At 35.1% G+C, this 121,896-nt stretch overlaps 6 protein-coding genes across 6 annotated transcripts; 1 reads left to right on the top strand and 5 right to left on the bottom strand.

Annotated features, from left to right (window-relative positions):
- Nucleotides 1-16,474: 16,474 nt before the first annotated feature.
- Nucleotides 16,475-23,693, bottom strand: LOC137397562 (carbohydrate sulfotransferase 12-like). The gene is made up of 4 exons (XM_068083854.1): nucleotides 23,653-23,693; nucleotides 20,178-20,355; nucleotides 18,594-18,756; nucleotides 16,475-16,692 (listed from the first exon to the last, which is right to left on the bottom strand). The coding sequence occupies exons 1-4, from the start codon at nucleotides 23,691-23,693 to the stop codon at nucleotides 16,475-16,477; spliced, it is 600 nt and encodes a 199-aa protein (XP_067939955.1).
- A 13,052-nt stretch (nucleotides 23,694-36,745) lies between these two features.
- Nucleotides 36,746-40,620, bottom strand: LOC137396959 (carbohydrate sulfotransferase 14-like). Its single transcript, XM_068083245.1, has 3 exons — nucleotides 40,471-40,620; nucleotides 38,915-39,077; nucleotides 36,746-37,030 (listed from the first exon to the last, which is right to left on the bottom strand). Exons 1-3 carry the CDS (start codon nucleotides 40,585-40,587, stop codon nucleotides 36,813-36,815), a joined length of 498 nt encoding a protein of 165 aa, XP_067939346.1. The 5' UTR covers nucleotides 40,588-40,620; the 3' UTR covers nucleotides 36,746-36,812.
- A 5,926-nt stretch (nucleotides 40,621-46,546) lies between these two features.
- LOC137397561 (carbohydrate sulfotransferase 10-like) lies at nucleotides 46,547-49,761 on the top strand. Its single transcript, XM_068083853.1, has 3 exons — nucleotides 46,547-46,591; nucleotides 47,280-47,442; nucleotides 49,547-49,761. Exons 1-3 carry the CDS (start codon nucleotides 46,547-46,549, stop codon nucleotides 49,759-49,761), a joined length of 423 nt encoding a protein of 140 aa, XP_067939954.1.
- A 2,876-nt stretch (nucleotides 49,762-52,637) lies between these two features.
- LOC137396463 (carbohydrate sulfotransferase 11-like) lies at nucleotides 52,638-59,121 on the bottom strand. The gene is made up of 4 exons (XM_068082752.1): nucleotides 58,688-59,121; nucleotides 55,537-55,714; nucleotides 54,919-55,081; nucleotides 52,638-52,986 (listed from the first exon to the last, which is right to left on the bottom strand). Exons 1-4 carry the CDS (start codon nucleotides 59,119-59,121, stop codon nucleotides 52,769-52,771), a joined length of 993 nt encoding a protein of 330 aa, XP_067938853.1. The 3' UTR covers nucleotides 52,638-52,768.
- A 14,915-nt stretch (nucleotides 59,122-74,036) lies between these two features.
- LOC137396554 (carbohydrate sulfotransferase 14-like) lies at nucleotides 74,037-83,891 on the bottom strand. The gene is made up of 4 exons (XM_068082866.1): nucleotides 83,465-83,891; nucleotides 79,727-79,904; nucleotides 78,185-78,347; nucleotides 74,037-76,346 (listed from the first exon to the last, which is right to left on the bottom strand). The coding sequence occupies exons 1-4, from the start codon at nucleotides 83,806-83,808 to the stop codon at nucleotides 76,129-76,131; spliced, it is 903 nt and encodes a 300-aa protein (XP_067938967.1). The 5' UTR covers nucleotides 83,809-83,891; the 3' UTR covers nucleotides 74,037-76,128.
- A 30,080-nt stretch (nucleotides 83,892-113,971) lies between these two features.
- On the bottom strand, nucleotides 113,972-115,431 carry LOC137397560 (uncharacterized). Its single transcript, XM_068083852.1, has 2 exons — nucleotides 115,383-115,431; nucleotides 113,972-115,140 (listed from the first exon to the last, which is right to left on the bottom strand). The coding sequence occupies exons 1-2, from the start codon at nucleotides 115,429-115,431 to the stop codon at nucleotides 113,972-113,974; spliced, it is 1,218 nt and encodes a 405-aa protein (XP_067939953.1).
- Between the last annotated feature and the right edge of the window lie 6,465 nt (nucleotides 115,432-121,896).

The raw sequence follows: 121,896 nt of genomic DNA, 5'->3' as shown, positions 1-121,896 counted from the left end.
TGTTTGCCCGTAATTATTATAATTATAAATAATAATTTATAATATTGAACACTTTTTTCATAATTGCTCTTAATTATTAATCATTGTGAAATACAATTTTTTATTTAGATTTAATAATATAGATTTTGTGTCAGATGTTTTCTTTCATTTTAGTTTATTTCTGCAGAAATTAAGCGTTTTGAATATCTTTTCATAGTAATAAACTTGAGCTATGAAAAGATTTATATTCCCAAGTCATAATTTCAAATGTTTTCAAGCTACAAGCTAGAAATGATGATAGAGACAAACATTGTATTTGTTTGTAACTACTAGTTGACGAGTCATGGTTGCAAATAGTGTCAAAATAAAAACGGGTAAAAGTTTAAATACTCATATAAGGTAATTGTTTGTAGATTAATAACTGAAATATCACTAAAAATACTATAGTGTGGTGATAATTTCTAGAAGCTTTTGCTTGCAGGAAGAGCTGTCTTTGAAACCAGGTACTCATTCTCTACTTGCTAATGGTTCAACCGTACCAGCTGATCTAGAGGAGTGTTTAGATCACATGACTAAAGAATCCTGGCAGACAGATCACAAGTATGTGGACATAGCCAGCCCCTTTCTCTACCCACTCAACATTGAGTTCTACCTCGCATCATCTGTCCTCATTGTTAATATATTGGCACGCTCAGGTGAGGTTAAGGATAACAATAAACATTAGTGTTATCCGTCTTGACAAAACATATTATGAGTAAAATCAGGCGTAGTCATTGCTTATATGATTATGTTATTAGTCACATCAGCTAAATATGTAAGTTGTGCCACATGTTTTGAAATCGTTATAGGTATTAAATTCTGGCTGCCATGGCTAACAAAGTTCACTTTGCAACGTTCTGAAAATGCGCTTAGTAAATGATTTAATGGATTCCACTTAATTAACGAGAGCAACAAATATCAGAAGGAACTACCACAATACCTTTATTTCACCGGCAAAATAGTTTTTATAGCATTTTTTGAATACTAGTGCTATGTTAAGGCGGAACTTATCTACTGTAAATGGAAAATGGTTTTCTAAAAAGACATTTTTACCCATTTACAATAGCTTTAGCCATTTTTTCATATTGCTAACAATAAACTGATTTGATAATTACATACACATAACATACATGTATGTAGCTAACTGCAAGTTGTAAGTTTCTGCCAAACTACTTTTTCTCAAAAACCTTTTCGTAAAGGATTTGTTGTAATTTGAAGTCAATCAAAAGTTCCTACCTCTGCCATGCTTCAGCATTGTTTACCATGTCAAATAGCTGTTTACATAGAGCTGGTCAGCAGTTTAGCAGGCCAGAGAGCCAGCAGGTCAACAGGTCAACAGGTCAGCAGGTCAACAGTTCAGCAGCATATGAACAAACAGTGGAACAACTGTAACCGATTCAAGTCTCTGAAACCTTGGGTCACACTTTCTTTAAATTTTTATTTGTGGTGAACGGCAGAAAGAGCTTACTGCTATAATAAAAAGTAAATCTAGCATATTCAGCATCAATCTCTCAAGTTTTCTATTTGAAAAAAATGGACTTGGACCGTTTATGGCCATTACTACTGTTTGTTTACATGTATATAAGACTAGTAACAATAAGAGGGGGAACAATTTCCACAAAAGTGCCAATGAGGCGATGAAACCATTCGTACAGAAAATTTAAAAATTGTAGGAAATTTAGGTATCATACAAGTTATACAGGAAATATAGAGACATATAAGCTATATTCCCAAAACTCTCCAACTCTTGCTATGATTGGTTTCTTATGGCAGCATTTTTTGTTTTAGGTGCTGACGATGACAGTTCAGAAACTGGTGGCCAATTTTCAATATCTACAGGAAACGTCAGCCGCATTATCCTACTGTTTTTTTTTCAAGGAGGTCATCATGGTAATAGAAGCAGCTGTGAAAATAGTTCCATACATAGGGAAACAATTTATAACTCAGGATTGTAGACTAAGATCTCCGATGCTCATAGTTAGGCGTGTCACCGTATTGCTTATGTCAATACTGGCAACTGTACTACCCATTTTACAAATGGTTGTTGTTGTACGCTTGGAAGGCGGCATTGACATTTCCTACAGTACTATTTTGGCCTCTTATATTCTACAGCTAATCAGCTCGTTTGCTACACTCGTTGCGGCAGCCATGGTTGCCCTCAAGATTGGAAAAATGGTAAGTGAATCTCGAAAACCATTTCTCTCATTTATGCTACCCTTTTTTTATAAGTTCCGGTAACTCTGACAAGTTGCTGTTTAGTGTGAATTTGCTATTTGAACTTGAATACTGAAAGTGGCTAAGTTGCTTTAAGTAATATTATAAATTTATATAATATTACTCATATAATATATATCCAATTTGTTCCTTTAAAGATTATTTAGATAAAAATTGGATTGTCATACATTATAAAGATATTGGATAAGATCATTTTTAACTTGTGGGTGTTGGTAATATCTGCCCCTATGCTTTCATTCACAGCTATGGCCACTCCATACTTCTCACTATTCTCTTTACTGTTGAAGTATGACCTCTAGACTGATCTATTTCAATACATTTCAACCATTTTTCACCTTGTCTCATTTCATCACAATATGTCAATATACCTACACTTTGTTTTGAATTTGTACTATTCTTTCATATTATAATTGGTAAATTAGCATAATTGAAGCTCTAGTCTATTTTAAATCAATTTATTTTGAACATTCTATTTTATTTGCACTGTTTGGTAAAGCCCAACAATTTGTTTATGATTTTATTGTCAGTCAAAAGGTGATGTGACTCGACACAATGACACTCCACAGAAGGAGAATCAGCCGAGCACAACTGAAGCTGGTGAAGAAAAACAAGAAAATGTAACAATTTTTCTTTTCGACTTTGTCTATATCTTTTGGCAACACAATTTTACCTTTTTGCGTATTAATATAAAAAACAAAACTGTGTTACAAAATTAATAGATCATCATAAAATTTATGAGTCTTATAAATGTTGTATGTAAATTTATAACTCTGTGATTATAACGGAAAATGATTGTACAAAAGTAAACTCACAGACGACGAATTTCTATTTTAGCCTATAAAACAATATTTACAGAAGTTGTAAAGTCTGTGCTCAGGATTAATAAATTCTGTACCACAGCTGCTCATCAAATAAACTTTGTCTAGAAAAAACATTTTACATAAAACCATATGCAAAAGCATACAGCCACCTACTGTAATTTGTTTTCGTACTTTTTCACTTTCAGGTTCAGTCATATTTTTTAATCATCTCAACCGTAAGAGCTTTTTATATCAATCCAATTTTCAGAGTGTGTTCTTCCTTTGATGTTTTTGTCTTTGCTATAAAAACATTTCAAATTTACTAATGACTTAATAAGACAGCCACTAATAAGACTTCAGAAGTTATAGTTTTACCAGTTAACTTTAAAAGAGGACCCCACCCGAAATACTCTATATTTTAGCTCATTAACAGTAATAACAGATTAAGGACACTTTAAGAATTAAAATGATGTAGATTTTGTTGCTTTTCTAAAGAGATTTAAAGCAACTTAAAGTTTAAAATTAGTAGTTTGCTGTAGGCAACTCTATACTTTTGCACAATATGTAGTTAGAGATACATGTAGATTATAAACAATTTTCTCGGTTTCGTCGCATCCATACAAATTTGATAGACATCTTTTCAGCATTGTGTATTTGAAAAATTAAATAAAATGACAATGCAGCTATGACTACATATATCAGTAATGTGAGCGTTTTAGACAAATATTGTTTATCATAAACAATACTTTTGGCAAAAGAACTAAACAGGAAGGTTTGTTGTTGAGAGAATTAGATTTATTAAATAGTTGATTAGATTGCCAGCAATATGTTTGTCACTGAACTGAATCACTGTTCAAGTCCAACTAAAACTTTTTTTTTTAAAACAAAGTCCTCTTTTTAAGGTAATTTTTTGGTCCAAAAGCTTTTTTGCAAAAAAAACAAAACTTTGATGCTGTCACACCTCTTTTCAAAATTTTACAGAAAGTTCTAGTGAGAACTTATGGGAAGTTGCTGGGGCCCATGACAACTGGCTAAAATAGTTACTGATTTTGCTAAGTTTAAAAATTCTGTCAAACGCTGTGATTCCATGCTTCAAATGGGTTTGGAGTTGCTTCCATTTTGAATCATAGAAATTGTGAAATTCGAAAGCATTTGACGCTATTTAACTTTGGTAAATTTGTGTAAAGGCATTTGCTGTGAGAGTAAAGTTCAAAAAAATCATAGAAACACTCAATGCTGATGGATTTTAAGCAATATTATTTGGCTAAGTTCTCTCTTGTAGAGGTAAAAAGGATTCAGTACACTTGCGTACACAGCCACACGAGTTTCTGCTACAAAAAAATTCCACCGATACTCACAGCTGCTTCTGCTTGACTTTTTAAGACTTGTGAAATCAGATTTTCTACTAAGCAATAAATTCTGTTGGTATTTAAAATATGGAGCATAGAAATATGGAACACAAAATACAATTGCGATCGGGCGTCCTGACTCAGTTAGTGCTACTAGTTAATTACTAGTGTTACACATAAACTGAACAGTGAATATGAGTCATTAGCGAGTTTACTTTGATAGGTTTTGTTTAAAGAGTACACTATAATCTAGATTCCAATCTAGATTGTTGCAAGTCAACCTTTAAGGGGTTCACTGTAAATCTTGAAAAAATCTATACAGTGCAATCCTGAAAGTTTGAAATGGTAGAGGTGCGAATTCGTTGGCAGTATGCTACTCGAAACTCATTCAAACAATGGAAACACAGTGATAGAATACACTCATTATTGGAATATTTCAGGTATCTCTTACTTTTGGAGATCTAATGATGTTGGCTGCTACTGTCGCTCTGATCATTTACCATCTCTTTCCTGTCTGCGCCATCTTGTCAATCTTTGATCCAGAAAAAAGGGTCAAAGCTCTTTACCTTCAGGCTCATAACGACACAACCATCTTCAACGACAAGTCAGTGCTTGAGCTTGGAACTTTAGGCGTATTTAATGATACAATTCTTGGAATTGAGATCCTTTTACAGACATTCATAATACTTCGGGGATACAAAATGAATTCAGCCCTCAGTCAATGTTCTCCTGATATGCTGCAGCTATGTAAATATCTGGCATACAGCAACCTGCAGATATGGCTACACAGCAGTCTCATTCAGCCAACCATGAATGAAACGAACCCCATGTCAGAGGTTGTGTTTTCAAGAGCTACCTGGGTGGTGATTTCTCGATGCATAATACCCTTAATGCTTTTTTATCGAATGCATTCCGTGCACCTTCTTAATGAGACAGGGTGCCACTTGTTTACTAAGGACTTCACCCATGCAACCATTACAACCAATGACAATAACAATTATACCAATAAAAGTGATGATAATAGCGCGATGTTAATATAAAACCTTATTACAAATAGGTTTTATCGCATAAACATCTTAGACACATGATTTAAATATTAGAAAACTACCATTTCAACCTTGGAGGCTGTAAAAATAATCAAAGTTTATTAAAATGAGTGAAAAAAAATCACACACCTCCCAAATACAGAATGTACCTTAAAAGGTTTCTACACGTCAATTGCTCTTATGAAAATATGAAGTGTATATACCCAACCTTCTTTTTAATGAAATAATTGTAAGATCAGGCATACAACAGTTTATAGATTCACCTGCCCATAAGGCACTTTCACTTACGTACATCTCATAGCTGATTCCAAAGCTTTTGATTACAGGAATGATAACTCTTTGTAGTTTTATCTAGTATTTCTAGGGTGGAAAGTTTCTCACAGCTGTTACCCACTTGAATTTAACTTTTCATTAACTGTAAAGTCTTGTTTTAGTATATTCCTATATGATTCTTATTATATATTAATAATATAGGAACAAAAAAGTGCATGTTAGCCACTGTTGATCCAAAGTGTAATAGTTGTATGACCTGCTCGTGTTTGTGCATTTTTTGTCTAGGTGTAATCAATTGGGAGTGCTTGAAAAATGTACCCACTAGAGGGGTGTATACCCACTATACGAGTGTGTTGACTCAACTGGGCCACTCGACTGGGATAAACTGGGTGTGCCTCATGAGTGAGGTCACTTGACTGGGATAAACTGGGTGTGTTTATGAGCTAGTATTTTTCTACAGGGTATGTTGACAAGATGAGTTTGTATGTATGTGCTTACATTTGAGTGCGCTGGAAAGCTATGTGGATGTGGTTGTTATATTCTGGTTGAACGTTCTTGTGTATTTACATGTTGACAAGAGGGCTGCGTATGTTTTGTAAAATTTGCTATCCGAAAGGGATGCTGTTCAAATGACGTGTAAAACAGAGTTTACGGTTGACAGCCATGTTGACACAACTCCTGTTCATTATTTTCACAGAGTTCAGTACATATCGGTTGCTGGCTACATCATTTGTTACTATATCCGCAACAAGTTGTACTTCTAGTTTATTGAGTAAACATGACTCCATCACTTTGATTAGCTTGTGGTCACGCTACGTTTTTAGCACCAGCATGAATTTTTTCATGAACAAGAGATCTACATAAGTGGAAGTTTTTGTTAAATCTTGGTAATGCTAGCTAAGGCTTTAACACTCTCAATAACCACTAAATATGTGTTCTGTAGTCTTCTCAAAAAGCTAATATAACCATTTAGTACATATTCTTTCAGGTTAGGTCTGAGAAAGACAGCCTTGAGTAAATAGTTTCTTGATTTGATTGGTGGAAAAAACTCTTCCTTGCAAACTGTTAGCTTTTGCGTCTCCTTATTTTTGTAATTACTTTAAGCAGTTTCAGAATAAGACGCTTCTTGATTATCCTACACTCAGTTGGGATTTTATTGTAAAACATTCAGAAAGCCAAGCAAAACAAAGTTTTTTTAATACACATGAACCCAATAATGTTCACTAAAAGCATTGGCTGCTGTCAGTGTTTGTTAGATCACTCAGAATTTCTCAAGTTTGCTTCAGCCTGTACTCATTCCAGCTAATAGTGTGATTAGTTTTTAACTTGACATTCTCCAGATCTATTCATCTTCTATATATAGTATTACTGAGAGATTATCCAATTATTATGAGTCATAAAGTGTGCCTATAAAGCGCAACCAGTAAAAATGCGCTCAATTTTCTGATATGCTGAAAGTTTGGTGATTAGCCCAAATGTAAGGGTGTCTCATTTGCAAATATGAATGTCACAAGTTCAAATCCCTTATGATGCAAACATTTTCCTAGCCTCCAATCCTGGCTTTTGACAGATAGAAGAGTATGGCTATTATTAGAGGAAACATTATAGCAAAAAGTATTTTTTATTTTGTATCGAATAACATACTGTTTAAAATCTGTTAGTTAATTTTTAGGTTTTTAACAGTGATATTTGATAAGACCGCTAAATGGAGCTTAAGTTTGGTTTCCGTTATGACCACAGAACAACGACAGCAATCTTCACAGCAAATTGGTGACGCATAAGGTTCAGCGAATTGTGTTCAAATAGTTTGACATAACCAGTAATCGCATAGCTTAGGTGCAGTAGAAAGTTGATAAGCATGACTGTCATATCTGACAGGATTCGCTGGAGACAATATTATGACGCCCTTTGCCAGTTCGTTGCATTTTGTGACGTTTTGCCATTTGCTTGTAGAAGTAGAACAGCGTTCAACTGTTGCGATCACAACTGTTAACTAAAGGTAGGTTTCCATTGCAATGGTTTAGGAAGCCTGTCACTGGTACCTGCGGCCTGCATGGGAACCAGACTTCAGAAACGACGAAGCAGCTATTGGTTACTCTTCCAAACAAAGCCACAAATGTTATCATGTTGAATATATAATATATTTCGCTTTCACAGGCGTAGACAATTCCGGTAGTTGAAAATTGTGCCCTTGTCCCTAATTATTAAATAAAACTTTTTTTGTAAATTTTCAACACAACAAATTTATGTTTTTATTGAGATGTAGCTATCAGTGCCACTTGCTGACTATTCGCTGCCAAAGCTATCAAAGTTGTTGGATCAAACTTTTAGTCTCAAGTGAGTGTCACCAAAACTGTATATTTGGATTTTAATAGGCTCATAAATAAACGTATTTAAAAAGTTTTTTAATTTTGTACATAGTTACATTATTTAATTTTTAGCAATTTCCATAATTAATAAAAAGGTATTGTTATTAATAAAGTACTGTTATAAATAGGATATTGTTGTCAATGCGATTTGGGGAACAAAAAATAACAAAATGAAGAAAACTTACTACTTTTTACTGCTTTATATAACTAAATAAGAAATAATATATAATCCAGAGATTCCAAATGCCTATATGCAAAGCATTGTTGCGGAAGTAGAGGAAGTAATAACTCATGCATTTTTATATACTGCATAACATCTTCAAAAGCATTTAATACTTTTGATAAAACTATATTTGAGTACTCATGAATGATTTATTATATATTACTTACAATAGAGCATTCAATTTCACCACCAATAACTACCAATCACAATATAGCAACGTATAACAGCGTTTGCCATTCTAACTTTCAAATTAAATATCATGAGGAAAGTGTTTTGTGTAATTGAAATAAATTGCCAGAGTAAACAAAAACAATTTAAAGGTTTTCAAACTTTGTCAAACAACCTTTAAACTTTATATCATAAGGGAAATGTTTTGTGCAGGTCAAATTAATTAAAACAATATAATGACTATAAATGAGTTTAGATGTAAATGTGAAATAATTAGCAAAAAATATCTAAATTAAGTCTGTTTTGCTACGATTACAATAAGAGATGATTTGGTAATGATGCAGTTGATACGAAATGAGAAAACAAAAAAAAAATTACTGTATATATATAGTAAATTTGTTTCTTGTTTTCTCAGTTCGTGTCAACTGTATCATTACTGAATCATCTCTTATCTCACATATATATATATATATTTATATATATCCATATATATCTATATATATGTATATATACATACAAATATAATTATATATATTTAACTAGCTAGAGTGTTGGAATAGGTTAATGTTACTTATCTTTCTTCCATATTGATGTTTTTCTCTGGGGTCATGACAGGTCTGTTTTGTGCTGGTGCACTCACACCAGCACGAAACAGACCTGGAAGAGCACATGAGTCACTATATGACCAGTGCTCAGAAAGGAATTGGGCGCAACACCCGAGGAGCTAAACATCAGTTACTGGTGGATCGGACGGTCTGTCAAGACAGCAGGAGAAGGCATACCAATCTTGCCATGGCTTGGATGGACTACAAAAAGGCCTATGACTCAATTCCCCATAGTTGGATACTTGAGTGCCTCAGTATGTACAATGTTCACCCTGCTCTTGTAGCATTCATCCAAATGTCAATGACCAAATGGAAGACGGAACTGGAGACTAATGGCAAAAAGCTAGCAAGTGTAAAAATTAAGCGAGGCATCTATCAAGGTGACTCCTTATCACCGCTGCTCTTCTGCATATGCCTAAACCCTCTAAGCAATATGCTGGAGAAGACTCACTATGGGTACCAGTTTAAGAGTGACACCAAGATAAACCACCTCTTCTACATGGATGACATCAAGCTGTACGCTAACAAAGAAAGGGACATTGATTCGCTAATACACCTCACTCAGGTATACAGCAAGGACATCGGAATGACCTTCGGTACTGAGAAATGTGGAAGGCTAATTCTTAAGAAAAACCATTCTATGCTCACAGATGGCCTAAGAATGTCACATGGTATCATCAAAGATATAGAAGAAGGGTACAAGTACTTGGGGATTATGCAAAGCAACATCAACCATGAAGCCGAGGTACGTCACAAAGCCATTACTGAATACAAGAAACACCTTCAGCAGGTCCTACGGAGCCAGCTCAATGCCAAAAACCAAGTCATGGCAATAAATACCTACGCACTGCCAGTAATAAGATATCCAGCAGGCATAATAAAGTGGACTGAGGAAGCCATCAAGGAAACAGATATAGCAACTCGTAAACTGCTGACCATGCATGGAGCACTCCACCCAAAATCTGATACTACTAGATTGTATCTCGATAGGAAAGATGACGGTAGGGGACTCAAAAGTGTACAGCAGACAGTGAAGGAGGAAGAGCAAAGCATCAAAGCCTATGCAGCCTCCATGGCCACTTCAGATAAGTTGCTAGCTGAATTTCAATCGGCTGCTCTTACAAAGGACCTTCGCCCTGATGATGAGGAAATTGACTGGCACACAAAACCTCTTCATGGTGCTTACCACCGACAAATATCTAAGGTTGGCGATCTTCACCAGACATATATGTGGCTGAACAAAGGAAACCTAACGGCCAATACAGAGTCGCTAATCATGGCAGCCCAGAAGCAAGTGCTCCCAACAAGGCAACTCCAAACAAAAATCTATCACACTAGAGACGATCCTAGATGCAGACTGTGCAAAGATGCACCTGAGACCATCCAACACATCATCAGTGGATGCAAGCAGCTAGCGGGAAATGCATACACTGAGCGGCATAACCATGTCGCAGGTGTTGTGTATAGAAGTCTATGTGACAAGTATGGCCTTAATAAACCACAACACTGGTGGGAAACTCATGGTAAGGTCAATGAAAATGACCGCGCTAAGATCCTCTGGGCCTTCTACATCCGGACTGACAAGCATGTCCTGGCAAACCAACCAGATGTAGTGGTGGTGGACAAGGAGAACAAAAGAGCTACTATAATAGATATAGCAGTACCCAATGACTACAATATAGACAGCAAAGGAAAAGAAAAGGTAGAGAAATATTTCCCTCTTGGAGAAGAGATTGAAAAATGCTGGAATGTAAGAACAACTGTAATCCCAGTAGTCATTGGGGCACTGGGCGCAATAACACTGGCGCATAAAATGTGGCTTGCCCAAATACCAACAGCAATCAACTCAGGAGGTGAGTTGCAGAAAAGTGCGCTACTGGGAACAGCTAAGATCTTGAGGCGAGTGCTCAAATTCCCAGTTCTTTGGTAGGAGACCTGAGTTAGAGCAGAAACTACTACCACCCATACGGGTTAACCGGGGTGAGGAAACAATTTTTTATATATATATAATATATAAATATGTATATTTAAATATGTATATATTTATACATTTATATATAATAGATAAGTGGTCAGGCCTACTGCTAACAACACACTACGCTCTAGGTAAATTGTATATATGTCAAGGTATATGTATATACCTTGAAAACTTTCTATGGTATATGTATATACCTTGTGCCTACTTTATAAAATAAATGATATCTTTCAACACTCATAAAAAGTAAACAGCAGGAGACAACTCTGCTGACAATTTGTAGCAGATGCATCTAGTAATTTATACTGCATAATTTATTCATATTTTACTACTCCGTTGTTTCAGACATTTTACTGTTTCTTGCAGCATCTTTGTGTGGCAGCTAGGCACCACCTTTGTTGGGCAAATGTAACATTTGATATTTCGTCGACTGCATCGCCAAAAGCATCTGGCAGCAGATGTGGAACTCACACATTCACCCCTATACTTCACTCTGTGCAATCTGTCACATGAATTGCAGTATTATTGGTGAGTCCATCAATATTCGTTAGCAATAAAAAACTTTTTAACATTGTTAGATGTGCTTTGATATGGTTACTACTTTAGCAAGATTTGACTGATTCATATCACAAGCAAGGTCTTGGTATGGTGGCTAGTAAAAGTTTAATTATCTACCATTGCAAGAAATCTTTTGATATTTTGAACATGCATGGTTTAGATTTTTGTCATTTTTAGTATGACTTTCATTGGTCAGTGATGCAAGCAGGGTTTTTATGTTGTTTTATAGATGTAACCTCGAATAGAGTTTGTCCTTGATCCGTAACACTTTGTTATTTACTATGCCCATATTTCAGGCTGTTGTCTCACTATTATAAATGGAGAGACAACTCTCAAGTAACAAATGCCTTTGTTTGTGACTTCAACTTCTTTTATATTTTGTGACATAAACAGAAAGCCAGATTTGTTAGTACAGGTCTTTATAAAAAGGAATACACTCTAAAAATTGTCAGATATCTTATATTTCGTCAGTTCTTGAAACAAAATTCAAAAAATAAGTTGTTACTACGTCAGTCTCAAGTTTTTTACATCCCGTTTCCTGTTCATGTTGTTACCCTCTTACACTTTAAGCATGTCATATAGACTAGCAAGCAGTTTAGTTATGCAGTGGAATTGTCTCTCTTACAAATACATATGCATTTACAAAATGGCGAATACAAAAGACTGGAATGTCATGAATGTTTTTAACAAAATTCTAAGCGACAACTTCAATACTTCACAAATTTTTTAACAAGTAAAGTTCGTCTGCAATTTTGGCATTTTAAGAATTAACTAACACTTAATTACTGACAATTAGCCCAAAATTTTGTTTGCTCTTAATTTTATACACTGCTGAATAATGAACAACTGAAATAAAACCGCTAGTCACCAGTACATGAGTGACCGCTAGTACATGAGTCACCAACAGTACATGAGTGACCAACAGTACATGAGTGACCAACAGTACATGAGTCACCAACAGTACATGAGTGACCGCTAGTACATGAGTCACCAACAGTACATGAGTGACCGCTAGTACATGAGTCACCAACAGTACATGATTCACCAACAGCTAGTCAGTACATGAGTGACCGCTAGTACATGAGTCACCAACAGTACATGAGTCACCAACAGCTAGTCAGTACATGAGTGACCGCTAGTACATGAGTCACCAACAGTACATGAGTCACCAACAGTACATGAGTCACCAACAGTACATGAGTCACCAACAGTACATGAGTCACCAACAGTAGATCAGTTTTTTCTGCTTGTTTTGTGACCTTTTCGAAGACAACTTTTGTTGCTGCATCAAAAAATTTTTCCTTTAGTTTTTAATTTCTTACATTGTAAATAGCAAAAGAGGAAAAATAAAAAAGATAAAATTTTATGTTTTTCTTATTTTCGGAGTTACTCTTTCATTCAAAAGAGAGCCTAATTCCTAGTGTTTCAAAACATTTTCTGTGCATTGTAATACTTGCTTATAAGGTAAAAGTAGTCAAATTTGTCAAGTTAGTCACATTTTTCTGCTAAATGACAGCCAGAGAGAAGTGATTAAATACATGCAATAGACCAGAGGAATGTATTACAAAAAAATATTTCTAATGGCTCCATTGCGTTCTTTAAAAAATTAAAGTTTGCTTGTTGGCCTGTTTTATATTAAGCTTTCTCATTTATTTTGAAGTTATATGTAGCAAGCTACAAAAAACCAACATTGTTTAGAAGACCGTCTTCACCTTTCTTCGCTCTACGCTGACTTTGAGAATATTTACTGCTTCCATGTAGCCTGAGAGTGTAAACATCGCCTCAAGTTTGTCTATTTGTTATTGAGTTTTAGCAAAAATGGAGGATCTGAAGCAACAGATTCATTCATTATCATCAAATTAAATTTTACCAGAAATGTTAAGTATATTCTGCCTGCTAAGGGCAAGTACACCAACACATACTCAAAGTATTATGACAATGTCACACAATTACAAATAAAACGATTGAAAGAGTTTAATTATTTTATAGAACTGATATAGAATTATTTGAATACCCTGATAGTCCTTATACTTAATATACACTGTATTGTTGTAATGTCAGCCAGATGGTTGCTGTGGGACACACATGAGCTATGAAGAGTGTCAGTGGCAACAATTTTGCTAAACGGTTCATGTTTTTAAAAAACTCTGGTATGTTTAAAATCGATGACCAAGCCAACAATCCAACAAAGCAACTTGTTTTTAAAGTTTTTTCAATGTTGCATGATTAGCATTACGTGAAATAAATAAAACAAACAGTCAATAATATACAGGACTAAGTTTTTTCTTTCTCATTTAATAGTTCTGGATCTGAGGTCACACACTCAATTTCAAGTCTGCTGTTAGACAGCTGAGCGCTGGCTCTGTAGAACATGTCACTGATAATCATGCTGATTCTATGATTACAATGCATTATTCTATTGGTCAAAAGTATTGGTTTAGCTGTCAAAAATTGTTTACCTCATGAAACATAAAATACTATAAAAAATATATGTGTCTTGTAGCAGAAAGTATCATTTGTAGCTTCTACTTGAGGACCTGTACACTAGGTAGAGTTGTGGTGTCTTCAATAAACCCAGAATTATTTAAGGTGATAAAAGATTTAGTTTCACAGGTTTAGATCTTACCAACTGGTAGACAAGTCTGAACAAATGTAAATTCAACAAAGGTTAACAAACAGATTACAGAAAATTTCATTATGGCTTTTGACCGCAAAACCAGGATCCTTACATTTTCAAATGTAAATTAAGCTAAAGAAAAAGAAGATAATTCTTTATAAAAAAAGTAGTCATTAGTTTAAAGGAGCTTTATTTATTAAATAAAAAATTACATGTATCGATTATGAAAATTGCGATACAGTTCTTAATTAAATTTCATTATAAAATGATGTCTGAAAAATGTTTTACGTAGCATAATTTTAGGAATTTCAAAGGAACAAAAGTAGCAACTTTTGAAGATTCATGTAACTCAAGATTTACAATCTTGCTGTAGACAGTAAGTGCTAGTGAAAGTAATAATAATAACAATAGTAATGAAAATAGTAGTACTCATAATAGTAGTAATAGTAACAGCGGAAGTAGTGGTAGTAGTTGAGGTAGTAGTAATATTAGTCATAATACTAGTAGTATTAGTAGTATTAGTAATAATAGTAGTTATACGAGTAGTAATAGTAGTAGTAATAGTAGTGGTAACAGTAGTAGTAGTAGTAGTAGTAGTAGTAATAGCAGTGCTAGAAGTGACACTAGTAGTATCGGTTGTGGTAGGAGTACCTGTCATAGGAAGAATAGTAGTAGTAATCACAGTAACAGTAGCAGTAGTTATAGTAGTAGTAAAAGAAGTAGTAATAGTGAAGGATATCTCTAGTAGAAAAATAATTCATCTAGTTATTCATTGTCTCAAGCCTGACTAAGTATTTCAATGCCAAGATAGATTTTTCGATTTGAAACATTGATATCTCGCATATTTATTAGTCCTATTTGTTTAGAATTAAGTTTCATGGAAGTTGCAGATTTATTTGTCAATTTCACTTAGAATTGCTACTGCAGGGCTGGTGTACAATTTCTTGCAGCGTAAAAATATTGTCTGCGCTTTTAATTAAAACTTAGGCTATCTACGCTGTAATAGCTGTGCAGAAGCCGATGGTTAGATATGCTAAATAATAATTCAGTGACCAATCTAACCAGGTGAACCAAGATTGAGCTGATAAATACATATGTGGGGCAGTCAAACTAACCAGTAGCTAAAACAATTTGTTAGCAAATGCAAGACCAGATAAACAAATGGCAAACTGGCCGAAAGATGAACAACCAGGAAACCGAAAAAGTGGGAGGATAAAAAATAAACGCATGGATAAGCAGGCAGGTAATCAAGCAAATAAGTTGGCAAGCAGGAGAAAAAAGCAAATTAATAGACAAGTCAAAATGCTGGCAAATGGTTGGAAGGCTGTTATGAGCATCACATAGTAGATGTCTAGAGATAATGCAGCCGGTGACAATAGTGCATACTTGATTGTTAGCAATAATTGACATAAACAAATTAACAAACTTCCTCTAGGCTTCCAAATTAAACCAATAAATTAGTCTTGGTAACAGACCTGCCTACTCTGTAGTTTTAGTAACAGACCTGCCTACTCTGTTACTAACAGTATTATTAAAGATAGACTTACACAAAATTCTACTATTTCTACCCGAAAGTATCAGTATTTTTCTATCCTTTGTGATTGTTTTTGATGTTTAAGGTAATCTGACTGCCAGGATGTTTTACAATTTAAAATTAAACAAATATGATTTTGATTAAAATGCTCAGAAGAAAAATATGCGCGAGAAAGTCATTAACTTCTATTATTGCTGTAGTTGATATCGGTTATTGCGGTTAAAGTGCACCATTGCACGTTTCTAATCAGTCGGTCTCTTTGCAACTAAAGGTTTCATAGTAGCACTTTCATTTGATCTGAGCTATTTCACTGTGTACAAGTTTTATTGATTTTAATCCTGAAACATCCTGACAGTCAGATTACTTCTTCATAAAAGTTTGTGCAAGTTAATCTTAAGACACACCTGATCATGACTCCTTGCTGTGGAGTCTAATCAAACACAGCAGAGTTTACCAATGGTTGTGAATGCTAGCAGATCTGGAGGGAAGTTGACCTTAAAAGTGCACCAGTTTATTAAAAGACAGTAAGATATCGGAGGACAGTAAGATATCGAGAAAAAGATATTTTGAATAAATCCTACCGACTATTTCATTTGTTCTGTTGTTTCTTGCTAAAATGCTAGTAAGCCATATTGCTGGTATAAATGCAAATGCTCAGATACTAATACAAACATCCGTATCATTGCTTCCTGTTTCTATGCGTGTTACCATTCAAATGGAGTTTCTGGATAACCAAACAAATTGATGTCATCCTTATAAATATCAGTGAGAAGAGAAATAGTCTCCTCTGGGATATTCGAATAGAACTCGGAGTAAGTATTGCTAAACATGCCTTTGGCTGGAGGCTGGTATTTGGGGTGAAGTTTAAATTTTAGCTGGTCTAAAATGAATGGTTCAGCTACTTCCATGTCCTCTAGTCTCACTGAAAAAGAATAAAAACATAATTTAGTCTCAAACTGTAACAGATCATGTATTCCGTGGGCAGTTCAAGCACTGAAATTCTAGATAAATTATGTGGACTTCACTTCGCGGAGGGTTTGATCTCGGAGTTTCTGAAACTGGTGATACAGAAACTAATCACTATGCTATATCAACCTTTACTGCTACATATTATTCTGGCTTATTTTATCAAAACTCGCTTCTTTTCTTTATTTATGTTTTCCAATTTATTCTTCTATTAATTTCAATTGAAACTAACTTTTTTATAACCAACTATCTTTATTAAATGTCATTTCAAACATTGTCAAACTCAACAGACGAGCGTCGAGTTCATTACCCGAGTTCATCACAAAACCTCATTAGATTATTTGCTTGGGTATTATCGTGACCTACAAAATCAATTCCGCATAATTCATGAATTGCGTTCTCCCTCCACTTAGCCAAACAAAGAAGTTTGGCTAAGTGGCAGGCTTTAAGGATGTATTTAATTCCGATACCTCATTGTTATGTTTGTACCAGCATCACGTCATTCAAAATTTTGATGAGTAGCTTCTACAGCAACAGTAATCTTTTTATACACACACTTCTATGTACTCATTGTTATTCTTAATTTAACATATTCATGATTCTTATTTTGTTTTTTCAATTTGTATTAATTGTATCAGTATCAAATATTTTTATTGAACTCTTTGTAGTAGAACAGACTATATCTAGCCATTACTTGTTAATTACTTCATGTTTAAACGCTTTTAGTTTCTTCTTATTTTTGTATAAATTTTTTTGAAAATCCAAAAACACATTTCTTTTGATATGATGTTTTAGACAATATTTATTTTTATAAACCTTGATATTTTGTGCAAAAAGCTTTTTTATTATCTGTGCAATGCCAAGTATTTAGCAGTATCTATTATATAAAACTAAACGTCTGTCACCTGTCAGGTTATGTCATCTGTCACCTGTCAGGTTATGTCATTTGTCACCTGTCAGGTTATGTCATCTGTCACCTGTCAGGTTATGTCATCTGTCACTTGTCAGGTTATGTCATCTGTCACCTGTCGGGTTATGTCATCTGTCACCTGTCAGGTTATGCAATAAACTTTAAGGAATGAAAATGCACTTCTTATTGGATTTAGACTCTAAAAGAGTTTGCTCTTCTTGAGCTCTTCACTCAGTTTGCATTTATGACTAATAATAACAATTCGTGCATAAAAGTGTGTGTGTATAAAAACGTTACTGTTCTAGCAGATGCTATCAGCCAAAACTTTGAATACGATGATACTGGTACCTCTCGATACTGGTACAGATGTAAAAATGAGATATCGGACTGTCTTTGTCTGGTACTCTGTCTGACCGAACGGAAAGAGAATGTAGAGGCTAATCCCTTTTTGAAATAATAAAATTCTCCGCGTAAAGATATTTCCCTTTACCGATTTATAAATCGAACCTTAAGAAAAACTGGATATAGAAATGTAACCCACACTTGAAATAGAAATGGCACATTTAAAAACTAGAAGTAAAAAAATAAGTGATGGTAGCAAAATATTAGTTTTTACACTATTTCAAAAAATAAAAAGTGCAAAAGGTAATATTACTTATAATTCAAAAAGTATACATTTGGAGTGAATCTTGCACTGTATGTGTACAGTATGCACTATGGGATAAGTGCAACATATTTATAGGATTTGTATAGCTCAGTGGTTGAGCACGAGGATTGGAAGACTGAGGGTGTAATCACTGTGAGTTCAGATACAGCAAGTGGTGAGCATTTAATCCAAGACTTTAATAGCTATAGTTGGACAAAACAATTTATTTTACTAAATTTTCAAGTTCTATTTATATTTTACACATGCAGGTACCCTAGATAGCAGGCACCCTAGAACATACCTATAATATTGTAGTCCATGTGACAAATCGCACACAAAGATGTGAATGGGTGTATGTGAGAGTTCCACATAACTTTTCTGTCACTTGTTGCTAGGCACTCGGCAAACATGGCAAAAGTAGCTGATTTTGGTTCTGAAAATTTTTCTCCTTCAACACATAGTTGCTGAAAGATAAGTTGGTATCGATCAACAAGTGCATTTTGGCCATGGAACAGATATTTAAAGCACATAAATTATATAATTTTTTTATTATATAGTTCAATACATCAAAGTCTATATTTAATACACAAAGAATAATAAAGCTATGGAAAACAGGGTGTCAAAAGTATGTCCTGCAATAAAAAAACACTTGGTTGCGGTTCCCACAATGTGATGTCATAATTATTATTTAGCCTTAGGTAGTCGATCCCTTTCGCTGCCATTGAGGCTGCGCTTTTTTGTGACAATCGGTGCTGTTAAACCCAGAGAGCGCTAATAATAAACTAGGATTCTAAATAATCAACAAGGCTCGGGGGGGGGGGGGGGGGGGGGGGGGGGGGGGGGTCATGCTAACGCCCGACCAATACAAACACATGTTCTGGGTTAATTAATTATGCTTCAATAAATAGACTGTCGTTGATAAAGGTAAAGAAATCACATCAATTAAATTGTGACCTGCAGTCGCATGGCCCTAGGACTATATATCAATCGCACTTTCGCGAGATCACTCAATGCTTGAAATTAATTAGTCTCAGTCGTGCCCCTCAACATCAGAATAAAAAGAGAGGACATGTGCATAATATCATCGGGAAAACATAGTATGGTGTTTGGAATCAAAGTTATTTATTTTAGAAATAGTCTGTACATGGAGAGCTAATGACACTGATTCCTTTGTCATCTTCATTAGTTCTCTGGAGTTGTCCTACCTTCGCCTGCCACTAGAGTCTTTATCGCACTTGATAAATATAAGCGATAAGCAATAAAATAAGTGGTAAGAGCACACAACACAGAATATGAAAATTGTGACGTCAAAATTTTCGAGCTCATACCATAAAAACATTTCTGCGGTAGAACTCTGGGGAAATCCTACAAACACCAACCAATGTCTCACCATGTCAGACAATGGCTCATTCGAAAGCCAAGACTCTGATGTATTGAAATATATGATAAAAAATAATGTAATTTATATGCTTTAAACGTGGTATGACAGTGGCAAGGCCTGCACAAGGGCAGACAACTTTATTTTGAAAGATAGTATTTTCTCGATGAAACAATCAGCAATCATTCAGCAGGATCAGTACCACAGGTTAATCACAAACAAGTTGTACTGGTGTGTTTATGAAGCTGACTCTCACTTTAAATATGAACTAGCACAATATTTTAGCAAATTTTATCAGAAAATATATTTTTCTAATGTACACAATAACTTTTTAATGTTTGAGATTATTTGACTGCCAGGATGTTACATTCTTCCCAAACACCTCTTATGTCTAGCTTAATTTTGATTGGGTTGTCACTTCTATGATCACTAGTATGCATATCACATAAGTTATAACACACAACTACCCATATGGTTACACAACATGATGATCACTGATATAATCACCTTGAGAGACCAGTTTTCTTTAACAATTTTATCTTGATATGCTGAAACAAGCCTAGCCCAAGGGTTTCTAACAATGATGAGTCGGTTGGTGGGGCGGTACACATCCAAGAAGCTCATATAGTCACGCTCTACCTTCGTTTCTTTCGCCAACTTGCTGAGGCCAATTTCAGTTGCAGCTCTAACAAAAAGATGCAACTGGTTGAGACGCCACTCCGCAGTAATAAAAAATATATTATAATGGCATGAATATATGTATTTATATGTATATTTAAAATCAGTAAAACATACTATAACTTTAGATAAAACTCTGCTTGGATTTTACGCTTTCACTCATGTATACATATTTATAAATATAAAATGTATCAATAACTGTAAACTTTAAAAACTATTTACTACTTGAAGTTTCATGGTTGCTACCATTTGTTAGGTAAAACTAAAATGACCTGGAGCACATGAGACTGTAAGCACCAACACATCAAGTAGCCTAAAGATTAAGGCCAACAGTATAATATTTTAATTTGTTTATGTAACAGCATTGAAAATCTAATTGCACCAGCTTTATATGAATAATGCTAAACAGAAGAAATGGAGTTAGATATTTGTGGTATGCCAATTCGGATGGATGCCTATTCTTTTGGCAGATGTTTGAGGCCACCTCTACGTTACCATCAGAAAAACAAGTCATTAATAAAAGGTTTTCTGGCAGGGCTGTAGCTCAGCTGACAGTAAAAACTAGACTAAGTAATTTGACATAAATGCCAGATATTATTGGAATCAGTCAACACTGTTGCCTGAGAGTGGATCGAATGTAATTTCGCTGCTTTCAAAAGACCATTCCTACTTAAATCTGTGTAAAACTGTCGTAGGGTGAAAACTAATACTACAAAAGCTAAGAACTAAAGCTATTTGCTTTCTGATTCTGCAGCTTGAACAAATTTTTTACCTAAATCAATAGATCATTGAGCATAATTTATGTTAATAAAATAGTTTTCGCCTTTTGGACTTTTACTCGCAACCATTAAAAGTTGCCTAGTGGTAGCATAAATGCTTTTTTAGAAACTAATGTGGTATAGCTAGACTTTTTATCTGAAATACTAGTGAAAGCAGTAGTAGTAGTAAAACACTATTGGTAGTAACAGTAGTGGTTGTAGTATTAGTAGTAGTAATAATAGTAGTAGTTGCAGTAGTAGTAATTGTAGTACTAGTAATAGTAGTATTAGTAGTATCAGCGATAGTAGTAGTAACAGTAGTAATAGTAGTGAGTAGTAGTAATAGTAGTATATATCAGTTGTAGTAGCAGTAGTAGGAGTAACCATAATAGTAGCAATTGTAGTAGGCGTAGTAATAGTAGTAGCAGTAGTAGTAATAGTAACAGTAGCAGTAAATAGTAGTATTAGTAGTAGTAGTAGTAGTAATAATAGTAGTAGTGGTAGTAGTAGTAACAGTAGTACATAGCAGTAGTAGTAGCAGGAGTAGTATATAGTAGTATACAGTAGTAATAGTAGTGTAGTAGCAGCAGTAGTAGTAACAGTAATAGCAGCAGTAGTAGTAATAGTAGTAGTTGTAGTAGTAGTAGCAATAGTAGTAGCAGTTGTAGTATTATAGAGTAGGAGTAGTATATAGTAGTAGTAGTAGTGATAGTAGCAGTAGTACCAGTAGTGCTATATCATTACTTTTTGCATCATTTTATATTAATAAACAAAGATGGGCATTCCAAGCATTTTCAATACCAATGTAGTTGTCATGTCATGCTGGCCTTATGGTTTATTCTTTTACTAACAGAGTAAAACAAAATAAAAAAATCTTCTTTCATCAAAGAAGCTCAAGCAGTAGGGAAAAACTCTTAACAAACACATACAAGCTGGTCTCTATATCGATGTCATAAGAAACATGCTCTGGACACACCATTAGTGGTATTAGTAGAACGTGAAGTACCTGACAGCACTTTGGATAAATATAATAGATAAAATAGTTATTCGTACTTATAACTACTTATAAATACTGATGATACAAATAATACCCATTCAAACCATTGTAGTATAAATGATGTGCTGCATCCTATAAATTATGTGCTGCATTATAAATAAAGTGCTGCATCCTCCCATGATCGCACAGTTCAATGCTTTTGTAGAGTGGGAGCAAGATTTAGTCACGTATCTTCAGATTTCATAGCTAGTTGGTTCACACCAGTCACATGCCTGCATGAGCTTGCATAGCATGGAGTAACACTCCCCACGCCAAAAAAATGACGTTGGTCCGAACTAAGCATAACAAATAAAAATGCTCATTATAACGCGTAAATAAAATACAATGTAGATATGCTAAGATAATACACAATGTTGATTCATAATAATACTGTGACATCAGCAAGCAGTAGCTCACAGAATGGCAGCAGCAATCTTACTAATAATAAGAGCCATATTTACTTGACTGTTTGAAATCATGCTAAAAGCGTTAGAAAAGAGATTGCCATGCGCAGGAATTGACACAACATTTTACTGTTTCAAATCCAAGCATGTTACTACTGCACCACTTTATCATCTTCCCACACCTAAGAATGATTGTGTGTATAGTTATTATACACGATGATCTCTCACAGTGCATGGGACTGCCTGTGTATTAGTTCTTAATAATAAAAAAATAGTCTTGTATTTGTTATTTCTATATTTTTTTAACTCTATTTAAGTTTGTGGCCTCCAATGAAATTAAAAAGAAAAACTTTAGTCTAAACTCTCACTATCTTTATAGCTTCAAAAAAGGCATTGAAAAATAAAACTTCGTACCATTTAATATAGTATAATTTTTTTAGGTCAGAGTGAACCAATTGAAAACTTAGCATGTCAGCCTTACGTGTATTTCACAAAGCTGAATGTATTGAAAGTTTTAAAAGAAGGAGTAGGTGTAGAACATCTACTCTAACAATAGTGGTCATTATGCTACTCAAAAAGCTACAATATCAGTCGTAGTTGTTTGTTTTATACGTTACTTTTAAGGTTGATGAATGTGCTTAGAATCTTAAGCTCTTGACTCCATATTTTAAACTCTTGACCACACATCTTAAAATATCGACCACGTACCTTAAACTATTGACCCCAGATCTTAAAACATTGACCATATAACTTAAACTGTTGACCACAAATATTAAATTACTGTCCACAGACCGTAAAATTTTGACCCATACCATTAAATCTTAACCTCAGTATAAAATATTGACCCCATACCTTAAACTATTGACCGCATTTCTAAAATATTGACTTCAACTGAAAAAATACTGAGCCCATACATTCAACATTCGATTCTTTGCCTTGAACTCTTGACCCCATATCTTAAAATCTTGTACCCACACCATAAATTATTGACCAAAGTACAGTTCAAAAGTCGTGGACTATTAACAATTATAAAGAGGTCTATATTATTTGGAGACATATCACCTTAGATGATCATCTTCCATTGTTTCTGAACATGGTGTACTTACTCATGAACATTTCCTTTCCATGTGCGGCCTTCATCCTCCATGATATACGTCTTCCAAGTGCTGCTTGAGCACTTCGGTGCCGCACAATAAAACAGATGATGAGGCGGAGATATCATCCAAACCCACCCAGGTAATCCGAAAGATATTATCTCTTCGTTTGAGAAATTCGTTTGTTGAAGTCCATGGGATGAACATGACTGCTTGACTTTTTTAGCCCAATAGTTGCTTGCGTTATAGTACGATTCACGTTGGCTCGTTATTTCTAGCGCTTGTCTCGGAGTTTTCACCACAATCAGTTCAATCGTCTTTGGTTTTTCGTGTAAACCTTTTGGTTGCCATTTTATATCCAGTAGCTTAAAAAGCAAGAACTGTAATCCTAGTATAACGAAAAAAACTTTGATTGCTGTTTTATTGATTCCAGCCTTATGCCCTGCCATCGTACTAGCAGTGAGTAACAGTTCTATGTGACATGAATTTCTAGGTAGGTTATATTTTGTTGATAACAAGCAATGTCAATGCTACTTCTTTCACGGTGCACCCGCATCAGTTACTCTTGAGCCCTTTGAATAACCGCTAAGTATCAATAAAACAATAATACTTGAAAGATTTGATTGGTGAACATAGTAAACTGAGTCAGCGCAGTAAAGAAATATTTAGTAAGTTTATTATAGCTTCCTTGGCTGAAAGGATTAGTCGATGGGTTATAAACTTCGCTTCGCTTTAGCTTTTAATTGGCTTTTTAATCCGTAGAGCAAAACTAACAGGAGATGAAAGAACACTTAAATAGAGCTCTATAAATAGAGCAAGAACTATAAATACACATAAATATTGTCAAAGAGAAGAAATCAATTATAACAGGAGATGGAGCATTACGAGACTAGAGCTTCTAATATGGCTAACATTGTCAATGGCTACTGGGAAGTAGTCACTTAAAGTCGGCCATCAGTTTCTGAGCTGTCATCGATAGCGTGTAAAACAAAGAACGCAGCAATAAACCAGCCATAGCAAGAGATAGAACATTTTGAGACTAGATATTATGAGTAAATTTACTTCTGTATGTCTCTTATAATGCCTAAATTTTTACAACTTGTAAAATCTCTGTTCAAATTTGTTTATAGCATGATTGGCACTTTTGTTGAAATTTCGTTTTTTTATTGCTACTAATGCTGTATACATAAACAGTAGCAAGAACAATAAACAGTCACAAATCCACTTTTTAGATACAAAACTAGAGAGGACTATGTGTCTTTTACTTAACACTTTATCACTGTGGGTGTGGTAGTTGAGTGCTAGAACTCAATTATCAGGAGCAGTTAACTGAAGCTAGTGAGACTGCTGCAGTTCTTAGCGCAGCTGTGCCAACAAACAGGAAAAACTCTAGTTAATGATGCAGTTAAGGCTGATAGGGAAACTGTAGAGAGTGAAATGACTAAGCCAGTAGGCTAGGCTAAAGGGTGTACTACACAAATTTGCGACAATGAGCTTATCAGCAAGCATGATCGAATTAGTGTGACAGCAGACTTGGACTGTATCATGGATGACTGCACACTCGTGACGGGCGCATTGAATAACTGTTGACTGAAAATAATTATAGCTGACTAACAAGAAAATTCAATGTTACTATTTGGCATGTTTTTGCTGAAATTTTTTTTTCTGCACTGCAGCTAGAGCACAAGCACCAATGATTTGTAAAACAGTTCATGCTATGGCACAATTTAGAATCCTAGACTCGCCACTTTGCATGTTACCTGACACTGAGAATGAACTAGTTCCTTGAATGTTGACAATTTTTAAGTCCAACATTATTCAAAATGGCAGCACTGCATACCATTGCAAGGTAGTGAAAACACTGACTACTACACAAGCTGGCGAGAACACGAAATACACAGACGACTACATTGACCAGACGGTGACTAAAGGCTCATGCTATAGTATGGTGACATGAAACACAAGTTCTCATGGTGATCTAGTGAGGGCTGGGACTATCTATCAGACTGACAGTTTAGTTGAACCGACTCACCTTACTGGGTTCAAGTGCTGCACTGACTATCAATTTGAAAAGACTAGCACACTTTTCTGCAACTCACCTGAGTTGATTGCTGTTGGTATCTGGGCAAGCCACATTTTATGTGCTGGTGTTATTGCGCCCAGTGCCCCAATGGCTACTGGAATTACAGTTGTTCTTACATCCCAGCATTTTTCAATCTCTTCTCCAAGAAGGAGATATTTCTCTACCTTTTCTTTTTCTTTGCTGGCTATATTGTAGTCATTGGGTACTGCTATATCTATTATAGTAGCCCTCTTGTTCTCCTTGTCCACCACCACTATATCTGGTTGGTTTGCTAGGACATGCTTGTCAGTCCTGATGTAGAAGTCCCAGAGGATCTTAGCGCGGTCATTTTCATTGACTTTACTAAAAGCTTCCCACCAGTATTGTAGTTTATTAAGGCCATACTCATCACATAGACTTCTATACACAACACCTGCAACATGATTATGCAGCTCAGTGTATGCGTTTTCTGCTAGCTGCTTGCATCCACTGATGATGTGTTGGATGGTCTCAGGTGCATATTTGCACAGTTTGCATCTAGGATTCTCTCTAGATATAGATATATATATATATAGATATATAGATATATATATATATATATATATATACATATACATATATATATATATATATATATATATATATATATATATAGTAACTAAAAGCAGGTGCAAAAGCATATAAAAAGAGAACTCTACACAAAAAACCTAGGCTTACCTAAAAAACTAATATGCAACATATTTAAAGTGAAAGTAAATACATAATTTTAACATTGTTTTATATGATTGGTAATGCATAATACTATTTTAATTGAACGCGAAAACAAATTTTAGCAGATATTTCTACTAGTTTAGCAAGTTCAAAGTTAAAAATATATCTTGGTGCACTTACGTCAGACCACCACTGAATCCTAACAAAGCCGTTACCGGTAACGAGTTCTTTACTTATTCGTTAGTAATTCAACGCATCTTACATGTGTTTTATTTTAACCATAGTCAGTTAATTACGATGGGTAGATGTCTCTTTGCTAGTTGAGAATCTGACACTAGAAGTCGTAGCATAACCTTTTCTAGAGTTCCTGTCTTTCAGTCGCCAAATTTAGCAAAACTATGGCTGTCTAAGGCAAAGCGTGCCGACTCAACTTTTCGCAGACTACCTGCTAGTGCGGTCGTGTGCATTAGGCACTTCCATAAGAGCCAGCTTTATTTGGAGCAATTTGGGACAACTACAAGATTAAGAGTGAAAAAGGGAGAGGTTCCATTCCCTAATGGTGTTGTACCATACAGCAAGAAAGCATCGTCAAACAGAAAAACCTCAACCGTAAGTAATTTATGAAGAATTTTAAATAAATACTAATAACAAATATAGTTATTTTATAATATAAATTAATAAATATAATAAGTCAAAATATGTAGTACTGTACATTAGTACAAAGAAATGATTTGATATGACTGGGTGACAATGAGACTCAGGCTGAGTTGCATAGACTACGTTGGATGTTAACCTGATTCAATTGAGTTAACTTGGTTTACTGAGTAAAAGTTAGTAAGGGAATGTAAATTTTCTGTTCGGTCTGAATTGTCAGAAATGCTCTAATTGTTCATAAAATATATGACTAATATTATCATAAAATTTGGATTTCATTATTATTGTTATATTCATGCTACCATTACTGATATAGGCTTTACAGATCACTTGAAGCGATTAGTCCGCATGATTATATTTTTAGTATTTGCCTTGTTTTGTAACGTTGTTTCATCAAAAGAAAACCTAATTTTTACAATCTAATAATAAATTTCAGATTTAAATTAGGCCTCAGTTTGCTATTGTTTGTGTCGGCATGTATTTTTTCCTCTATAATTTTAGCAATCATCCCATGCAAGTATACAAACCATGTTGCTAATATTCACAGGAGCTTTCTAGGACACAACAAGTTCATCCAGTGCTCTCATGAACCAATTGATCCGTGAGTGATGAAAAAATATATTATTTATACCCAATGTTGGCATGAAAGCTGTATGTTGAATCTAATAATATATTCAGAAATATCAAAGCACAGGGAGATGTGTAATATAATATTTTATATATCACTTAGAATGCCTTTGGTTTGTGATATAAGAATATGTAGTCATTTGTTGCATAATAGTAAACAGAAATTGTACAAAGGATTAAATATTCTGCAGCTGGTTGACATTTGAATAAACAAAAACTTTGCAGATTTATAATATCTTGAAAAATAACAACGAATAATTTGATGTTTACAGGGAAATGGAAAGAAAGGTGAAATGGTTAATTCCAGGAAGTGCAGGGCACAAAGTCCTTTGTGATACGTTAGGGCAAGCGAGACTGCTAAACACATCGCGTCTGTTGAACCATGGTCAACACACGGGTGCTTTAGAAAACCTCCACAGCCTCATATTAAGTTATGCACCAAAGCGAATAGACTTTGATCACCCAGGATATTTTACAAGAATTAAACTAGCAGTGATAGATAAGCTGTTACATGTTTTTATGTCATGGCGCAAGTCAAATGATTAAGATATAATTATTTCTCAAACCATACATTAATCCCTTATTCACTGTACAAGTCATGAAGATCAGCTAAGTAACGTTGCTGTCAGATTCAGTTGAAAGATTTATAAAAACCATATTTTGCTCAACTCACAACTGAACTTACATTAATTTCCTTCATCCATAATAAAAAACTCCACTTCATTTGCATCATTCTGATCGTCATCTTCCGATTCCACATTTTTGGAGCCTACATAACCCCCATTTGGATCAGGCCACATCGTGCGTATGTAGGCAACAACGCATGAAGGAATAACTTTCCGGTTTCTTCTTCCAAGGTACTTGTAGACGAAATCTATATAGTTTCTATAAGCATGGTATCTGTAGTTTAAGTTAGTCATGTTAGTAAACAGAAGAGCATCCTCTCTGAAGCCAAGATAACTTTGGTGCTTAAACCATTAGAGTTGTATGGCAACTTTCCCCAATATCTGATGAATTAGTAAATTAGACTGCAGGATGCAGCTATTTATACCGGGAATATACTGATCATCCTGAAAGTTTGTATTGCCAAATTTACAGTGTAGCAACATACTTTTGCAGTAGCTGTCGGCAAGTCAGAACAATTGCCACACTTGCAAAATTTTTCTGGAGTTGATAAGACGTCAGTGGAGGCAGTTGTAGGGGAAGAAATTGTAGTTGAAGCAGTGGTAGTAATAGCAGTGGTCGTTGCTATACTAATTGTTGTTGAACATGATGATGATGAATCTGACTGTCTGTTCCGCTTGCGCTCATTGAATAGTTCACCACTGATATATTTATATCTTTGCCCATCTTCAACTTTGTCATCAATTGGGTAGCTTCTGTAAGTGGTTGTTTTAGCTGTGAGTATTTTAGCCATTGTACTGTGAATGTAATAGAACGACAGAAATAAATTTAAGTTGAAACATTTTAGCGATACGTGTATTAGCAAAGACGATCAAAGACGTGTTCTAAATGTGCACTTGTTTCCGGATTGTCACAATTGCGGGAGACGTGCGATGTCCCTCACATTAGATCATGATTCAAGTCAAACGCTACGTGTCTCGTGATTAAATGATTAATTAGGATTCAGTGTTCCCAGTGGCGAGTCAGTTTCACACTCATTTTCGCAATGGCGTTATCTATCCGATTTTTGCAAAATATGCAATTGAAAAAAGATTCTGTAGTTATATGTGAATGTACGGGCACTTTTTGTTTTTAAAATATTATTCTGAGTATTTGTATGTTGCAAGAAAGAATTTATATTTTGCTAAACGCAATAAATTACACAAAACAAATAAGGTGAAAGTTGGCCTTCATCAGTAAATTGTGTTTACTTTCCCTTTAATAAGAACAACTTGAAAATTACTATTGAGGCAAACAAACGATCAGTTAACTTTCTTGACGTAACTTTAAATCTACAAGATGACAGCTTCAAGCCTTTCCAAAAACCAGGTAACACAATACTATGTGTGCGCAAACAAAGCAACCATCCACCTTCCATATTGAAAAACTTACCAGACAACATAAACAAACGATTAAAGGCACTTTCATCAAATGAACAACAATTTAACAGCACAGTGCAACCATACCAAGAAGCACTCCATAAGAGTGGATACAACAGCAAACTACAATATGACACTAACATGAAAAAATCTAAAAAACGTAACAGACAAAGAAAAATCACATGGTACAACCTCCCATTCAGCGCCAATGTTGCAACCAATATCGGACAAAAGTTCTTCAGCATAGTTACGACATGCTTCTCAAAGAAACACTCACTCCAAGCAATATTTAATAGACAAACCTTAAAACTGAGCAACTCAGTAATGCCAAACATGAAAACCATCATTGATGCGAGCAACAAAACCCTTACTAAAACCATTACACCACAAAGAGATGACAACGAAAAAAGTTGCAACTGCAGACAAAAGAACAACTGCCCTTTGGAAGGAAAATGCAGAGCCAAAAATGTGATATATCAAGCAACAGTGAACAACCATACAAACAACCACATAGAGACCAACATAGGACTTTGCTCAACCGAATTTACAACTAGATACAGCAACCATAAAGCCTCGTTTAACCACAAAAACAAACAACACCACACAGAATTGAGCAAGCACTTTGGAAGTTGAAAGACAACACCTCAACATACAACATAATATGGAGAATATTAGCTCAAGCACAACCATATACCAACAAAACAAAACGATGCAAACTATGTTTACTAGAAAAATACTTCATAATATGCAAACCACACTTAGGCACATTGAATAAAAGAAATGAATTGACTTCTAATTGCAGACACGCTAGAGTTATCTTATCGGTTACACTTAGCACTAAATTACATGATTAACACAGCGAGCCCATTTCTGACATTTCGGCACATTCGGTAAAGCTTTTCATTTTAGTACAACTGCGTCTGATGAGTGCATCGCCCGAAAAAACTTTGTAGCGCAATTACTAAAAGTTAAATTTCTTAGCAATATTTTTTCATATATATATACATATATAATACTTATACATATATATATTTTAACATCATATATATATGATATATATATATATATTTACATCATATATATATGATATATATATATATTTACATCATATATATATGATATATATATATATATATATCTGCATAATTTGTTTGTACTTTATTACTCCATTGTTTATGGTTAAGGATTCCACAGACTATAAGCTCCTTTATTACAGTATTGATAAAGTATTGATTAATATGTCAGTGTGCAGGTTAATAGTCCCTGACATTTCTGTTCATCAATTGATCAATTCTAATGACTTAATTCATTAACTATAAGAAAGACAACTTTATCACTGTTCTATACAAGTCACTGACAAGCGTATTTGCTCATATATAGTGACATATATTGTTTAATGAATACATCAAGCTCTGTGGCTGAATTGATAAGGTGTCAAACTAAACAGGAGGGTCCGAGATCTTTTCGGCGATATGGATTCTTTATTCCAACATATTAGTAGCTACTGCTAGAACTGCACACATACCCAAACGCAAACTTTGAGAAATACATATATATATAAATATATACGTATACCTTGTGCTTACCTTATAAGATAAATTCTATCTTTTAATACCAATAAAAAGTAAACAGCAGAAGACAACTCTGATGACAATTTGTAGCAGATGCATCTAGTAATTTATACTGCATAATTTATTCATATTTTACTACTCCGTTGTTTCAAGCTGTGACATTTTACTGTTTCTTGCAGCATCTTTGTGTGGCAGCTAATCACCACCTTTGTAGGGCATAGGTAATATTTGATATTTTTTCGACTGCATTGCCAAAAGCATCTGGCAGCAGATGTGGAACTCACGCATTCACCCCTATACTTCACTCTGTGCAATGTCACATGAATTGCAGTATTATTGGTGAGTTCAACACTATTCATTAGCTATAAAAAACTTTTTAACATTGTTAGATGTGCTTTGATATGGTTACTACTTCAGCAAGATTTGACTGATTCATTCGTATGCTGGCTAGTAAAAGTTTAATTATCTACCATTGCCAGAAATCTTTTGATATTTTGAACAAGCACAGTTTAGATTTGTTGTCATTTTCAGTATGTCTTTTATTGGTTAGTGATACAAGCCGGGTTTTGAATGTAATTTCATAGGTGCAACTTTTAATTGACTTTGTCCTCGATCCGTAACACTTTGTTATCTACTATGTCCATACTTCTTGCTATTGTCTCACCATTATCAATGGTTAGACAACTCTCAAATAGCAAATGCTTTTGTCCGTGACTTCAACTTGTTCCATATTTTGAGACAAAAACATAAAGCCAGATTTACTCGTGCAGGTGCAATCTTGTAAAAATAAATCCGATCTAAAAATAGTTAAATAGTTTGTATTCATCAATTGTTGCAGCTAAATTAAAAAAGAACTCGCTACTACTTTAGCCTAAGTTTTTTACATCCCATTTCCTGTTCATGTTGTTACACTATCACACTTTAAGTATGTCATATAAACTAGCAAGTTATTTAGGTATGCAGTAGAATTTTTTGTTTTACAAAAACACACATGTATACAAAATGGCAAATACAAAAGTCTGCTATGTCAAAAGTGTTTTCACAGAATTTTAAGCGGCAAATGCAATACTTCACAAAATGTTTTTAAAAAGTAGAGTTACCTTTGCAATTTTAGCGTTTTAAAAATTTAACTAACACTTTATTACTGAAAATTAGCTAAAATTGTTTTTGCTCAGAGTTTTTATGTACATGTACTGCTGAATAATGAACAACTAAAGTCAAACCGCTAGTCACTAACTGTACATGAGTTTTTTCTGCTTTTTGTGACTTTTCTGCGACAACTTCTGTTGCTGCATCAACAACATTTTCCTTTAATTTTTATTTTTTGCATAATAAATAACAAGTGAGGAAAAAATACTAAAGAGCAAATTTTGGCAGTCATTTTTCATTTTTGGAGTTACTCCGTCGTTGAGAAGGGAAGATAATTCTTAGTGTTTTTGACACATCATTCGTTCGTTGCATTATTTGTCTAACAGGAAAAAGTGGTCAGATTCGTCAAGTTATTCCCATTTTTGTACTGAATGACAGCCAGACAGAAGTTATTGAATTCATACAATAGACCAGAAGAATTTATTACAACAAAATATTTCTAATGGCTCCATGGAATTATTCAAAAATTTAAAGTTTGTTTGCCTGTTGTGTATAAAGCCTTCTAATTCATTTTGTTGTTATATGTATCAAGTTACAAAACCGGTTTGAAAACTGGCTTTACCTTTTTTCTTTCTGTGAGGGTGTGCTGACCTCACACTTATGGGTTCGGCGTAGTCTAATGCAAATAGGACTTTCACTTTAAACTTCAAGCAAGATAATATATTTGAGTAATGTACACTGCGCATATAGCATTCCGCGTAAAAGACTGATTCCCTATAGATACGAGTGCTTCTTTTATATAAAAACTTTGATGGCATGACTGATGTCAAAACATAGCCACTGTCAAACACAACTTGGTATATGTGACACACAATATTAGCCAAAAATATACATGTTATCTTTTAGACACAAAGGACACGACTGCAGTTCACAGACAGATGTATCACGACACTGCTTTTTGAGAAGAAACCTTGAAGGCAGACGTAGGACGAGAAATTTCATTTTAAACAGAGTTCATGTTCATAGTAATGCATGCCAGCAATGAGTGTCAATATAGATACATCCGTAAACATTACATACTGTAGCTTGTGTAAATGAGTGGCTTGCTTGGAATGTTGCAGCATGCAATTAAAAGGAGATAACGGTTCTCAAATAGATGCCTAGCTGCTGCAATTGCTAGGGCTGACATAATCAGGTCAGCACCGATGAATCAATGAGAACAAATGCATGGTTCTTCTTTGAGATATCTTCATATCTTACACTTCGAATTTGAGAATATATACTGCTTCATATAGCCTGAAAGGGTAAACATTGCCATAAGCTTGTCTAATTGTTATTATGTTTTAGCAAAAATGGAGGAGCTAGAGCAAGCAGATTCCTTCATTATCAGCAGATTAAATTTTACCAAAAATATTAAATATATTCCACTTGCTAAGGGCAAGTACACCAACACATACTCCGGCTATTATGAGAATATCACACAATTACAGATAGAACGGTTGAAAGAGATCTATAGAACTGATATAGAAGTATTTGAATACCCTGATAGTCCTTATACTTAGTATACACTGTTTTTTGTAATGTCAGAAAAATGTTTGCTGTGGCACACAGATGAGCTGTGAATTCTGGCTCAAGTGACAAAACTTTGCTAAATGGTTCATAACGTTAAAAAAAAGCTCTGGTATGTTTAAAATTGATGACCAAGCCAACAATCCAACAAAGCTATGTATTTCAAAAAATTTATCATTGTTGCATGATTAGCATAACTTGAAATAAATAAAACAAACATATTTTTTCTTTTTTGTTCAATAGTTCTAGATCTGAGGTCACCCTCACAATTTTAAGTCTGGCTTTAGACAGCTGAGGGTTGGCTCTGTAGGACGTCACTGATAACCATGCTGACTCTACGATTACAATGCATTGTTCTATTGATCAAAATAATTGGTTTAGCTGTCAAAAATTATTTGCTTTACAAAACATAAAATACCATAAAAAAGAAAAATAATATATATGGCTTTTTGCAGAATGTATTATTTGTAGCTTCTAATTGAGCACCTGTACAGTAGGTAGAGTTGTGATGTCTTCAATAAATCCTGAATTATTTAGAGTGGTGAAAAGGAAGTTTCACAGGTTTAGATCTTACCAACTAATGCTAGACAAGTTTTAACAAATTAACGATAAACAAAGGTTAACAAATAAATTACAGAAAATTTCATTGTGGTTTTATGACCGCAAAACCAGTATCCTTAAACCTTGTAATGTTGATGAGCATATAAAAAGAAGACAACTCTTTATAAAAAAGCACTCATCAGTTTAAAGGAGCTTCATTTATTAAATAAAAATTTACCTGTATTGACACTAAAAAATGCTATACAGATAATAATGATAATAATTAAACTTCATCATGCTAAAAATGTCTTACGTCTTAAGTCTTTGTCTTAATTTCTTTTAGAAGTTTTCGAGGAACGAAAGTTACAATGTTTGAAGATTCATGTAACTCAATACTTACAATTTTGCTGCAGTAAATGTAATAGTGAAAGCAATAATAGTAATGGAAATAGTAGTACTCACATTAGTAGTAGTAGTAACAGCAGTAGTAGTGGTAGTAGCTCTAGTAGTAATATAATAGTCATAGTAATAGCACTCATAGTAGCAGTGATAGCAGCAGTGATAGTAGTAGTAGTAGTAATAGTAGTAGTACGAATAGTAGTAGCAGTAGTAGTAATAGTAGTAGAACGAATAGTAGTAGTAGTAGCAGTAGTAGTAGTAGTAGCAGTAATAGTGGTAGTAGTGACAGTAATAGTGGTAGTAGTAGCAGTAGTAGTAGAAGTAACACTGGTAGTAGTGGTTGTAGTAGGATTACCTGTCGTAGGACGAATAGCAGTTGTAATCGCAGTAATAGTAGCAGTAGTAGAAGTAGTAGTAGTGAAGCATATCTCTAGTAGAAAAAGGGTTCATCTAGTTATTCGTTCTCTCAGGCCTGACTAAGTACTTCAATGTCAAGATAGATTTTAAGATTGGTATTATTTATAGCTCAATATTTTATTAATCCTATTTGTCTAGAATTAATTTTCAAGGAAGCTAAAGTTTTATTCTTCAATATTCACTTAGTAATGTACTGTAGGTCTGGTGTACAATTTTTTACAGCCTAAACATATTTTCTGGGCTATTAATTATTAATAACTTAAGCTATCTACACAGTAATAGCTGTACAGAAGCCAATAGTTAGATATGCTAAACAATAATTCGGTGAGCAACCTAACTAGGTGAATCAAGACTGAGCTGATAAGTATGTGGGGCAGTCAAACCACCCAGTAGCTAAAACAACTTGTTAGCAAATGCATGACCAGATAAACAAATGGTAAACTAGCCGAACGATGAACAATCAGAAAACTGAAAAAGTAGATGGATAAAAATTAAACACATGGATAAGCAGGCAGGTAATCAAGCCAATAAGTTGGCAAGCAGGATAAACAAGCGAATTGATAGGCAAGTGGAAAGGTTGATAAATGGTTGGAAAGCTGTACATGTAGATGTCTAGAGTCTAGAAAGAATGTAGCTGGTGACAATAGTGCATACTTGCATGATTGGCATAAACAAATTAACAAACTTCCGCTAGACCTCCAAATTAAACCAATAAACTAGTCTTGGTAACAGACCTGCCTACTGTGTAGTCTTAGTAACAGACTTGCCTACTCTGTTACTAACAGTATTATTAAAGATAGATTTACACAAATTCTACTATTTCTACCCGAAAGTATCAGTATTTTTCTATCTGTGGTGATTGTTTTTGATGTTTAAGGTAATCTGACTGCCAGGATGTTTTACAATTTAAAATTAAACAAATATGATTTTGATTAAAATGCTCAAAAGAAAAATACACATAAAAAGTCATTAACTTTTATCATTGCTATAGTTGATATCGGTTATTGTAGTCGAACCGCTGCGCCGTTTCTAATCAGTTGGCCTATTTGCAACTAAAAATTTCATAGTGACATTTTCGTTTGATCTGAGCAATTTCACCGTGAACTAGTTTTATTGATTTTCATCCTGAAACATCCTGACAGTCAGATTACTTCTACATAAAAGTTTGTGCAAGTTAATCTTAAGACACACCTGATCATGACTCCTGGCTATGGAGTCTAATCAAACACAGCAGAGTTTACCAATGGTTGTGAATGCTAGCAGATCTGGAGGGAAGTTGACCTTGAAAGTGCACCAGTTTATTAAAAGACAGTAAGATATCGGAGGACAGTAAGATATCGGGAGAAAGATATTTTGAATAAATCCTACCGACTATTTCATTTGTTCTGTTGTTTCTTACTAAAATGCTAGTAAGCCATATTGCTGGTATAAAGGCAAATGCTCAGATACCAATACAAACATCTGTATCAGTGCTTCCTGTTTCTATGCGTGTTACCATTCAAATGGAGTTAGTGGATATCCAAACAAATTGATGTCATCCTTATAAATCTCAGCGAGAAGAGAAATTGTCTCATCTGGGAGATTCGAATAGAACTCGGAGTAAGTATTGCTAAACATGCCTTTGGCTGGAGGCTGGTATTCGGGATGAAATTTAAACTTTAGCCGGTCTAAAATGAATGGTTCAGCTACTTCCATATCCTCTAATCTCACTGAAAAAGAATAAACACAATTAAGTCTCAAACTCTGACAAATCATGTATTCCTGTGAGCAGTTCAAGCACTGAAATTCTAGATAAATTATGTGGACTCCACTTTGCGGAGGGTTTGATCTCGGAGTTTCTGAAACTGCTGATACAGAAACTAATCACTATGCTATATCAACCTTTACTGCTACATATTATTTTTGCTTATCTTATACTAATCAAAACTTGCTTCTTTTCTTTATTTATGTTTTCCAATTTATTCTTCTATTAATTTTAATTGAAACTAACTTTTTTTATAACCAACTATCTTTATTAAATGTCACTTCAAACATTGTCAAACTCAACAGACGAGTGTCGAGTTCATCACCCGAGTTCATCACAAAAAACCCATTAGATTATTTGCTTGGGTATTACCGTGACCTACAAAATCAATTTCACATAATTTATGATTTGCGTTCTCCCTCCACTTAGCCAAACAAAGAACATTGTTTACCCTGGCAGGCTTCAAGGATGTATTTAATTCCGATACCTCATTGTTATGTTTGTACCTGTATCGCTGTATTTAAAATTTTGATGAGTAGCATCTACAGCAACAGTAATCTTTTTATACACACACTTCTATGCACTCATTGTTATTATTAATTTAACATATTCATGATTCTTCTTTTGTTTTCTCAATTTGTATTAATTGTATCAGTATCAAATATTTTTATTGAATTCATTGTAGTATAACAGACTTTATCTAGCCATTACTTGCTAATTACTTCATGTTTAAACACTTTTAGATTCTTCTTAATTTTGTATAAATTTTTTTGAACTGCCAAAAACACATTTCCTTTGATATGATGTTTTAGACAATATGTATTTTTATAAACCTTGATTTTTTGTGCAAAAAAGCTTTTTTATTATCTGTGCAATGTCAAATATTCAGCAGTAGCTATTATAGAAAACTAAACGTCTGTCACCTGTCAGGTTATTTCATCTGTCACCTGTCAGGTTATTTCATCTGTCACCTGTCAGGTTATGTCATCTGTCACCTGTCAGGTTATGTCATCTGTCACCTGTCGGGTTATGTCATCTGTCACCTGTCAGGTTATGCAATAAACTTTAAGGAATGAAAATGCACTTCTTACTGGATTTAGACTCGAAAAGAGTTTGCTATTCTTGAGCTCTTCACTCAGTTTGCATTTATGATTAATAATAACAATTCGTGCATAAAAGTGTGTGTGTATAAAAAGGTTACTGTTCTAGCAGATGCTATCCATCAAAACTTTGAATGCGATGATACTGGTACCTCTTAACACTGGTACAAAGGTAAAATTGAGATATCGGACTGTCTTTGTCTGGTACTTTGTCTGACCGAACGGAGAGAGAATGTAGAGGCTAGTCCTTTTTTGAAATAATACAATTCTCCGCGTAAAGATATTTCCCTTTACCGATTTAGAAATTGAACCTTAAGAAAAACTGGATATAGAAGTGTAACCCACACTTGAAATAGAAATGGCTCATTTAAAAGTTACAAGTAACAAAATAAGTGATGGTAGCAATATTAGTTTTTATACTATTTCAAAAAATAAAAAGTGTAAAAGGTAATATTACTTACTATTCAAAAAGTATACATTTGGAGTGAATCTTGCACCGTATGTGTACAGTATGCACTATAGGATAAGCGCAACATACTTATAGGATTTGTATAGCTCAGTAGTTCAGCACCCGGGTTGGAAGACTGAGGGTGTAATCACTGTGAGTTCAGATACAGCAAGCAGCAAGCATTAAATCCAAGATTTTAATAGCTATAGCTGGACAAAAGCATTTATTTTACTAAATTTTCAAGTTCTATTTATGTTTTACACATGTAGGTACCCTAGATAACAGGTGCCCTACAACGTACCTATAATATTGTAGTCCATGTGACAAATCGCACACAGAGATGTGAATGGGTGTATGTGAGAGTTCCACATAACTTTTCTGTCACTTGTTGCTACGCACTCGGCAAACATGGCAAAAGTAGCTGACTTTGGTTCTGAAAATTTTTCTCCTTCAACACATAGTTGCTGAAAAATAAGTTGGTATCGATCAACAAGTGCATTTTGGCCATGGAACAGATATTTAAAGCACATAAATTATATAATTTTTTTATTATATAGTTCAATTTGTCAGAGTCTATATTTAATACACAAAGAATAATAAAGCTATGGAAAACAGGGTGTCAAGAGTATGTCCTGCAATAAAAAACACTTGGTTGCGGTTCTCACAATATGATGTCATAATTATTATTTAGCATTAAGTAGTCGATCCCTTTCGCTGCCATTGAGGCTGCGCTTTGCTGTGACAAGTCGTGCTGTTAAACCCAGAGAGCGCTAATAATAAACTAGAATTCTAGATAATCAACAATGCCGGGGATCGTGCTAACGCCCGACCAATATAGACACATGTTCTGGGTTAATTAATTATGCTTCAATAAATGACTGTCGTTGATAAAGGTAATGAAATCACATCAATTAAATTGTGATCTGCAGTTGCATGGCCCTAGGACTAAATGTCAATCGCACTGTCGCGAGATCACTCAATGCTTGAAATTAATTAGTCTCAGTTGTGCCCCTCAACATCACAATAAAAAGAGAGGGCTAGTGCATAATATCATCGGAAAAACATAGTATGGCTTTTGGAATCGGAATTATTTATCTTAGAAATAATCTGTACATGGAGAGCTAATGACACTGATTCCTTTGTCATCTTCATTGGTTCTCTGGAGTTGTCCTAGCTTTGCCTGCCACTAGCGCCATTATTGTACTTGATAAATATAAGCGATAAGCAATAAAATAAGTGGTACGAGCACACAACACAGAAGATGAAAATTGTGACTTCAAAATTTTCGAGCTTATGCCATAGAACATTTCTGCGGTAGAGCTCTGGGGAAATCCTACAAACACCAACCAATGTCTGTCTTACCATGTCAAACAATGGCTCATTCGAAAGCCAAGACTCTGATGTATTGAAATATATGATAAAAAAATTAAGTAATTTATGTGCTTTAAACATGGTATGACAGTGGCAAGGCCTGCACAAGGGCAGACAACTTTATTTTGACAGAGAGTATTTTCTCGATGAAACAATCAGCAATCACTCGGCAGGATCAGTACCACAGGTTAATCACAAACAAGTTGTACTGTTGTGTTTATAAAGCTGAATCTCACCTTAAATATGAACTAGCCCAATATTTTAGCAAATTTTGTCAGAAAATATATTTTTCTAATATACACAGTAATTTTTAATGTTTAATATGATTTGAATGCCAGGATGTTTCAATCTTCACAAACACCTCTTATGACTAGCCTAATTTTAGTTGTGTTGTCACTTCTATGATCACTAGTATGCATATCACATAAGTTATAACACACAACTACCCATATGGTTACACAGCATAATGATCACTGATATAATCACCTTGAGAGACCACTTTCGTTTAACAATTTTATCTTGATATGCTGAAACAAGCCTAGCCCAAGGGTTTCTAACAATGATGAGTCGGTTGGTGGGGCGGTACACATCTAAGAAGCTCATATAGTCACGCTCTACCTTCGTTTCTTTCGCCAACTTGCTGAGGCCAATTTCAGTTGCAGCTCTAACAAAGAGATGCAACTGGTTGGGACGCCACTCCGCAGTAATAAAAAATATATTATAATGGCATGAATATACATGTATGTATTTAAAAGTATATTTAAAATCAGTAAAAAATACTATAACTTTAGACAAAACTCTGTTTGGATTTTACGCTTTCACTCATATATATATATTTATGTATATAAAATGTATCAATAACTGTAAACTTTAAAAACTATTTACTACTTGAAGTTTCACGGTTGCTACCATTCGTCAGGTCAAACTGAAATGACCTGAAACTCATGTGACTGTAAGCAACAACACATCAAGTAGCCTAAAGATTAAGGCCAACAATATAATATTTTACTTGGTTTATGTAACAGCATTGAAAATCTTGTTGTAACAGCTTTATGTGAATAATGCTAAACAGAAGAACTGAAGTTGAATATTTGTGGTATGCAAATTTTGATGGATGCCTATTCTTTTGGTAGATTTTTGAGGCCACCTCTACATTACCAACAGAAAAACAAGTCATTAAAACAAAATTTTCTGGCAGGGCTGTAGCTCAGCTGTCAGTAAAAACTAGACTAAATAATTTGACATAAATACCAGATATTATTGGAATCAGTCAACCCTGTTGCCTGAGAGTGGAGATAATGTAATTTTGCTGTTTTCAAAAGACCATTTCTACTTAAAACTGTGTAAAACTGTTGTAGGGTGAATACTAATACTACAAAAAGCTAAGAACTAAAGTTATTTGCTCTCTGATTCTGCTGCATGAACAAAGATTTTACCTAAATCATTAGATCATTGAGCATATGTTAATAAAAAGCTTGGACCGTTTGGACTTTATTGCAACCATAAAAAGTTGCTTAGTTGTAGCCTAAATGCTTCTTTGGAAACTAAAGTGGTATAGCTAGACTTATTATCTGAAATACCAATGAAAGCAGTATTAGTAGTAAAATACTATTAGTAATAACAGTAGTGGTTGTAGTATTAGTAGTAGTAGTAATAATAGTAGTAGTTGCAGTAGTAGTAATAATAGTAGTAGTAATAGTAGTATTAGTAGCAGTGATAGTAGTAGTAACAGTAGTAATAGTAGTGAGTAGTAGTAAAAGTAGTATATATCAGTTGTAGTAGCAGTAGCAGGAGTAACAATAATAGTAGCAAATGTAGTAGGAGTAGTAATAGTAGTAGCAGTAGTAGTAGTAATAGTAACAGTGCTAGTAAATTGCAGTAGTAGTAATAGTATTAGTAATAGCAGTAGTAGTTGTAGTAGTTGTAGTAGTAGTAGTAGTAGTAATAGTACTAGTAGTAGTAGTAGTAGTAGTAACAGCAGTCTAAAGCAGTAGTAGTAACAGCAGTGGTACTAGTAGTAGTAGTAGTAGTGGTAGTAGCAGTAGTAGTAAGAGTAGTAACAGTAGTAGTAGCAGTAGTAGTAGTAGTAGTAGTAGTAGTAGTAGTAGTAGTAGTAGTAGCAGTAGCATATAGCATATAGCAGTAGTAGTAGCAGTAGTACTAGTAGTAGTAGCGGTGGTAGCAGTAATAGTAGTAACAGTAGCAGTAGTAATAGTAGCAATAGTAGTAGCAGTAGTAGTATTATGGAGTAGTAAGAGTAGTATATAGTAGTAGTAGTGATAGTAGCAGTAATACCAGTAGTGCTATATCACTACTTTTTGCATCATTTTATATTAATAAACAAAGATGGGCATTCAAAGCATTTTCAATACCAATCTAGTGGTCATTTTATGCTGACCTTATGGTTTATACTCTTACTAATAGAGTAAAACAAAATAAAAAATATCTTTTTAGACGAAGAAGCTCAAGCAATAACAAAAAACTCTTAACAAACACATACAAGCTGGTCTCCATATCAATCTCATAAGAAACAGGCTCTGGACACACCAGTAGTGGTTGTAGTAGAACGTGAAGTATCTGACAGCACTTTGGATAAAGATAATAGATGAAATAATTATAAGTACCTAAATAACTACTTATAAATACTGATGGTACAATTAGTACCCGTTTAGACCACTGTAGTATAAACGATGTGCAAAGTGCTTTAAGTGCAAAGTGCTCAATGATTTTGTGGAGTGCGAGCAGGATTTAGTCACGTAACCTCAGATTTCATAGCTATTCAGTTTACACTAGCCACACGCCTGCATGAGCTTGCATAGCATGGAGTAACACTTCACACGCCACACAAATGACGTTGGTCCGAACTAAGCATAACAAATACAAATGCTCACTACAGCGCGTAAATAAAATACAATGTAGATATGCTAAGATAATACACAATGTTGATTCATAATAATACTGTGACGTCAGCATTTTTCTGCGAACGGTGGCTCACAGAATGGCAGCAGCAATTTTTACTATAATAAGAGCCATATTTACTTGTCTGTTTGAAGTCATGCTCAAAAAATTAGAAAAAAGATTGCCATGCGCAGGAACCAACATTTTGCTATTTCACATCCAAGCACGCTGCTACTGCACCAATTTATCATCTTTCCACACCTAAGAATAATTTTGTGTATAGTTATTACACACGATGACCTCTCACAGCACGTGGGACTGCCTATGTGTTATTTTTTGACAATAGAAAAATTAGTCTTGTATTTGTTGCTATTTCTCTATTTTTTAACTCTACTCAAGTTTGTGGCCTTCAATGAAATTAAAAAGAAAACTGTAGTCTAAACTCTCACTATCTTTATAGCTTCAAAAAGGCATTTAAAAAAATAAAACTCTGTACCATTTGATAAAGTATAATTTTTTTAGGTCAGAGTAAATCAATTGAAAACTTAGCATTTTATCCTTACTTGTAATTCACAAAGCCGAATGTATTGGAAGTTTTATAAAAAGGAGTAGTGGTAGGACATCTACTCTAACAATAGTGGTCATTATGCTAATCAAAAAGCTACAATATCAGTGGTAGTTGTTTGTTTTATGCTATTTTTAGGCTCGATGAATGTGCTCAGAATCTTAAGCTCTTGATTCCATATTTTAACTTCTTGACCACACATTTTGAAATACTGACCACGTACCTTAAACTATTGACCACACATTTTAAAACATTGACCATATGCCTTAAACTGTTGACCACACATCTTAAAACATTGACCATATGCCTTAAACTGTTGACCACACATCTTAAAACATTGACCATATACCTTAAACTATTGACTTCATATCTCAAATATTGACCTCATATTGAAAAAATACTGAGCCCATACATTCAACATTTGATCTTTTGCCTTAAGCTCTTGACCCCATATCTTAAAATCTTGAACCTATACCTTAAATTATTGACCAAAGTACAGTTTAAAAGTCGTGGCCTATTAACAATTATAAACAAATCCAAATTATTTGAAGACATATCACCTTAGATGATCATCTTCCATTGTTTCTGAACACAACGCACTTACTCATGAACATTTTCTTTCCATGTGCGACCTTCATCTTCCATGATATACGTTTTCCAAGTGCTGCTTGAGCACTTCGGTGCCGCACAATAAAAAAGATGATGAGGCGGAGATATCATCCAGACCCACCCAGGTAATCCAAAAGATATTATTTCTTCGTTTGAGAAATTCGTTTGTTGAAGTCCATGGGATGAACATGACTGCTTGACTTTTTCAGCCCAATAGTTGCTTGTATTATAGTACGAGTCATGTTGGTGCGTTATTTCTAGCGCTTGTCTCGGAGTTTTTACCACAATCAGTTCAATCATGTTTGGTTTTTCGTGTAAACGTTTTGGCTGCCGTTTTATAGCCAGTACCTTGAAAAGCAAGAACTGTGATCCTAGTATAACGAAAAAAACTTTGATTGCTGTTTTGAGTCCAGCCTTATGCTTTGCCATCGCACTAGCAGTGAGTAACGGTTCTATGTGAAATATAATTCTAGATAGGTCACGGAACAGTGACTCTAAAAATGTTCTCTCAAGTATAAACTTTCTAATAAACATAAATTAAATATCAGTTTACTATTTAGTTAACCTTGCAGACTAATTTGTTTACATTTTGTTGATAACAAGCAGTGTCAATACTACTTCTTTCACGGTGCATCCACATCAGTTACTCTTGAGCCCTTTGATTTGTGATAACATTTTTATCAGCTGTATAAATCTGCTTTTGAATAACGGCTAAGTATTAATGAAACAGTGGTACTTGAAAGATTTGATTGGTGAACATAGTAAACTGAGTCAGCGCATTGAAGAAATGTTTGGTAAGCTTAACAAAGCTTCGTCGGCTGAAAGGATTAGTCGACGGATTATAAACTTTGCTTCGCTTTAACTTTTAATTTGCTTTTGTTAATCCGTAGAGCAAAAGTAACAGGAGATGAAAGTATACTGAATTAGAGCACTATAAATAGAGCAAGAACTATAAATACACATAAATATTGTCAACAAAAAGAAATCAATTATAGCAGGAGATGAAGTGTTACGAAACTAGAGCTTATAATGTGGCTAAGATTGTCAATGGCTAGTGGGAAGTAGTCACTTGAGGTCGGCCATCAGTTTCTGAGCTGTCATCGATAGCATGTAAAACAAAGAATGCAGCTATAAGAAACCAGTCATAGCAAAAGATAGAACGTTTTGAGACTAGATATTATGTGTAAATTTACTTTTTGTATGTCTCTTATAATGCTTAAATTGTCTACAACTTGTAAATTCTCTGTTCAAATTTGTTTATCGCATGCTTGGCACTTTTGTTGAAATTTCCCTTTTTTATTGCTACTAGCGCTGTATACATAAACAGTAGCAAGAACAATAAACAGTCACAAATCCCATTTTTAGATATAAAACTAGAGAAGACTGTGTGTCTCTACTTAGCGCTTTATCACTGTGGATGTAGTAGTTAAAGTGCTAGAGTTGATTTATCAGGAGCAGTTAACTGAAGCTAGTGAGACTGCTGCAGTTCTTAGCGCAGCTGTGCCAACCAAACAGGAAAAAATCTAGTTAATAATGCAGTTAAAGCTGATAGGGAGCCTGTAGAGAGGGAAATGGCTAAGCCAGTAGGCTAGGCTAAAGGGTGTACTACACAAATTTGTGACAATGATCTTATCAGCAAGCATGATTGAATTAGTATGAAAGCAGACTTGGACTGTATGGATAACTGCACACTGGTGACGTGCCATGAATTACTGTTGACTGAAAATAATTATAGCTGACTAACAAAAAAATTCAACGCTACCATTTGGCCTGCTTTTGCTGAAATTTTTTTGCTCTGCACTGCAGCTAGAGCGCAAGCACCAATAATTTGTAAAACAGTTCATGCTATGGCACAATTTAGAATCCTAGACTTGGCACTTTGCATTTTACCTGACACTGAGACTGAGCATGAACCAGTTCCTTGAATATTGACAAGCCCAACTTTATTCAAAATGGCAGCACTGCATACCATTGCAAGATAGTGAGAACACTGACTACTACACAAGCTGACGAAAACACGAAATACACAGACGACTACATTGACCAGACGGTGACTACAGGCTCATGCTATAGTATGGTGACATGAAACACAAGTCCTCATGGTGATCTGGTGAGGGTTGGGACTATCTATCAGACTGACAGTTTAGTTGAGCCGACTCACCCTACTAGGTTCAAGTGCTGCACTGACTATCAATTTGAAAAGACTAGCACACTTTTCTGCAACTCACTTGAGTTGATTGCTGTTGGTATCTGGGCAAGCCACCTTTTATGCACTGGTGTTATTGCGCCCAGTGCCCCAATGGCTACTGGAATTACAGTTGTTCTTACATCCCAGCATTTTTCAATCTTTTCTCCAAGAGGGAGATATTTATCTACCTTTTCTTTTTCTTTGCTGGCTATATTGTAGTCATTGGGTACTGCTATATCTATTATAGTAGCCCTCTTGTTCTCCTTGCCCAACACCACTATATCTGGTTGGTTTGCTAGGACATGCTTGTCAGTCCTGATGTAGAAGTACCTGAGGATCTTAGCGCGGTAATTTTCATTGACCTTACTAAAAGCTTCCCACCAGTATTGTAGTTTATTAAGGCCATACTCATCACATAGACTTCTATACACAACACCTGCAACATGATTATGCAGCTTAGTGTATGCGTTTCCTGCTAGCTGCTTGCATCCACTGATGATGTGTCTCCGATGCATATTTGCACAGTTTGCATCTAGGATCGTCTCTAGATATATATATATATATATATATATATCTATATAAATTAGAAAACTAAATAGTTCACTTATCTTTTTTTCAGCTACTGACAGCTTCGGCTGGGTAGTTTTGACAGGGCCGAGACTTGTGAACTCGTGGAAACTTACATCTTATCTCTACTACCAGACAAACTAAAAAGTAATACTGGACTCTACCATGATGATGGACTGGCAATATGCAACGACAAACCTAAATATGTAAGATATTAGTAGCTACTGCCAGAACTGCACACATACCCAAACACAAACTTTGAGAAATATATATATATAAATATATATGTATACCTTGTGCTTACCTTATAAGAAAAGTGCTATCTTTCAATACCAATGATAAGTAAACAGTTGAAGACAACTCTGCTGACAATTTGTAGCAGATGCATCTAGTAATTTATACTGCATAATTTATTCATATTTTACTACTCCGTTGTTTCAAGCTATGACATTTTACTGTTTCTTGCAGCATCTTTGTGTGGCAGCTAATCACCACTTTTGTAGGGCAAATGTAACATTTGATATTTTTGTCAACTGCATCGCCAAAAGCAACCGTCAGCAGATGTGGAACTCACACATTCACCCCTATACCTCACTCTGTGCAATCTGTCACATGGATTATAATATCATTGGTGAGTTCAACATTATTCTCTAGCTATAAACAGCTTCTAACATTGTTGGCTGTACTTTGATATGGTTACTACTTCAGCAAGATTTGACTGATTCATATCACAAGCAAGGTCTTGTCATGGTGGCTAATAAAAGTTTAATTACCTACCATTGCCAGAAAGTTTTTCGATATTTTGAACATGCACGGTTTAGATTTGTTGTCATTTTTAGTATGTCTTTCATTGGTTAGTGATACAAGCTGGGTTTTGAATGTAATTTCATAGGTGTAACTATGAATTGACTTTGTCCTCGATCCGTAACACTTTGTTATCTACTATGTCCATATTTCTTGCTATTGTCTCACCATTGTCAATGGTTAGACAACTCTCAAATAGCAAATGCTTTTGTCCGTGACTTCAACTTGTTCCATATTTTGAGACAAAAACATAAAGCCAGATTTACTCGTGCAGGTGCAATCTTTTAAAAATAAATCTGGTCTAAAAATGGTTAAATAGTTTGTATTCATCAATTGTTGCAGCTGAATTATAAAAGAACTCGCTACTACTTTAGCCTATGTTCTTTACATCTCATTTCCTGTTCATGTTGTTTTGCTCTCACGCTTCGAGTATGTCATGTAAATTAGCAAGTTATTTAAGAATGCAGTAGAATTGCTTTTCTTACAAAAAGACACATGTATACAAAATGGCAAATACAAAAGTCTGCTATGTCAAAAGTGTTTTCACAGAATTTTAAGCGGCAACTGCAATACTTCACAAAATGTTTTTAAAAAGTAGAGTTACTTTTGCAATTTTAGCGTTTTAAAAATTTAACTAACACTTTATTACTGAAAAATAGCTAAAATTGTTTTTGCTCAGAGTTTTTATGTACATGTACTGCTGAATAATGAACAACTAAAGTCAAACCGCTAGTCACTAACCGTACATGAGTTTTTTCTGCTTTTCGTGACTTTTTCTGCGACAACTTCAATTGCTGCATCAACAACATTTTCCTTTAATTTTTATTTTTTGCATAATAAATAACAAGTGAGGGAAAAATACTAAAGAGCAAATTTTGGCAGTTATTTTTCATGTTTGAAGTTACTCCGTCATTGAGAAGGGAAGATAATTCTTAGTGTTTTTGACACATCATTCGTTCGTTGCATTATTTGTCTAACAGGAAAAAGTGGTCAGATTCGTCAAGTTATTCCCATTTTTGTACTGAATGACAGCCAGACAGAAGTTATTGAATTCATACAATAGACCAGAAGAATGTATTACAACAAAATATTTCTAATGGCTCCATGGAATTATTCAAAAATTTAAAGTTTTTTTGTCTGTTTTGTATAAAGCCTTCTAATTCATTTTGTTGTTATATGTATCAAGTTACAAAACCGGTTTAAAACTGGCTTTACTTTTTTTCCTTCTGTGAGGGTGTGCTGACCTCACACTTATGGGTTCGGCGTAGTCTCGTGCAAATAAGACTTTCACTTTAAACTTCAAGCAAGTATATATATTTGAGTAATGTACACTGCGCATATAGCATTCCGCGTAAAAGACTGATTCCCTATAGATACGAGTGCTTCTTTTATATAAAAACTTTGATGGCATGACTGATGTCAAAACATAACCATTGTCAAACACAACTTGGTATATGTGACACACAATATTAGCCAAAAATATACATTTTATCTTTTAGACACAAAGGACACGACTGCAGTTCACAGGCAGATGTACCATGACACTGCTTTTTGAGAAGAAACCTTGAAGGCAGATGTAGGATGAGAAATTTCATTTTAATCAGAGTTCATGTTCATAGTAATGTATGCCAGCAATGACTGTCAATATAGATAAATCCGTAAACATTACATAACTTGTGTAAATGAATGGCTTGCTTGGAATGTTGCAGCATGCAATTATAAGGAGATAACGGTTCTCAAATAAATGCCAAGCTGTTGCAATTGCTAGGGCTGACATAATCAGGTCAGCACCGATGAATCAACGAGAACAAATGGTTCTTCTTTGAGATATCTTCATATCTGACACTTCGAATTTGAGAATATATACTGCTTCATATAGCCTGAAAGGGCAAACATTGCCATATGTTTGTCTATTTGTGATTATGTTTTAGCAAAAATAGAGGAGCTAGAGCAAGCAGATTCCTTCATTATCAGCAGATTAAATTTTACCAGAAACATTAAGTATATTCCACCCGCTAAGGGCAAGTACACCAACACATACTCCGGCTATTATGAGAATATCACACAATTACAGATAGAACGGTTGAAAGAGATCTATAGAACTGATATAGAAGTATTTGAATACCCTGATAGTCCTTATACTTAGTATACACTGTTTTTTGTAATGTCAGAAAAATGTTTGCTGTGGAACACAGATGAGCTGTGAATTCTGGCTCAAGTGACAAAACTTTGCTAAATGGTTCATAACATTAAAAAAAAACTCTGGTATGTTTAAGATTGATGACCAAGCCAACAATCCAACAAAGCTACGTATTTCAAAAAATTTATCATTGTTGCATGATTAGCATAACTTGAAATAAATAAAACAAACATATTTTTTCTTTCTTGTTTAATAGTTCTAGATCTGAGGTCACCCTCACAATTTTAAGTCTGGCTTTAGACAGCTGAGGGTTGGCTCTGTAGGACGTCACTGATAACCATGCTGACTCTACGATTACAATGCATTGTTCTATTGATCAAAATAATTGGTTTAGCTGTCAAAAATTATTTGCTTTACAAAACATAAAATACCATAAAAAAGAAAAATAATATATATGGCTTTTTGCAGAATGTATTATTTGTAGCTTCTAATTGAGCACCTGTACAGTAGGTAGAGTTGTGATGTCTTCAATAAATCCAGAATTATTTAGAGTGGTGAAAAGGAAGTTTCACAGGTTTAGATCTTACCAACTAATGCTAGACAAGTTTTAACAAATTAACGATAAACAAAGGTTAACAAATAATATACAGAAAATTTCATTGTGGTTTTATGACCGCAAAACCAGTATCCTTAAACCTTATAATGTGAATGAGCATATAAAAAGAAGACAACTCTTTATAAAAAAGCACTCATCAGTTTAAAGGAGCTTCATTTATTAAATAAAAATTTACCTGTATTGACACTAAAAATAGCTATACAGATAATAATGATAATAATTAAACTTCATCATGCTAGAAAATGTCTTACGCCTTAAGTCTTTGTCTTAATTTCTTTTAGAAGTTTTCGAGGAACGAAAGTTACAATGTTTGAAGATTCATGTAACTCAATACTTACAATTTTGCTGCAGTAAATGTAATAGTGAAAGCAATAATAGTAATGGAAATAGTAGTACTCACATTAGTAGTAGTAGTAACAGCAGTAGTAGTGGTAGTAGCTCTAGTAGTAATATAGTAGTTATAGTAATAGCACTCATAGTAGCACTCATAGTAGCAGTGATAGTAGCAGTGATAGTAGTAGTAGTAGTAGTAGTAGTAATAGTAGTAGTACGAATAGTAGTAGCAGTAATAGTGGTAGTAGTGACAGTAATAGTGGTAGTAGTAGCAGTAGTAGTAGAAGTAACACTGGTAGTAGTGGTTGTAGTAGGATTACCTGTCGTAGGACGAATAGCAGTTGTAATCGCAGTAATAGTAGCAGTAGTAGAAGTAGTAGTAGTGAAGCATATCTCTAGTAGAAAAAGAGTTCATCTAGTTATTCGCTCTCTCAGGCCTGACTAAGTACTTCAATGTCAAGATAGATTTTAAGATTGGAATTATTTATAGCTCAATATTTTATTAATCCTATTTGTCTGGAATTAATTTTCAAGGAAGCTAAAGTTTTATTCTTCAATATTCACTTAGTAATGTACTGTAGGTCTGGTGTACAATTTTTTACAGCCTAAACATATTTTCTGGGCTATTAATTATTAATAACTTAAGCTATCTACACAGTAATAGCTGTACAGAAGCCAATAGTTAGATATGCTAAACAATAATTCGGTGAGCAACCTAACTAGGTGAATCAAGACTGAGCTGATAAGTACGTGGGGCAGTCAAACCACCCAGTAGGGGGGGCAGTAAAACCACCCAGTAGAGGGGGCAGTCAAACCACCCAGTAGGGGGGCAGTCAAACCACCCAGTAGGGGGGGGGGCAGTCAAACCACCCAGTAGGGGGGGGGGCAGTCAAACCACCCAGTAGGGGGGCAGTCAAACCACCCAGTAGGGGGGGGGGGGCAGTCAAACCACCCAGTAGCTAAAACAACTTGTTATCAAATGCATGACCAGATAAACAAATGGCAAACTAGCCAAAAGATGAACAATCAGAAAACTGAAAAAGTGGATGGATGAAAATTAAGCACATGGATAAGCAGGCAGGTGATCAAGCCAATGAGTTGGCAAGCAGGATAAACAAGCAAATTGATAGGCAAGTGAAAAGGTTGATAAATGGTTGGAAAGCTGTACATGTAGATGTCTAGAGAGAATGCAGCTGGTGACAATAGTGCATACTTGCGTGTTAACCATGAATGGCATAAACAAATTGACAAACTTCCGCTAGACCTCCAAATCAAACCAATAAACTAGTCTTGGTAACAGACCTGCCTACTCTGTAGTCTTAGTAACAGACCTGCCTACTCTGTAGTCTTAGTAACAGACCTGCCTACTCTGTTACTAACAGTATTATTAAAGATAGACTTACACAAAATTCTACTATTTCTACCCGAAAGTATCAGTATTTTTCTATCCGTGGTGATTGTTTTTGATCTTTAAGGTAATCTGACTGCCAGGATGTTTTACAATTTAAAATTAAACAACTATGATTTTGATTAAAATGCTCAAAAAAAATACACATAAAAAGAAGTCATTAACTTCTATTATTGCTGTAGTTGATATCGGTTATTGCGGTTAAAGTGCACCATTGCACGTTTCTAATCAGTCGGTTTCTTTGCAACTAAAAATTTCATAGTAGCACTTTCATTTGATCTGAGCTATTTTACTGTGAACAAGCTTTATTGATTTTAATCCTGAAACATCCTGACAGTCAGATTACTTCTTCATAAAAGTTTGTGCAAGTTAATCTTAAGACACGCCTGATCATGACTCCTCGCTGTGGAGTCTAATCAAACACAGCAAAGTTGACCAATGGTTGTGAGTGCTAGCAGATCTGGAGGGAAGTTGACCTTGAAAGTGCACCAGTTTATTAAAAGACAGTAAGATATCGGAGGACAGTAAGATATCGGGAGAGATGTATTTGGAATGATAATAATAAAAAATGCTGGCCAGCCATATTGCTGTTATAAAGGCAAACGCTCATATACCAATACAAACATCTGTATCATTGCTTCCTGTTTCTATGCATGTTACCATTCAAATGGAGTTGGTGGATAACCAAACAAATTGATGTCATCCTTATAAATATCAGCGAGAAGAGAAATTGTCTCCTCTGGGAGATTCGAATAGAACTCGGAGTAAGTATTGCTAAACATGCCTTTGGCTGGAGGCTGGTATTTGGGGTGATGTTTAAACTTTAACTGGTCTAAAATGAATGATTCAGCTACTTCCATATCCTCTAGTCTCACTGGAAAAGAATGTAAACATAATTTAGTCTCACACTCTGACAATTGGTGTATAATTCCTGTGAACAGTTCAAGCACTGAAATTTTAGATATATGATGTGGATTCCACTTTGCGGAGGATTTGATCTGTGAGCCTTTGGAACTGCTAACACAGAAGCTAGCCCCTAAGCTATATCGACCTCCAGTGCTGCATATTATTTTGGCTTATTGTATACTTACCAAAACCTTGCTTCTTTTCTTTGTTTATGTTTTCCAAGTTATTTTTCTATTAATTTTAATTGAAACTAATTTTTTTTTATAACCAGCTATCTTTATTAAATTTTGTTTAAAACACTGTCGAACTCAACAGACACGTGTCGAGTTTATTACGCGAGTTCATTACAAAACTCATTACAGTATTTGTTTTGGGTATTATCGTAGCAATTTGTTCCTTCACAATTCCAAAAAAATGATGATTTGCATTCTTCCTCTGCTTAGCCAGACAAAGACTATTGTTTACCCTCGTGCACTTCAAGGATCTATTTAATTCCAATACCTCATTCTTATATTTGTACCAGCGTCGCTGCATTCAAAATTTTGATAGATAGCTTCTACAGAAACAGGAATCTTTTTTATACACACACTTCTATGTACTCATTTGCAATATTAATTTAAAAAATTAATGGTTTTTATTTTTTTTCCTCAATTTGTATTAATTTTATCAGTATCAAATATTTTTATTGACTTCATTGCAGTAGAACAGACTTTATCTAGCCATCACTTGTTAATTACTTCATGTTTAAACACTTTTAGTTTCTTCTTATTTTTTGTGCAAATTTCTTTGAACTGCCAAAAGCCCATTCCTCTTGTTATGAAGTTTTAGAAGATGTCTATTTTATAAACCTTGATTTTTGGTGCAAAAATATTTTTTATTACCTGTGCAATGCCAAGTATACAGTAGAATCTATTATATAAAACTCTATATCTGTCACCTGTCAGGTTATGTCATCTGTCACCTGTCATGTTATGTCATCTGTCACCTGTCAGGTTATGTCATCTGTCACCTGTCAGGTTATGTCATCTGTCACCTGTCGGGTTATGTCATCTGTCACCTGTCAGGTTATGTCATCTGTCACCTGTCAGGTTATGTCATCTGTCACCTGTCAGGTTATGCGATAAACTTTAAGGAATGAAAAATGCACTTTTTACTGGATTTAGACTCTAAAAGAGTTTGCTCTTCTTGAGCTCTTCACTCAGTTTGCATTTATGATTAATAGTAACAATTCGTGCATAGAAGTGCGTGTATAAAAAAGGTTACTGTTCCAGCACATGCTATCCATCAAAACTTTCAATGCGACGATACTGGTACCTCTTAATACTGGTACAAATGTAAAAAGGAGATATTGGATTGTCTTTGTCTGGTACATTGTCTGACCAAACAGAGAGAGAATGTAAAGGCTATTGCTATTTGAAATGATACAATTGTCTGCGTGAAAAATATTTCCCTTTATTGATTTAAAAATCGATCCTTACGAAAAACCGTAAATAGAAGTGTAACTCACACTTGAAATTGAAATGGCACATTCAAAAACTACAAATAAAAAATAAGTGATAGTAGCAAAAAATTAGTTTTTCTATTATTTAAAATAATAAAAAATTCAAAAGGTAATATTAGTTAATAATCAAAAGTACTCATTTGCCGTGCAATCTTGCACCATATGTGTACAGTATGCACTATAGGATAAGCGCAACATATTTATAGGATTTGTATAGCTCTCTGGTTCAGCACGAGGATTGGAAGATTGAGAGTGTAATCACTGTGAGTTCAGATACAGCAAACAGCAAGCATTAAATCCAAGATTTTAATAGCTATAGTTGGAAAAAAGTATTTATTTTACTAAATTTCCAAGGTCTATTTATATTTGATATATGATAGCAGGTGCCCTAAAACATACCTATAATATTGTAGTCCATGTGACAAATCGCACACAAAGATGTGAATGGGTGTATGTGAGAGTTCCACATCACTTTTCTGTCACTTGTTGCTACGCACTCAGCAAACATGGCAAAAGTAGCTGACTTTGGTTCTGAAAATCTTCCTCCTTCAACACAGATTTGCTGAAATAGAAGTTGGTATCGATCAACAAGTGCATTGTGGCCATGGAACAGGTAGTTAAACATGGTATGACAAGACAAGGCAAACAACTTTACTTTGAAAGAGAGTATTTTCTTGATGAAACAGTCTGCAATCAATCGACAGAATCAGTACCACAGGTTAATCACAAACAAGTTGTACTGTTGTGTTTATGAAGCTGACTCTCACCTTAAATATGAACTAGCACAATATTTTAGCAAATTTTGTCAGAAAATATATTTTTCTAATATACACAAGAATTTTTAATGTTTAATATGATTTGACTGCCGAAATGTTTCCTTTTTTACAAACACCTCTTATGACTAGCTTAATTTTGATTGGGTTGTCACTTCTATGATCACTAGTATGCATATCACATAAGTTATAACACACAACTACCCATATGGTTACACAGCATGATGATCATTGATATAATCACCTTGAGAGACCAGTTTTCTTTAACAATTTTATCTTGATATGCTGAAACAAGCCTAGCCCAAGGGTTTCTAACAATGATGAGTCGGTTGGTGGGGCGGTAAACTTCCAAGAAGCTAATATAGTCACGCTCTACCTTCTTTTCTTTCGCCAAAGTGCTGAGGCCAATTTCAGTTGCAGCTCTAACAAAGAGATGCAACTGGTTGAGAAGCCACTCCGTATTAATAAACAATAGATTATAATGGCATGAATATACAAAAAATGTATGTACGTATATATATATTTGAAATCAGTAAAACAGACTATAACTTTAAATAAAAGTCTGCTTGGATTTTACGCTTTCATTCTTGTATATATATATATATTTATATATATAAAATGTATCAATAACTGTAAGCTTTAAAAAATAATTACCACTTGAAGTTTCATGGTTGCTACCATTTGTCAGGTAAAGCTGAAATGACCTAGAGCTCATGTGGCTGTAAGCAGCAACACATCAAGTAGCCTAAAGATTATGGCCAACAATATAATACTTTAATTTGTTTATGTAACAGCATTGCAAATGTTGTTGTAACAGCATTATGTGAATAATGCTAAACAAAAGAAATGGAGTTAGATACTTGTGGTATGCAAATTCTGATGGATGCATATTCTTTTGGTAGATTTTTGAGGCCATCTCTACACTACCATCGGAAAAACAAGTCATTAATAAAAAGTTTTCTGACAGGGCTGTAGCTCAGCTGTCAGTAAAAACTGGACTAAGCAATTTGACATAAATGCCAGATATTATTGGAATCAGTCAACACTGGTGCCTGAGAGTGGATATAATGTAATTTCGCTGCTTTCAAAAGACCATTCCTACTTAAAACTGTGTAAAACTGTCGTAGGGTGAAAACTAATACTACAAAAGCTAAGAACTAAAGCTATTTGCTCTCTGATTCTGCTGTTTAAACAAACGTTTGACCTAGGTCAATAGATCATTGAACATATGATAATAAAGTAGCTTTGGCCTCTTGGACTTTTACTAGCAACCATTAAAAGTTGCCTAGTGGTACCATAAATGCTTCTTTGGAAACTAATTTTTTATAGCTAAACTTTTTATCCGAATTACTAGTGACAGCAGTAATAGTAGTGAAATACTATTAGTAGTAACAGTAGTGATTGTAGAATTAGTAGTAGTAGTAATAATAGTAGTAGTTGCAGTAGTAGTAATTGGAGTATTAGTAGTAGTAATAGTAGTAGTAGTGATAGCAGTACTAGTAGCAGCAGTAATAGTAGTAGTTATAGTAGTGAGTAGTAGTAATCGTAGTATATATCAGTTGTAGTTGCAGTAGCAGGAGTAGTAATAATAGTAGCAGTAGTAGGAGTAGTAATAGTAGCAGGAGTATAGCAGTAGTAGTAGTAGTAGTAGTAGTATAACAGTGGTATGTAGGAGTGGTAGTAGCAGTAGTAGTTTATAACAGTAGTAGTAGTTGTAGTAGTAATAGTAGCAATAATAGTAGCAGTAGTATTATAGAGTAGTAGGGATAATATATAGTAGTGGTGATAGTAGCAGTAGTACCAGTAATGCTATATCACTACTTTTTTGCATCATTTGTATATTAATAAACAAAGATAGGCTTTCAAAGCTTTTCAATACCAATGTAGTTGTCATGTCTTGCTGGCCTTATGGTTTATACTTTTACTAACAGAGTAAAACAAAATAGAAAAATCTTTTTAGATGAAGAAGCTCAAGCAGTAGCAAAGAACTCATACAAGCTGGTCTTTATATCATTGTCATAATAGACATGCTTTGGACACACCAGTAGTGGTTGTAGTAGAACATGAAGTATCTGACAGAACTTTGGATAAATAAAATAGATATAATAATTATAATACTTATTACTACTTATAAATACTGATGGTACAAATAGTACTCAGTTCAGACCACTGTAGTATAAATGATGTGCAAAGTGCTGCGACCCTGCGTGATCGTGCAGCTCAATACTTTTGTAGAGTATGAGCAGGATTTAGTCACATATCCTCACATTTCATAGCTATTTGGTTCAAAAATTCAAAGCCAGCCACACGCCTGCATAAGCTTGCATAACATAAAATAGCACCTTACATGCCATACAATGACCTTGGTCCGAGCTAACAATTACAAATACAAATGGTCATTACAACGCGTAAATAAAATACAATGTAGATATGCTAAGCTAATGCTAATGTTGATTCATAATAATACTGTGGCGTCAGCATTTTGCTGCGAACAGTGGCTCACAGAATGGCAGCAGCATAATCTTTATTGTATAAAGAGCCATATTTAGTTGTCTGTTTGGAGTCATGTTCAAAACATTAGAAAAAAGATTGCCATGCGCAGGAATTGACACAACATTTGATTTCAAATCTAAGCACGCTACTACTGCACCAATTTATCATCTTTCCACACCTACGAATAATTGTGTGTATAGTTATTACACACAATGATATCTCACAGCGCACATGGGACTGCCTGTGTATTAGTTCTTCATTATAAAAAATTATTCTTGTATTTGTTGTTATTTCTATATTTTTTAACTTTATTCAAGTTTTTGGCCTTCGATGAAATGAAAAAAAAACAACTTTAGTCTAAACCCTCACTATCTTTAAAGCTTTGAAAAGGGCGTTTTAAAAACTTAAAACTTCATAACATTTGATAAAGTATAACTTTTTCAGGACCGAGCGAATCAATTTAAAACTTAGCATTTCATCCTTACTTGTATTTCACAAAGCCGAATGTATTGAAAGTTTTAAAAGAAGGACTAGTGGTAGGACTTCTACTCTAACAATAGTGGTCATTATGCTATTTGTCCACAGACCTTAAACTTTTGACCCATACTATAACATCTTAACCTCACTATAAAATATTGACCCCATACCTTAAACTCTTGACCTCATATCTCAAATATTGACCTCATGCTGAAAAAATACTGAGCCCATACATTCAACATTTGATCTTTTGCCTTAAATTCTTGACCCCATATATTAAAATCTAAAACCCATACCTTAAATTATTGACCAAAGTACAGTTCAAAAGTCGTGGCCTATTAACAATTATAAAGAGGTCTATGTTATTTGAAGACATATCACCTTAGATGATCATCTTCCATTGTTTCTGAACACGGTGTACTTACACATGAACATTTCCTTCCCATGTGCGACATTCATCTTCCATGATATACGTCTTCCAAGTGCTGCTTGAGCACTTCGGTGCGGCACAATAAAACAGCTGATGAGGCGGAGATATCATCCAAACCCACCCAGGTAATCCAAAAGATATTATTTCTTCGTTTGAGAAATTCGTTTGTTGAAGTCCATGGGATGAACATGACTGCTTGACTTTTTTAGCCCAATAGTTGCTTGTGTTATAGTATGAGTCCCGTTGGTTTGTTATTTCTAGCATGTGTTTCGGAGTTTTTACCACAATCAGTTCAATCGTGTTTGGTTTTTCGTGTAAACTTTTTGGCTCCCGTTTTATAGCCAGTAGCTTGAAAAGCAAGAACTGTGATCCTAGTATAACGAAAAAAACTTTGATTGCTGTTTTGAGTCCAGCCTTATGCTCCGCCATCGTATTAGCAGTGAGTAATGGTTCTATGTAAAATGACATTCTAGATAGGTCACGGTAGAGTGGCTCTAAAAATGTTCTCTCAAGTATAAACATATAATTCAATATCAATTAAATACCAATTTACTATTTAGTGAAACCTTGCAGACTAAATTTGTTTATCCTTTGTTGCTAACAAGCAATTTCAATACTGCTTCTTTCACGGTGCAACCGCATCAGTTATTCCTGAGCCCTTTGAATTGCCTATGTATTTTTGTCAGAAGGCAAATCTGCTTTTGAATAACAGCTAAGTTTCAATTAAACAGGGTTACTCAAAAGATTGAACTGGTGAGCGTAGTAAACTGAGTCAGTGCATTGAAGAAATGTTTGGTAGGCTGGTCACATCCTTCCTCGGCTGAAAGGATTACCTTGTCGATGGATTATAAACTTCGCCCGACGCTTTAGCTTTTTAATTGGCTTCTGATAATCCATAGGGCAAAAGTAATAGGAGATAAAAGTACACTGAAATAGAGCCCTATAAATTGAGCAAGAACTATAAATACACACAAATATTGTCAAAGAGAAGAAATCAATTATAGCAGGAGATGGAGTGTTACGAAACTAGAGCTTATAATGTGGTTAACATTGTCAATGGCTACTGGGAAGTAGTCATTTAAGGCCAGCCATCAGTTTCTAAGCTGTCAACGATAGCATGTAAAACAAAGGGTGCAGCTATAAGAAACCAGTCTTAGCATGATATAGAACATTATAAGATTAGATATTATATGTAAATTTATTTTTTGTATGTCTCTTATAATGCCAAAATTGCCTATAACTCGTAAATTCTCTGTTCAAATTTGTTCATCGCATCACTGTCACTTTTGTTGAAATTTCTTGTTTTTTATCGCTACTAGTGCTATATTCGTGAACAGTAGTGAGAGTAATAGACAGTTACAGGTTCACTTTTTAGATACAAAACTAGAGAGGACCATTTGTTTTTACTAAACACTTCATCATTGTAGGTGTGGCTGTTGAAGTGCTAGGGTTTAATTACTAAGACCAGAATAATAATGTCATCATAAAGACTGATTTATTGCTAGTACCATGTTCTGTTGGTACTATTGCAAAATAGAGTTCAAAATTAATACAATCTCATAGCGTTTTATTTTCTCTATCTTACGACACTGATACTGATAATATAAAAAACTTATTTTACTCATTTTGACGCATTAGACTCATTTCGGAAATCCGATTTAGTGTCACCACACAATAGATATTAAAATATCAAAATTTCTTACAAGCTGTTTGCTAAATGAAGTGCCAGATGCTTCGTGGGTTTTAATGTTTGGGTTTTACGTACAGAGGCTAGCAGCAGCATATTCAAGGAAGCTAGGAAACGCTTGGAAATGAAACATCATTTTATTTGGTTAGCCATCTGTTACAGAAAATTAACAGCGATGAAGGGAGAGGAGCAGGTAGCCCTGGAAATCTTTTCCATTAGACAGAAGCAGGGTGAATCAGTAAAAGAGTATTATGAGCAATTTAGAATGATCGTGGCAAACAGCAGTAGTTGGGGCAAGAGAACCCTTTCATTCTGTTGCACTTTAAAATGGGAAGCATAATGTTCTTGCAAGGGAAAACATTAGTGGAATTATTGAAAGCAGCAGTTAGTGTAGAAACAGGCTTGAAAGCAGAACAGCCGATGGCACTTGCAAAAGTTGTAGCTCAGCTAGTTGAGTGAGAGGTAAAAACCCACTGCAAAACAAAGGTTTTGACGTGGGAGAGAAAAAATAAGGCTATAGGGGTGGCATTAATTTGCATTTAATCAGCTAGTGCAATATAATGCAGTTTGAGAATTATAGCGGTGGCTACAGCAACTTAAACAGGGGTGGATATGATAGTGTTTCAAATGATGATGAACAAACCAAATCTCGACTAAATCGTGAAGAAATCAGCCAATATAAAAAGAATTTGAACTTGAATTACCGGCCAGTGCAAAACAAGAATAGGTTTCAAAGCAATAACTATAAAAGGGATAACAATAATATGCCCTCGAAACAGACTTTTGAGAAAAAAATGCCTCAATGGTTCAAACAATTTTTGGCATCAGCACCCGCTGCCAGTCCTGCCTGGAGAAATAAGATGGCCAGCAACTGGCCCGTGGCATCAAATGCTATTTTTGCTCAGCCACCACCTGCCTTAAGTATGAGGGATGGCGATAGGAATATATGGGAAATTAAAAATAGTGTGCCTTTTGAAAATATTGCATATGAATAAGTAGATTCTGAGCACAGTTTAACTGAGGCAGACATAGATTTTGTTGATTTGGTTTTTTGCCAATGAAGAGGAGGATCAGTTACCTGAAACTAGTTAGACTGCTGCAGTTCTTAGCGCAACTGTGCCAACCAAACAAGACAATGTCGTAGTTAATGTAGGCTGATAGGGAGACTGTAGACACAGTAGAGAATAAAATGGCTAAGCCAGTAGTCTTGGCTAAAGGGTGTTCTATACAAATTTGTGACAATGATCTTATCAGCAAGCATGATTCAATTGGTATGAAAACAGACTTGGACTGGATGGATGACTGCACACTCGTGACACGCCATGAATTACTGTTTACTGAAAATAATTATAGCCCACTGACAATAAAATTCAACATTACCATTTGGCCTGTTTCGCTGAAATTTTTTGCTCTGCACTGCAGTGAGAGCACAAGCACCAATAATAAGTAAAACAGTTTATGCTATGGCACAAATTAGAATTCCAGACTTGTCACTTTGCATTTTACCTGACACTAAGACTGCGCATAAACCAGTTCTTTTAATATTGACAATTTTTAAGCCCAACTTTACTCAAAATCTCAACGCTGCATACCATTGCAAGATAGTGAAAACACTGACTACTACACAAGCTGGCCAAAACAAAAAATGGACAGACGACTATATTGACCAGACGGTGACTAAAGGCTCATGCTATAGTATGGTGACATGGAACACAAGTCCTCATGGTGATCTAGTGCGGGTCAGGACTATTTATCAGACTGACAGTTCAGTTGAACCGACTCACCCTACTGGGTTTAAGTGCTGCACTGACTATCAATTTGAAGTGACGAATGCATACATGTATGAGATGACTATATAAATTTCAACGACATGGAAAATCGGAGCAGATAGAAATTCCATTGGAAGTAGTTAGCCATTGCGAATAATTGTCGGGTTTCTGCGCAATGTGTGATAGTTCATCTACCCTGTGGCAGCCGGAAAGGCAAGAGAAGTGTCAGCATCTCCCTCATTGCACCGTTCTCGGTAAAGGGCAGGATAGCACTTGGCTTAGTGATAGTGGTTAGTTTGTGCTAATTTTTACAAAGTCCAGAGTAGTAGGGCGAGATTGAATATGTGGTGGTATAGTGGAACTTTTGTATCACTGTATAGCATGTAGCCGGGCAAAAATTTCTACAGGTATTGGACAGCGAGAGTTAGATGGCAGGGTCACTGACTCAAAAGTAAATGCTAAATTGCAGGTCTTACAACTGCTCATCAAAACAAATTACCATCGGCTCTTTCAAAGCTCAGTTAGAATCAATTGTCAGGCAATGCAATCTTTAGTTGAAACAGTAGTTACTGCGCTTGAATGCCAGTCCACCTTAGCAGTCTGACATTTACTAAATCACGCTTATATTATACTAAATTGATGCATAACGTTATATCTGTCTACTCTTGTGAAGAAATACGACAATATAGTAACTATAAATCAGTCTGGTTATAAACTCACACCGATATCATAAAGGCTGGTTCACACTATATGGCGCAAAAATACTTTTGGTTAGGCATGTCGAGAAGCGTTGCCGACTTCGTGGCTGCCTGCATTCCGTGTAACCAGCGAAAAGGGTCATTTGTTAATCCAGTTTGCATTGAATGCGGGCGCGTGTTCGAGGTAGAATAGCCATGAATCTTCTCTGGCCACTACCTGTCACAGAACAGGAAAACAAATATTTGCTTCATTCTACTGTAGTTTTACGAAATATGTCATAGCTAGGCCAATCAGAGACAAGACTACTAAAACAGTATCAGAAACTTTTATCGAACATATAATACTACCTGCTGGTGTACCAGATTCAATGTTGTCTGATGGTGGTTCTGAATTTAGCTCAAACCTCATGGCTGAATTAGCCTCCGTTCTCAGTATCAAGAAGTCAACTTTAACCACTTACCATGCAGCGAATTAATGGCACGATAGAACGTTTCTTTTCTACCGTTTCAGGACTAATGTCAATGGTTATCAATAAGCAACAAACTGATTGGGATCTCATGACAAAATTTGTACTTCATGCTTATAATAACACAGAATGCCCTTGCTCTGGTTTCACCCAGCATATTTAGCACTCGGTAGAGAAATTGACATTCTGTATGATATCTGCTTGCTTTTGTAATGTCAAATTTTTTCATGCAAGAGACAAAGACAGTCTGCAAGTCATGAGAGAATCAATGGCTACAGTATTGGCAATAGCTAGAGAGAATATTGAGACGGCTCAAGAAAATTACAATTTTCACCATGATGTACATGCCAATGGTCATCAACATTAAGTTCGTGACACAGTTTATATTCTGGTGCCTAGACTGTCTATGATTTGTCAGGTTAGAAAATTCCATCTATGTACCATGGGCCATTATGTGTCACAAAGCTGCGAGGATTTAACTCCTACATTAGACCAATGGCAACCACAAGCCATCCAACAAGCGTAGAGTTCATTATCTCTTTTGAGCGTTTGAAAAAAGCTAAATCTTCTTTTACTTTGGATCCTCCAGTGCCCAATTATGTTTCAAACAAAAGAGACAGTAACACAACAACAACTCTAGCGGACATTTCTAAAAGGTCCGTAACCCAAAGCATAGTTACAACCCAAGAAGCTTTGCAAAGAAGGAACCATACAAAATATTGAAATAAAACTTGCATTTAATTTTAATTGTTTTTAAAAACACAAAGTTATATGACGAGACTGCAATGGTAATTGAAAAGTAGCGTTGAAAAACCCCTTATTAAAACTGTAATTACAAATATAACTGTTGAAGAGGCTAATATTAAAAAAATAGTCTACTCATAAGCTATATGAGTAATCGTTCGTATGTAACTGATAACGAAATTAAATAATAATAAACAGAACAAAAAATTAAAATTCGAATTCAGAAACAGGTGATAGCTCATCGGTCTGGTCCAAAGGTATTATATTGTTAATAAATGGTATAAACCAACAATTAATACTTAAATGTCCAGTGTGCCGAAGATAATAAAATTTATATAAAAGCATAAATTATAGTTAAATAAGAAATAAAGAAATCAGTGAAGCAAGCCATGTCCAATAAGAGCAAGTTTTTATGTTGAGTGAAAGGTTATTTGTTGCAGTTGTAGTTTTGTTGATCAGAGTTGAATTTCTAGATAAGTTGCAGTAAAATAGAGTGCTGAGATCATCAATAGTCAAGTCTTGATAATTGTAGTATTCTGAAACAAATAGTAGTTAAATACTTAATAGCCTACTTACGTAAAGCATATTAGGGCTGGAGAAGCACTGAATGCCTGTTTAAATATGGAAGATGAAAACTTAAATATATTTAACTATAATATATAATATAATTAACTATTTCCACAGCCGCAACTCGTCTCTATAACGTTATTTTTGGTTAGCGAGTCAAGTTAGGGTTTCTGCGGTATGAAAACACCCTAAATCGAAGTTGTATCCTCTTTCGTTAGCTGCACTTAATTCTTTTAGTGAAAAGGAGCACAACTACTTACCGATTTAGACATCCGCGTCAGTGAATAATTTGAGTCATTTTGGTGTGCGAAGGTGGAAAGATGACGGAAAAAGCTAATCGATAGAACTTCTTATGTCCATAAGAACATAAAAAAAGTAAAAGCTTTTTTTATGTTTTTATGAAAAAACCATAAAAAAAGAAGAAAAAAATGTATTTATGTTAAACTGCAAAGTTGATTAAGTTGTACTTAAAAGAGGATTAATGTATCATAGCTTATGTCAGCAGTTTGGTAGCAGCAGTAACAGCTGTCATTTATTAAGAGAGTTGAATATGAAAACTATATATTTACAGAAGCTCTGCTTTGGCTTAATCTAGTTAAATATGAACTAAAAGAAAAACTTCATAGATTTTATCAAAAAGTTTCAATATTTTCTCATCATTTGCAATTATTTTTGATGTTTGATGTAAACTGATCGTCAGGATGTTTCAAGATTAAAATTGACAAAATGGGATCGCGGTTTAAAGGCTCAGATTAAGTGAAGGTGTGATAATGGTATCTATAGTTGCAAAAAAACCAACAGAAAAGTGATGCGTAACGCTGCAAATTGAACGCAATAGACGATATCAACCATAGCAACCAGGATGTCATTTCAGCGCATCTGTTTCTTCTGATCATTTTAATTGTAATAAAGTTTTGTCAATATTAATCTTGAAGTTTCCGGGCATTCAGATCTCATCAAACATAAAAACCAGTTGCAAACTATAGAAAAATATACCGATACTTTTTAATAAAACGGTCTAAAACTTTGTGTAAGTTCATCTTTAATACTATACAACTCCTTTAGGAGTTATCATCTCTTGGAATACAAATGTGTTTATGCAATATATTAAATAACAGAACACGATTACTCATAAAACAACAGCCAACCATAATAAGTCATGAATGTCACCTTTAGTCACTGCCATTCGTACTCCAATATATTACTGAGTATAGAATGGTCAACAATGCATTTCGGCATCATTATATTTACTATTTAATACTAGCACATTGGCTGTCCCGTGCGCCATAAGAAACCATCATATGTAATAAGTACGTGCATAATTATTGCAGTCATATAGCCAGGTTTCGAGGTTGTTCATGCGCCAGTCTATGAAACGGAATATCTGAGTTCAATTATGATACGAGATAATAACTTTCCTAACACTCTTAGCATTTTTTCGGACAGACCAACAAACACGGGTCTTACTACAGTAAATATTTCCATTCATTATTGTGACGGAAACTAATTATAACTTGCTAACTTGGAACAGGCTATAAAGTAATTCATTGACGTCGTTATTTTTATTAAGAAGTTTTTGTATCTAAATGTAGCTGTTATTCACTGCTATGTAATCTTGCTAAACAACGTTAATGTTATATTTGGTAGTTGCTAGAAGTGGTGAAAGCCTGGGACCATATCTATTTATAGCAGACGATATCTTCAAACCATTATATGTAAAGATGATTAGTTCCGAGATCAGCTTCGTTTGTTGAAAATGAATGTACATGTATGTACGTACGTGTACATTCATTTTCATGTATGTACATGTACATACATGTATGTACATACATAAATGAACATACATGTACATACATGTATGTACATGTATGTTTCATGAGATTTGCAGTACCTTTGTGAAAGTAATTTTTATTTTGTTTTGTAATTCTGTCAAAGCTTGCGCTAGTTATACCAAAAAGCATAAAAGAAGCAACTGCTGTAATGTTGGTTCACGACGAAAAAAGAGACTGCAGACATATAGAGACTGTTTATTGTATTCTATTTTACTCATAAATGTGTTAAGTCTAAAGTATCTGAAAGTTGTATAGATTTTTTAATTGTTTTCTGTGTTTTTTAAATTTCAATTTACAACTTCGGTAAAAACCAGAAGAGGTTATATTTTGCATTTTTACAATGCGTACAAATAAGATTGCTAAAAATCGAACTAGCCAAAGACAAAGGATATCGAACTAATTCCATCAACAAATGATATTTAAGGAGATAGATTTCCAGTGCTTATCAGAACGCACTCACCCTTTGTATCATCATCATGTTTTCACATGCTAGTCTTGCATAGCAGTTGGTTAAAGTTGTATTTTTTCCTAGGGTGACAGCTATGGATCCAGAGTCTCAAAGCAGGTAAAGCTCTTTGTATCGGTTATTCTCTCAGCCTAGACTGGTGTGACTGCAGCACAAAAATCTGCGCACAGAATCACAAGCTAAAATAAATTGTTATTTTAATTAAAGGACTGGCTGCCATGAATATCATCTTTACCCACACATGTATCTTGATAATTTAAATATTGTGGATCAATCTATGTAATTACCTTGACCTATGCCATCTCTTAATGTTTATGAACAATACAAACTATTAAATTCCTGTCCTCACATCACCCTCATTTGTTGGATAATAATATAGCTGTCAACATCCATTGCCATCACTTGAACATAACAGCTATATTAACGCCGTTTCAATAAGTAGGTTTTTGTCAAACCTATTTATTGACAACGACAGCCTAACCAATACAATACTTCAGAACACAAGTGATATCCTGGCTTGCTGGATTTTAGACTTGTTTGCTACATAAGTTTAGCAATATTCCTGCTGAGGCTTAATTGACCTTGATGTTGAGCAGTCTGACAGTAGGTATATTGTATTAGGATACAGCAGGTCTGACAGGTAAAGCAGGTATCGGTGTAAGACTTTATATGAGTGCACTAAGATGTTAGCATGAACAATTTATCTATACACTTGAAAGAAATTTTCATTCACATGTTGTTAACTGAAAATTTTTCTTAGCAAAATTCAGCTAAAAGGTAGTTTGCTTGAGTATTTTTAAATATTACTTTGTTGCTGCATCAAAATGTTTTATCTTAATAAAAAAGACTTGTTCAAGTTCTATCTATAATCGAAACAAGCTAGCAGGTGCCCTAAAACATACCTATAATATTGTAGTTCATGTGACAAAATGCACACAGAGATGTGAATGAATGTACGTGAGAGTTCCACTCCACTTTTCTGTTACTTCTAGCTAGGCACTCGGCAAGAATAACAAAAGTAGCTGTTTTTTCTGAAAATCTTCCTCCTTCATCACAGAGTCGCTAAAATATAAGTTGACATCACTCAGCAAATGCATTTTAGTCATGGAACAGATATTTAAACAATGTCTGACAGTAGCGAAGCCTGCACATTTTATGAAATTTTTTACAAGACAGACACTTAACTTTAAAAGAGTATTTTCTTGAGACAGCAATCTTCAACCAGCGGGCAGGATCAGTACCACAGGTTAACCACGCACACTGAGTCGTGTTGTGACATTTATGAGCTGATTCTCTTCTTAAATTAACTTTAATTTGCACAATATTTTAGTAGAGTTTATCAATAAATGTTGGTATTTTTCTATCACCTGCGATTATTTTTAATGTTTGCGGTCACCTTACTAGAATAAACTAGAATATTAAAAATTTTTATCATTTTTCATTGTTGATTCGGCAAAAAAGAGCAACTTAAGGCGGGATGTTTTTGACCTCTATCCGTGAACTTTTTTGGAATTGAGCACTAACCTGTTGTTCACGTGTCAGGTACTCAGCCTACTAACAAGACCATCATACTACATAGTCACACCGATATACTAAATCCACCATCATTTATTTCAGTTTATAAACCTTCTGTTACTACAACCTTCAATTTACATTCCTCACTCTTCCCCAATACTGCTAGCTTACCAACTTTTAAAACACGCTTGCTCATTTCAATAATTCCTGATTTCTGTCTTTTCAGTTTTTTTCTATTGTTTTGGCATGTAAATACAAACATCATTTTTGTTGGTGATTAATGCCAGTAAAAAGTTTTAGTCTACATGGACATACATTCATACTATATCAGTATAAAATCTACCATTTATTTATTTTCCTTAAGCATAACATAAAAAAGTCACTTTTAGAATAAATGAAATGGCTGTTACTAAAATGGTTTTGTGCCGCAAGTTGTTTCTTACTTGTGGAGTTGTCAATCACTGGAAAGTAGTTAGATGTATATTTACCCTAGTACTTTATAATTCAATAAACATTTTGATAAAGGCTAGCTAGGAATATAAGTATTACACAAAACATAATGCTCAACTTGAGCAACTATTTACATAACGTATATTTATATAAACTAAAAAATGTTTGTGATTTCTGTAAACTCAAATGTCACAATGTTTTTATTGTTTTTGGGAGAAAGAATAATTATAAAACAGTAAATTTCAGTATTAAATACAGCTGAAACGTTGTACTTGACAAACTTACGTAGAAAAATAATTATGAAGATAAAAAAGGGTAGATCCGCATTTGCTAGTTTCTGTTATTAACATGATAAGAGTTTCAAATTCAAAGGCATCCCAAAGGACCCCAATTTATGTGAAGTCTATGTTAAACTATATAAGTGAAGAGATGGCGTCTATTCAATACTAATCTGTTGTACATATGCTTCTGTACAACTGAAGATACTTAAAATCTATCTTATGACCAATTGTATGCAGATACAAATCACGGATGTTGAAAATAGAACACAACAAATATCCAAGCCCAGTTGACAAAATGACACACTTTTATGACTTAGTTAAGCAAATTTCTACTAAGATCAATGTAGGAAGTTTGTCAATTTCTGTCTGCTTCAAATTAACATAGATGTCAGCTCCTGAATCCATGTCAGCATTAACCAAGAAGTTGTGACCTCTGTTTGCAATAAGTGCATCGCAACAGCTACTTGTCAAGGAAATATTGTCAAAAGCTCTCTAGCCTGTGGGCGTAAAAATATATCTATCTATTTCTCAAAGTCTGTGTGTCCGCGTGTTCGTCGGAAATCCGGCTATAGATCTTAAAATCTTGAAATAAATATTCTGTACCAAGGCGTATTCTGGACCAAGCCGTTCACCAGTCTGACGCCTTGACCACAAGACTACGGATGTCGAATTGCTAGCCTGCCAATATAAGTCATTATATCAGAGCAAAACCTAACTGCTTTGCGTGTGACGCCGCGGGTCATAGCATAACGTCACGAGAAGCTGTTCACTCACATTATTAAACTTGTTAATAGCAAAATTCTCACTACTTCTCATTGTTTAAAAGACAAAAAACTTTTCTCATGATACCAGTATGTAGTTTGAAAGTTAGAATGGCAAATGTTGTTATATGTTAAATACAAATCAATTTTCAGTCCAAAGACTCTTCTATTACACGGGCAACATCAGGTGGCACAGCTAGTTAGCAATATTAGTAGCTTCTATAACAATATGAATGTCGAAAATAGTCAAAGCCTTAAGCCTAATCTCATTGTTTACATTTCCATGAATAGCCAATAAAAGTATTCTTTTTTTCTTGTTCCCCAGTGGAAATAAACCAATTATAGTATGGACCAGTTTTTTTAGAGTTAGTCCCATTCATGAGGTTGTTGGTAATTTTATGTTGATTAGCAAAGTGGTTCTATTCATTTTCTTACATAGGAATCGTTAATATTTTCCAACCTAACTGAGCATCCATCTTGCTTATCTTTTTGCTGCTTTGAAATAGTGCTTAAAGGGATAAGGGCATTTAGGGTTAAATATGAGGGCATTTAGGGTAAGAGATGAGGATATTTTGAGTAAGAGATGAGGGCATTTAGGGTAAGAGTTGAGGACATTTAGGGTAAGAGATGAGGACATTTAGGGTAAGAGTTGAGGACATTTAGGGTAAGAGTTGAGGATATTTAGAGTAAGAGATGAGGGCATTTAGGGTAAGAGATGAGGATATTTAGAGTAAGAGATGAGGGCATTTAGGGTAAGAGTTGAGGAAATTTAGGGCAAGAGATGAGGACATTTAGGGCAAGAGTTGAGGACATTTAGGGTAAGAGTTGAGGACATTTAGGGTAAGAGATGAGGGCATTTAGGGTAAGAGTTGAGGAAATTTAGGGCAAGAGATGAGGACATTTAGGGTAAGAGATGAGGATATTTAGAGTAAGAGATGAGGGCATTTAGGGTAAGAAATGAGGACATTTAGGGTTCGGAATAAGGACATTTAGACCTGATTGAAGTTAAATGCAATAGTGAAACCTCTCTTATCTTCTAAATTGATAAGTGCTACAATTTTGAGCAAACTCCTTTTGGAAAGAGGTGAGTTTAAAATCAGAATCAAGGTTCAGAATCATAGCTCTTTAATGAATTTTAAACAAAATCGTGTAATGATAATATCAGTATATCAGAGCGTAATATGATGCTACTCCACACATACCCTGATGTTGACCTTTGGGAAACTAATACTTTTATGTTTCAAAGGATCCCAATTTTAAAGATGTGATATCTAACATAATTGTAACTGCTGATGAGTAGTGAAGAAGCTAATATCACATTAGACTTATAGAGAGGCGCATCAACACTGCTGCCGCCACAAACTCATTTTTTAAGAAAATCTGTAAGTTGAAAAGATCTCTCATGCCTCCTATTGTCCTCCATATTTACGTCATAATCGCAATCATCATGTACGACATCCATCTCTGAATCTCTCTCGTCAGAGTAGCGATAGACCTTTTTGCGTCGTGTGTCAGAGGCAGGCGTGTTTAACTCATGCGTACCCAAAAGATTAGACTTGGGTTTTGAAATTTTTTTATCGGTATTTTGAGTTTGCTTGTATTTACTTGCATTCTTACTAAATGCTCCCTGTAGGACACCTCCAGACTCAGCTTCGTCGATAAATTCTTCTTCCTCAGAACTGCCTTCTTCCTTATAGTTGCTGTACCTGACTTCACATTTGGGGGTGTCCTCAAACTCCTCGTTGTCCTCTAACCAGCGTTCTCTAAGCCTTTTAGCAAGTTTCTTGCATAAAACTGAATCATCATCAGCTTGTTTTAAAACGCTTGTTCTATTGGAAGCCATGCTCTTAGCAGCATAGATATGCACTACTATCGTATGACTTAGAGCAAACGAGTTTTATACCTATACGTAGTGTGGATCAAGTCGGCAACGGGGAATTCCCCAATCTTTGACACATCAATAGATAAGGACTATAAATACATTGAGCATAGACATAGTTTTTATAGAGTGGAAATTTATTTTGGTGAAAACAATCATTATACCTATTAATACATACTATGCATATTATTGAACAATGTAATTAAACATAAAGTTCATAAACATAGAGCTAATAAACATAGAGCTATTTGACATAGAGTTAATCAATATAGAGCTAATGAACATAGAGCTAACCAACAACATGGTTGCAAAGAAATTTTGGACTCACCACTGATCTATGACAAACTACTTTGTGTAGAAACTTTGGCAGGTGTTTGACAAGACTGGAAAAGCCTGTGAAAAGAAGGTTCTAAGAGGAGTTACCCTACTTTCTTGGTAGTCATAATGATATCATTGGTAAGACACTGTATTTTCTTTAATAACTGTGGCTGTAAGTTTATAAACAAGTGAGTAATGTGCTCCTTATGGGCTCATACGATATGGAAAAGATCTCAATTCAAACCAGTTAGAAGCAATAAAAACCTCCTATGAATAATGTAAGCTCTTCTCCCATTAGTCAGTTTCATGTTGCAAACACTTTGAAATGATTCCGCAGAGGTCTGAGCCAAAATTGATAGCCTACCATTTGCTTTCAGATCTTTCTGCATGAAATAAACTTCTCAGGTGTTCCTCTGCATAGAACCAGACTCAGAGCAGACTACTTCAGAGAACATTTTTGTGATATGCAATGATTGACAAGTTTACCCAGAGTTTTGGGATTAGAGCTATGTTTAGCATGTAAATTTTGTAGTCAAAGAACAAAGGATATTTCTTTAATTAGATGAAAAAAGTACATCGTAACCTTTAGAACAATGTATAGATTTACGAACTTTCATCTAAGCTGAGATGAAAAGGTGAACAAAGCATGAACGAATACAAGGAGGAGGGGGCTATACACCACTGTAAGTAAAAAAGTCTGTTTACTACAATCGATCATTGCTCTTATCATAAAAATAAGATCTCTATACAAGTACAGTTAGTATAGAAGGCTAAGTGCTTCATTTAAGTACTCAGAACAGACTATGTGACAGACCTTGGTCGCCATTCCATGCACTCAGACCAATTAATTTTATTATTGACACATATTGACAAGTTACAGAGATGTTGATGACAAGTCAAAATGACTTGACTTTTTTATCTATTTCTCACTATGTCATAGCAGCCTAGATACACTGACACAAAATACTGATGAATTTCCACAAAATGTTGGTACGTTTTAGCAGAAAGTATTGGTATATTTTAATCATTTACGATGTATTTGATATTTGAAGTGATTTGACTGCCAAGATGTTTCAAGAATAAAATTGACAAAACTTGAGTGCAATTAAAATGCTCAAACTCAAGCGAGTACGATTATGATGTCTGCAGTTGCAAAGAGACCAACAGAATAGAGGCGCATAACACTGCAACTCGAACACGATAACTGATATCAATAGTGAGAAAGACAGACTGCCGAGTAATTAGTAACATTATTTTGTTACGTATTTTTCTAAGGAGTGTTTGAACCATGACCAAGTTTTGCTGATTTTAATCTTGAAACATCCTGGCAATCAGATCATCTCGACTACCAAAAAGCAATCAAAACTGATAAAAACATACCAATACTTTCTGATAAAATCTACTAAAATTTTGTGCAAGGTCATCTTTAAAAGTGGTTCCTATATATGCCGCAAGAACTGGCAGAAGGCTCGCAGGGTTATTGGCTGTGAAATGGAAAGCCAAATGTCACCAGTACCTGTCAGTATCCGCCCCCAACCGATATAGGAACCATGATTTACTGTCACAGTTTTAAAGTGGGAGCACATCTTAGAATATGAGATATCTTTCTAGAAACGCATTGCGGAGAAAATTTCATGCTGAACTCAGTCAGAGATGTGTAAAGTAAAGCTGTGTGTAGAGAGATTATCCTAGTTGAGGATGTTTGAACTACTTACAATAGATCTTGTATAAAGGCAAGTAGCAAACAACTGGGAGAAAATAGAAGAGTCATGCTAGTCAACAGGCAAAGTATAAACTGTGTTTGTTTGCGCGTACGATATGGTGTCTTGCCTTTAGATTATGTTTTTATTTATTTTCAATTTGATGGAAAAAGAAAAAAAACAGAAAAAAGAAAAAAAAGATAAACGCAAAATAATGTTATTGATGCATACTGTTCAAAGAAACCTAACACTGAATTATATGCGACATGACAAACCAAAACACGTAACATCAATATACATCAATATGGTTAGAAAGAAAACTGGGTTTTAAATCAACAAGAAATGTTATTCTGAAGCAGCTTCAATGAATTACAAAAATCAGGAGAGGCAAAGGCTAACAGCTTGCAAGGAAGGGTTTTTATTCACCAATCCAATCAAAACCATATTTACCCAATGCTGCTTTCTCAGACCTAACCTGAAAGAATATGTACTAAATGCTTATATTAGCTTTTTGAGAAGACTACAGAACACATGTTTAGTGGTTATTGAGAGTGTTAAAGCTTTAGCTAGCATAAACAAAAGAAAACGGAAACTTTGACCTACTGCGTGTTTCTTGTTTGTAGACACATTAGTACTAGAGCTAAAATTATAGCATGGCCACATGGTTTTCAAAGTGAGAGTTGTGTTCACTCAATGAGGTACAAAGACAGCTCATTGCTTTGATAGTAATAAACGATGCTGATATGTACTGAGCTCAATATAGTGTCAAAACAGAAGTTGTGTCAACATGATTGTCAGACGTACAAACTTGTTTGACACATCATTTGAAAGGCACTTTTATTGGGTGGTAAATTCCACCAAACATGCACAGCCCTTTTGTCAACGTGTATAGTATAACAAGCACATACACAGCTTCACAACTCAGTCAAATTTGAACTCATTCAGACAAACTCACCCTTGTAAACATACCTTATGGAAACATGATAGTTCACAAACACACTCGATTCACCCCAGTCGAGTGACCACAACCATACAGGCTCGCCCACTTTATCTCAGTCAAGTAATCACACACAAATTGGCCTGCCCACTTTATCCCAGTCAAGTGACCACACTCATGCAGACCCACCCATTTTATCCCAGCCAAATGACCACACTCATATTGACCTGCCCAATTTATCTCAGTCAAATGTAAATGTGTGTGTAAAAAGAAGAAAATTATTTATAAAAAGAGTGATCATTAGTTTTAAGGAGCTTTATTTATTCAATCAAAAATAACTGGTATTGACCTTAAAAACTGCTATACAGTTAATAATTAAATTTCATCATGCTAAAAGATTTTACGCAGAAATTCTTTTACGAATTTCAGAGAAACAAAAGTTGCTACTTTCTAAGATTTACAATATTTTTGTAGTAAACATAGTAGTGAAATATTAGTAATGATGATAATGACAATAGTAATGGAAATAATAGTACTCATATTAATGGTAATAGCAACAGTAGCAGTAGTGGTAGTAATAGTGGTAGTAGTAGTAGAAGTAACACTGGTAGTATTGGTTGTGGTAGGAGTACCTGTCGTAGGAAGAATAGTAGTAGTAATCACAGTAACAGTAGCAGTAGCTATAGTAGTAGTAAAAGAAGTAGCAATAATGAAGCATATCTCTAGTAGTAAAAGAGTTCATCTAGTTATTCGTCCTCTCAGAGCTGACTAAGTATTTAGGTTATCTGACTGCCATGATGTTTTACAATTAAAATTAACCAAATATGATTACGATTAAAATGCTCAGAAGAAAAATATGCGCAAGAAAGTCACTAGCCCCTATCATTGCTATAGTTGATATCGGTTATTGTGGTCAAAGTGCACCGTTGCACGTTTCTAATCAGTTGGTCTATTTGCAACTAAAAGTTTCATAGTGACACTTTTGTTTGATCTGAGCTATTTCACTGTGTACAAGTTTTATTGATTTTAATCCTGAAACATCCTAACAGTCAGATTACTTCTACATAAAAGTTTGTGCAAGTTAATTTTAAGACACACCTGATCATGACTCCTTGCTGTGGAGTCTAATCAAACACAGCAGAGTTTACCAATGGTTGTGAATGCTAGCAGATCTGGAGGGAAGTTGACCTTGAAAGTGCACCAGTTTATTAAAAGACAGTAAGATATCGGAGGACAGTAAGATATTGGGAGAAAGGTATTTGGAATAATAATAATAAATGCTAGTAAGCCATATTGCTGGTATAAAGGCAAACGCTCAGATACCAATACAAACATCTGTATCATTGCTTCCTGTTTTTATGCATGTTACCATTCAAATGGAGTTGGTGGATAACCAAACAAATTGATGTCATCCTTATAAATATCAGACAGAAGAGAAATTGTCTCCTCTGGGAGATTCGAATAGAACTCGGAGTAAGTATTGCTAAACATGCCTTTGGCTGGAGGCTGGTATTTGGGGTGAAATTTAAACTTTAGCCGGTCTAAAATGAATGGTTCAGCTACTTCCATATCTTCTAGTCTCACTGGAAGAGAATAAAAACATAATTTAGTGTCAAACTCTGACAATTTGTGTATAATTCCTGAGAGCAGTTCAAGCACTGAAATTTTAGTTAAGTTACGGGGATTCCACTTCACAGAGGATTTGATCTCGGAGCTTCTGAAACTGCTGATACAGAAACTAATCACTATGCTATATCAACCTTTAGTGTTACATATTATTCTGGCTTATTTTATCAAAACTCGCTTCTTTTCTTTATTTATAGTTTTCAAATTGTTTTTCTATTAATTTTAAATGAAACTAATTATTTTATAACCGAATACCTTTATTAAATTTTGTTTGCAACATTGTCAAACTCAACAGACTAGCAAGGAGTTCATTAAGCGAGTTCATCACAAAAACTAATTACAGTATTTGTTTTGGGTATTATCGTGACCCACAAAATCAATTCCACAAAATTCATGATTTGCATTCTCCCTCCACTTAGCCAGATAAAGAACATTGTTTACCCTGGTAGGCTTCAAGGATGTTTTTAACTCCGATACCTCATTGTTATGTTTGTACCAGCATCGCTGCATTCAACATTTTGATAGATAGCTTCTACAGAAGCAATAATCTTTTTATAGACACACTTCTATGTATTCATTGTTATTAATGTAACATATTCATGATTTTTATTTTGTTTTCTCAATTTGTAATAATTGTATCAGTATCAAATATTTTTATTGAATTCATTGCAGTAGAACAGACTTTATCTAGCCATTATTTGCTAATTACTTCATGTTCAAGCACTTTTAGATTCTTCTTAATTTCGTTTAAATTTTTTTGAAAATTGAAAAACACAATTCCTTTGATATGATGTTTTAGAGGATATGTATTTTATACACCTTGATATTTTGTGCAAAAAGCTTTTTTATTATCTGCGCAATGCCAAGTATTCAGCAGTATCTGTTATAGAAAACTAAACGTTTGTCACCTGTCAGGTTATGTCATCTGTCACCTGTCATGTTATGTCATCTGTCACCTGTCAGGTTATGTCATCTGTCACCTGTCAGGTTATGCGATAAACTTTAAAGAATAAAAAATGCACTTCTTACTGGATTTAAACTCGAGAAGAGTTTGCTCTTTTTGAGTTGTTCACTCAGTTTGCATTTATGATTAATAATAACAATTCTTGCATAGAAGTGCGTGTATAAAAAAGGTTATTGTTCCAGCAGATGCTATCCATCAAAACTTTGAGTGCGACAATACTGGTACCTCTCAACACTGGTACAAATATAAAAATGAGATATCGGACTGTCTTTGTCTGGTACTTTTTCTGACCGAATGGAGAGAGAATGTAGAGGCTAATCCTTTTTTGAAATAATACAATTCTTCGCGTAAAAGTATTTCCCTTTACCAATTTAAAAATCGAACCTTAAGAAAAATTGGATGTAGAACTGTAACCCACACTTGAAATAGACATGGCATATTTAAAAATTACAAGTAAAAAAGCAAGTGATGGTAGCAAAAATTTAGTTTTTATATTATTTGAAATAATAAAAAATTCAAAAGGTAATATTAGTTAATAATCAAAAGTACTCATTTGCCGTGCAGTCTTGCACCGTATGTGTACAGTATGCACTATAGGATAAGCGCAACATATTTATAGGATTTGTATAGCTCAGTGGCTCAGCACGCAGATTGGAAGATTGAGGGTGTAATCATTGTGAATTCAGATACAGCAAGCAGCAAGCATTTAATCCAAGATTTTCATAGCTATAGCTAGACAAAAGTATTTATTTTACTAAATTTTCAAGTTTTATTCATATTTTACGTACAATGTATGCAAGTACCCTAGATAGCAGGCGCCCTAGAACATACCTATAATATTGTAGTCCATGTGACAAATCACACACAAAGATGTGAATGGGTGTATGTGAGAGTTCCACATAACTTTTCTGTCACTTGTTGCTACGCACTCGGCAAACATGGCAAAAGTAGCTGATTTTGGTTCTGAAAATTTTTCTCCTTCAACACATAGTTGCTGAAAGATAAGTTGGTATCGATCAACAAGTGCATTTTGGCTATGGAACAGATATTTAAAGCAAAATAATTATATAATTTTTTTATTATATAGTTCAATACATCAGAGTCTATATTTAATACACAAAGAACAATAAAGCTATGGGAAACAGGGTGTCAAAAGTATGTCCTGCAATAAAAAAACACTTGGTTGCGGCTCCTACAATGTGATGTCATAATTATTATTTAGCCTTAGGTAGTCGATCCCTTTTGCTGCCATTGAGGCTGCACTTTTCTGTGACAATCGGTGCTGTTAAACCCAGAGAGCGCTAATAATAAACTAGGATTCTAGATAATCAACAATGCCCGGAGATCGTGCTAACGCCGACCAATACAAACACATGTTCTGGGTTAATTAATTATGCTTCAATAAATAGACTGTCGTTGATAAAGGTAATGAAATCACATAAATTAAATTGTGACCTGTAGTTGCATGGCCCTAGGACTATATGTCAATCGCACTGTCGGCGAGATCACTCAATACTTGAAATTAATTAGTCTCAGTCGTGCCCCTCAACATCACAATAAAAAGAGAGGGCTAGTGCATAATATTATCGGAAAAACATAGTATGGCTTTTGGAATCGGCGTTATTTATTTTAGAAATAATCTGAACATGGATAGCTAATGACACTGATTCCTTTGTCATCTTCATTGGTTCTCTGGAGTTGTCCTACCTTCGCCTGCCACTAGCGTCATTATTGTACTTGCTAAATATAAGCGATAAGCAATAAAATAAGTGGTAAGAGCAGACAGCGCAGAATATGAAAATCGTGACGTCACCACAGAACATTTCTGCGGTAGAGCTCTGGAGAAATCCTACAAACACCAACCAATGTCTGTCTCACCATGTCAAACAATGGCTCATTCGAAAGCCAAGACTCTGATGTATTGAAATATATAATAAAAAAATTAAGTAATTTATGTGCTTTCAACATGGTATGACAGTGGCAAGGCCTGCACAAGGGCAGACAACTTTATTTTGACAGAGAGTATTTTCTCGATGAAACAATAAGCAATCACTCGGCAGGATCAGTACCACAGGTTAATCACAAACAAGTTGTACTGTTGTGTTTATAAAGCTGAATCTCACCTTAGATATGAACTCACACAATATTTTAGCAAATTTTATCAGTAAATATATTTTTCTAGTATACACAAGAATTTTTAATGTTTAATATGATTTGAATGCCAGGATGTTTCATTCTTCCCAAACACCTCTTATGACTAGCTTAATTTTAGTTGAGTTGTCACTTCTATGATCACTAGTATGCATATCACATAAGTTATAACACACAACTACCCATATAGTTACACAACATGATGGTCAATTATATAATCACCTTGAGAGACCACTTTCGTTTAACAATTTTATCTTGATATGCTGAAACAAGCCTAGCCCAAGGGTTTCTAACAATGATGAGTCGGTTGATGGGACGGTACACATCCAAGAAGCTCATATAGTCACGCTCTACCTTCGTTTCTTTCGCCAACCTGCTGAGGCCGATTTCAGTTGCAGCTCTAACAAAGAGATGCAACTGGTTGAGACGCCACTCCGCAGTAATAAAAACTATATTATAATGGCATGAATATATGTATTTATATGTATATTTAAAATCAGTAAAACATGCTATAACTTTAGATAAAACTCTGCTCGAATTTTACGCTTTCACTCATGTATATACATTTATATATATAAAATGTATCGATAACTGTAAACTTTAAAAACTATTTACTACTTGAAGTTTCATGGTTGCTACCGTTTGTTAGGTAAAACTGAAATGACCTGGAGCTCATGGGACTGTAAACAACAACATATCAAGTAGCCTAAAAATTAAAGCCAGCAATATAATACTTTAATTGGTTTATGTAACAACATTGCAAATCTTGTTGTAACTGCTTTATATGAATAATGCTAAACAGAAGAAATGGAGTTAGATATTTGTGGTATGCAAATTCTGATAGATGCCTATTTTTTAGTAGATTTTTGAAGCCACCTCTACGCTACCATCAGAAAAACAAGTCATTAATAAAAGGTTTTCTGGCAGGGCTGTAGCTCAGCTGTCAGTAAAAACTGGACTAAGTAATTTGACATAAATGCCAGATATTATTGGAATCAGTCAACACTGTTGCCTGAGAGTGGATATAATGTAATTTCCCTGCTTTCAAAAGACCATTTCTACTTAAAACTGTGTAAAACTGTTATAGGGTGAATACTAATGCTACAAAAAGCTAAGAACTAAAGTTATTTGCTCTCTGATTCTGCTGCATGAACAAACATTTAACCTAGGTCAATAGATCATTGAGCATAATATGTTAATAAAGTAGCTTTGATCGTTTGGACTTTATTGCAACCATAAAACGTTGCCTAGTGGTAGCATAAATGCCTCTTTAGAAACTAAGGTGGTATAGCTAAACTTTTTATCTGAAATACTAGTGAAAGCAGTAATAGTAGTAAAATACTATTGTTAGTAACAGTATAGTGGTTGTAGTATTAGTAGTAGTAGTAATAATAGTAGTAGTTGCAGTAGTAGCAATTCTAGTAGTAGTAGTAATAGAAGTATTAGTAGTGAGTAGTAGTAATAGTAGTATATTTCAGTTGTAGTAGCAGTAGGAGTAACAAGAATAGTAGCAATGGTAGTAGGAGTAGTAATTGTAGCAACAGTAGTAGTAATAGTAACTTTAGTAGTAAATAGCAGTAGTAGCAGTAGTAGCAGTAGTAGTTGTAGTAGTAGCAGTAGTAGTATTGTAGACTAGTAGGAGTGGTATATAGTAGTAGTAGCAGCAGTAGTAGTAATAGTAGAAATAGTAGTAATATTAGTAATAGTAGTAATAGAGTAGCAGTAGTAGTATTATAGAGTAGTAGGAGTAGGATATAGTAATAATAGTAGTAGTAACAGTAGCAGCAGCAGTAGTAGTAGTAGTAGTAGTAGTAGTAGTAGTAGTACTAGTAATAGTAGTAGTAGTAGTAGTAGTAGTAATAGTAGTAGTAGCAGTTAAGTAGCAGTTAAGTAGTAGTAGTGATAGTGGCAGTAGTACCAGTAGTGCTATATCACTACTTTTTGCATCATTTTATATTAATAAACAAAGATGGGCATTCAAAGAATTTTTAATACCAATCTAGTTTTCATGCTGGCTTTATGGTTTATACTTTTACTAATAGAGTAAAACAAAATAAAAAAAATCTTTTCAGACGAAGAAGCTCAAGCGGTAGCAAAAAACTCTTAATAAACACATGCAAGCTGGTCTCTATATCAATCCCATAAGAAACATGCTCTGGACACACCAGTAGTGAGTAAAGTAGAACGTGAAGTATATGACAGAACTTTGGATAAATATAATAGATAAAATAATTGTACGTACTTATAACTACTTATAAATACTGATGGTACAAATAATACCCAGTTCAAACCACTGTAGTATAAATGATGTGCAAAGTGCTGCATCCTCGCATGATCGTGCAGCTCAATGCTTTTGTAGAGTGCGAGCAGGATTTAGTCATGTATCTTCAAGTTTCATAGCTATTTGGTTCACACCAGTCACACGCCTGCATGAGCTTGCAAAGCATGGGGTAACACTTCACACGCCACACAAATGAAGTTGGTCCGAACTAAGCATAACAAATAAAAATGCTCATTATAACGCGTAAATAAAATAAAATGTAGATATGCTAAGATAATACACAATGTTGATTCATAATAATACTGTGACGTCAGCATTTTGCTGCGAACAGTGGCTCACAGAATGGCAGCAGCAAATTTTAACTTGGAAAAAGGCATTTAAAAAAACCAAACTTCATACTATTTGATATAGTATAATTTTTTAGGTCGGAGTAAATCAATTGAAAACTTAGCATTCCATCCTTACTTGTATTTCACAAAGCCGAATGTATTGAAAGTTTTAAAAGAAGGAGGAGGGGTAGGACTTCTACTTTAACAATAGTGGTCATTATGCTACTCAAAAAGCTACAATATCAGTAGTAGTTGTTTGTTTTATATGTTACTTTTAAGGTTGATGAATGTGCTCAGAATCTTAAGCTCTTGACCCCATATTTTGAACTCTTGACCACACATCTTAAAATATTGACCATGTACCTTAAACTATTGACCACACATCTTAAAACATTGACCATATACCTTAAACTGTGGACAACACATCTTAAAACATTGACCATATACCTTAAAATGTTGACCACACATCTTAAAACATTGACCACGTATCTTAAACTGTTGACCACGCATCTTAAAACAATGACCATATACCTTCAACTGTTGACCCCACATCTTAAAACATTGACCATATACCTTAAACTGTTGACCACACATCTTAAAACATTGACCATATATCTTAAGCTATTGACAACACATCTTAAAACATTGACCATATACCTTAAACTGTTGACCACACATCTGAAAACATTGACCATATATCTTAAACTATTGACCACACATCTTAAAACATTGACCATATACCTTAAACTGTGGACAAAACATCTTAAAAAATTGACCATATACCTTAAACTGTTGACCACACATCTTAAAATATTGACAACATGCCTTAAACTATTGACCACACATCTTAAAACATTGACCATATACCTTAAACTGTTGACCACACATCTTAAAATATTGACCACATACCTTAAACTATTGACCACACATCTTAAAACATTGACCATATACCTTCAACTCTTGACCCCACATCTTAAATTACTGACCACAGACCTTAGGCTTTTGACCCATACTATAAAATTTTAACCTCAGTATAAAATATTGACCCATACCTTAAACTCTTGACCTCATATATCAAATATTGACCTCATACTGAAAAAATACTGAGCCCATATTTTCAACATTTGATCTTTTGCCTTAAACTTTTGACCCCCATATCTTAAACTCCTGACCCCATATCTTAAACTCTTGACCCCATATCTTAAAATCTTGAGCCTATACCTTAAATTATTGACCAAAGTACAGTTTAAAAGTCGTGGCATATTAACAATTATAAAGAAGTCCAAATTATTTGAAGATATATCACCTTAGATGATCACCTTCCATTGTTTCTGAACATGGTGTACTTACTCATGAACATTTCCTTTCCATGTGCGGCCTTCATCCTCCATGATATACGTCTTCCAAGTGCTGCTTGAGCACTTCGGTGCCGCACAATAAAACAGATGATGAGGCGGAGATATCATCCAAACCCACCCAGGTAATCCGAAAGATATTATTTCTTCGTTTGAGAAATTCGTTTGTTGAAGTCCATGGGATGAACATGACTGCTTGACTTTTTCAGCCCAATAGTTGCTTGTGTTATAGTACGAGTCACGCTTGTTTGTTATTTCTAGCGCTTGTCTCGGAGATTCCACCACAATCAGTTCAATCGTCTTTGGTTTTTCGTGTAAAAGTTTTGGCTGCCGTTTCATAGCCAGTAGCTTAAAAAGCAAGAACTGTGATCCTAGTATAACGAAAAAAACTTTGATTGCTGTTTTATTGAGTCCAGCCTTATGCTCCGCCATCGTACTAGCAGTGAGTAACAGTTCTATGTGACATGAATTTTTAGGTAGGTCACGGAACAGTGACTCTAAAAATGTTCTCTCAAGTATAAACTTTCAAATAAACATCAGTTAAATATCAATTTACTATTTAGTTAACCCTGCAGACTAATTTGTTTATATTTTGTTGATAACAAGCAATGTCAATACTACTTCTTTCACGGCGCACCCGCATCAGTTACTCTTGAGCCCTTTGATTTGTGATAACATTTCTATCAGAAGTATAAATCTGCTTTTGAATAACTGCTAAGTATCAATGAAACAGTGGTACTCGAAAGATTCGATTGGTGAAAATAGTAAACTGAGTCAGTGCAGTAACGAACTTTTTGGTAAGCTTATCATAGCTTCCTCGGCTGAAAGGATTAGTCGACGGATTATAAACTTTGCTTCGCTTTGCTTTAGCTTTTTAATTGGCTTTGCTAATCCGTAGAGCAAAAGAAATAGGAGATGAAAGTACACTGAAATAGAGCACTGTAAATAGAACAAGAACTATAAATGCACATAAATATCGTCAGAAGGAGGAAATCAATTATAGCAGGAGATGGAGTGTTACGTAACTAGAGCTTATAATTTGGTTATCATTGTTAATGGCTACTGGGAAGTAGTCACTTAAAGTCGGCCATCAGTTTCTGAGCTGTCATCGATAGCGTGTAAAACAAAGAATGCAGCAATAAACCAGCCATAGCAAGAGATAGAACATTTTGAGACTAGATATTATGAGTAAATTTACTTCTGTATGTCTCTTATAATGCCTAAATTTTTACAACTTGTAAAATCTCTGTTCAAATTTGTTTATAGCATGATTGGCACTTTTGTTGAAATTTCATTTTTTTATTGCTACTAATGCTGTATACATAAACAGTAGCAAGAACAATAAACAGTCACAAATCCACTTTTTAGATACAAAACTAGAGAGGACTATGTGTCTTTTACTTAACACTTTATCACTGTGGGTGTGGTAGTTGAGTGCTAGAACTCAATTATCAGGAGCAGTTAACTGAAGCTAGTGAGACTGCTGCAGTTCTTAGCGCAGCTGTGCCAACAAACAGGAAAAACTCGTAGTTAAGGATGCAGTTAAGGCTGATAGGGAAACTGTAGAGAGTGAAATGACTAAGCCAGTAGGCATGGCTAAAGGGTGTACTACACAAATTTGCGACAATGAGCTTATCAGCAAGCATGATTGAATTAGTATGACAGCAGACTTGGACTGTATCATGTATGACTGCACACCGGTGACGGTGACGCACCATGAATTACTGTTGACTGAAAATAATTATAGCTGACTAACAAGAAAATTCAATGTTACTATTTTGCCTGTTTTTCCTGAAATTATTTTATTCTGCACTGCAGCTAGAGCAAAAGCACCAATAATCTGTAAAACAGTTCATGCTATGGCACAATTTAGAATCCTAGACTTGCCACTTTGCATATTACCTGACACTGAGACTGAGCATGAACCAGTTCCTTTAATATTGACAATTTTTAAGCCCAACTTTATTCAAAATAGCAGCACTGCACACCAATGCAAGATTGTGAAAACACTGACTACTATACAAGCTCGCGAAAACAAAAAATGGACAGACGACTACATTGACCAGACGGTGACTGAAGGCTCATGCTATAGTATGGTGACATGGAACACAAGTTCTCATGGTGATCTAGTGAGGGTTGGGACTATCTATCAGACTGACAGTTTAGTTCAACCAACTCACCCAACTGGGTTCAAGTGCTGCACTGACTATCAACTTGAAGTGACGAATGCATACATGTACGAGAGGACTATATTTAAATGACATGGAAAATCGGAGCAGATATAAAATCCACTGGGAGTAGTTAGCCTTGACGAATACTTGTCGGGTTTCTGTGCGTTGCGTGATAGTTCAGCTATTCTGTGGCAGCTGGAAAGGCAAGAGAAATGTCAGTATCTTCCTCATCGCACCTTTCCCGGTAAAGTGCAGGATAGCATATAGCTTAGTGATAGTAGTGAGCTTGTGCTAATTTTTACAAAGTCCAGAGTAATACGGCAAGATTCAGTATGTGGTGGTATACTAGAGCTTTTGGATCATGGTATGGCATGTAGCTCCCACAAATGTTTCTACAAGTAGTGGAAAGGGAGAGTTAGATGGGTCACTGACTCAAAAGTAAATCCTAAATTGCAAGCTTTAAAACTGTGCATCCAAACAAATTACAATCATCTCTTTCAAAGCTCAGTTAGAATCAATTGTCAGGAAATACAATCTTTAGTTCAAGCAGTAGGTATGCCGCTTGAACGCCAGCCCACTTTAGCAGTCCGACACTTACTAAATGACGCCTATCTTTATACTAAATTGACGCATAACGTTATATCTGTCTACCCTTGTGAAGAAATATGGCAATATAGTAACTATAAATCAGTTTGGTTATAAACTCACACTAATATCATAAAGGCTGGTTCACACTATATGGCGCAAAAATACTTTTGGTTAGGCATGTCGAGAAGCATTGCCGACTTCATGGCTGCCTGCGTTCCGTGTAACCGGCGAAATGGGGCCTTTGTATATCCAGTTTGCATAGAGTGCGGGCGTGTGTGTGAGGTAGAACAGCCATGAATATTTTTTGGCCACTACCTGTCACAGAGCAGGGAAACAAATATTTGCTTGCATTCCAGTGTAGTTTTACGAAATACATGTATGTCATAGCTAGGCCAATCAGAGACAAGACTACTAAAACAGAAGCAGGAACTTTCATCAAACATATAATACTACCTTCTGGTGTGCCAGATTCAATGTTGTCTGATGGTGGTTCTGAATTTAGCTCAAACTTCATGGCTGAATTAGTCTTCGTTCTCAGTATCAAGAAGTTGACTATAACCTTTTAACCGTTTACCACGCAGCGAGTAATGGTATAGAATGTTTCTTTTCTACCTATTAAGGACTAATGTCAAAGGTTATCAATAAGCAACAAACTAATTGGAATCTCATGACAAAATGTGTACTTCATGCTTACAATAACACAGAACACGCTTGCTCTGGTTTCACCCAGCATATTTAGCACTCCGTAGAGAAATTGGCATTCTGTATGATATCTGCTTGCCTTTGCAATGCCACATTACTTTCATGCAAGAGACAAGGACAGTCTACAAGTCATGAGAGAATCAATGGCTACAGCATGGGCAATAGCTAGAGATAATATTGAGACGGCTCAAGCAAATTACAAGTTTTACCATGATGTACATTCCAAGGGTCATCGATATCAAGTTGGTGACACAGTTTATGTTCTGGTGCTTAGACTGCCTGGAATTGGTCAGGTTATAAAATTCCCATCTATGTACCATGGGCCATACTGTGTCACTAAACTGCAGGTATTTAACGTGTACATTAGATCAATGGGGACCACAGGCCATCCAACAAGCGTAGAGTTCATTACCCATTTTGAGCGTTTGAAAAAAGCTAAATATTCCTTGACTTTAAACACTCCAGTGCCAAATTATGTTTACAAAAAAGAGACTGTAACACAACAACAACTCTATCGGACATTTCTAGAAAGTCTGTAACCCCTAAGCATAGTTACAACCTGAGAAGCTTTGCACAGAGGTAAATAACCATATAAAATGTTGAAATAAAACTTGCATTTAATTTTAATTGTTATTAAAAACACAAAGTTATATGACGAGACTGCAATGGTAATTAAAAAGTAATGGTGAAAAACCCCATATTAAAACTGTAATTACAAATGTAACTGTTGAAGAGGCTAATATTATAAAAATTGCCTACTCATAATCTATATGAGTAATCGTTCATATGTAACTGATAACGGAATTAAATAATAATAAACAAAACAAAAAATTAAATTCAGAATTCAGAAACAGGTGATAGCTCATCGATCTGATCGAAAGGTATTATATTGTTAATAAATGGTATAGACGTGCGATTAATAATTAGATGTCCAGTGCGCCGACGATAATAAAAATTATGTAAAAACATAAATAATAGTTAAATAAGAAATAAAGAAATCAGTAGAGCAAGCCATGTCCAATAAGAACCAGTTTTTATGTTGAGTGAAAGGTTATTTGTTGCAGTTGTAGTTTTGTTGATCAGAGTTGAATTTCTAGATAATTTGAAGTAAAATAGAGTGCTGAGATCGTCAATAGTCAATTCTTGATAATTGTAGTATTCTGAAACAAATAGTAGTTAAATACTTAATAGCCTACTTACGTAAAGCATATTAGGGCTGGAGAAGCAATAGATGCCAGTTTAAATATGGAAGATGGAAACTTAAATATATTTAACTATAATATATAATATAATTAACTATTTCCACAACTGCAACCTGTCTCTATAACTTTATTTTTGGTTAACGAGTCAAGTTAAGGTTTCTGAGGTGATCTGATTGCCAGGATGTTTCAAGATTAAAGTTGACAAAATTTGATCGCGGTTTAAAGGCTCAGATTAAATGAAAGTGTGATAATGGTATCTATAGTTGCAAAGAAACCAACAGAAAAGTGGTGCGTGAGGCTGCAGCTTGAACGCAATAGCCGATATCAACCATAGCAACCAGGACGTCATTTCAGCGCATCTGTTTCTTCTGATCATTTTAATCGCAATAAAGTTTTGTCAATTTTAATCTTGAAATTTTCGGGCATTCAGATCTCATCAAGCATTAAAAAATAGCAAATGATAGAAAAATATCGATACTTTTTAATGAAGTGGTCTAAAATTTTGCGTAAGTTCATCTTTAATACTATACAAATCATTTAAGAGTTATCATCTCTTGGAATACAAATGCATTTATCTACTATATAAACGGCAATCGTTGTCTGTCTGTCTATCTGTCTGTCCGCCTTATAGAGTACTGTACTTTTCGGACTATTAGCCGCTACCAGGTATCTAGGGCGCATTAACGAGATTCTCCGGTTAGTGCGCCTCTATTCGTCGTTTGCCGTATTCACACAAAAATTACGTAATAATTACATCTCTATGGCTTTCTTTTAGCTTTTTTCTCCTTGACGTATTAGGTCTGATTCGTTTTTGGCAAAACGATATCGGCAATAGACTCTCTCGATATTAGAATTAAGCGATTAAATTTTATTAACTCTATGAAACACGATGCCGTTTTTGTGAACCTCTATTTCTGGCTTTTCTTAAGGTTCAATTGCTAAATCGCTGTTAAGGTCACTACTTTTCACGCGGACAATTGTATTATCTCAAGTTGGAATAACATTTAGATTCTCTCACCTTCGATCTGACAAAGACACTACAATATTTTATTTTTACATAACATATCGTCGTACCAGTATCGACACATTCAGAGTTTTGATGGATAGCTGCTGGTGGAACAGTAACTTTTTTTTATACACACACTTCTATGCAAGATATGTTATTATTAATTCAACATATTCACGAATTTTATTTTGTTTTCTCAGTTCGTATTAACCCTTTAGCGACCGCGAGGTTACGATGGAAAAACCACTAGCGTACCAGGCAATAACTGGCGCGATTTGAGCTTTCGACATGACCGCATAGAAACTGCAGTAACTTACATCAAAATTGTGGCAGTCACATAAACTGACATGCTTAGGAAAGCTGAAAAATTTCTCCACAAGCTGATGCTTCTTCTATGTAGATAGCTTGCAAATATTCACCAACAAAAGTCTCAATTTGTTGAAGCGATCAATTTTTTATTTTTGTACGTCATTTTCAATTGTATTTTACTAATTGATAAAGGCAATTGACAGTGTTGTATAAATAATTCTTGCATAGATGCATATCTTCACAACAATTTGCAGAAAGAACTGGTCGTCAAAGAGCATTGAAAGTGTAGTTATGAGCTTCGTTACAATGCAGGAGCGCCTTTCCAAATTTTCAGCGCGTGACCCTAATGACCTGCGAAAAATGGAGGCTTGACATGGCCGACTAAAATTGACTATAACTCGCATGCAAATTAGCATGGAGCTATAAATGAATATGCATTTGAAAGCTTAGAAATTTCTCAATGGACAGCCATTTATTACCTGCAAATCGGCTGTGAATACTTTAGTCAAAATTCTGTTTTAACAAAATTGTCACCTCTCTATCATGAAATATCCATTACAAATACATTAATTTTTGAAAAGCAATATCTCTGCCAAAACTGGTTTATGATAAGCATCTGCACGGTGTCATATGTTTACAAGAGTTTGCAAAAAAGTTGGGTTGTCCAAGCGCATCAAAAGTTGAGTTAGGTGCTTCTGTGCATTGCGGGAGCAGACCTACGAAATGCTCATGATGCCATGGCGATAAGCAGTGCAACTGTTACCCGACATGGATTCTCAAACTCTGCTATAACTCTCGTGCAAATTGGCATAAGACTGCAAATGAATATGCATCTGAAAGCTGAGATATTTTCCTTCAAGCAGCTTGCCAAGACTGTAACTTGAGATCAATATATTCACAGATATGATTTTTTACTGGCAGATTTATGTGCATTTCTTGAAATTATAGATTTAAAAAACAATTTTGCATATAAACTCATTGCACGGATTCAGGTGTGTTGCAGTTAAGATCCATCTGTGCTGCGGCAAAGATTAACTGGTTGTGCACAAGAAGAATTGAGTGGTGAGCCTGTATTCACACATTTTGTGAAGCAGCAAAAGACAGGAAGCAGCATTTATTATGAGCAGATACAGCAAATGATGGAGAAATCATTCTGCTAGATGGCAAAACAATGAGAACTGAACTCTTTTGAATAAGTGGGTGATAAGGGCAATGGGCAACAAATACAACATATCAATACACAACAAATACAATAAATAATGACATTTCAGCGTATGTATGTACAAAAGCTAGCAATACAAAGCAAGGAAACATTTGCAGAAACTAAATAAAATACAATTTGTAAATAAATTTATTTTGCATGGTAGGGATCAAAATATGACTCGCATAGAGATATTCCACAAGAGAATTTGCTGCCGGTACCTTCAGCTTGCTCTTGCTCATCACCCATGTATACAGACAACTTGTGCACATAGCCATGCAGAGACAGCATCGGAGAGCAAATAACTTTGATCCAAATCTGTTAGATGGAATACACTGTCTGAAGTTGAGTCGTCCTTTCCATGCCAGCAAGCTTTCATCTATAGATATAAATTTACCAGGCAGCAAAACAGAATATAACCGGTCGCATATCATGGCAAAAACATTTTTCAACTTGAACAATTTATTACCAGCAGGGTCTTCAAATTTGTCAGTAAAAGATAAACTTGCTTCTATTTTTCTTTCTACTTTCAATTTTATTAAAAATCAGCGTAGATAATGAAGGATTGTGGACCAGTAAGACAACAGAGTAGGCTTTTTGACAATACCTATATGCAAAGCTAAACCAATAACTCGCCATATATATTTATCATCAACAGGCTCCGAAGCGTCGCAATGTTTTTGAAAGCCATATTTATTCGTTTCGTTAAATATTACATTTATAATGGCCAATGTTATAAAAAGCTTCAAATAATAAAAAATACTTACCTGTTTAAGAATTCAAACTTATCTCCTGCCAAGCTGTCATCAAAATGTAATTATTTTGGTTTTAAATCAGCTCCTCTTTGATATCCGTCATTATTCCCTGTTTCAACGCCGGCCGTTTCAATCCCACTTTCGCAATCCAATTCACTCTGTTGACCTTCTTTTTTACTTCCATCGTCTTCCCTAGATTTTCTGATCTGAAATCCTCTTCTCATCTTCTAAACCAGTCGATGTCTTCCTCTAAACGATTTTTTTAGCAGAGCTCAAATAATCGCGTCTGTCTTTGTTGATCAGCTTTCCATAAAGAAAAATCAAATCTTTACAACGTGTTCTTTTTGTACATGCGCATAAGAGATTAATTATAGCCTCAAAACAGTAGTAAAAAACCTACTGAAATTGCTCAAAATATTAATTTTAAATTTTAACGCTATTCTTAAAATAAATAAAACGTTTTAAAAAAGGTCTATCGAAAACGAAAAAATGTCGGGTTTTTCGGTTTTGGTACGCTGAGGCATTGCTCGTAAACCGACAAAGTTCGGCTTTGGATCGCAAAGGGTTAATTGTATCATTACTGAATCATCTCATATTGTAATCGTAGCCAAACAGACTCAATTTAGCTATTACTTGCTAATTATTTCACTGTTACATCTAAACTCTTATAGTCGTTTTATTTTTGATGATTATTTCACCTGCACGAAACCTTTTTTTGTCGTGATATGGAGTTTAAAAGTTGTTTGACAAAGTAAGTTTGAAAACCTTTACAGTTGTTTTAGGTAAAATGGCAAATGTTGTTATATGTTAAATACAAATCAATTTTCTGTTCAGTTTTTTTATTACCCGGGCAACGCTGGGTCGTACAGCTAGATGTATTAGCTTACACATCTTTCCTGTTAAACCTAACCAGTTAGTTTTTCGTAATTAATTTCACATTTTACAACAAACATTTGTAAGATTTATCGTGTAAGATTGCAAGTATCAGTTATTCTCCACTCTCTTATATTTACATACATTTACATACTTTGAGAAATATATATATAGATATATAAATTTTAATTCTCTTATTACATTTATAAACTTCTTATGACTTTTGAAGTTTATAATATAAGTTTTTTAAAGTTTGTATCATCGTTGTTATTATTTCAACTTGCATTCTTTTAAACATAAATTAAGTATCGTGTTTGAAGTTTAAACATTATTCATTTTCCTATCACTGTTATTATTACTTGATTAGTTTCCAATCTTTATTATTAATATTATTCTTTTATTCAACCATTTTTGGCAGACATTGTTTTAATAAAATTTCAACTACAAAATACTATGATATTCTGTCATATTTTTTAGTATCGTCGTATTCAAAGAATTGATGGATAGTTTCTGGTGGGACAGTAACCTTTTTATACCCACACACTTTTATGCAAGAATTGCTACTATTAATTCAACATATTCATGATTTTTTTTTTTCAGTTTGTATTAATTGTATCATTACCGTATCATATTTTATTGTAATTGTTGCAAAACCGACTTAATTTAGCTATTACTTGCTAACTATTTGAAATTTACATCTAATCCATTTTACAATTGTTTTATTTTTTTAAATTTATTAGACTGGCAGAAAACCTTTTCCTCATGATATGAAGTTTGAAAGTTACAGTGGTTTGACAAAGTTTGATAAACTTTACAGTTGTTTTTATTTTCTCTCAAATTATTTCAACTACACAAAACACTTTTCTCATGATAGGTTACCTAACATGTTTTCTCATGTGACCTATGTAGTTTGAATGCTAAAATGGCAAATGTTGTTATACATGTTAAAAATACTATTAGATTTTCTGTGTAAAGACTTTTTTATTACCCGGGTACAAGTACAGCTTATGGTGTAAAATGTTGAAAAAATGCTTTACCGAAGTTGTTTTCTTGCCTTGAAGCGGATTAAAATTTACATTATTTTATTTTAATGGGAAAAATTGTTTCGGATCTCAAACTTCTAGAACTGATTATGTTCGAGAACTGAGGTTTTACTATACGTTATCAAAAGATATAGGTCGCTGAAAGTTATGAAATTTTAAATTTACACTGGTTTGAAAACCTGTACAGTTATTTTATTTATTTTTAAATCAGTTGTCCTGCGCAAAACCTTTTCCTCATGATATGAAGTTTGAAAGTTGTAATTGTTTGAAAAAGTTTGAAAACCTTTACAGTTGTTTTATTTTCTTTCTTAATTTATTTCAACTACACAAAACACTTCTTTCATGATATGTAGTTTGAAAGTTAGAATGGCAAATGATGTTATATGTTAAATACAAATAAATTTTCTGTGCCAAGACTTTTTTGCTACCTGGGCAATGCCGGGTAGCACAGCTAAGCTTGGGGCCATGGCGTCACTCGGGGATGCGCGGGAGACCTTTTTCGCCCCGAGTACAGCGAAAGTCTCCAGGCGCGGCTTTTCGGATGAATGAGTTGGCGAGTGCAAGGCGATTGATTGCAAAGCGATTGAGTGCTAGCCAATTGATTGCGAGTGCTAGGCGATTGGGTGCGAGAAGATTGGTTGCGAGTGCAAGGTGATTGATTGCAAGGCGGGTGCGATTGATTGCGAGGTGATTGCAAGGCGAGTACAAGGCGATTGATTGCAAGGAGAGTGCAAGGCGATTGATTGCGAGGCGGGTGCAGGCCGATTGATTGCATGGCGATTGATTGCGAAGCGATTGATTGCGAGGCGAGTGCAAGAACGCGATTGTCAACTGCGAGGCGGGTAAAAACTGGTCAGCTGAGGTGGAGGCTCTAGACACATGAATCTAGAATATTTACTAGATTTTACACGCATTTAGCTGTAAGACACATTGCAAAATTTCATTGTTCCCCCCAACATTGACATGTATATGTGCATGCATACTCTGATCAGGACAAAAATTTCAGTAGACTGCATAATTGGAGTTGTTTTACAGTATGAAAGACAACTCTCAATAAGCCTTATGCTGCACGTAAATCTGTTCCTGTAGGCGGGTAATGCAGCTAGTGCAATATATTCAATAACAGTGCACGATTACTCATAAAACAACAGTCAACAATAATAAGTCATGAATTTCACCTGTAGTCACTGCCATTTGTACTCCAATATTTTACTGAGTATAGAATGGTCAACTATGCACCTTAACATCACCATATTTACTATATAACACTAGCATGTTGGCTGTCCCGTGCGCCATAAAAAACCATGATATGTAATAAGTATGTGCGCTATTATTGCAGTCATATGGCCAGGTTTCGAGGTTGTTCATGCGCCAGTCTATGAAACGGAATGTCTGAGTTCAGCTCTGATGCGAGGTAATTACTTTCCTAACACTCTTAGCATTGTTTCAGACAGACCAACAAACACGGGTCTTACTATAGTAAATACTTCCATTCATTATTGTGACACAAGTTAGTTGTGACACAAACGAAATGTTTGTGTCACATTATTGTGACACAAACTAGTGTGACACAAACGAATGTACATGTATGTACATGTACATGCATGTATGTAAATGTACATACATGTACATGTATGTGCATGTACACACACGTACATGTAGGTTTCAAGAGATTTGTATTTCCTGCGTAAAAAGAATTTTTATTTTATGTCATAACTTCGTCGAAGCTTGTGCTAGTTATACCAAAAAGCATGGAAGAAACAACCGCTGTAATGCTAGTGCATGAAGAAAAAAGAGACTGCAGACATACAGGGACTGTTTATTGTATTCTATTTTACTCATAAATGTGTTAAGTCTAAGTTAAGTAATTTATCTTAATAAAAAAGATTTTTTTATCTGTTTCATCTGATCATTTTAATTGTAATAAAGTTTTGTCAATTTTAATCTTGAAATTTCCGGGCATTCAGATCTCATCAAACATAAAACCAGTTGTAAATGATAAAAAAATATCGATACTTTTTAATAAAATGTGCTGAAGTTTTGTGTAAGTTCATCTTTAATACTATACAAATTATTTAGGAGTTATCATCTCTTGGAATACAAATGTGTTTATGCAATATATTCAATAACAGTGCACGATTACTCATAAAACAACAGCCAACCGTAATAAGTCATGAATTTCACCTGTAGTCACTGCCATTTGTGCTCCAATTATTTACTGAGTATAGAATGGTCAACAATGCATTTTGACATCACTATATTCCCATGACCAAACGAGCGGAGCGAAGTTTGAGAGTTTTTATGATTAATGCATGTGCACACAACTTACGAAAATTATTCATCAACAACGTCGCAAACCCTTGTATCGAAATATCATCAACAAATTTAACCTTTTTTTTGTAGAGTCGTTAAAGGGTAATAAATACACAAAACACATATAAACCTATTTAAATATATTACCAAGTCTTTGAAAAGCGTCGACAGCATCTTAAAACTTACCCATCTGATCGGATCATACATAAATAGAGAAATTAATTCGGCCAAAAATCGCCACAAAACGCTTGAAAAGCTTGGTTTAATAATAGTTAAGACTGGCCTACGATACGCCAATAAAGCCGTGCGACAGATAGTAGAACTATTTAGCAGTGCGAATTTCACGAAAAAAACGTGCTCATTTCACCAGTCTATGGCATTGTTTACTTGTAATCGAATTTATCCGAAGGTTTCTGTAATAAACGCAGACCGTTTGAGGCATAGACCGATTTACAGGTACGAAATTGTGGTACACAGTTTATTAGCCTATGTTTTTTGTCCAATTACCGAAAGTTTCATTAAATTATTTAAAACGTTAGCCAAAATTCTTTACAACTTATGTACAAGCTAGGGCCAAACTACAATGCCCCTTTATGATGAAAACATTTTTTTATTTTGCTCCAGTTTGCTGAAAACTTCCAGAAGCGTGACCGCTCATACTTGCTTTCTGTTAAAGATCACTATCAAAACCATTCTACATTCAACACAACCAACTTTCAAACTGTGTATAGTACACAGTAGCTTGCAATTTTACTTCTAGTTTTGCATTTCAGGGTAATATAAACATATTTCCTTATTGTTGTTTTTAAATTACATACATTACAGTAAGTTAGGCCTACAGCTTTAATTAATATTTATTTTATTGTTGTAAAACATAGCTTTAAGATAGTAGTAGATTAGGTGTGATTTTTTGTGTGATTAGGTGCGATTTATTGTTGTAAAACATACTTTTTGACAACTACTGTCTCAACAACCAGCACTGCCATTTCTTTTTTCCATTATCACTTATTCCATTATTAGGTCGTGGGCTGTATGACAGGGGAATTTCTAGTTACTATTTCATAATAGCACGCTGGCAGTCCAACACCCTACGAGAGACCATCATATGTAACAAGTACGTGCATAATTATTCCAGTCATATAGCCAGGTTTCGTGGTTGTTCATGCGTCAGTTTATAAAGCGGAATATCTGAGTTCAGCTCTGATGCGAGGTAATTACTTTCCTAACACTCTTAGCATTGTTACGGACAGACCATCAAACACCGGTCTTACTACAGTAAACATTTCCATTCATTACTGCGATGGAAACTAATTATAACTTGCTAACTTGGCACAGGCTATAAAGTATTTCATTGACGACGTTGTTTGTAGCAAGAAGTTTTTGTATCTAAATGTAGCTGTTATTCACTGCTATGAAATCTTGCTAAACAACGTTAATGTTATAGTTAGGAGTTGTTAGATGTAGCGAAAGTCTGGGACCATATCTATTTATAACAGACAATATCTTCAAACTTTTATATGTAAAAATGATTAGTTCTGAGATCTGCTTCATTCGTTGAAAATGAATGTACATGTATGTACATGTACATTCATTTTCATGTATGTACATGTACATACATGTATGTATATGAGCATACATGTATGTACATGTAGGTTTCATGAGATTTGTATTTCCTTTGTGAAAATAATTTTTATTTTTTTTTGTAATTCTGTCAAAGCTTGTGCTAGCTATACCAAAAAGCATGGAAGAAACAACCGCTGGAATGCTGGTGCACGACGAAAAAAGAGACTGCATATAGAGATTGTTTATTGTATTCTATTTTAGTCATAAATGTGTTAAGTCTATGGTATCTGAAAGTTGTATAAATTTTTTAATTGTTCTCTGTGTTTTTTAAATTTCAATTTACAACTTCGGTAAAAACCAGGAGGGGTTATATTCTGCATTCTTACAATGCATACAAATAAGACTGCTAAAAATTGAACTAGCCAAAGACAAAGGATATCGACCTAATTCCATCAACAAATGATATTTAAGGAGATAGATTTCCAGTGCGTATCAGAACACACTCGCCTTTCGTATCATCATCATGTTCTCACATGCTAGCCTTGCATAGCAGTTGGTTAAAATTGTATCCTTTCCTAGGGTGACAGCTATTGATCCAGAGTATCAAAGCAGGTAAAGCTCTTTGTATCGGTTATTCTCCCAGCCTAGACTGGTGTGACTGCAGCACAAAAATCTACGCACAGAATCACAAGCTAAAGTAAAGTGTTATTTTAATTAAAGAACTGGCTGCCATGAATATCATTATTACTCACACATGTATCTTGATAATTTAAATATTGTGGATCAATCTATGTAATTACCTTGACCCATGCCATCTCTTTATGTTTATGAACAATACAAACTAGTAAATTCCTGACCTCACATCACCCTCACTTGTTGGATAATAATATAGCTGTCAACATCCATTGCCATCACTTGAACGGTAACAGCTATATTAACACCGCTTTTAATAAGTAGGTTTTTGTCAAACCTATTTATTGACAATGACAGCCTAACCAATACAATACTTCAGGACACAAGTGATATCCTGGCTTGCTGGATTTTAGACTTGTTTGCTATATAAGTTTAGCAATACTCCTGCTGAGGCTTAATTGACCTTGATGTTGAGCAATCTGACATTAGGTATACTGTCTTAGTATACAGCAGGTCTGACAAGTAAAGCAGGTCCCGGCATAAGATTTCATACGAGTGCACTAAAATGTTAGCATGAACAATTTATCCATACACTTGAAGATATTTTTTTTGTATTTGCATGTTATTAACTGAAAACATCTCTCAGCAAAATTCAGTACAAAGGTAATTTGCTTGAGTATTTTTAAATATTACTTTGTTGCTGCATCAAAATGTTTTATCTTATTAAAAAAGACTTTTTCAAGTTCTGTCTATAATCAGCACAAGCTAGCAGGTACCCTAAAACGTATCTATAATATTGTAGTCCATGGGACAAAATGCACACAGAGATGTGAATGGATGTATGTAAGAGTTCCACATCACTTTTCTGTCACTTGTTGCTACGCACTCGGCAAGAATAGCAAAAGTAGCTGTTTTTTTTCGGAAAAGACTCCTCCTTTACCACATAGTTGCTGAAATATAAGTTGACATCACACAAAAAGTGCATTTCAGCCATGGAACAGATATTTAAACAATGGCTGGCAGCGACAAAGTCTGCCCATTTTTTGAACATCTCTACAAGGTACACAACTTTATTTTAAAAGAGTATTTTTATGAGACAGCAATCAGCAATCAATGGGCAGGGTGAGTAACCCAGGTTAACCCCAAGCACTGAGTCATGTTGTGACATTTATGAGCTGACTCTCTTCTTAAATTAACTTTAACTTACACAATATTTTAGTAGAGTTTATCAATAAATGTTGGTATTTTTCTATCATCTGCGATTATTTTTAATGTTTGCGGTCATCTGACTGCCTGGATGTTTATAGATAAAAATGGACAAAACTCGATCGCTGTTAAAAAACTCAGATCAAGTGACAGTGTGATTATGATGTTTATAGTTACAAAGAGACTGACAGAATAGAAACACATAATGCTGCAACTTGAACACAATAGATGATATCAACTATAGCAACAATAGCAACTAGTGATGTCATTTCGTATGCATTTTTTTCTGATCATTTGAACCGGGATCAATTTTTGTCAATTTTAATCTTGAAACTTCTTGACATGCAGATCAAGTCAAACATCAGAAACAGTTGCAACTGATAGAACAATATTGCTAGTTACTGATATAATCTACTAAAACTTTGTGTATGCTCACAAATCAGCTGAGTAAGTATAGAAATCATCTAGTACACGTATTACATGTATTTACATGTATTTATCATTTCTTGGAATGCAAACGCATTTATGTACTAAACACAATAACAGCACAACATATAGTTACTCATTAAATTACAGTCGACCCAAATAGGTCATAACTGCCACCTGTAACTGCTGTCATCTGAACTCCAATTATTTGGTTGGGTGTATCACGGTCAACTAAACATTTTAACGTATGAACTTAGAAATTTTATTTAATATTTCTATTCATCATTGCGACAGAAACTAATTATAACTTGTCAATTTGGGAAAAGCTATTAATTCTTTCAGAGAGATGATTATTCACTGCTCTGCACTCCTGCTAAATAATATCAATGTTATAGTTTGTAGTTGCTAGCAGCAGTGGGAGTCAGGGTATATACCTATTTGAATAGGCAATTTCTTCAAACCTTTAAGCGTAAAAGGGGTTAGTTTCAAAATCTGTTTTACATGTTAAAACAGTATGAATCAGTGTTCTCATTAAATATACCAAAATTCGTTTAATTTGTTCAACAGTCCAAATTCTTTACTTTAATAAGACCCGTGCTTGTCCTGGCTGATGCCATGCTGAAAGCGTTAGAAAAAAAACACTACACGAGAATCAAATCCAAACATTCAGCTTCCTAGCACAACACGCTACCATCTGCCTGACTCAACCACCACACTACAATGCAGAATAAGTGTGCACATAAGTATTACATATGACAGTCTCTCATGGCGCACTAGACCGACAGACTGCTAGTACCTATAATAGCTCAGTACTAAACTTCACTAGTCCCCTGGCAGTCTGGTGTACTTAGAGTGAATATCTGGCGGACCAATAGAACACAGATAATAAGTATGTACACAATTATTCAGTCTCATACTATGCGGTCGATCTGTGCAGGTGTTATAGAGTGTCAATTTACCAAACCCCATGTCATGAGTTTGAATCTAGTATGAGGTAATACTTTATTGCAACCTTTAACTGTGGTTTCAAACACACAACCGGAAATGGCTTTTATTATAATAAAGACTGTCTAAGGTAAGTCAAAGTATATAGTTTTTTTTGGTTTTTTAATGCATATTGTTCCTTTAGTAACATATCTTTATATTTCACTTAGTTTATTAATACGGGTGCACATCTGCGCTGTCTAGTTGTAATGCAGATTGTGAAAGATAATAATAGCTTTTTTGTTTCACTTTGGAAATAAACTACATGTAGAACATTAAAATTTTTTATCATTTTTCATTGTTGATTCGGCATAGAGAGCAACTTAAGGCGGGATGTTTTTGACCTCTAGCCGTGACCTTTCTTGGAACTGAGCACTAACCTGTTGTTTACGTGTCAGGTACTCAGCCTACTAACAAGACCAACATACTACATAGTGACGCCAGCATACTAAATCCACCATCATTTATTTCAGTTTATAAACCTTCTGTTACTACAACATTCAACTCACTATCCTGACTTTTCCCCAATACTGCTAGCTTATCAACTTTTAAAACACGCTCGCTCATCTCAATAATTCCTGATTTCTGTCTTTTCAGTTTTTTTCTATTGTTTTGGCATGTAAATAAAAACATTATTTTTGTCGGTGATTAATGCCAGCAAAAGGTTTTAGTCTACATGGACATACAATCATACTATATCAGTATAAAATCTACCATCTATTTATTTTCCTTTAGCGAAACTTAAAAAAGTCATTTATAGAATAAATGAAATGGCTGTCACTAAAATGGTTTTGGGTTGCAAGTTGTTTCTTACTTGGGAAGTTGTCAATCACCGGAAAGTAGTTAGATGTATATTTACCCTAGTACTTTATAATTAAATAAACATTTTGATGAAGGCTAGCTAGGAATATAAGTATTACACAAAACATAATTACTTAGTTACATTGACTTAGAGCTCAACTTGAGGAACTATTTACATAACGTGTATTTATATAAACTAAAAATTATTTGTAATTGCTGTAAACTCAAATGTCACAATGTTTTTATTGTTTTTGGGAGCAAGAGTAATTATAAAACAGTAAATTTCAGTATTAAATACAGCTGAAACTTTGTACTTGACAAACTTACATAGAAAAATAATTATGAAAATCAAATAAAGAGAAGATGCGCATTTGCTAGTTTCTGTTATTAATAAGATAAGGGTTTCAAATCCAAAGGCATTCTAAAGGACCCCAATTTATGTGAAGTCTATGTTAAACTATATAAGTGAAGAGATGGCATCTATTCAATACTAATCTGTTGTATATATGCTTCTGTACAACTGAAGATACTTAAAATCTATCTTATGAACATGTATATGCAGATACAAATCATGGATTCTGAAAATAGAACACAACAAATATCCGGTAGATACAAAAAGCCGAACGCACTGAATGACTGAACAGACCGAATATCTTTTGAGAGTTGGCCTCCCTCAACTATTATCTATAAATCAATTATTATCTATAAATAATATTGATTGCATGTTTCATATAATTATAATAAATATTACTATATATAGAAATACATGTGTTCAATTCCAATTGAATAAAGAAACAATTTTGGCTAGTTATTTGGCTTCTAGTTCACCAATGGTTAACAAAACTACTGAACAAATAAAACCTTTTGCTTTTACTAGGCATTTCCCTTTTATCTGTCAAAGGTAAGGCAAGTACTGATTGGACTAGTGACAGCAAAAATAATTCGATTGAATATGTAATATTTTTATTCACAGCGTGCTTCACTGGCGCGAAAATAAACAACGGCCTCTAAAATGTTTCTACGGAATTCATTGAGCTCTTTATTTATATAAGTTTGAGTTACGCACCCTTATCCTTAAATAGTCACACGAGAGGGCAACTCCCAAAATAGTCTGTTTAGTCGTTCAGCGCGTTCGGCTTTTCGTATCTACTGACAAATATCCAATCCCAGTTGACAAAATGACACACTTTTATGACTTAGTTAAGCAAATTTCTACTAAGATCAATGTAGGAAGTTTGTCAATTTCTGTCTGCTTCAAATTAACATAGATGTCAGCTCCTGAATCCATGTCAGCATTAACCAAGAAGTTGTGATCTCTATTTGCAATAAGTGCATTGCAACAGCTACTTGTCAAAGAAATATTGTCAAAAGCTCTCTAGCCCGTGGGCGTAAAAATATATCTATCTATTTCTCAAAGTCCATGTGTCTGTGTGTTCGTCAGAAATCCGGCTATAGATCTTAAAATCTTGAAATAAGTATTCTGTACCAAGGCGTATTCTGGACCAAGCCATTCACCAGTCTGATGTCTTAACCACAAGACTACGGAAGTCGAATTGCTAGCCTGCCAATATAAGTCATTATATCAGAGCAAAACCTAACTGCTTTGCGTGTGACGCCGCGGGTCATAACATAATGTCACGAGAAGCTGTTCACTCACATTATTAAACTTGTTAATAGCAAAATTCTTACTACTTTTCATTGTTTATAAGACAAAAAACTTTCTTCATGATACCGGTATGTAGTTTGAAAGTTAGAATGGCAAATGTTGTTATATGTTAAATACAAATCAATTTTCAGTCCAAAGACTCTTCTATTACATGGGCAACACCGGGTGGCACAGCTAGTTAGCAAGATTAGTAGCTTCTATAACAATATGAATGTCGAAAATAGTCAAAGCCTTAGGCCTAATGTCATTGTTTACATTTCCATGAATAGTCAATCATAATACTCTTCTTTTCTTGTTCCCCTAGTGGAAATAATCCAATTGGAGTATCAACCAGCTTTCTTAGAGTTAGTCCCATTCATGGGGTTGTTGGTAATTTTATAGTGAGACGCGAAGCGGTTCTATTCATTTTCTTACATAGGAATCGTTAATATTTTCCAATCTAACTGAGCATCCATCTTGCTTATCTTTTTGCTGCTTTGAAATAGTGCTTAAAGGATAAGGGCATTTAGGGTAAAATATGAGGGCATTTAGGGTAAGAGATGAGGACATTTAGGGTTAGGAATAAGGACATTTAGACTTGATTGAAGTTAAATGCAATAGTGAAACCTCTCTTGTCTTCTAAATTGATAAGTGCTACAATTTTGAGCAAACTCCTTTTGGAAAGAGGTGAGTTTAAAATCAGAATCAAGGTTCAGAATCATAGCTCTTTAATGAATTTTAAACAAAATCTTGTGATGATAATATCAGTATATCAGAGCGTAATATGATGCTACTCCACACATACCCTGATGTTGACCTTTGGGAAACTAATACTATTATGTTTCAAAGGATACAAATTTTAAAGATGTGATATCTAACATAATTGTAACTGCTGACGAGTAGTGAAGAAGCTAATATCACATTAGAATTATAGAGAGGCGCATCAACACTGCTGCCGCCACAAACTCATTTTTTAAGAAAATCTGTAAGTTGAAAAGATCTCTCATGCCTCCTATTGTCCTCCATATTTACATCATAATCGCAATCATCATGTACGACATCCATCTCTGAATCTCTCTCGTCAGAGTAGCGATAGACCCTTTTGCGTCGTGTGTCAGAGGCAGGCGTGTTTAACTCATGCGTACCCAAAACATTAGACTTGGGTTTTGAAAGTTTTTTGTCGGTATTTTGAGTTGGCTTGTATTTACTTGCATTCTTACTAAATGCTTCCTGTAGGACCTCCCCCGACTTAGTTTCATCGATAAATTCTTCTTCCTCAGAACTGCTTTCTTCCTTATAGTTGCTGTACCTGGCTTCACGTTTGGGGGTGTCCTCAAAGTCCTCATAGTCCTCTAGCCAGCGCTCTTTAAGCCTCTCAGCAAGTTTCTTGCATAAAACTGAATCATCTTCAGGTTCTTTTAAAATGCTCTTTTTATTAGAAGCCATGCTCTAATCAGCATAGAGAAGCGCTACCATTGTATGACTTGGAGCAACCAATAATTATACCTATACATTGTGTGGATCAAGTCCGCAGCGGGAAATTCCCTAATCTTTGCCACATCAATCGCTAAAGACTATTGATACATTGAGCATAAACATAATTTCTATAGAGTGGAAATTTATTTTGTGAAAACGATCATTATACTAGTACATACTATGCATATTATTGATCAATGTAATTAAACATAGAGCTAATAAACATAGAGCTAATAAACATAGAGCTATTTGACATAGAGTTAATCAATATAGAGCTAATGAACAAAGAGCTAATCAACAACATGTTTACAAGAAGATTTTGGACTCACTACTGATTTCTGACAAACTGCTTTGTGTGGAGACTTTGGTAGTTGTTTGACAAGACCGGAAAGGCTTGTAAAAACGGTTCTAAGAGGAGATACCCTACTTTAATTGTAGCCATAATGATGTCATTGGTAGGACACGGTATTTTCTCTAATAACTGTGACTGTAGGTTTATAAACATGTGAGTAATGTGTTCCTTGTGGACTCATACAATAAGGAAAAGATTGCCATTCAAACCAGTCAGAAGTGCTAAAAACCTTTTATGAATAATGTAAGCTCATCAGTCAGTTTTATGTTACAAATATTTGGAGATGACTTCGCGGTGGATTGAACCAAAATTTATAGCCTACTCTTTGCTTTTAGATCTTTGTGCATGAACACTAAACTCCTCAAGTGTTTCCTCTGCATAAAACAAGACTCAGAGCAGACTAATTCAGAGAACATTTTTGAGATATGCAACGATTGACAAATTTGCCCAGAGCTTTGGGATTAGAGCTAAGTTTAGCATGTAAATTTTTGTAGTCAAAGAACAGAAGATTTATATTCAATCCGATGAAAAAAGTACATTGTAAGCTTTAGAATAATGTATAGATTTACACACTTTCATCTAAGCTGATTCTCGCTGATCGCCATTTTATGCAATCAGACCAATTTATTTTATTATTGACACATATTGCCAAGTTGCAGAGAGGTCAATGACAAGTCAAAACGACTTAACTTTTTTTTATCTATTTCTCACTATGCCATAGCAGCCTAGATACACTGACACAAAAGATTTACTGATGAATTTCCACAAAACGTTAGTAAATGTTACCAGAATGTATTGGTGTATTTTAATCATTTACGATGTATTTGATATTTGAAGTGATTTGACTGCCAGGATGTTTTAAGATTAAAATTGACAAAACTTGAGTGCAGTTAAAATGCTCAAACTCAAGCGGGTACGATTATGATGTCTGCAGTTGCAAGGAGATCAACAAAATAGAGGCGCATAACACTGCAACTCGAACACGATAACTGATATGAATAGTGAGAAAGACAGACCACCGAGTAATAAGTAACATTATTTCGTTACGCATTTTTCTAAGGAGTGTTTGAACCATGACCAAGTTTTGCTGATTTTAATCTTGAAACATCCTGGCATTCAGATCTTCTTGACAGCCAAAAATCAATCACAACTGATAAAAACATACGAATACTTTCTGATAAAATGTACTAAAATTTCATGCAAGGTCATCTTTGAAAGTGGTTCCTATATATGCCGCAAAAACTGGCAGAAGGCTCGCAGGGTTATTGGCAACGAAATGGAAGCCAAATGCCGCCAGTAGCTGTCAGTTTCCGCCACCAACCGATGTAGGAACTACGCTTTACTGTCACAGTTTTAAAGTGGGAGCGCTTCTAAGAGTATGGGATCCCTTTTCAGAAATGCATTTTCTGAGAAGATTGCATGCTGACCTCAGTCAGAGATGTGTAAAGTAAAGCTGTTTGTAAAGAGCTTACCCTAGTTGAGGGTGTTTGAACTATTTACAATAAATCTTGTATAACGGCAACTTGCAAACCACTGGGAGAAAATAGAACAGTCATGCTAGTCAACGGCCAAAGTACAAACTGTGTTCCTTTGTACGTACAATATGGTGTCCTGCTTATAGAATATGTTTTGGTTTATTTTTAACTTGATGGTAAAAGAAGAAAAAAAAAGGAAAGAAAGAAAACAAATAAACACAAAATAATGTTGTTGATTTATACTGTTTAATGAATCTTAAAACTGAAATATATGCAACATAAAAAACTAAAAACATGTAACACCATTATACACATATCTTTACCAAAACAACTGGTTTTTAGACCAAGCATATATTTTATCCTGAAACCGCTTAAATTAATTACAAGATCTAAGAGAGAAAAAAAAATTGCAGTTTGCCAGGAAAATTCTTTTTTGGTGAATCCAGTCAAGGCCACAGTTTTACGTTCTATGGTTAGAAAGAAAACTGGTTTTTACATCAACAAAACATTTTATCCTAAAGCTGTTTAGATGAATTACAAAAATCAGGAGAGGACAAGGCTAACAGTTTGTAAGAAAGGGTTTTCATTTATCAATTCAATCAAAACCATATTTACTGAAAGCTGCCTTTTTCAGAACTAGCCTGAAGGAATTTTAATATTGTACTAGATGGTTATATTAGCGTTTTGTCAAGACTACAGAACACATGTTTAGTGGCATTTAGATTGTTAAAGCCTTAGCTAGCATAAACAAAAGAAAACAAAGACTTTATAACATACTATGTTTTTCTTGTTTGTAGACACATTAGTACTATAGAGCTAAAATTATAGCCTGGTCACATAATTTTCAAAGTGAGAGTTGTGTTCACTCAATGAAGTACAAGTACAACTCACTGCTCCGGAAGTAATGAACCATGCTGATATGTACTGTACTTAATATACTGTTGTAACAGAAGTTGTGGCAACATGGCTGTCAGCTGTACAAACTTGTTTGACACATCATTTGAAAGTCACTTTTATTGGGTGGTAAATTCTACCAAACATGCACACCTCTCTTGTCAACATGTAAATACATGAGCACGTTCAAATGGCTGTGCAGTTTACTCAAACACAGCAGAGTTTACCAATCGATTGTGACTGCTAGCAGATTTTTAGGAGAGTTGGCGTTGAAAGTACACCATTTTATTAGAAGACAGTAGAAAATTGGACAACAGTAAGATAACAGAAGAAAGGTATTTTGAATAAATCCTACCGACTATTTCATTTGTTCCGTTATGTTTCTCCCTAAATGCTAGTCAGCCATATGGCTGTCATAAAGGCGAATGCTGAGATACCAATATAAACATCTGTATCATTGCTTCCTATTTCTATGCATGCTACAATTGAAATGGAGTTTCTGGATAACCAAACAAGTTGATGTCATCCTTGTAAATCTCAGCGAGAAGAGAAATTGTCTCATCTGGGAGAGCCGAATAGAACTCGGAGTAATTATTACTAAAGACGCCTTTGGCTGGAGGCTGGTATTTGGGGTGATGTTTAAACTTTAACTGGTCAAAAATGAATGGTTCAGCTACTTCCATATCCTCTAGTCTCACTGGAAAAGAATAAAAACATAATTTAGTCTCACACTCTGACAAATCATTTATTCTTGAGAGTAGTTCAAGCAGTGAAATTTTAGATACATTATGTGGATTCCACTTCGCGGAGGATTTGATCTCAGAGCCTTCAGAACTGCTGATACAGAAGCTAATCTTTAAGCTATATCTTCTTTCAGTGCTGCAACCTAATTTGGCAAATACTTATCAAAACTTTGCTTCTTTTCTTTATTTATGGTTTTTACATTATTTTTTATTAATTTTAATCGAAATTTTTTATAATCAAATATCATTATTAAATTTAATTTGAAACATTGTCGAACTCTACGGACGAGTGTCGAGTTTATTACGCGAGTTCATCACAGAAGCTCATTACAGTATTTGTTTTAGTATCATCATAGACATTTTTTCCTTCCAATTCCACAAAAATCATGATTTGCATTTTCCCTCCGCTTAGCCAGACAAAGAACATTGTTTACCCTCGCGCTTCAAGGATGTATTTAATTCCAATACCTCATTGTTTTGTTTGTACCAGCATTGCTGCATTTAAAATTTTGATAGAAAGCTTTTACAGAAACAATAATATTTTTATACACACACTTCTATGTACTCATTTTTATATTAATTTAGCATATTCATGATTTTTATTTTGTTTTCTCAATTTGTATTAATCGTACTAGTATCAAATATTTTTGTTAAAATCTTTCTAGTTAAACAGACTTTATCTAGCCATTACTTGCTTATTATTTTACATTTAAACGCCTTTAGTTTTTTTTAATTCTTGCATAAATTTTTTTTGAACTGCACAAAACAAATTTCTTATGATATGAAGTTTTAAAAGATATCTATTTTTAAAAAACATTTGTGTTTAAAAACCAAAATCTTTAGATATTACAACTTGTATGAAGTTTCTGTAGTTGGTATGCCAACTGGAAAGCTCTCTACCCTAAAAATGTGTAATGCATCAATTATCTGCCTCCTGGTAGTGCGTAAATTATAAAAGAGTACATGTACGTGTCAGCCAGCTCACACACACACTGGCCAAATATGAAAATAACTAAATATACAAACGAACTAGGTGAATGCCCAGCGTTGCCCGTGTTATAAAACTTTTTGCACAGAAGATTTACTTTTAATCAACATATACAACACTTACCATTCTAACTTTTTAATGAAGGTGTTTGTTTATTTGTCTGTACTGAGTTTATTTCTGTGTACTGAGTTTATTCCTGTGTACTGAGTTTATTCCTGTGTACTGTGTTTATTTCTGCGTACTGTGTTTATTTCTGTGTACTGAGTTTATTTCTGTGTACTGAGTTTATTTCTGTGTACTGTGTTTATTTCTGTGTACTGAGTTTATTTCTGTGTACTGTGTTTATTTCTGTGTACTGTGTTTATTTCTGTGTACTGTGTTTATTTCTGTGTACTGTGTTTATTTCTGTGTACTGTGTTTATTTCTGTGTACTGAGTTTATTTCTGTGTACTGTGTTTATTCCTGTGTAATTTATACTGTACCAGCTGCAGCGTCTTCTAAAACTCTATACTGATTACAATACTCTGGGTGCTCATGTAAGTTTAAGCATTTTTCTTCTGGCCAGCTGCAGTTCTAGAATAATGCTAACTAAAATATTTACCATGAAGCCATGTGTAGTGAGTATGTTCACAATTTACTTTACAGTACAGTCAATCGGACAGCGTAGTGTGTTGGATAAAAACCTGTCTGCAGAGCTAGAGGTTTCAAGTTCAATCACAGTGTCGAGTGGATTTTATACTGCTAGATTTTAACCCGTTCAACTGGACACAAAAATGACAAAAAAAATATATTTATATATATTTTTTTTAGAATGAAAATAATGCTACATAAAATAAAAATTGATTTTTTGTGCAAACAGCTTTTTATTACTTGTGCAATGCCAAGTATTCAGTAGAATCTATTACATAAAACTCTATGTCTGTCACCTGTCAGGTTATGCGATAAAATTTAAGGAATGAAAAATGCACTTCTTACTGAATTTAGACTCTAAAAGAGTTTGCTCTTCTTGAGCTCTTCACTCAGTTTGCATTCATTATTAATAATAAGAATTCGTGCAAAAAAGTGTAAGTGTATAAAAAAGGTTGCTGTTCCAGAGGATGCTATCAGCCAAAACTTTGAATACGATGATACTGGTACCTCTCGAAACTGGTACAAATGTAAAAATGAGATATTGGACTGTCTTTGTCTGGGACATTGTCTGACCGAAAGGAGAGAGAATGTAGATACTATTCCTATTTGAGATGATACAATTGTCCACGTAAAAAGCATTTCCCTTTACCGATTTAGAAATCAAAGTTTACAGAAAACTGGAAATAGAAGTGTAATCCACATTTGAAATTAAAACGGCACATTTAAAAATCACAAATAAAAAAATAAGTGATGGTAGCAGAAAATTAGTTTTTATACTATTTCAAAAACAAAAAATGCAAAAGGTAATATTACTTATTATTCAAAAAGTATACATTTGGCGTGCAATCTTGCACCGTATGTGTACAGTATGCACTATAATATAAGCACAACATATTTATAGGATTTGTATAGCTCAGTGGTTAGGCATGTGAAGACCTCAACGGACAAACGATCAATGTCACATTTTTTTCAAAATTCTAGATTTATGTTCTTTTCATAGTTCTGGTCACAAAGTTTAGTCTATGTGACAAAGTGTCAGCAAAAATGATCAAGGTCCAGAGATATTCCTGCTTAAAATAAACTAGCTCTTTGCAAAAACGATCAATGTTCAACACCTACGTAGCAACGACAATCATTTTCAAGTCATGTGAGTACTTTCAGCCAATAGTAGCGCATACATGTTTGGGAATTCCCAACTTATAACGATCGTTTTTTCTTTCGGACGTTCGAACTGTTTAGTGTTATTATGGCTTTCTTAAATACCTCTCAAGTTAGAAAACAGAGAATTACTTATGCTGAATATGTCAGCTTTCTCTTTAAAATTACCCTAAAATAATGAAGCATTTTCAAATCTTTGTTTGAGAACTTCCAACCTGAAAACGAACAATTTAGTGTAAGTTTTTGTAAGTGCCACCCGTGTTAGAAAACAGATAATTACGTATGTTGATGGCATTATTGTTACTTCAGATTCAGATTTTCGTGATTACACAGACAATTCAAGTAGCAGCACTGTATGATACGGTGATGATATTAATTGCTATCGATTTGTGTTCTAACATTAATTGTACGCAGCCATCATGTTTTGTAGCAGGAAACGGAAAACCCTCTTTATTCTTCACAATCTAGCGAGCCTAATAACTATACAGTAGTGATATATATATATATATATATATATATATATATATATATATATATGTATATAACACATGTAGCGAGTCCGATAAAACAATATACAACATCCCCCTTTCAAGCAACAGTAACAGACATTACAGGTTGGTTAAGCAACATATAGGAAAGTCTCCAGAGCAGTTCCACTAAGGCTAAGCCGATGAATAACATATGTGTATATAAATTTTGTGCAAACATTAGAGTCTTCTGAGTGTTAGATCACTAGTCTGTGTGACGAGTATTTGTAGGTTGATTGTCTTGCATTGTTACTTGAGTATGTCCGGTACCATATAGTCCTCTAGGCGCTTTGGCCTCTTCCGCTCTCTGGGTAGAGCACATAACCTACCTGACCATGGCTGGCTAGCTATACTAGGGGTTAGATGCGAACCCAAGCCCTCTGCGCCAGGTGAGTCAGGTGCCAACGCTCCACATGAGTTGGCTCTTTGTAGCACCTCTGCACTCCGTGGAACCGGCAGAGGAGCTTTTGGTGCAGATACCACGGGGCCCTCCTCCCTGACATCAACTAAAGCACCCCTGTTGCGTCTGATTACTCCCTTATTCGTTTTTACTTCATACGATCAAGGGGCAGACTGTCCTATAACGCATCCCTCTTGACACATGTCTCTCACGTATACTGGGCATCCAGGTTTTAGCTTGGGCAACTGGTGCGCTCTATGTTGGACGTCATGGTTAAGCTTAGTTCTTAGGTTAATAGATGTTTCCTTGTCTACGAGGGAGTCCTTGGAGTGTTGTATAAACCTTTGTTCAGGCATAATTGGGAGGGTCGTACAGATGAGGCGGCCCATTAGCAGCTCTGAAGGTGTAAAGCCATTCTCTAACGGAGTAGCTCTATAGGTCATGAGGCTCAGATAAGGGTCTTTTTCTTCTCCCACATGCGCTTGACTGTGCCAACAGCACGCTCTGCTTCACCATTAGACCTTGGATATTTTGGTGAGCTGGTGACATGTTGAAACCCATAGCTCTTGGCAAACTCCTTGAACTCTCTGGAGTTGAACTGGGGCCATTATCTGAGATAACTACGTCTGGAGTGCCGTGCACAGCAAAACCTGCTTTAAGCTTGCCTATGGTCGCTATTGACCCCATGGACTCCAGTCGTTTAACTTCAATAAAGCGGCTGTAGTAATCCACAACGAGAAGATAAGTTCTTTTTCGAAACTCAAAAAGGTCAGCACCTACTCTCGACCATGGCCTATCTGGGAAGCTTGAGGGACACAAGGGTTCTACTGGTGCTGGTGTGTTGATTCGGCATGTATGACAATTTTGGACCATCTCTTTGATCTGTGATGAGATCCCTGGCCACCAGACGGCTCTCCTGGCTCGAGCTTGACACTTCACTATTCCTTGGTGAGCCTGGTGAATCCGTTCTAGAGTCCGCAATCTTAAGTCCATAGGTACAACCACTCTTTGGTCATAAACCACAACCCCATCCACTTCTGTGAGATGGCCCTTAACATCCCAACACGGATGAATAGTCATAGTGGCATCCGACTTGTATGTAGGCCAACCTTTTCTGATTAATGGTAGGACTTCTCGACATATAGGGTCTAGCTGTTGGGCATTTCTCATCTCCAGGATCAGAGGATCTTCACTCAGCACAGCAGCCGTAGCTGATTCCACCTTCTGGATGAATAGGGTGTCTACCGATGAAGGTTCCTCTGTTGGTGCCCAAGACAAAGCGTCGGCTATGTGATTGTGTGACCCTTGAACATACTTCACGGTTGGTGCGTATCTCATAAGCCGAAGCCTCATCCTAAGTACTCGTGCGGGCACTTGGTCTAAGTCTTTAATACCCATGAGTCTGACTAATGGCTTGTGGTCCGTATCAACAGTAAAAGACAGTCCTCGAAGAAATTGGTCCAGCTTGTCGCAGGCCCAGGCCATGGCCAATGCTTCCTTCTCAATAGTAGCATAGTTTCGTTCTGTCTCTGTGAGGGATCTAGATGTATAATAAACTGGTCTTCTGCTACTATCTGGCTGTGCTTGGAACATTGTAGCCCCAAGTTCAGCCTGACTAGCATCTGTGCTCACGATTGTCTCCAGAGTGGGATTGTAGTGAGCCATGACCTGAATGGAAGTAAGTAGGCCTTTAATCTTCTGAAATGCCTCTTCTTGGGGCTTGTCCCATATCCACTCCCTGCCCTCCTTCAGCAGCTCACGCATGGGGGCATTCATTGAGGCGAGATGGGGGATGAACCGAGCCATTTGGTTGAGCATCCCATTGATTCTTCGCAGCTCAGTCTGGTTCTTTGGGGGAGGGAAGTCTTGAATAGCAGCAGTCTTGGCAGGATCCGGGCGGACGCCATTTCCATCTACAATATGTCCCAGAAACTTGACTTGCGATCTTCCTACTTCACACTTTGACTGATTTAGCGTGAGCCCTGCTCCCTGAAGTCTCAGCAGGACTCTCCTCAGAGCTTCGTCATGGGTGGCTCTATCTCTGCAATGAATCAGGATGTCATCCATGTGACAAATAACATTTTCCAAACTGCAAAGGAGCTTGCTCATTGCTCGTGAAAGTATCTCCTGGGCACTGGATATGCCGAACGGCAGACGGTTGAATGAATATTTCCCAAAAGATGTCAGAAAGGTAGTAAGCATCTTGGAGTCTTGGTCGAGGTCGATCTGCCAAAATCCGCCATTGGCATCAAGTTTAGTAAATATTTTGCTGCCACCCAAAAGAGCCAAGATTTCATCTACTGATGGCATGGGGAACACTTTGCGTTTCACAGCTTTGTTTAATCCAGTCAAATCTACGCAGATTCGGACATCTCCAGAAGGTTTTCGGACGGGCACCATGCTACTACACCACTCGGTAGCTTCAGCCATTGGTGAAATCAATCCTGGACTACCATCTCCTCAAGTTTCCGTTTTGTCTTTTCTTGTTGAGGTAATGGTACCTTTCTTGGAGTGTAGATGCAGACTGGCTGGTAGTTTTCCTTCAGCGATATGCTGCATGAGTAGTCCTTCAGTTTTCCTAGTCCTTTGAAAAGTTCTGGGAATTTGCTCAGCATGTCCTTTGTAACTTCAGCTTGTTCCTTTACATTATATGTGACGAGTTTGAGCTTTTCGCAAGCCTTTCTGCTTAACAGCGAAGTTGCCTGGTTGTGAATCACAAACACAGTTTCCTTGTGTTTCCATGCTTTGTATTTGAGCTCAGCATCAAAGGATCCTAGGACGTGGAGTTCCTGGTCTCCTGGCCCAAAAAAGTGCGAATTAGTCTTCTCGAGTTGTATGTCTTTCAGCCAGGGCACCTTGTCACTAATCACTGTCCCATCAGCTCTAGTATCTAGTTTGAAACTTGTGTTGTGGCCATTTACCTCTATTTCTGCTTTCCAGGCATCCACTGTTAACTGGCCAATGCGGAACTCACCTTTGAATAATAGGTCTCCTGGGGTCTCTATGACCTCCTGAATTGTCCTAGAACGACACTGCTTCTGGTAGTGTCCTACTTTTCGACACTTCCTGCACTCGGCATCTCTAGCTGAGCAATCTCTCCTTGGGTGTGATGGTTCCCTTCCGCATCTTGAACACCTCGATTGTCCACCATATCTTTGGTTATATACGGGTAGGTTTCTCTCTTCATGGATTGGTGGGCTTAGTCCTGGTTTTTGCTCCTGGGTTTTCTTGAGCGTCCTACTGACTGCATCTACCCCTATGGTCCCTGAACCACTCTTCCCCACCGACTGCATCACTGAAGAGGTAACCTCATCACTACGGAAAATTCTCACTGCTTGAGCTAAGGTCAATGTGTTTCCATGTGAAATCAACTTTTTGCGTACAGTGTCGTCTTTGACACCCAAAACTATTCTGTCCCTCAGCATCTCGTTGTAGGGAGAATCACCCTCAGTGTTTCCAGCAGCTGAACGGTAATTATATGAACATCTGTCACCTAAAGCTCGCAGTTCTGCATAGAAAGTATCAAAAGATTCATCGAGTAACTGGTTTTGCACATTGAACTTGTAACGTTCGTGAACTACATTTCTCTCCCCTATGCAATATTGTTCTAAAATGTTCAAAATGGCAGTCAATGAGTTATCAGTATTATAAATCTCACTCGATTCTACAATTTGTGCAGCATTGTCACCCAAGGTATATAATAATAAGGCACGTTGATATTCTTCCTCTTCTTCAGCTAACCTAGACAACACATAGAAGGATTGCCACCTGCTCCGAAACCTTCTAAAATTGACCTCACGCTCGCCATCTAGAACAAGTTCACCGGGGGGTCGATTCTCGGTACATTACGTTGGACAGTTACAGCTCTTTGATTGGCAACATCCTCCTCATCACCCATCACGCGAATTTTTCACGCTGCCACCATGTATGATACGGTGATGACATTAATTACTATCGATTTGTGTTCTAACATTAATTGTACGCAGCCATCATGTTTTGTAGCAAGAAACGGAAAACCCACTTTATTCTTCACAATCTAGCGAGCCTAATAACTATACAGTAATGATATATATATAACACATGTAGCAAGTCCGATAAAGCAATATACAACAAGCACTGACTGCAATGATGGTGAAATTAATAGTTGTGTAGGCATAAAGAACATTGTTGAGTATCGCTTTAGCTTCGTAACGATCGTAGCTTCACATAGCTTTAACAATGCACAAAGTGTAGATACATAGATTTTTTATAGCACTAATTGTTAACAAGTGTGGAAAAATAAAATATATAATAAAAATGTTGTAGATATATGTTCAAGTTGAAAAAATTTGTTTACATATCATGAAGCAAAATTCACAATTGATGGCAAAATGGTTTGCAGTAAAACGATAACTAAATTTGTACATGGATGGCAGTGAAAAGGTTAATAACTTGTTACAATTGACAGAGGCAGTGAAGGGAAATATCCAAATAGTACCAAGAAGCAAAAAAAGTTTGTGCAAAAGCGTGTAGTGCAATGCAAAACAAAATATTACAGTTTTTTCTAGGACACAGTAAAAAAGTTGTTGTAGAATTTTGACCTGTTCATCTTTGTTTGGTTGAAATTTGGATAGTTAAAACCCCTTATTTTACTGCAATATAGCGTTTGAAATAAGAATACTAAAATATTGTAGCATTATCACCTAATAAAACATTATGCGTAGAAAGTTGTCAATGATTTCCAAAGTAAACTGATCAATGTCCGTATAGTGGTGTTAACTTAGGCCATGTTGTGCCACCCCAAATTATGTCTACCGCTTCTTTGTTGATCACATTTCCAGGTAACATCATTATTAACCAATAGCTAAAAAGTTTCTATGATATAAGTTGTAATTCTTTCTAAAAAACGTTTGTAAACTTTAAAATGGCTATATCTCAATTTTGAGCAATTGTGACATTGATCGTTCTTCCGTTGAGGTCTTCATGTGGATTGTCAGATTTCGGGCGTAATCAATGTGAGTTCAGATACAGCAAGCAGAGAGCATTTAATTCAATAATTTAATAGCTGTAGCTGGACACAAGCGTTTATTTTACTAAATTTTCAAGTTCTATCTATAATTGACACAAGCTAGCAGGGACCCTAAAACATACCTATAATATTGTAGTCCATGTGACAAATCGCACACAAAGATGTGAATGGATGTATGTGAGAGTTCCACATCACTTTTCTGTTACTTCTTGCTAGGCACTCGGCAAACATGGCAAAAGTAGGTGGTTTTGGTTCTGAAAATCTTCCTCCTTCAACACAGAGTTGCTGAAATATAAGTTGGTATCGATTAACAAGTGCATTTTGGTCATAGAACAGATATTTAAACATGGTTTGGCAGTAGCGAAGTCTGTACATTTTATGAAATTTTTTACAATGCAGACAACTTTATTTTGAAAGAAAGTATTTTCTCAATGAAACAATCAGCAATCATTCAGCAGGATCAGTACCACAGGTTAATCACAAACAACTTGTACTGTTGTGTTTATGAAGCTGACTCTCACTTTAAATATGAACTCACACAATGTTTTAGCAAATTTTATCAGTAAATATATTTTTCTAATATACACAATAACTTTTTAATGTTTGAGATTATTTGAGTGCCAGGATGTTTCATTCTTCCCAAACACCTCTTATGACTAGCATAATTCTGGGTAGGTTGTCACTTCTATGATCACTAGTATGCATATCACATAAGTTATAACACACCACTACCCATATGGTTACACAACATGATGATCACTGATATAATCACCTTGAGAGACCAGTTTTCTTTAACAATTTTATCTTGATATGCTGAAACAAGCCTAGCCCAAGGGTTTCTAACAATGATGAGTCGGTTGGTGGGGCGGTACACATCCAAGAAGCTTATATAGTCATGCTCTACCTTTTTTTCTTTCGCCAACCTGCTGAGGCCGATTTCAGTTGCAGCTCTAACAAAGAGATACAATTGGTTGAGACGCCATTCCGTAGTAACAAACAATAGATAATAATGGCATGAATATATATATATATATTTCTAACTATATATATATAAACATATATCTGGTATATACATGTATATATAATTAGGGTTCTACTATATTATAAATAATACAGTAAAGTAATACTAAAATAGCAGTAGAGTAGCAGCCTGAAGATTGACAGAAGTCATAGAACTGCCAGTAGCTAAAAGATAAGTACAACTATTTTCCATAACTAGTACGATATACATGTTCATTTATATATATATATATATATATATATATATATATATATATATATATATATATATATATGTGTGTATATATATATATATATATGTGTATATATATATTTATATATATATACATGTTCATTTATATATATATGTATATATAAATGAACATGTATATATATATACATGTTTATTTATATATATATATATATATATATAAAATTGGGTAAAAATGAAAGTTAAAGTTAAGTTTAAAACAACTCTATTACTAATAGTTTCATATTGCCATGCAATAATCATCAGATAAAATTGTTAGCACTGAAAACGACTTATATATAGATGGAAATAAAAGCGTAGGTCTTAAAATACCTAAATACACCACTGATACGTAGGATTAAAATTAGCAAGCAACACGATTTAAAGCCTCAACAAAGCAGAAGTTTAAAAGTTAAGTCTTAAAATTGCTTAAAAGGACATTGCCAGCATGTCTACATGTTGAAACTAGTTCGCAGCGTTTGTTTAAGGTAGCAATGTTAGGATTGTATATAATATAAAATTTCTCATACAGACATAGGTTGCATCTGCCTGTGGTCTTGTTGTATGATGTAGCTCTTTTGACTATGCTCCACTTGATGTTATATTCTATGCCTTGGTCTTTTAAGGTCCATATGTGCTTACTGAGCTCGGTGCTTGATCTTTTCTCTACATTTCTAAAGGTTGTCATATGATTGTAATAGCGTTGTTTGAATGTGGTGTCAGTCAATCCTATGTAATGTTCGTCCGCAGATTGATCATTGGTGGTGACTGTCGCCTTATATATAATTGACTTGCTCAGGCACTTTCCTTGTAGTGGGCAGCCAGCTAAAATGTAGCTAATAACATCGGTAAGATTTTCTTTAATACCCTGGACACAGAGTTCCCTAAATCACACGCTCTTCGTAAGATCTTCAATAGAAACTTTGTGAAATTAAGCTACAGCTGTATGAACAATGTGAGCAGTATCATTAGCGCTCATAATACCAGATTGCTGCAGCATCACAATGAGACCCCTATAACTACAGAACCAAGAGAATGCAACTGCCGACATAAGAATGGCTGCCCACTACAAGGAAAGTGCCTGAGCAAGTCAATTATATATAAGGCGACAGTCACCACCAATGATCAATCTGCGGACGAACATTACATAGGATTGACTGACACCACATTCAAACAACGCTTTTACAATCATATGACAACCTTTAGAAGTGTAGAGAAAAGATCAAGCACCGAGCTCAGTAAGCACATATGGACCTTAAAAGATCAAGGCATAGAATATAACATCAAGTGGAGCATAGTCAAAAGAGCTACATCATACATCAAGACCACAGGCAGATGCAACCTATGTCTGTATGAGAAATTTTATATTATATACAATCCTAACATTGCTACCTTAAACAAACGCTGCGAACTAGTTTCAACATGTAGACATGCTGGCAAATTCCTTTTAAGCAATTTTAAGACTTAACTTTTAAACTTCTGCTTTGTTGAGGCTTTAAATCGTGTTGCTTGCTAATTTTAATCCTACGTATCAGTGGTGTATTTAGGTATTTTAAGACCTACGCTTTTATTTCCATCTATATATAAGTCGTTTTCAGTGCTAACAATTTTATCTGATGATTATTGCATGGCAATATGAAACTATTAGTAATAGAGTTGTTTTAAACTTAACTTTAACTTTCATTTTTACCCAATTTTACATCGCTCTATTTTAATATTGAGCACTTTCATGCAAGAGACTGTTCATACTGCATCTACTGTATACACGAGCTCCTATCGTTGAGCACTTTCTCAGATCTTGCTGTTATGAAAGCTACCAAGTTTAGTTATTCGACCAAGAATATACCTATTGCATCAGATCAACAGTACATCAAGAAACTGATAGAAAGAACTGAGGACTTCTGCAAGTGAATGCGATGGAAGGCCTTCTTCTATTTACACCCAGAAGCAAACACAAGCAAGAAAAACACATACGGTTTTAGATCTCGTAAATCACCACCACATATTCCAGACCTGTCTACTTTTGAAACCAAGCTAATGTGCATGATACGAAACATCAAATTTAGAAAAGTTAGATGTCAATTTCAGAGTAAACTATCCAGTGATATTCGTGATAATATCACCAACTGTGACAAACTAATTGTACCAGCTGATAAATCCAACAACTATTACAAACTGGAGGTGGACAACTACAAAGCCCTGCTTAAGAACAACATAACAACTAATTACAGGAAAGCAGACAAAGACACTATCACAGGTATCAATAGCGAAGCCAAGACCATTACAGACGAATTAGATTTAAGTAACAGAATCAACACTATTGCAGAGAGGGAAGCTTATATCACTTTGAAAGATCATAAGGCTAACTTCGAAAATAATCCGACATGCCGTCTGATTAATCCGACCAAGTCAGAGATTGGCAAAGTTAGTAAGATCATCCTACAACGAATCAACAAAGACATTAATCACAAGCTCGATATTCACCAATGGAGGAATACTACAGCTGTGTTGAACTGGTTCAACAAAATCCAGAACAAGAACAATTACACATTTATAGAGTTTGACGTGGTTGAATTTTATCCTTCAATCACACAACAACTGATGAATGACGCACTCAATTTTGCATCCTCCGTTACGCAAATATCAGAAGATGAGATAAACACTATTATGCACGCCAAATAGTCATTGCTGTTCAGCCAAAATACACCATGGCAAAAGAAAACCTGCAATGAGTTATTTGACATTACTATGGGAAGCTATGATGGGGCGGAATGCTGTGAGCTGGTTGGAGCCTATATACTCAAGCAGATCCAAATGAGATAGGCAACACTTTCGGTTTATATCGAGATGACGGCCTAGGAATAACCAACAGACCCCAAGAGAAGCTGAGAAAATCAAGAAAAAACTCTGCTCTATCTTCCACAAGAACGGACTACGCATAACTGTATCGGCGAACAAAAAGGTGGCCAACTTCTTAGATGTAAACCTAAACCTGACGACCGGTGTACACAGAATTTACCACAAGCCAAATACACATCCACAGTATGTACACGCCAAGTCCAATCATCCACTTGGAGTAATTAACAATATACCACTAGGTATAAATAGGAGACTGAGCAGCCTGTCATCAGACAACTCCACATTTACCACCGAAACTGACATATACCAGCAGGCACTCAATCTAAGCGGACACAAACACAAGCTTGTGTTTCAGCCTGCCCCGACAAACAATGCGCAAAACAGAGACAAGAATACCAGACGAAGACCGATACTATGGTACAACCCGCCATTCAGCAAAAATGTAGCTAATAACATCGGTAAGATTTTCTTTAATATCCTGGACACAGAGTTCCCTAAATCACACGCTCTTCGTAAGATCTTCAATAGAAACTTTGTGAAATTAAGCTACAGCTGTATGAACAATGTGAGCAGTATCATTAGCGCTCATAATACCAGATTGCTGCAGCATCACAATGAGACCCCTATAACTACAGAACCAAGAGAATGCAACTGCCGACATAAGAATGGCTGCCCACTACAAGGAAAGTGCCTGAGCAAGTCAATTATATATAAGGCGACAGTCACCACCAATGATCAATCTGCGGACGAACATTACATAGGATTGACTGACACCACATTCAAACAACGCTATTACAATCATATGACAACCTTTAGAAATGTAGAGAAAAGATCAAGCACCGAGCTCAGTAAGCACATATGGACCTTAAAAAACCAAGGCATAGAATATAACATCAAGTGGAGCATAGTCAAAAAAGCTACATCATACAACAAGACCACAGGCAGATGCAACCTATGTCTGTATGAGAAATTTTATATTATATACAATCCTAGCATTGCTACCTTAAACAAACGCTGCGAACTAGTTTCAACATGTAGACATGCTGGCAATGTCCTTTTAAGCAATTTTAAGACTTAACTTTTAAACTTCTGCTTTGTTGAGGCTTTAAATCGTGTTGCTTGCTAATTTTAATCCTACGTATCAGTGGTGTATTTAGGTATTTTAAGACCTACGCTTTTATTTCCATCTATATATAAGTCGTTTTCAGTGCTAACAATTTTATCTGATGATTATTGCATGGCAATAT

Source organism: Watersipora subatra, chromosome 5 (assembly GCF_963576615.1).
Source record: "Watersipora subatra chromosome 5, tzWatSuba1.1, whole genome shotgun sequence".
Lineage (NCBI taxonomy): Eukaryota > Metazoa > Bryozoa > Gymnolaemata > Cheilostomatida > Watersiporidae > Watersipora > Watersipora subatra.
The sequence above is the reverse complement of the archived record's forward strand: the minus strand, read 5'-3'. Positions and strand labels throughout refer to the sequence as shown.

Coding starts and splice junctions, on each gene's coding strand:
- LOC137397561 (XM_068083853.1), top strand. CDS start 46,547: ATGCTTGTCAGTCCTGATGTAGAAGTACCTGAGGATCTTAGCGCG. Junction 46,592..47,279: donor TACCTGAGGATCTTAGCGCG/GTAATTTTCATT, acceptor TGTTTCTTGCAG/CATCTTTGTGTGGCAGCTAA. Junction 47,443..49,546: donor CATGGATTATAATATCATTG/GTGAGTTCAACA, acceptor ATTATGTTTTAG/CAAAAATAGAGGAGCTAGAG.
- LOC137396554 (XM_068082866.1), bottom strand. CDS start 83,808: ATGAAACGGCAGCCAAAACTTTTACACGAAAAACCAAAGACGATTGAA. Junction 79,905..83,464: donor TGGAAAGGAAATGTTCATGA/GTAAGTACACCA, acceptor TCTCTTTGTTAG/AGCTGCAACTGAAATCGGCC. Junction 76,347..78,184: donor CATGGACTACAATATTATAG/GTATGTTCTAGG, acceptor ATTCTCTTCCAG/TGAGACTAGAAGATATGGAA.
- LOC137396959 (XM_068083245.1), bottom strand. CDS start 40,587: ATGAGCTTCTTAGATGTGTACCGCCCCACCAACCGACTCATCATTGTT. Junction 39,078..40,470: donor AACGAAAGTGGTCTCTCAAG/GTGATTATATCA, acceptor CTTATTTTTCAG/CAACTATGTGTTGAAGGAGA. Junction 37,031..38,914: donor CATGGACTACAATATTATAG/GTACGTTGTAGG, acceptor ATTCTTTTTCAG/TGAGATTAGAGGATATGGAA.
- LOC137397562 (XM_068083854.1), bottom strand. CDS start 23,693: ATGGAGGATGAAGGCCGCACATGGAAAGGAAATGTTCATGA. Junction 20,356..23,652: donor TGGAAAGGAAATGTTCATGA/GTAAGTACACCA, acceptor TCTTTTTGTTAG/AGCTGCAACTGAAATTGGCC. Junction 18,757..20,177: donor AAGAAAACTGGTCTCTCAAG/GTGATTATATCA, acceptor CTTATCTTTCAG/CAACTATGTGTTGAAGGAGA.
- LOC137396463 (XM_068082752.1), bottom strand. CDS start 59,121: ATGGCGGAGCATAAGGCTGGACTCAAAACAGCAATCAAAGTTTTTTTC. Junction 55,082..55,536: donor AAGAAAACTGGTCTCTCAAG/GTGATTATATCA, acceptor CTTCTATTTCAG/CAAATCTGTGTTGAAGGAGG. Junction 52,987..54,918: donor CATGGACTACAATATTATAG/GTATGTTTTAGG, acceptor ATTCTTTTCCAG/TGAGACTAGAGGATATGGAA.
- LOC137397560 (XM_068083852.1), bottom strand. CDS start 115,431: ATGGGTGATGAGGAGGATGTTGCCAATCAAAGAGCTGTAACTGTCCAA. Junction 115,141..115,382: donor AAGAGCTGTAACTGTCCAAC/GTAATGTACCGA, acceptor TGAACATTTTAG/AACAATATTGCATAGGGGAG.